Below are 144,179 nucleotides of genomic sequence, written 5' to 3'. Positions count from 1 at the left end.
GAACGATGACGATTACTGGTTGGCCTGCCTCCTTGATCCACGCTATAAAGGCAAATTGCAAAATATTATGCCACATGAGAACTTGGAACTAATATTAGCAACCAAACAATCAACTCTTGTTGACCGTTTGCTTCAGGCATTCCCAGCACACAGCGCACGTGATCGTTCTCACACGAGCTCCAGGGGGCAGCAGACTAGGAGTGTTAGGGGTGCACACATCAGAAGTGGCGTTGGACAGAGGGGTTTTCTGACCAGGTTGTGGAGTGATTTTGCTATGACCGCAGACAGGACAGGTACTGCTGCATCAATTGAAAGTGACAGGAGACAACATTTGTCCAGTATGGTTACTAACTATTTTTCATCCCTTATCGATGTTCTCCCTCAACCGTCATTCCCATTTGATTACTGGGCCTCCAAATTAGACACCTGGCCAGAATTGGCAGAATATGCATTGCAGGAGCTTGCTTGCCCGGCAGCAAGTGTCCTATCAGAAAGAGTATTCAGTGCTGCAGGTTCAATATTAACCGAAAAAAGGACTCGTCTGGCTACCCAAAATGTTGACGATCTAACATTCATTAAAATGAACCACAACTGGATTTCGAAATCTTTTGCCCCACCTTGCCCGGCCGACACCTAGCTTTCCTATGAAAAGCTCTTGCCTGTGAATTACTTTTCTAATGTCTAATTTGCTGCAGCTGATTGTACAGCATACGACATGTTTACACCTCCCTAAATGGCAAAACTCCCCACACGGGGCCGTGGTATCGCGACTTGGCGCAAGCACCCGTGAGACTGCTGTTTGTCTGAAGAGGTGGGTGTGCTCGCTTTTGGTTGACGGCATTGCTACTGGGTCCCTCATAGTACAATGTAGTGTCTCTGGCGGTGGTGGTGCGCACCCAACGTCAGACACACCGTTGTAACATGAGGGGCCCTGGGGCGGTCCCGCCGGCCTCAAGAGAGTTCCCCCCTACCCCAGCTCAAAATGTGCTCTACCACGTGCAAAATTATGTCGCACAGCTCCACCAATCTTTAGTCTATTCGCTGACATCATTCAATGTCTGGCACTGACAATACAAATTTGTAGACATCTATGATGCAACTTAAAGTAGTCTGTGTCTGTGTCCTATATTGGCACCATTAAATAGTTACTGCCAAATTACTATGTCAGAAACTCAGTAGATGAGCCCACCCCTGTACCTAAGTATGCCACCTTTTTTTTTTGTTTTGGTTGTTTTGCGAGACATTAACATCTATTTATATTTTGGGAGTACTGGGACAGACACTCCTTGCACTACTCCTCCACTCACCACCAAGCTGCCTGTGTATCCATGTAACCGCTGTAAAACTGCCATGAGCCTATTGTTTGTTATTTTAGGCCTTTGATAGCCTGTCTGCGGCCCCTACTTGCAATACTCCTCCACTGACCACCAAGCTGCCTGCCCGTGTATCCATGTAACCGCTGTAAAACTGCCATGAGCCTATTGTTTGTTATTTTAGGCCTTTGATAGCCTGTCTGCGGTCCCTACTTTAAATACTCCTCCACTGACCACCAAGCTGCCTGCCCGTGTATCCATGTAACCGCTGTGAAACTGCCATGAGCCTATTGTTTGTTATGTTAGGCCTTTGATAGCCTGTCTGCGGTCCCTACTTTAAATACTCCTCCACTGACCAGACCACTGCTGCCCGTGTACCCCTGGAACCAATTATAAAGTGCCTACAGCCAGCCCATTTTCTTATGTTAGGCCTTTGAAGCCTGTCTGCGGTCCCTACTTTAAATACTCCTCCACTGACCAGACCACTGCTGCCCGTGTACCCCTGGAACCAATTATAAAGTGCCTACAGCCAGCCCATTTTCTTATGTTAGGCCTTTGAAGCCTGTCTGCGGTCCCTACTTTAAATACTCCTCCACTCACCACCACCAAGCTGCCTGCCCGTGTATCCATGTAACCGCTGTGAAACTGCCATGAGCCTATTGTTTGTTATGTTAGGCCTTTGATAGCCTGTCTGCGGTCCCTACTTTAAATACTCCTCCACTGACCAGACCACTGCTGCCCGTGTACCCCTGGAACCAATTATAAAGTGCCTACAGCCAGCCCATTTTCTTATGTTAGGCCTTTGAAGCCTGTCTGCGGTCCCTACTTTAAATACTCCTCCACTGACCAGACCACTGCTGCCCGTGTACCCCTGGAACCAATTATAAAGTGCCTACAGCCAACCCATTTTCTTATGTTAGGCCTTTGAAGCCTGTCTGCGGTCCCTACTTTAAATACTCCTCCACTCACCACCACCAAGCTGCCTGCCCGTGTATCCATGTAACCGCTGTGAAACTGCCATGAGCCTATTGTTTGTTATGTTAGGCCTTTGATAGCCTGTCTGCGGTCCCTACTTTAAATACTCCTCCACTGACCAGACCACTGCTGCCCGTGTACCCCTGGAACCAATTATAAAGTGCCTACAGCCAGCCCATTTTCTTATGTTAGGCCTTTGAAGCCTGTCTGCGGTCCCTACTTTAAATACTCCTCCACTGACCAGACCACTGCTGCCCGTGTACCCCTGGAACCAATTATAAAGTGCCTACAGCCAGCCCATTTTCTTATGTTAGGCCTTTGAAGCCTGTCTGCGGTCCCTACTTTAAATACTCCTCCACTCACCACCACCAAGCTGCCTGCCCGTGTATCCATGTAACCGCTGTGAAACTGCCATGAGCCTATTGTTTGTTATGTTAGGCCTTTGATAGCCTGTCTGCGGTCCCTACTTTAAATACTCCTCCACTGACCAGACCACTGCTGCCCGTGTACCCCTGGAACCAATTATAAAGTGCCTACAGCCAGCCCATTTTCTTATGTTAGGCCTTTGAAGCCTGTCTGCGGTCCCTACTTTAAATACTCCTCCACTCACCACCACCAAGCTGCCTGCCCGTGTATCCATGTAACCGCTGTGAAACTGCCATGAGCCTATTGTTTGTTATGTTAGGCCTTTGATAGCCTGTCTGCGGTCCCTACTTTAAATACTCCTCCACTGACCAGACCACTGCTGCCCGTGTACCCCTGGAACCAATTATAAAGTGCCTACAGCCAGCCCATTTTCTTATGTTAGGCCTTTGAAGCCTGTCTGCGGTCCCTACTTTAAATACTCCTCCACTCACCACCACCAAGCTGCCTGCCCGTGTATCCATGTAACCGCTGTGAAACTGCCATGAGCCTATTGTTTGTTATTTTAGGCCTTTGATAGCCTGTCTGCGGTCCCTACTTTAAATACTCCTCCACTGACCACCAAGCTGCCTGCCCGTGTATCCATGTAACCGCTGTAAAACTGCCATGAGCCTATTGTTTGTTATTTTAGGCCTTTGATAGCCTGTCTGCGGCCCCTACTTGCAATACTCCTCCACTGACCACAATGCTGCCTGGAGTGCCTGCCTGTGTATCCATGTAACCGATGTAAAACTGCCATGACTGCCTACTGTTTGTTATTTTAGGCCTTTGATAGCCTGTCTGCAGCCCCTACTTGCAATACTCCTCCACTGACCACACCAATGCTGCCCGTGTACCCCTGGAACCTATTTAAAAGTTCATAGAGCCTAGTTATATATTTTATTTACTATTAATAAGGCCATGATGGACTACGCTGTACCACGCTACAAGCTAACCAGTCGACACTTCTTTTGCGAGAAAAGCCATCCCAACCCTCCACCAGCATGTAGAAGACCGCATTGTCCATGCACTCTGGCAATCTGTGAGTACAAAGGTGCACCTGACAACAGACGCATGGACCTGTAGGCATGGCCACGGAAGATTACGTGTCCATTACGGCGCAATGGGTTAATGTGGTGGATGCATGGTCCACAGGGGACAGCCTACTAAGTCTGTCTGCAGTCCCTAATTCAAATTGTCCTCCACTGTCTAAATCGGAACTTCCACCTTCTGGCTTTCGGCCTATAGTATCAGAAATTAAACTGCATTTGGCCTTCAACTTTGGTTAGGGCCTACTAACGGCTTCTGCCCCTCCCTGGTGTTGCCCTCAACTAAATAAAGCTGAGCTTCAACCTTCTGCTCCAAATTACCATTTTGAAAAATGCAATAGGCTTTTCAGGCCTACTAAAGGTGTCTGTCTGTGTGCCCCTGCCTGGTGTTGTCCTCAACTAAATAAAGCTGAGCTTCAACCTTCCGGCTCTCATTATGTGGTTTTAAAAAAAAAAATGGTGGTTAGGGCCTACTAACGGCTTCTGCCCCTCCCTGGTGTTGCCCTCAACTAAATAAAGCTGAGCTTCAACCTTCTGCTCCAAATTACCATTTTGAAAAATGCAATAGGCTTTTCCGGCCTACTAAAGGTGTCTGTCTGTGTGCCCCTGCCTGGTGTTGTCCTCAACTAAATAAAGCTGAGCTTCAACCTTCCGGCTCTCATTATGTGGTTTTAAAAAAAAAAATGGTGGTTAGGGCCTACTAACGGCTTCTGCCCCTCCCTGGTGTTGCCCTCAACTAAATAAAGCTGAGCTTCAACCTTCTGCTCCAAATTACCATTTTGAAAAATGCAATAGGCTTTTCCGGCCTACTAAAGGTGTCTGTCTGTGTGCCCCTCCCTGGTGTTGCCCTCAACTAAATAAAGCTGAGCTTCAACCTTCTGCTCCAAATTACCATTTTGAAAAATGCAATAGGCTTTTCCGGCCTACTAAAGGTGTCTGTCTGTGTGCCCCTCCCTGGTGTTGTCCTCAACTAAATAAAGCTGAGCTTCAACCTTCCGGCTCTCATTATGTGGTTTTAAAAAAAAAAATGGTGGTTAGGGCCTACTAACGGCTTCTGCCCCTCCCTGGTGTTGTCCTCAACTAAATAAAGCTGAGCTTCAACCTTCCGGCTCTCATTATGTGGTTTTAAAAAAAAAAATGGTGGTTAGGGCCTACTAACGGCTTCTGCCCCTCCCTGGTGTTGCCCTCAACTAAATAAAGCTGAGCTTCAACCTTCTGCTCCAAATTACCATTTTGAAAAATGCAATAGGCTTTTCAGGCCTACAAAAGGTGTCTGTCTGTGTGCCCCTCCCTGGTGTTGTCCTCAACTAAATAAAGCTGAGCTTCAACCTTCCGGCTCTCATTATGTGGTTTTAAAAAAAAAAATGGTGGTTAGGGCCTACTAACGGCTTCTGCCCCTCCCTGGTGTTGTCCTCAACTAAATAAAGCTGAGCTTCAACCTTCCGGCTCTCATTATGTGGTTTTAAAAAAAAAAATGGTGGTTAGGGCCTACTAACGGCTTCTGCCCCTCCCTGGTGTTGCCCTCAACTAAATAAAGCTGAGCTTCAACCTTCTGCTCCAAATTACCATTTTGAAAAATGCAATAGGCTTTTCAGGCCTACTAAAGGTGTCTGTCTGTGTGCCCCTGCCTGGTGTTGTCCTCAACTAAATAAAGCTGAGCTTCAACCTTCCGGCTCTCATTAAGTGGTTTTAAAAAAAAAAAATGGTGGTTAGGGCCTACTAACGGCTTCTGCCCCTCCCTGGTGTTGCCCTCAACTAAATAAAGCTGAGCTTCAACCTTCTGCTCCAAATTACCATTTTGAAAAATGCAATAGGCTTTTCAGGCCTACTAAAGGTGTCTGTCTGTGTGCCCCTCCCTGGTGTTGTCCTCAACTAAATAAAGCTGAGCTTCAACCTTCCGGCTCTCATTATGTGGTTTTAAAAAAAAAAATGGTGGTTAGGGCCTACTAACGGCTTCTGCCCCTCCCTGGTGTTGCCCTCAACTAAATAAAGCTGAGCTTCAACCTTCTGCTCCAAATTACCATTTTGAAAAATGCAATAGGCTTTTCCGGCCTACTAAAGGTGTCTGTCTGTGTGCCCCTCCCTGGTGTTGCCCTCAACTAAATAAAGCTGAGCTTCAACCTTCTGCTCCAAATTACCATTTTGAAAAATGCAATAGGCTTTTCCGGCCTACTAAAGGTGTCTGTCTGTGTGCCCCTCCCTGGTGTTGTCCTCAACTAAATAAAGCTGAGCTTCAACCTTCCGGCTCTCATTATGTGGTTTTAAAAAAAAAAATGGTGGTTAGGGCCTACTAACGGCTTCTGCCCCTCCCTGGTGTTGTCCTCAACTAAATAAAGCTGAGCTTCAACCTTCCGGCTCTCATTATGTGGTTTTAAAAAAAAAAATGGTGGTTAGGGCCTACTAACGGCTTCTGCCCCTCCCTGGTGTTGCCCTCAACTAAATAAAGCTGAGCTTCAACCTTCTGCTCCAAATTACCATTTTGAAAAATGCAATAGGCTTTTCAGGCCTACAAAAGGTGTCTGTCTGTGTGCCCCTCCCTGGTGTTGTCCTCAACTAAATAAAGCTGAGCTTCAACCTTCCGGCTCTCATTATGTGGTTTTAAAAAAAAAAATGGTGGTTAGGGCCTACTAACGGCTTCTGCCCCTCCCTGGTGTTGTCCTCAACTAAATAAAGCTGAGCTTCAACCTTCCGGCTCTCATTATGTGGTTTTAAAAAAAAAAATGGTGGTTAGGGCCTACTAACGGCTTCTGCCCCTCCCTGGTGTTGCCCTCAACTAAATAAAGCTGAGCTTCAACCTTCTGCTCCAAATTACCATTTTGAAAAATGCAATAGGCTTTTCAGGCCTACTAAAGGTGTCTGTCTGTGTGCCCCTGCCTGGTGTTGTCCTCAACTAAATAAAGCTGAGCTTCAACCTTCCGGCTCTCATTAAGTGGTTTTAAAAAAAAAAAATGGTGGTTAGGGCCTACTAACGGCTTCTGCCCCTCCCTGGTGTTGCCCTCAACTAAATAAAGCTGAGCTTCAACCTTCTGCTCCAAATTACCATTTTGAAAAATGCAATAGGCTTTTCAGGCCTACTAAAGGTGTCTGTCTGTGTGCCCCTCCCTGGTGTTGTCCTCAACTAAATAAAGCTGAGCTTCAACCTTCCGGCTCTCATTATGTGGTTTTAAAAAAAAAAATGGTGGTTAGGGCCTACTAACGGCTTCTGCCCCTCCCTGGTGTTGTCCTCAACTAAATAAAGCTGAGCTTCAACCTTCCGGCTCTCATTATGTGGTTTTAAAAAAAAAAATGGTGGTTAGGGCCTACTAACGGCTTCTGCCCCTCCCTGGTGTTGTCCTCAACTGAACAAAGCTGAGCTTCCACATTCTGGCTTTCGCCCTATACTATCAGATATTAAACTGCATTTGGCCTACTAGTGTGGTTAGGCCCTTGAAACAGTGTCTGCTGCTCTTGGGTTTGCTACTCCACTGAACAAAGCAATGCCGCCTGTTTAGTCCTGTTACCAATTTTGAACTGCATGTAGCCTACTTTATTCTTTGGCCCTATATCTGTTTCCTCCTCATCCTGCCCATTGCCCAGCCACTGCTAAATGAGTCTGCTGGTACATTGACCTAGACCACTACATTCCCCTTGTACTCTACACAGCCAGAATCTGTCCCTGCTGAAAGTAAGGTTCCCCTTCCCGCATGTTATACCACCTTACACAGGGACAAAGAGGAAGGTGCAGATGAAAGTGCAGGTTCCTTCATCAGGTGGGGGGGCATACTCGTTGGCGACGTCACTGGCACAGGGCCCCTCAGAGTACGCAAAAGTGTCGCTGCTGGTGGGAGGCGCCCCCGCCATGCAAACACACCGCCGTACTTTGAGGGGCCCTGTGCCAGTGGCAATGCGAACGAGTGGGCCCCCCCCCTGCTTGCTCAGGATCACAGCACTTGCAACTTTTAAATACTTACCTTTCCCTGCAACACCGCCGTGACGTAGTCCGCATTTCCTGGGCCCACGAAAAACTTGAGCCAGCCCTACTCCCCCCACAACTTTCCCCCAATTCCCTATGCCCAACTATTATTATACAGTTAATTAAGATTGGCAAGCTTCAGAAACAAGAATGGATGTTTTTGGCATTAAAATGGGCACTGTAGGTGTTTTCCTGGCCTCCACTCACTGCCGACTATGCTTCCCCATTGACTTGCATTGGGTTTCGTGTTTCGGTCGATCCCCGACTTTTAGCGATAATCGGCCGACTGCACTCGACTCGACTCTGGACAAAATCGGGTTTCCCAAAACCCTACTCGATCTTAAAAAAATGAAAGTCGCTCAACCCTACTCTACTGGTCCAATCATCAGGAACAAACAGTCTACCAGGTGGGCAACGATCAGGTCTATCCACCTGAAACTCCTGCAAGGCCCGCCGCAGGTCTGGAGAAACGGCAGACAATATCACTCCATCTTTAAGGATACCTGTGGGCTCAGAATTACCAGGGGAGTCAGGCTCAAAACTCCTAGAAAGGGCATCCGCCTTAACATTCTTAGAACCCGGTAGGTACGACACCACAAAATTAAACCGAGAGAAAAACAACGACCAGCGCGCCTGTCTAGGATTCAGGCGCCTGGCAGACTCAAGGTAAATTAAATTTTTGTGGTCAGTCAATACCACCACCTGATGTCTGGCCCCCTCAAGCCAGTGACGCCACTCCTCAAAAGCCCACTTCATGGCCAAAAGCTCCCGATTCCCAATATCATAATTCCGCTCGGCGGGCGAAAATTTACGGGAAAAAAAAGCACAAGGTCTCATCACGGAGCAGTCGGAACTTCTCTGCGACAACACCGCCCCAGCTCCGATTTCAGAAGCGTCGACCTCAACCTGAAAAGGAAGAGCAACATCAGGCTGACGCAACACTGGGGCGGAAGAAAAGCGGCGCTTGAGCTCCCGAAAGGCCTCCACAGCATCAGGGGACCAATCAGCAACATCAGCACCCTTCTTAGTCAAATCAGTCAGTGGTTTCACAACATCAGAAAAACCAGCAATAAATCGACGATAAAAGTTAGCAAAGCCCAAAAATTTCTGAAGACTCTTAAGAGAAGAGGGTTGCGTCCAATCACAAATAGCCTGAACCTTGACAGGATCCATCTCGATGGAAGAGGGGGAAAAAATGTATCCCAAGAAGGAAATCTTTTGAACCCCAAAAACACACTTAGAACCCTTCACACACAAGGAATTAGACCGCAAAACCTGAAAAACCCTCCTGACCTGCTGGACATGAGAGTCCCAGTCATCCGAAAAAAATCAGAATATCATCCAGATACACAATCATAAATTTATCCAAATAATCGCGGAAAATGTCATGCATAAAGGACTGGAAGACTGAAGGGGCATTTGAAAGACCAAAAGGCATCACCAAATACTCAAAATGGCCCTCGGGCGTATTAAATGCGGTTTTCCACTCATCCCCCTGCTTGATTCGCACCAAATTATACGCCCCACGGAGATCAATCTTAGAGAACCACTTGGCCCCCTTTATACGAGCAAACAAATCAGTAAGCAGTGGTAACGGATATTGATATTTAACCGTGATTTTATTCAAAAGTCGATAATCAATACACGGCCTCAAAGAGCCGTCTTTCTTAGACACAAAGAAAAAACCGGCTCCTAAGGGAGATGACGAAGGACGAATATGTCCCTTTTCCAAGGACTCCTTTATATATTCTCGCATAGGAGCGTGTTCAGGCACAGACAGATTAAATAAACGACCCTTAGGGTATTTACTACCCGGAATCAAGTCTATGGCACAATCGCACTCCCGGTGCGGAGGTAGTGAACCAACCTTGGGTTCTTCAAAAACGTCACGAAAGTCAGACAAGAATTCAGGAATCTCAGAGGGAATAGATGATGAAATGGAAACCAAAGGTACGTCCCCATGAGTTCCTTTACATCCCCAGCTTAACACAGACATAGCTCTCCAGTCGAGGACTGGGTTATGAGATTGCAGCCATGGCAATCCCAGCACCAAAACATCATGTAGATTATACAGCACCAGAAAGCGAATAACCTCCTGGTGATCAGGATTAACATGCATAGTCACTTGTGTCCAGTATTGTGGTTTATTACTAGCCAATGGGGTGGAGTCAATCCCTTTCAGAGGTATCGGAGCCTCCAATGGCTCCAAATCATACCCACAGCGTTTGGCAAAGGACCAATCCATAAGACTCAAAGCAGCGCCAGAGTCGACATAGGCGTCCGCGGTAATAGATGACAAAGAACAAATCAGGGTCACAGATAGAATAAACTTAGACTGTAAAGTGCTAATTGAAACAGACTTGTCAGGCTTCTTAGTACGCTTAAAGCATGCTGATATAACATGAGTTGAATCACCACAATAGAAGCACAACCCATTTTTTCGTCTAAAATTCTGCCGCTCGCTTCTGGACAGAATTCTATCACATTGCATATTTTCTGGCGTTTTCTCAGTAGACACCGCCAAATGGTGCACAGGTTTGCGCTCCCGCAGACGCCTATCGATCTGAATAGCCATCGTCATAGACTCATTCAGACTCGCAGGCACAGGGAACCCCACCATAACATCCTTAATGGCATCAGAGAGACCTTCTCTGAAAATCGCCGCCAGGGCGCACTCATTCCACTGAGTAAGCACAGACCATTTGCGGAATTTTTGGCAGTATATTTCAGCTTCATCTTGCCCCTGAGACAAGGACATCAAGGCCTTTTCCGCCTGAAGCTCTAAATGAGGTTCCTCATAAAGCAACCCCAAGGCCAGAAAAAACGCATCCACATTGAGCAACGCAGGATCCCCTGGTGCCAATGCAAAAGCCCAGTCTTGAGGGTCGCCCCGGAGCAAGGAAATTACAATCCTGACCTGCTGTGCAGGGTCTCCGGCAGAGCGAGACTTCAGGGACAAAAACAATTTGCAATTATTTTTAAAATTTTGAAAGTGAGATCTATTCCCCGAGAAGAATTCAGGCAAAGGAATTCTAGGCTCAGACATAGGTGCATGAACAACAAAATCTTGCAAATTTTGTACCTTTGTGGCGAGATTATTCAAACCTGTAGCTACACTCTGAAGATCCATTTGAAACAGGTGAACACAGAGCCATTCAAAGATTAGAAGGAGAGAAAGAGAGGAAGGCTGCAGTATAGGCAGACTAGCAAGAGATTCAATTAAGAGCACACTCAGAACTAGAGGAAAAATAAAAAAAAAAATTGTAGCAGACTACTTTTTTCTCTCCTTTCTCAGCCAGTAATTTAACCCTTTTTTGGGCCGGTCAAACTGTCATGATTCTCAATGGCGAGAGAACATAGCCCAGCATATATGAGAACTAGCTCTTGGAAGATGGAAACTATACTGACCATGAACTAAACCTGCCGCACAACTAGAAGTGGCCGGGTAGCATGCCTACGTTTTTTTTATCCCTAGATGCCCAGCGCCAGCCGGAGAACTACCTAATCCTAGCAGAGGAAAAGACAGTCCTGGCTCACCTCTAGAGAAATTTTCCCAAAAGGCAGACAGAGGCCCCCACATATATTGGCGGTGATTTTAGATGAAATGACAAACGTAGTATGAAAATAGGTTTAGCAAAATCGAGGTCCGCTTACTAGATAGCAGGAAGACAGAAAGGGCACTTTCATGGTCAGCAGAAAACCCTATCAAAACACCATCCAGAAATTACTTTAAGACTCTAGCATTAACTCATAACACCAGAGTGGCAATTTCCGATCACTAGAGCTTTCCAGACACAGTAACGAAACAGCAGCTGTGAACAGGAACAAAATGCAAAAACACACAAGGACAAAAGTCCAACTTAGCTGGGAGTTGTCTAGTAGCAGGAACATGCACAGAAAGGATTCTGATTACATTGATGACCGGCAAGAAACTGACAGAGGAGCAAGGTTATATAGCGACTCCCACATCCTGATAGGAGCAGGTGAACAGAGGGGATGATGCACACAAGTTCAATTCCACAAGTGGCCACCGGGGGAGCCCAGAATCCAATTTCACAACAGGATTACCTTATATACTCGAGTATAAGCCGAGAATTTCAGCCCATTTTTTTTAGGCTGAAATTGTCCCTCTCGGCTTATACTTGAGTCATTCCCAGGGGTCGGCAGGGGAGGGGGAGCGGCAGCTGTCTAATAATACTCACCTGCTCCTGGCACGGTCCCTGCAGGTCCCTGGTTCTCCGGGCGCTGACAACTTCTTCCTGTATTGAGCAGTCACATGGTACCGCTCATTACAGTAATGAATATGGACCCGACTCCACTCCCATAGGGGTGGAGCTGCATATTCATTACTGTAATGAGCAGTAGCATGTGATTGCTCAATACAGGAAGAAGCTGTCAGCGCCTGGAGAACCAGGGGCCTGCAGGGACCGAGCCAGGAGCAGGTGAGTATAACGGGGGGCATATTCACCTGTCCCCCGTTCCACCGTCGGCGCTGCTCCGTCGTCCACGTCCTCTGCAGTGACGCTCAGGTCAGAGGGCACGATGACACTCTTAGTGTGCGCACCGCCCTGAACAGTCAGTGCAGAGGACACGGAAGACACAGTGGCGCTCGGCGGTGGAAAGGGAAAGGTGACTGAGCGACGAGAGGTGAGTATGTGATTTTTTTTTATCGCAGCAACAGCATATGGGGCAAATATCTCTATGGATCATCTTATGGGGCCATGTGCAGCATTATATGGGGCAAATATTTCTATGGAGCATCTTATGGGGCCATGTGCAGCATTATATGGGGCAAATATCTCTATGGAGCATCTTATGGGGCCATAATCAGCATTTGTGCAGCATTATATGGGGGCAAATATCTCTATGGATCATCTTATGGGGCCATGTGCAGCATTATATGGGGCAAATATCTCTATGGAGCATCTTATGGGGCCATAATCAGCATTTGTGCAGCATTATATGGGGGCAAATATCTCTATGGAGCATCTTATGGGGCTATAATCAGCATTTGTGCAGCATTATATGGGGCAAATGTGTCTATGGAGATCTTATGGGGTCATAATCAGCATTTGTGCAGCATTATATGGGGCAAATGTTTGTATGGAGCAACGTATGGGGCCATAATCAGCATTTGTGCAGCATTGTATGGGACAAATGTGTCTATGGAGCATCTTATGGGGTCATAATCAACATTTGCGCAGCATTATATGGGGCATATTTTGTATAAATCAAGTTTATTTAAACAAAACGCATATAAGTACAATCATGTAAATCAGCAAACTACCAGATAGTGTTTACAAGCTGGTCAAGTATTACATTACAACATCTCCACAAATCTCACAGGTTTATATTTTGTCAAATGATATTACTGATTGTGTTAATATTGTGAAGTATTAATAATAATAGAACAATAAAGATATTTGATAACACCTTCTTTCGATATCGTTATGATTATTCAAGAATCATAAAACAAGTTCAATCTAGATAGGAAAAGGACAAAGAAAGTATGAAAAAGGAAAAGAGAGAGGAAAAGAAGGGTGGAAGGGGTATGTGGTATACTCGGGAGGAAACGTGACTGTCATATCATTCCAACATCTGGATTACGGATTGACAAGGTGGTCCAGGAACATACAAGTGCGTAATTCGTCAGGCTCTAGAAAGCCAAAGATCTAAATCGGGTGTCTCCCTAAAGGCAATCCAAGGAGCCCATGTATTATACGTTTTATCAATGTTTCCTGAGGTCTGGTTTATCAATTGCTCCATCAGTAGATATCATTAAGTTCTGCTACAAACTCGGCACGTGAGGGAAACTTTTCTTGTTTCCAAAATCGTGGGATTAAGTTCATAACAGCAGTAAGGAAGTGTCTAAGAACACCCCTATTAAACCTATAAATCGACAGGTCACACAGGGACAACAGCGCTAAACTTGCTGAGGGTTGGATTTCTGTAATTGACAACTTATTGTGAAGTTCAAAAACAGCTAACCACAGATCATTTATGGGGGGGCAATCCCACCAAACATGCACGTAAGAGCCTATCTCTTTTAGGCATCTCCAACAAATGTCAGGGGTCGTAGGGAACACCATGGAGGGGCATCTATACCACTTCGTCAGGATCTTGTAGCTCCTCTCCCGTGATACTGCGCACAACGACGACCTGAATGTGAAGAGAAGGATTTTTGTTCTATCCTCAAGTGACAGAGACTTCCCTAGATCGATTTCCTATTTTGAGAAAAACATTGGAGAACCCTGCATTGGAGTCCCCTCCTCCTGAAAGATTTTATACAGCAGTGAGACAGTGTGGTCTGGAAGGTTTGATGATATGCAAAGCGTTTCAAAGGGAGTTAACGGTCTACCAACATTGGTCTGTTTAGATATTGTGTGAATAAAGCTCTTTATTTGTTCATAAAAGAACCATGCACCTGAAGGTGTTACCTCCTCTAGGAATAATTCTTGAAGGGACTTCATCCCCGTCTCTTTTAGGTAGTCATGAACAATTGATCTAGAATCTCTCCTCTTGTTTAGATACAAGTCTCTACCCAGTCCCGCAGGAAAGGCAGTGTTATCATCAATTGGAATTAATGGGCCCGGTAGTGTTGTGATCTGAAGGTCCTTGCTTCTGCTTTTAATAAGAGATATCATATTTCATGTGAGAAAGGGTAAGTACCCATCCCTACCCACTTACCCAAGGACTAAAGAACTACCTGAGAGTCACGGCCATTGAGATCATTTTGTAGGTCAACCCATTTCTTGTTATTTCTGCTATGGTTGAGGTCTAGGATACATGTTCCTATTGATGCATAACTATAGATCGCATAGTCAGGGAGACCTAGACCACCTGTCAGCTTAGATCTACTCAATAGCATGTACGAGCCCGACCATGAGACCAAATAAATCGAGCGATCATTTGTTTGAGGCGAGAGAAGCAAGCAGGCAGATGTAAAGGTATTGTTTGGAAGAAATACAAGAGGCGTGGTAGGAGGTCCTTTTTAACTGCATTGATCCTGCCTAACCAAGATAACTGGAGCCTATGCCATTTCTCCAAGTCTGATTCAGCTTTCTGCAGGGCTTTTTTTTATAAAGTTTGCTTCAAACAATTGAGTTGTTTTACCTGTAATTTTAACACCTAGGTAAGTGAGGGTGTCAAAACGCCATTTGAATGGAAAGGCCGTCCTCAATTGATCAACTAAGGGAAGTTGTATTGATATGTTTAAGATTTCTGATTTGTGGGAATTCATCTTGAAATTACTTAGGAGACCGAATTTATGTAGTTCCGAAATAATGTTTGGCAGACTCGTAGACTGAGATGTGATATAAAAGAATGTCGTCTGCAAAGAGTGCTAGCGTATGTTCTTCAGAACGTAATTTTATTCCTTTAATTGAGGGATTATTTCGTAATGCTATAGCCAGATGCTCCATTGTTAATATGTACAGGAGGGGAGAAAGTGGACACCCTTGTCTCGTACCATTTCTGACCGGGAGCACATTTGAGAGTGCACCATTAACCTTAACTTGGGCATTGGGAGAGATATACAGGGCAGTGATCCTACTTAACATATTTTCTTTTAAGCTAATTCCCTCTAGGGTCTGGAATGATCCCAATGAGCCCGATCGAAAGCTTTTTCAGCATCGATTGACATGATGCATAGGGGATCCCCTTCTTTACCTGCTCTATCAATTAAGGAGATAGTTCTGATTGTGTTGTCTCTTGCCTCCCGCCCTGGGACAAAGCTCACCTGGTCTTGATTTATCAATTTTGGCAAGAGGGGACATAATATATTTGCTAGCATTTTTGCATAAATTTTAATATCTATGTTTATCAAAGATATCGGGCGGTAATTGTTACATGTAGAGAGGTCTTTACCAGGTTTAGGAAGTACTGTGATGTGGGCGGTAAGCGCCTGTGGAGGAAAAGAGCCCCCCAGGGAAACAAAGTTACATGCTTTCAAGAATATTGGACTTAATAGCGTGTTGAACTTCTTGGAAAAAGCCTGCCGAGAACCCATCAGGGCCCGGGCTCTTCCCTTGTTTTAAGGCATTAATGGTTTCAGAAACCTCTTCCACTGAGAATTCCCTTTCAAGATCAATTAATTTATCTTCAGATAGTAAGGGTAATTTGTTTTGTTGTAGGTATGATTTAATTTTATTATGGAGTGATTGCAGTGGTGTATAAGGATTTATAATAGTTGCTGAAGTTAGAGAGGATATCTATAGTATTGAACACTTTTTTCCCCTCTTTGTTTTTAATGAAAGGAATGTAGGTATTAGGGTTACGTTGATTAAGAGCTCTGGCCAAGAGTTTACCGCTTTTATTGCCCAGTTGGTAGAAGTGACTCCTAAGTCTCCCCCTAAAACATCTAGATTTTTGGTCTAGTATAGCTAGCAGCTTTTCCCTGACTGTTGAGAGCTGTGCAAGTGTACCAGCCTCGAGATCTCATTTATGTTGATTTTCTAGCTTATGATTTTGCTCTGAAAGACTAAAGGTACCGTCACACTAAACGATATCGCTAGCGATCCGTGACGTTGCAGTGTCCTGGATAGCGATATCGTTTAGTTTGACACGCAGCAGCGATCAGGATCCTGCTGTGATATCGCTGGTCGTTGAACAAAGTTCAGAACTTTATCTGGTCGTCAGATCGGCGTTTATCGTCGTGTTTGACACCAAAAGCAACGATACCAGCGATGTTTTACACTGGTAACCAGGGTAAACATCGGGTTACTAAGCGCAGGGCCGCGCTTAGTAACCCGATGTTTACCCTGGTTACCAGTGTAAAATGTAAAAAACTATACTACATACTCACCTTCGCGTCCCCCGGCGTCCGCTTCCCACACTGACTGAGCGCCGTAAAGTGAAAGTGAAAGTACAGCACAGCGGTGACGTCACCGCTCTGCTGTTAGGGCCGGCGCTCAGTCAGTGCCCGGGGACCTCGGCATCGTTGGTCGCTGGAGAGCGGTCTGTGTGACAGCTCTCCAGCGACCACACAGCGATCGGCATTGTTGTCACTATCGCTGCAGCGTCACTTAATGTGAAGGTACCTTTATTATTTCCGTGATTCTATCTTTTTTTCAGCCGAGCACCGTGGGATATAAGTACACCTCTCACAATGCTCTTCAAAGCTTCCCATTTCAAAGTGGGAGACGTGGTGTCCTCCTCATGGTCCGCCAAGAAGTCCGATATTGTCTGTTCGATCTCAGACTTACATATGGGATCCTGAAGTAAATTTTCATTCAGGCACCATGAGAAACCCGGTCTCAAGGCAGCATGAAGTGAGATTGACAAGTAAATAGAAGCGTGGTCTGGCCAAAGTATCGACCCCACGTCTGCTTCCACTGGTAAGTCAAGTAACTTATATGAGATGAAGAAGTAATCTATTCTACTATAAATATTATGGATTTTGGAGAAGAAGCTATAATCCTTAGTTACAGGATTAAGAACCCTCCAGACGTCTACCAATCTCAAGCTGCGCAACTGGGATCTTATTTTGTTAATAGAGGATGGAGAGCATGAAAACTTACCAGTAGAGATGCCCACCACAGGGTTCATTGGGATATTGAAGTTGCCTCCAAGTATCACAGGAGAGGATCCAGCAAACTCCTCAAGATACATCTTACATTCAGCTCCAAACTTCTGCTGCACTTGGTTTGGGAAATACACATTAGCTATCACGAGTTTATGTGTTGCCCATGTGATGAGCAGAAAGATATAACTACCATTTTTGTCTATTAGAGAATCCAGGATTTCAGGCATAAAAGATTTGTGGAAAGCTATTGAGACACCTTTGGATTTAGAATATGGATTTGGGCTATGATACCATTTAGGATAATGTTTTGTGATGCAATGTGGCACTACTCCAGTTTTGAAATGTGTCTCTTGGAACAGCATCACAGAAACTCATTTTTTGTGACTATCAAATAGAACCTGCCTTCTTTTTTCTGGAATGTTTAGCCCCTTTACATTAAAGGAGCAGAGTTTAATTTTATCCATTATCTAGGATTTTAAGTTTCTCGTAACGTCATGTATCCGATCCATTGGACCACAAGACAGCCAAGTGTGATAAGGGAAGAATGAGGGGGGAGAGGAAAGAAGAGTAGAGTAAGGAGGGAAAGATAGAACCCAAAGACCATAAAGAGCAGTGCATTAGAGCGGATGCACCAAACCCGTTGTTGCATCGGTGTGACTAAGGCAACTGATTGCCTGTACACCTTGTAAAGAGGCAGGAAGCCGAGGAGGAGCAGCAGCCCCCCACATCCCCTCACATTTTGAAAGGTCCTAAGTAGTGTTGAGCATTCCGATACCGCAAGTATCGGGTATCGGCCGATACTTGCGGGTATCGGAATTCCGATACCGAGATCCGATACTTTTGTGGTATCGGGTATCGGTATCGAAACAACATTAATGTGTAAAAGAAAGAATTAAAATAAAAAATATTGCTATACTCACCTCTCCGACGCAGCCTGGACCTCACCGAGGGAACCGGCAGCGTTGTTTGCTTAAAATGCGCGCTTTTCCTTCCTCCCGTGACGTCACGGCTTGTGATTGGTCGCGTGCCGCCCATGTGGCCGCGACGCGACCAATCACAGCAAGCCGTGACGTAATTTTCAGGTCCTGAATGCCGAATTCTAGGCATTCAGGATTTTAAAATTACGTTCCGGCTTGTGATTGGTCGCGTCGCGGTCACATGGGCGACGCGACCAATCACAAGCCGTGACGTCACGGGAGGCAGGAAACGCGCGCATTTTAAAATTACGTCCCGGCTTGTGATTGGTTGTGTGCCGCCCATGTGACCGCGACGCGACCAATCACAGCAAGCCGTGACGTAATTTCAGGTCCTGTATGCAGAATTCTGCATTCAGGACCTGAAATTACGTCACGGCTTGCTGTGATTGGTCGCGTCGCGGCCACAAGGGCGGCACGCGACCAATCACAAGCCGTTACGTCACGGGAGGAAGGAAAAGCGCGCATTTTAAGCAAACAACGCTGCCGGTTCCCTCGGTGAGGTCCAGGCTGCGTCGGAGAGGTGAGTATAGCAATATTTTTTATTTTAATTCTTTCTTTTACACATTAATATGGTTCCCAGGGCCTGAAGGAGAGTTTCCTCTCCTTCAGACCCTGGGAACCATGAGGGATACCGTCCGATACTTGAGTCCCATTGACTTGTATTGGTATCGGGTATCGGTATCGGATTAGATCCGATACTTTGCCGGTATCGGCCGATACTTTCCGATACCGATACTTTCAAGTATCGGACGGTATCGCTCAACACTAGTCCTAAGGACAAAAACTTACGGCCGTACATTGTCTAAACAGGACAGAGTAATAACCCTTATAAAAAGGCAAGATGTCCCACATGTAAAAAAAAAACAAAAAAAACAAAGAACAGTAATGATATGCGTGGGATCAATGGCCACTCTGGAAGATCTATCAGCGGAAGTTCAAATGTTCCTAAGAAATTAGCCAAGTCTCTGATCCGGCGGAAAGAGACACTTTTACCACCTTTAAATGCTGTTAGTTGAAATGGGAACCCCCATCTGTAGGGGATATCTCTCGCTTTAAGAACCGCCAACAGAGGTTTCAAGGCTCTGCGTTAGAATACAGTACGTCTGGAAAGGTCCGACAGGAGTAGAATTGGGTGACCCTCAAACCGGAGAAGACCCTTTTTCCTAGAGGCTACCATGATGGCTTCTTTGACTCTAAAATAATGCACCCTACAGATGACATCTCGAGGGCGCAAATCAGATGTGGGTTTAGGGCCAAGGGATCTATGGATCCTGTCAAACTCAATGTTGTCTTCGCAGTCGCCAAGAATGTCCAGGAAAACTTTTTGTACTGTGCAGTCTAGATCCGGAGGACTGACGGATTCTGGAAGGCCACGCATACGGATATTATTGCGCCTGTTCTCCAAGTCCTCTAGACCAGTCGATATTTCCTCTAGTTTCACAGTGTGATCAATTATGATATCTCTGTGGGCCTGTAGTTCTTGTGCGATATCCTCCTGGGTCTTCTCCACATCCTCTATACGCAATGGGAATTCTGTCTGCAAATTATGTATTTCTTTTTTATACGAATTCTCAAGCCTGCATGCAAAACCTTCCAGGTCTTTTTTGGTTGGGAGAGCTTTGATGTATTTGCTTAGCTCAGCTATATTCATGTCATCAGGAGTATCATTGTCTCCATTATTGTTATTTGTTGATTTTATATGAGACATGCGAAGTCTGTGGCTCACTTGAGGAGGAACCATTTTTATGTGTGGCTTGTGACATTGTTGATCTCGTATTCCTTGTCTGGGGAGTTTGATTTAGAAAACGTTTCATGTCCTGCAAGCGTGGCTCCCCATGTATATTTGTGGTGTGTCCAGAGGTCTTTTTAGATTTTCTCATAAATTTCTGCTGCTTAGATTGTTCATGAAAAGCATTGAGGGAACACGGGGGCGCAGCAATCACCACATTAAACGCGGCCCTCCATCCATGTGCTGTTCTGCTGTGACTCTCCAAATAAACTTCAGTCTCAGCTTGATAAGAAAATTGTCTACATATTTTTCCCCGACCCTTCCAGCTCTCACTAAGTGGCAAAGCCTAAGCCAGGAGGAGTGGCTCCTGAGAGCTGCCTCCAGAAGAACCAGTGGAAGGATTTGTGGATGAGGGCTTGAGGCTGGAAGGGTGAAAAAAAAAAACTGCGTGTGGCCATGTGTTAAATCGCTCAAAGTAAGCCAGCCTGAAGGAGAACCTCTCGTGAAGCGCTCCAAGTCAGCCTGATTTTGATAAAAAAATACTACAAAAAAAAAAAAAAAGGACTATAAAAATATATGTGCAACCAAGAAGAAACCTCTACGTGAGTTATCTACAAGGATGTGAGAAGTTTTGTGCCCGGTAGCAAGAGGCTTCAAAAGGCGAGGGGAGATGCCTGGCAAGCGTAGTGAGTGAGGCTGGAAACACAGCGACACCTCTTTTATTCGACTCAAGCCGGCAGCGGGTCCTCCAGACAGAGAGGTGTGAGTATCTAACTTTGCTTGAATTGCATTTGTAGATACCAGAACAGAGAAAACACATCCTTGTAGGCTTCTAGTATGAAGTAGTTATGGAAGCAAGCAGAGAAGCATGCTAGCACACCCCAGCTGGAGGGGGAATTAATGTTGAAACCAGGTCCTTAACCCCTTCATGACCCAGCCTATTTTGACCTTAATGACCTGGCCATTTTTTGCAATTCTGACCAGTGTCCCTTTATGAGGTAATAACTCAGGAACGCTTCAACGGATCCTAGCGATTCTGAGATTGTTTTTTCGTGACATATTGGGCTTCATGTTAGTGGTAAATTTAGGTCGATAATTTCTGCATTTATTTGTGAAAAAAACGGAAATTTGGCGAAAATTTTGAAAATTTTGCAATTTTCACATTTTGAATTTTTATTCTGTTAAACCAGAGAGTTATGTGACACAAAATAGTTAATAAATAACATTTCCCACATGTCTACTTTACATCAGCACAATTTTGGAAACAAATTTTTTTTTTGCTAGGAAGTTATAAGGGTTAAAATTTGACCAGCGATTTCTCATTTTTACAACAAAATTTACAAAACCATTTTTTTTAGGGACCACCTCACATTTGAAGTCAATCTGAGGGTTCTATATGGCTGAAAATACCCAAAAGTGACACCATTCTAAAAACTGCACCTCTCAAGGTGCTCAAAACCACATTCAAGAAGTTTGTTAACCCTTCAGGTGCTTCACAGCAGCAGAAGCAACATGGAAGGAAAAAATGAACATTTAACTTTTTAGTCACAAAAATGATTTTTAGCAACAATTTTTTTATTTTCCCAAGGGTAAAAGTAGAAACTGGACCACGAAAGTTGTTGTCCAATTTGTTCTGAGTACGCTGATACCTCATATGTGGGGGTAAACCACTGTTTGGGCGCACGGCAGAACTCGGAAAGGAAGGAGAGCCATTTGACTTTCTGAATGAAAAATTGGCTCCAATATTTAGCGGACACCATGTTGCGTTTGGAGAGCCCCCGTGTGCCAAAACATTGGAGCTCCCCCACAAGTGACCCCATTTTGGAAACTAGACGCCCCAAGGAATTTATCTAGATGCATAGTGAGCACTTTAAACCCCCAGGTGCTTCACAAATTGATCCGTAAAAATGAAAAAGTACTTTTTTTTCACAAAAAAATTATTTTAGCCTCAATTTTTTAATTTTCACATGGGCAACAGGATAAAATGGATCCTAAAATTTGTTGGGCAATTTCTTCTGAGTACACTGATACCTCACATGAGGGGGTAAACCACTGTTTGGGCACATGGTAAGGCTCGGAAGGGAAGGAGCGCCATTTGACTTTTTGAATGAAAAATTATCTCCAACGTTAGCGGACACCATGTTGCGTTTGGAGAGCCCCTGTGTGCCTAAACATTGGAGCTCCCCCACATGTGACCCCATTTTGGAAACGAGACCCCCCAAGGAACTTATCTAGATGCATAGTGAGCACTTTAAACCCTTAGGTGCTTCACAAATTGATCCGTAAAAATGAAAAAGTACTTTTTTTTCACAAAAAAATTATTTTGGCCTCAATTTTTTAATTTTCACATGGGGAACAGGATAAAATGGATGCTAAAATTTGTTGGGCAATTTCTCCTGAGTATGCCGATACCTCATATGTGGGGGTAAACCACTGTTTGGGCGCACGGCAAGGCTCAGAAAGGAAGGCGCGCCATTTGACTTTTTGAATGGAAAATTAGCTCCAATCGTTAGCGGACACCATGTCGCGTTTGGAGAGCCCCTGTGTGCCTAAACATTGGAGCTCCCCCACAAATTACCCCATTTTGGAAACTAGACCTCCCAAGGAACTAATCTAGATGCATAGTGAGCACTTTAAACCAACAAGTGCTTCACAGAAGTTTATAACGCAGAGCCGTGAAAATAAAAAATAATTTTTCTTTCCTCAAAAATAGCCCAGAATTTTTTATTTTCCCAAGGGTAACAGGAGAAATTGGACCCCAAATGTTGTTGTCCAGTTTGTCCTGAGTATGCTGATACCCTATATGTGGGGGTAAACCACTGCTTGGGCGCACGGCAGGGCTCGGAAGGGAAGGCACGCCATTTGGCTTTTTGAATGGAAAATTAGCTCTAATCATTAGCGGACACCATGTCGCGTTTGGATAGCCCATGTGTGCCTAAACATTGGAGCTCCCCCATAAGTGACCCCATTTTGGAAACTAGACCTCCCAAGGAACTAATCTAGATGTGTGGTGAGCACTTTGAACCCCCAAATGCCAAATGCTTCATAGAAGTTTATAACGCAGAGCCATGAAAATAAAAAATAATTTTTCTTTTCTCAAAAATGATTTTTTAGCCCGCAATTTATTATTTTCCCAAGGGTAACAGGAGACATTTGACCCCAAAAGTTGTTGCCCAGTTTCTCCTGAGTACGCTGATACCCCATATGTGGGGGTAAACCACTGTTTGGGCACACGTCGGGGTTCGGAAGGGAAGTAGTGACGTTTTGAAATGCAGACTTTGATGGAATACTCTGCGGGCGTCACGTTGCGTTTGCAGAGCCCCTGATGTGCCTAAACAGTAGAAACCCCCCACAAGTGACCCCATTTTGGAAACTAGACCCCTTAAGGAACTTATCTAGATGTGTGGTGAGCACTTTAAACCCCCAAGTGCTTCACAGAAATTTATAACGTAGAGCCGTGAAAATAAAAAATCATTTTTTTTTTCCTCAAAAATGATTTTTTAGCCTGCAATTTTTTATTTTGTCAATGGTAACAGGAGACATTGGACACTAAAATCTGTTGACCAGTTTGTCCTGAGTACGCTGATACCCCATATGTGAAGGGGGGGCACTGTTTGGGCACCCATCGGGGCTTGGAAGGGAAGGAGCGCCGCTTGGAATGCAGACTTTGATGGGATGGCCTGCAGGCGTCATGTTGCATTTGCAGAGCTCCTGATGTACCTAAACAGTAGAAAGCCCCCACAAGTGACCCCATTTTGGAAACTAGACCCCCCAAAGAGCTTATCTAGATGTGTGGTGAGCACTATGAACCCCCAACTGCTTCACAGAAGTTTATAATGTAGAGCCATGAAAATAAAAAAAATCATATTTTTTCCACAAAAATGATCTTTTCACCCCCAAATTTTTACTTTCACAAGGGTAACAGGAGAAATTGGACCCCAAAATTTATTGTGCAATTTATGCTGAGTGGGCTGATACCCCATATGTGGGTGTAAACCACTGTTTGGGCGCATGGCAGAGCTCGGAAGGGAAGGCGCCGTTTTGGAATGCAGACTTTGATAGAATGGTCTGCTTGTGTTATGTTGCGTTTGCAGAGCCCCTGATGTACCTAAACAGTAGAAACCCCCCACAAGTGACACCAGTTTGGAAACTAGACCCCCCAAGGAACTTATCTAGATGTGTGGTGAGAACTTTGAATGCCCAAGTGCTTCACAGAAGTTTATAATGCAGAGTCGTGAAAATAAAAAATATTTTCTTTTTTCCACAAAAAAGAATTTAGCCCCCAAGGTTTTATTTTCACAAAGGTAACGAGAGAAATTGGACCCCAAAAGTTGTTGTCTAATTTGTCATGAGTACACTGATACCCCATGTGTGGGGGGACCACTGTTTGGGTGCACGGCAGAGCTCGGAAGGGAAGGAGCGCCGTTTTGGAATGCAGACTTTGATAGAATGGTCTGCGGGCGTTATGTTGCGTTTGCAGAGCCCCTGATGTACCTAAACAGTAGAAACCCCCCACAAGTGACCACATTTTGGAAACTAGACCCCCCCAAGGAACTTATCTAGATGTGTTATGAGAACTTTGAATGCCCAAGTGCATCACAGAAGTTTATAATGCAGAGTCGTGAAAATACATTTTTTTTTTCCACAAAAAAGATTTTTTAGCCCCCAAGTTTTTATTTTCCCAAGTGTAACAGGAGAAATTGGACCCCAAAAGTTGTTGTCCAATTTATCCCGAGTACGCTGATGCCCCATATGTAGGGGTAAACCACTGTTTGGGCACAAGGCAGAGCTCAGAAGGGAGGGAGCACCATTTGACTTTTTGAGCGCAAAATTGGCTGTGGCATTTAGAGACCCCCTGATGTACCTAAACAGTGGAAAACCCCCAATTCTAACTCCAACCCTAATGCCAACACACCCCTAACCCTAATCCCAACCCGATCCATAATCCTAATCACAACCCTAACGATAATCACAACCCTAACCCCAAAACAACCATAACAATAATCAGAACCATAAATCCAACACACCCCTAATCCTAATCTCAACCCTAACCTCAAACCTAACCCTAATTCCAATACACCCCTAACCCTAATCCCAACCCTAACCTTAACCCTAATCCCAAACCTAACCCTAATCCCAAACATAACCCTAATGCCAACCCTAATCCAAACCCTAACCCTAATCCGAACTCTAACCCTAACTTTAGCTGCAACCCTAGTCCTAAATTTAGCTGCAACCCTAGCCCTAACTTTAGCCCCAACCCTAACTTCAGCCCCAACCCTAACCCTAAATTTAGCCCCAACCCTAAATTTAGCCCCAACCCTAACGCTAAATTTAGCCCCAACCATAACCCTAACCCTAAATTTAGCCCCAACCCTAACCCTAACTTTAGCACCAACCCTAACCCTAACTTTAGCCCCAACTCCTCTAGCTGCCGGCTGGCAGATCATGGCGGGCACACTGCACATGCGCCCGCCATTTTCTTACCGGAGGAAGAAGCCGGCGGCCTGGAGGGGACACAGGAGGACCCAGGGACACCGGTAAGTATAGCAGGGTCCCCGAATCCCCCTATTTCTCTGTCTTCTGATGTGCGATCACATCAGAGGACAGAGAATTACACATCGCTTTTTTTTTGCGGTCGCTGGTAAACAGTTAATTACCGGCGATCACAAAACAGGGGTCGGTAAAAACCGACCTCGATCATGTTCTTTGGGGTCTCGGCTACCCCCGGCAGCCGAGACACCAAAGATCTTCTGGGTGCCGGCCGGCGCACTGCACATACGGCTGCCATTTTTTGGCCGGAACAAGATGGCGGCGCCCATCGGGAGCCACGAGGAGCACCGGGGGAGACAGGTGAGTATCGGGGGCGATCGGGGACCCCATTTCTCTGTCCTCTGATGTGCGATCACATCGGAGAACAGATAAATTAAATGGGAAATCGCGTTTGTTTTTTTTTGCGACTGCCGGTAAACGGTTAATTACCGGCGATCACAACCCGGGGGTCGGTAAAAAAAACCCTGAATCATGTTCTCTGGGGTCTCGGCTACCCCCAGTAACCGAGACCCCAGAGAAAATCCGACTCTGGGGGGTGCTATTCACTTTTTCCACAGCGCCTTTAATTAACGGCGCTGTGGTTTAAGTACCTGTGGTGAAATATGTGTTTATATATCTATATGTGTGTAGTGGCATATGTCTAGGGTTATATGTGTGCCTAGTGATAATGTAACATCTGTCCTGAAGGCAAGTCACACCTAGGTGTTAATAGGCACTTCCTTGGAACTAGTAGAAATTGTGTCTCCATATCTCACCAGGAGGTCTAGCTCAGGCCAAGAAGGAAAGGAACATTTGGCACCTTCTAGGTCTTGGAGGGGAGATGCTAATTGCAGCCGGAGGGCAGCTATTCATGAGAACCTTTTCACACGTAGCTTAAGAGAAAATAATGTATTCATTGGGGGCGCGGCCGTGGCCCAATCAAACAGGCAGCAGTTATGATATTGACCTGAGGGGCTGGTCTGACCTCCAGACCAAAGTTATAAATTTAGGCTGCAGACAGAGAATTGTGTTCACATGTGAGGGCAGCCTGAGAAGCTGATGTGTTCCACCAACTCCATTCACCCCCCCTCAGGGAGCAGAAATCAACTACCAGTTAGATAATTTCTGTAAGTTTCTCCTGTTTATTTTATACTGTTTTGCATAAGTTGTATGTCTTTTTATTATCATATTTTTATACCTTTTTCTTATTGTAAGCATTGAACCTTTTGTTATTAAAGTATAAAACTTTAACAAGTGGAACCTTGAATGTTCTAAAAGAATCCATAGCCTAAGGTGTGTGAGCCTTATGAGTGATAGACATATTTTTTATTAGTATTAATATTTCTGGGACTCATCGCCCGTGTATTCGATGAGGGGTGGCAGCGTGTATGAGCGGGTGTGTGGCCTGGGTCGGTGTGCGATTTATGCTCCCATTACAGCATAGGACAGAGGTTGAATGCTGGACAGAGAGGGGAGATAGATTAACCCTTGCAGGCACAACCCCAAGTCACGTGTGAGAGCCGGCACGTGACGAATTAGTGACACCACGGAGTAGGGATCCGTGACAGTACCCTTAACTGCAGCCGTTAAAAGGCGTATTGGCGGTCGTTAAGGGGTTACATCGTATGCCTTGGTGTTGTGAATTCCATTCTTGGACTCCCTCCTGTGGTCAGGAATGGTACTTTGGTTAATTCTGCTCTTGGACTCCCTCTGGTGGCTTTGAGCGGAACTGCTGGTCACTGAGGTTGCTGGCTCAGCTGCCCTCGTTTATTGTCTTGCTGGCTTCCCTATTTAACTGCACTCAGATCGTTACTTCTTGCCAGCTGTCAATGTTTCAGTATTGGTTCAGATCTCTCTTGGACTTCTCTGGTGACCTGTCTACTTCAGCAGAAGCTAAGTTCCTATTAGTTCATTTGTTGTTGCCGTTTCCTGAATATGTTTCTTAGTACTGCTAAATTCTAGTCCAGCTTGCTATCATGATATTTCCTTGCTAGCTGGAAGCTCTGGGGGTGCAGAGTTGCACCTCCACACCGTGAGTCGGTGCGGAGGTCTTTTTGCACACTCTGCGTGATTTTTGTAGTTTTTTGTGCTGACCGCATAGTTACCTTTTCTATCCTCTGACTATTTAGTGAAGACTGGCCTCCTTTGCTAAAACCTGTTTCATTCCTGTATTTGTGACTTTCCTCTAAACTCACAGTTAATATATGTGGGGGCTGCCTTTTCCTTTGGGGAATTTCTCTGAGGCAAGGTAAGGCTTATATTTCTATCTTTAGGGGTAGTTTGCTCTTAGGCTGTGAAGAGGCATCTAGGGAGAGTTAGGTACGCTCCACGGCTATTTCTAGTGTTTGTGATAGGAGTAGGGTTTGCGGTCAGCAGAGTTCCCACTTCCCAGAGCTTGTCCATATTTTTAGTTTAACCATCAGGTCATTCCGGGTGCTCCTAACCACCAGGTCCATAACACCTTGGTTCACAGAAGAAAACAGGGAACTAGATAAGAAAAAGTAGATAGGGAAAGCTAGTAGCTGGGTAGCGGCTTTGTGTAAGACAGTCGGGTAACGGGTTTGTGTAAGACAGTCGTAGCTTTCGATCAGGCTATTGGTAGGCAACCTGCACGGCAATAGGTTAACATGATCAGCCGGGGAGGGGCATCGTATGGGGAGAGATTAGAAAAGCTGAGACACTGAAGCAAGCAGAAGAAACACAAAGGGAGGGGTGTGAGCTGTAGCAGCTGAGAGCAGTTATGTCACAGATGGACACTGCAGCTTTGAGACAGGGTGCTGATGTAGATGCAGTTATAGACTTCAGAGTTAAAATGGATGAAGTAGTCCATAAAGAAAAACAAGATACAGTGTCCCAACAGCTCCAGCTTATGCAGACACAGTTGAGGAAAGATTTTGCAGATGATGAGGAAAGAGATGATTCATCCCATATGGAGTTTAAGTTTGATGCTGCTTCTACCCCTAGAACAGCCCCTGGCCAAATGTCCCTAGTCTATCTTAAAATTTGTTAAAACAAAATGGTGTTTGACAAGACAAGATACTATGGACCAGGGTGATACATTTGCAATGATGGAACAATTTGTGAAAAAGGTGCCCTTGTAAGGGGTTTTTAAATCAGGAGTTTTGCAGAATTCAGAATCTATTGAAATGTTGTGGAGGCTATGTTGACCAATGTTAGGACAATGCAGTCCGAGGTGAAGGGTGACGAGTCCAATGTTTTTGCGTACCATTCACCTCTGGGAGCATCTGCTGATTCAAGGAGACCAGGAATTTCTGGGGGGTATGGCCAGCTGCCAAGTGGGCCAGTCACATTCGGCAGATCCCCCTGGAATCCCATAAGGGGACCCAATATGTATTACCTTTGTGGGCAGCTTGGACACCTTAAGACGTTTTTGTCCCAGTTTTGTGCCAGGAACTGAACGCAGAGAACCTCGGGTGCCATTTAACCCCCAGCAGCCCCGGGAGTTCTCCAAAACCCTTCCAGAGTTAGACCTCCGTATCCAGTGGTGAATGACCCTAGGTAGTATCAGCAGTATAACGGTCTTCAAGTGGTTAACCCAGTCTCTCAGGAGCCTTCTGCTCCTGCTCCCTCCCCAGTAGCTCCCAATCATTCATGCCCGGAGATCCATGCTATTCAGGGAGAGGTTACTCCTCTTCGTCCCTGCGCTCCTCTGATCAGAGAGTTGTGGGATCATGAGGACTGGCCTCTTACTAAGTATCTCTTTGGGGCAGAGGTGGGAGCTATGGGACGGAAGCCGTGTCTAGATGAGGATGATGGATTTTTTGGGCTTCCCACTGCAGGAAACACTGAAGGATGGGATGCTCCCCGTTCCCCTTGCCCTCCTTGCCCCCCCTTTCCATGGGCGAGGATGGAAGACCTTATGTTAAAGGGAGAATAGAGGGGCTGCCGTGGGAAGACATCCTCATCGATACAGGAGACTCCGTTTCAGTAACAGGACACAAATTGCAGTCAGCCCCTGGACTGCCTGAGACTATCACTTTGGTAGGAGATGAGCGCTCCTCTATTCAAGCAGAAAAAAATCGTCCAGTGAGCCTGAGATTTCAGGATTCAGGGGGAATCGAAGAAAAGGGGTCTTCGATTCGCTTTTTGGGTAAATCCACAGTTGCGGTCCACTATTTTGGGTACTGATGTTTTGGGAACAATGGGAATTGTTAATTTGTGTAATAAAGTCTTGTGGCAGAACAAAGAAACGACTATTTGTTCTGTAATTGTACCTGTGGAGGAGGAAGAGGAGAGTCACACCCATTGCCAGTCTAGGATCATGTACTAATGAAAATGTTGACAATGAGGTTTTAAAAATGAATTGAAGCAAGGGTTCCCTGAGTTGTGGATATCAAAGAAAACTGATTGTGGGTTAATGCAAACTCAAGTTAAAATTGATGAGGAAACGCTGCCACCTTTCCAGCACCGAGTATTAAATTCCTGGGGGTGCAATCCCTTACATAGGGGCTGTGGTCAATGAATTGGAAAAACAAGGCATTGTTGTAAAAGGTAATTATCCAGGTAATTGTCCCATTTTACCTGTAAAAAAGGAAGATGGCAGCTTTCGAATGGTTGTGGACTTGAGTCTTGTAAAGAAGTACACTCCTTCTGCAGCTCACCTTGTTGCATCTGTCCCTGAAGTTATGTCACAGCTGAGGAGTGATTGTAAAGTGGTTTCTTGTTTGGACATGGCAAATGGCTTTTCTCAGTACCCTAAGACCCGAATCTGCTCTCCACTTTGCATTCATGTTTGAGAACGTACAGTACTTGTTCACACGGTTGCCCATGGGATTTCACAGCTCCCCTGTGCATTTCCATCAGGCATTGGCACAGGTGTTAGAACCCCTTGGCTTCGGAGACAAAGTCTACAATATGTTGATTTATTAATTCAAACTGTCGATGAATGTGAAAACAAAGACCCAAGATGCAGGACTCAAAATGAGCCCAGATAAAGTACAATTGATTAAATCAGAGATTACATTTCTGGGTGTGTCTGTCTCCGCAGAAGGAAAGAAGCCCAGGGTTGATAGGGTTAATCTATTCAAGCTGTCCCCATACCAACTAATATTACCGAGCTTAGAAAATTTTGGGTCTTATTATTTTTTCAATTGAATTTATAGAAGATTTTGCTCATTTGGCTAAACCACTGTATGATTTACTAAAAGATGTTGATAATGATTTTGCCCCTGTCAATGTAGATGGAGAAGCCTTGCAGGCTTTTGAAGGTTAGAAGTGCGCCCTTACGGCGGCCACTGCACTTGTTAGCCCTGACCCTTCCCAACCCTTTTACATTCAAGCTCACACCGGAGATATAACTATTTCCTCAGTGCTTTTACAAAAATGGCCCAAAGATAGCCCCGAAGTGTCCAGTGCCCTAGGCTACTACTCTAGGTTGCTCACTTCCGTGGAGAAAGGATTAATTCTGTGCAGGAAGCACCTACTGGGCAGGCACAGCAATCAAGAAAAACATATAGTGGGATTCCTTAATTTTACTGACCCCACTGAAAAAATTAAGGGATTCCTTAATTTTACTGACCCCACTGAAAATCCTACAGGTCTAAATTTAAAGTTTAGGTTATGATTAAAAATTTCAAAAGAATAGGAAACTAATTGGGAAGGTTCCTTTGTTGTTACTCAAAAGAATTGGCCTCAGTTATAGGAGTGTGCAGTGTTAACAAATCAAGCTACAAAGGTTTTACAATTGTTCATATTGATCAGTGTACACTTCCTAAGTATCCTACTGAGATTTACTGATACTCCACTTTTTTCTCTTCTTCCCAGGTCAGCTGAAGATTTTCATATTCAACTCCTGTGACCATGAACCTACTGGATGATCGGGAAATGTTTCACACTATACAGTGGGACTCTTATAGTGTGAGAGGGGGAGATCAGGAAAATCCAGAAACCAAAGAATGAGAAGAAAAAGACAAAACATGGACTAAAATACTTAACTACTAAGCAACTTATATTTTTGGGACTAATATTTTAACCCCTTCCCGACCCATGACGCCACATAGGCGTCATGAAAACCCGTGCCAATCCGACCCATGACGCCTATGTGGCGTCATGGAATGATCGCGTCTCTGCAGATCGGGTGAAAGGGTTAACTCCGATTTCACCCGATCTGCAGAGACAGGGGGAGTGGTGCTTCAGCCCAGGGGGGGTGGCTTCACCCCCCCGTGGCTACGATCGTTCTGATTGGCTGTTGAAAGTGAAACTGCCAATCAGAGCGATTTGTAATATTTCACCTGAAAAACTGGTGAAATATTACAATCCAGCCATGGCCGATGCTGCAATATCATCGGCCATGGCTGGAAACACTAATGTAACCCCCCCCACCCCACCGATCGCCCCCCCACCGCTCTGTTATGGGGTCCGGTCCCCTCGGTGCTGTGCTCCGCTGCCCCGTGCTCCTGCCCGCTCCCCCCGTGCTGCTGTGCCCCCCCCCTGTGCTCCGACGCCCCCCCGTGCCCCGATCTCCCCCCCCTTATACTCACCGAGGCTCCCGGTGTCCGTCCGCCTCCACGCTGGGCGCTGCCATCTTCCAAAATGGCGGGCGCATGCTCAGTGCGCCCGCCGAATCTGCCAGTCGGCAGATTCGTTAAAAGTACATTTTGATCGCTGTGGTAGGTTCTATCACAGCGATCAAAATAAAAAAAATAATAAATAAACCCCCCCCACTTTATCACCCCATAGGTAGGGACAATAATAAAATAAAGAAAATATATATATATATTTTTTTTTCTTTTTCCACTAGGGTTAGGGTTAGAACTAGGGTTAGGGTTACGGGTAGGGTTAGGGTTAGGGGTAGGGTTAGGGTTACAGGTAGGGTTAGGGTTATGGCATGTGCGGATTTGGCTGCGGATCCGCAGCGGATTGGCCGCGGATCCGCAGCGGATTGGCCGCGGATCCGCAGCGGATTGGCCGCGGATCCGCAGCGGATTGGCCGCTGTGAATTCGTAGCAGTTTTCCATCAGGTTTACAGTACCATGTACACCTATGGAAAACCAAATCCGCTGTGCCCATGGTGCGGAAAATTCCGTGCAGAAACGCTGCGTTGTATTTTCCGCAGCATGTCAATTCTTTGTGCGGATTCCGCAGCGTTTTACACCTGTTCCTCAATAGGAATCCGCAGGTGAAATCCGCACAAAAAAACACTGGAAATCTGCTGTAAATCCGCAGGTAAAACGCAGTGCCTTTTACCTGCAGATTTTTCAAAAATCGTGCGGAAAAATCTCACACGAATCCGCAACGTGGGCACATACCCTTAGGGTTAGGGTTGGAATTAGGGCTAGGGTTGGAAATAGGGTTAAGAATAGGCTTGTGGTTAGGGTTACGGATAGGGTTAGGGGTGTGTTGGGGTTACAGTTGTGGTTAGGGTTGGGATTAGGGTTAGGATTAGGGTTGGAATTAGGGTTACGGGTTTGTTGGGGTTAGGGTTGGGATTAGGGTTATGGCTACAGTTGGGATTAGGATTAGGGGTGTGTTGGGGTTAGTGTTGAAGTTAGAATTGAGGGGTTTCCACTGTTTAGGCACATCAGGGGCTCTGCAAACGCAACATGGCGCCACCATTGATTCCAGCCAATCTTGCATTCAAAAAGTCAAATGGTGCTCCCTCCCTTCCAAGCCCCGACATGCACCCAAACAGTGGTTTACCCCCACATTTGGGGTACCAGCGTACTCAGGACAAACTGGGCAACAACTGTTGGGGTCCAATTTCTCCTGTTACCCTTGCAAAAATAAAAAATTACTTGCTAAGACATAATTTTTGAGGAAAGAACAATTATTTTTTATTTTCATGGCTCTGCGTTATAAACTTCTGTGAAGCACTTGGGGGTTGAAAGTGCTCACCACACATCTAGATAAGTTCCTTCGGGGGTCTAGTTTCCAAAATGGGGTCACTTGTGGGGTGTTTCTACTGTTTAGGCACATCAGAGGCTCTGCAAATGCAACGTGACGCCCGCAGACCATTCCATCAAAGTCTGCATTTCAAATGTCACTACTTCCCTTCCGAGCCCTGACGTGTGCCCAAACAGTGGTTTACCCCCACATATGGGGTATCAGCGTACTCACAACAAACTGGGCAACAAATATTGGGGTCCAATTTCTCCTGTTACCCTTGAGAAAATAAAAAATTGCTTGCTAAAACATCTTTTTTGAGGAAAGAAAAATGATTTTTTATTTTCACGGCTCTGCGTTGTAAACTTCTGTGAAGCACTTGGGGGTTGAACGTGCTCACCACACATTTAGATAAGTTCCTTGGGGGTCTAGTTTCCAAAATGGGGTCACTTGTGGGGGGTTTCTACTGTTTAGGCATATCAGGGGCTCTGCAAACGTAACATGATGCCCGCAGACCATTCCATCAAAGTCTGCATTCCAAAACGTCACTACTTCCCTTCCGAGCCCCGGCATGTGCCCAAACAGTGGTTTGCCCCCACATATGGGGTATCAGCGTACTCAGGAGAAACTGGACAACAACTTTTGGGGTCCAATTTCTCCTGTTACCCTTGCAAAAATAAAAAATTCTGGGCTAAAAAAATATTTTTGAGGAAAGGAAACACATTTATTATTTTCACGGCTCTGCGTTATAAACTTCTGTGAAGCACTTGGGGGTTCAAAGTGCTCACCACACATCTAGATAAGTTCCCTTGGGCGTCTAGTTTCCAAAATGGAGTCACTTGTGGGGAGTTCCTACTGTTTAGGTACATCAGGGGCTCTGCAAACGCAACCTGACGCCCGCAGAGCATTCCATCAAAGTCTGCATTTCAAAACGTCACTACTTCCCTTCCGAACCCCGACGTGTGCCAAAACAGTGGTTTACCCCCACATATGGGGTATCAGCGTACTCAGGAGAAACTGGACAACAACTTTTGGGGTCCAATTTCTCCTGTTACCTTTGGGAAAATAAAAAATTGTGGGCTAAAAAAATCATTTTTGAGAAAAGAAAAATTATTTTTTATTTTCACGGCTCTGCGTTATAAACTTCTGTGAAGCACTTGGGGGTTCAAAGTGCTCACCACACATCTAGATTAGTTCCTTGGGAGGTCTAGTTTCCAAAATGGGGTCACTTGTGCGGAAGCTCCAATGTTTAGGCACACAGGGGCTCTCCAAACGCGACATGGTGTCCGCTAATGATTGGAGCTAATTTTCCATTCAAAAAGCCAAATGGCGTGCCTTCCCTTCCAAGCCCTGCCGTGCGCCCAAACAGTGGTTTACCCCCACATATGGGGTATCATCGTACTCAGGACAAACTGGACAACAACATTTGGGGTCCAATTTCTCCTATTACCCTTGGGAAAATAAAAAATTCTGGGCTAAAAATCATTTTTGAGGAAAGAAAAATTATTTTTTATTTTCACGGCTCTGCGTTATAAACTTCTGTGAAGCACCTGGGGGTTATAAGTGCTCACTATGCATCTAGATAAGTTCCTTTGGGGGTCTAGTTTCCAAAATGGGGTAACTTGTAGGGGAGCTCCAATGTTTAGGCACACAGGGGCTCTCCAAACGCGACATGGTGTCCGCTAACGATTGGAGCTAATTTTCCATTCAAAAAGTCAAATGGCACGCCTCCCCTTCCGAGCCTTGCCGTGCACCCAAACAGTGGTTTACCCCCACATATGAGGTATCAACGTACTCAGGAGAAATTGCCCAACAAATTTTAGGATCCATTTTATCCTGTTGCCCATGTGAAAATGAAAAAATTAAGGCTAAAAGAAATTTTGTGTGAAAAAAAAGTACTTTTTCATTTTTACGGATCAATTTGTGAAGCACCTGAGAGTTTAAAGTGCTCACTATGCTTCTAGATAAGTTCCTTGGGGGGTCTAGTTTCCAAAATGGGGTCACTTGTGGGAGCGCTCCAATGTTTAGGCACACAGGGGCTCTCCAAACGTGACATGGTGTCTGCTAGCGATGGAGATAATTTTTCATTCAAAAAGTCAAATGGCGCTCCTTCCCTTCCGAGCCTTACCATGTGCCCAAACAGTGGTTTACCCCCACATGTGAGATATCGTTGTACTCAGGAGAAATTGTCCAACAAATTTTAGGATCCATTTTATCCTGTTGCCTATGTGAAAATGAAAAAATTGAGGCTAAAATAATTTTTTTGTGAAAAAAAAGTACTGTTTCATTTTTACGGATCAATTTGTGAAGCACCTTGGGGTTTAAAGTGCTCACTATGCTTCTAGATAAGTTCCTTGGGGGGTCTAGTTTCCAAAATGGGGTCACTTGTGGGGGAGCTCCAATGTTTAGGCACACGGGGGCTCTCCAAACGCGACATGGTGTCCGCTAAAGATTGGAGCCAATTTTTCATTGAAAAAGTCAAATGGCGCTCCTTCCCTTCCGAGCCCTGCCGTGCGCCCAAACAGTGGTTTACCCCCACATATGAGGTATCAGCGTACTCAGGACAAATTGGACAACAACGTTCGTGGTCCAGTTTCTCCTTTTACCCTTGGGAAAATAAAAAAAATTTCGCTAAAATATCATTTTTGTGACTAAAAAGTTAAATGTTCATTTTTTCCTTCCATGTTGCTTCTGCTGCTGTGAAACACCCGAAGGGTTAATAAACTTCTTGAATGTGGTTTTGAGCACCTTGAGGGGTGCAGTTTTTAGAATGGTGTCACTTTTGGGTATTTTCAGCCATATAGAACCCTCAAACTGACTTCAAATGTGAGGTGGTCCCTAAAAAAAATGGTTTTGTAAATTTTGTTGTAAAAATGAGAAATCACTGGTCAAATTTTAACCCTTATAACTTCCTAGCAAAAAAAATTATTGTTTCCAAAATTGAGCTGATGTAAAGTAGACATGTGGGAAATGTTATTTATTAACTATTTTGTGTCACATAACTCTCTGGTTTAACAGAATAAAAATTCAAAATGTGAAAATTGCAAAATTTTCAAAATTTTTGCCAAATTTCCGTTTTTTTCACAAATAAACTCAGAAATTATCGACCTAAATTTACCACTAACATGAAGCCCAATATGTCACGAAAAAACAATCTCAGAATCGCTAGGATCCGTTGAAGCGTTCCTGAGTTATTACCTCATAAAGGGACACTGGTCAGAATTGCAAAAAACGGCAAGGTCATGAAGGCCAAAATAGGCTGGGTCATGAAGGGGTTAATGACTCTTTCTGTTTTTGTGCTATTTTTAGGGATTTTTTGCCTTCACACACCCACGAGCATAAAGTGATAAATTACGTAGATAATCTTAATTTCAATAATTCATTCATGAATATTAGAGCACTGTATGTTGTACTCTGGCTAGAGTACAAGAGGGGGACTTGTAAGAGAATGGTCGGTCATAATATACTGAACAGCCATGTTGGCTCTAGCAGCCATCTTGTGCAAAGTTAGAAACTAATTGTAAGATGTACTTCTGAAAGTCATAGACAGATTGGAGACAAGATAAGATCATAGCCATTAGCAGGTATAGTGGACATACACACAGGTTAATTGGATCAGCTGCAAGGCCATGATAATAGAAAAAGGGTAAACATGATAATAAATAAGTGTATTAAATGAACAATGACAGTTACTAAAGGTACCGTCACACTAAGAGACGCTGCAGCGATAGCGACAGCGATGCCGATCGCTGCAGCGTCGCTGTTTGGTCGCTGGAGAGCTGTCACACAGACCGCTCTCCAGCGACCAACGATGCCGAGGCCCCCGGGTAACCAGGGTAAACATCGGGTTGCTAAGCGCAGGGCCGCGCTTAGTAACCCGATGTTTACCCTGGTTACCAGCGTAAAAGTTAAAAAAACAAACAGTACATACTCACCAGCGCGTCCCCCAGCCTCTGCTTCCTGACACTGACTGAGCTCCGGCCCTAACAGCAGAGCGGTGACGTCACCGCTGTGCTTTCACTTTCAGTTTAGGGCCGGCGATCAGTAAGAGTCAGGAAGCAGAGGCTGGGGGACGCGCAGGTGAGCATGTACTGTTTGTTTTTTTACATTTTACGCTGGTAACCAGGGTAAACATCGGGTTACTAAGCGCGGCCCTGCGCTTAGTAACCCGATGTTTACCAGTGTAAAATATCGCTGGTATGGTTGCTTTTGCTTGTCAAACACAGCGATACACGGCGACCTAGCGACCAAATAATGTGCAGACCTTCTAGCAGCGACCAGCAATTTCACAGCGGGATTCTGATCGCTGCTGCGTGTCAAATACAGCGATATCGCTCCCTAGGACGCTGCAACGTCACAGATCGCTGGCGACGTTGCTTAGTGTGACGGTACCTTAAGAGGAACATGGAGATTTATGAGTTCTAATGGAGTTTGGCTAAAGAGCCTCAAAGTCATTACATTTAATCATTGTTTTGTCTGTGAATGTGAATATATGTACAGTTGTGGCCAAAAGTATTGACACCCCTGCAATTCTGTCAGATAATACTCAGTTTCTTCCTGAAAATGATTGCAAACACAAATTCTTTGTTATGATTATCTTCATTTAATTTGTCTTAAATGAAAAAATACAAAAAGAATTGTCCTAAAGCCAAATTGGATATAATTCCACACCAAACATAAAAAAGGGGTGGACAAAAGTATTGGCACTGTTCGAAAAATCATGTGATGCTTCTCTAATTTGTGTAATTAACAGCACCTGTAACTTACCTGTGGCACCTAACAGGTGTTGGCAATAACTAAGTCACACTTGCAGCCAGTTGACATGGATTAAAGTTGACTCAACCTCTGTCTTTGTGTGTACCACATTGAGCATGGAGAAAAGAAAGAAGACCAAAGAACTGTCTGAGGACTTGAGAAACCAAATTGTGAGGAAGCATGAGCAATCTCAAGGGTACAAGTCCCTCGTCAGTGCAAAGCGGAGATCTGGTTTCGCTGTGTGAGAGGAATCAGACCGTTATCCAAGAAGTATCGTTTCTCCTTGCGGAGATCAACATGCTAAGCATGCCGAGATGAGACTTTAAGCCACAATGCTCCTCTGGGAAATATGCTAATTATGCAAATTGTCTCTTCAGAGAGCTAGAACTCTAGTGCCAATAGGTGGGACAGGAGGTGCATTACGTCTCGTAAGGATATGGAGGGGGAGATCCCTTGCTCGAGACACCAACCCCACCATCTTTTGGATTTTCTCTAAGGGTAGACAACACTCCTGATGGACAGAATCTAGTTATGATGCCCAGATATTCCTGCACCTGGCTTGGTACTAATTTGGACTTTACCAGGTTCAAAAGCAAGCCCAAGTTTTTTAAGGAACACATTACCTTTTCCAACAGAGCTTTGCAATATTGGGGGGAGTTGCCGATTACCAGGAAGTCATCTAGATATGGAACGATTAGGGTGTCTTGCTCTCTTTAGGTTGGCCATTACCTCTGTCACTAGTTTGGTGAACACTCGAGGCGCTATGACCAGTCCAAAGGGAAGGGCCGCAAATTGGTAATGTCTTATTACCCCCTTAATTTGGACTGCTACCCTGAGGAATTTTTGATAGTCTCTGTGGATGGGGACATGATAATATGCGTCCTTTAGATCTAGCACAGCCATAAAACAGAGTGGAAACATTTTTACTGACATTTTTATTGTTTCCATTTTGAATGGCTGCACTCTTAAATGTTTGTTCAGACACTTCAAGTTTATAATTGTCCTGTAGGACCCATCCGGTTTCTTTCTAAGGAAAAGTGGAAACTAAAAGCCTTTCCCTCTTTCTTGGAGGGGAACCTCCAGAAGAACTCCTTTCCTCAACAGTCCCATAACTTCTTGTTCCAAAGCTAGTTGTTCCTCCATTGAGGATCTCCGAGAGGTTATCAGGAAGGATGGTTGAGGGAGGGTGTGGAATTTGAGTTTTAGTCCCAATTTTATTATGTCCAGTATCCAGGATCTGTTATTTTCTCCCAGGCTGAGAGAAAGAGGGACAACCTTCCCCCCACCTGGGGAAAGTTCATTGGGAGGGTTTTTTTTATTGTCATTGGGGCCTTTGTTGAACATGAACCCCTTATTCTTTTTGCCTTCCCATCGATATTGTGTGCTTTGTGGCTTTCTACGGATAAACCTCTTACTCCGAAAGGGCTGCTTGTAGGATGGGTAAGAGGATAGGGAAGGACTTTTTCTTATCCCCCGCCTTATCCAGGATGTCATCCAGGGTGGAACCAAATAGGAACTCTCTCTCACAGGGAATGGTACATAGCTTTGATTTGGTCTGGAGATCCCCTGGCCAACAGTTAAGCCAAAGGTCTCGGCTAGCTGCATTAGAAGAGACTGATGATCTGGCAGCAAGTCTGACAGAGTCCGCGGACGCATCTGCCAGGAAAGCGGCCACCCCCTCCTTACTGGCAAAGTGTCTAATATAATGTCTCGAGATGTTTTCCCTTTAAGCCGAGATTCTAATTGATCCAGCCAGACCATTAGGGAAGGGGATGTACAGGCAGCGGCTACTACTGGTTTTAGTCCTCCCCCATGTCTTTTTGTCCATGGGGTCTTTTAAGACTCCCATATCCTAAAAAGGGAGGGCGAACTTTTTAGATGCCTTGGCGAAGGCTACGTCTAATTTGGGTGCTTTTTCCCAAAAGGAGCATGTCGGGTACTCAAAGGGGTATTTTCTTTTGGGTGTAAGTATGGTCTTCCTTACGTTTTTTTCCATTCCTTTTTAATCAAGGCCTGGATTTTTTCATTAAGCGGGTGTCACGGGTTCCTTCTCCGGTATCACACAATCAACAGAGCAAGAGAATAGTGAACAATTCCAAGACCTTTATTTAGGCAAAACACAAAAGGTCCATATATACGATCCATCACACAAAGGATTAAATATTCCAGAATAAAAGTCCAACAATCCAGCACAGAGGATAACAGTCCATATTCCCTTCTTTCTCTCTGATAAGCTCTTCACATCATGGTTCCACATCAGACTGATCTCTGTGTCACCTCCCTGATATTTACAAGCCTCCCCGCTCATTCACAGGTCAGGAGGGGGAAGGTCTCAGGGGCTCATTGTTTCAACAAGCTAGGTCAACATGTCATTAGCATATTAGCAAATAACATTATTCACTGACCCTGTGGAGAGATAACAATACAGAACTGTGGGGAGAATATCACATGGCAAATAACAACTCATCCTACAAGATACAGTAACACCATGATAATCAGTAAAACAGGAATATACTGTACACAAAAATGATACCTACATAGCATATCACACCATCACAGTGGGAAGGCTCTTCCTTTCTTCTGTTCAAGGCCTCAGAACATAATATCTTGTACTGTTTTTTGGGGGTGAGGATCAGCTAATCCCATAGTGTTCTTAACTGCCTTAACGAAGCTATGTGTCTCTTCTAGCGGAAAACAACTGTGACCCACAGAGGAAGATGATGTTGATGATGAGTTAGAGGTATCTGAATCCCCTTCACTATCCATGTCACTAGACCTGGGTTCAGGGGACCTGTGTCTGGTCTTCCTTCGCTTTTTACCCTCCTGAAGGGACCTAAAGGTGTCCTCCACCTGGGTTTTAATTACTGATCTAAGTTAGGTTGCAAACTCGGGAAGCCCTTCACAGACTATTCTACACATGAGCTGCAAAGTATTTTTTCCCACGTGCAGGGCAAATCTTCCCTATAGAGCGCACAGATCCTGTGTTTAGATTTCCCTGAACTTTTTCTCGCCTGAAGAAAAGAGAAAAACAGAAAAATAGGGCCCTGTTAGCTGTGAACTTTCACAAAGATAACTCACCACCTGGCGGAAGAGTACCGGTTGGGGATGATCCGTATCCACTGTAGGATTCTCACATCAGACACCACGCCGGAGCCATTGCTGTGCTGGGATCCTGAGCACCCTTTCCCGGTGGTATCGTGTTGCTGGTGGTGGGAAGTCTGTTTTCCTTTCACCTGTGGCCGCCATTTTTGCTACTGCTGTGGTGATCTGGACTGTGGGGATTTCAACTCCGGCATCCAGATCGCTCATGATTCCTGGGGAACACTGGCCGAGCTCCATTAGAAGCACTGGGCCAGAGCACTGTCCCCCTTAAATAGTGCTGTGACTGGATTACCTAGTCCTGCGCCAGCGTGCCATTACGCCCTGCGCGCTGACTGGTTACCCAGTCATGCCTTGCGCCTATTCGCGTTATCATGCTCACGCACTGACCGGCTCCCAGAGGTGCTTTGCGGTGGCGCCGCCCCAAACAAAGAGCCGTGCCTCTCTACACATGCTTCCCGGAGCCCTCGGGAGACCCAGGGATGGCAGCCATCATTCTGGGGGAGGCAGCTGCCTGTTACTGCCTCCCCCTTGCCCGGAGGCACAGTGGCGTGCTGTCGGCAACCTGTCGCCATTAAGAGGATTTCTGGGAGAGGCAGCCTCGTGGTCCTCTTCCTTGCCACCTCTCCCCGCACACCCTAGAGGCTCACTAACCCCAGCGGTGGCGCTTCGGGTAACCACACCAGCTGAGGCAGGGAACCCCCGCTGCCCGGATCTGTCCGACTGGCCCCGGCATCCCACGATGATTCTAGGTAAGCTTGCGACGACTGCAGGTTCCCTATCAAGTACAGGAAACCAAACTGATGATAGAGATACCGCCTTTTTATCAGTAGGTTTCCTGTCCTTGATGGGCGGATCCCCTCTCTCCGTGGTGCAGTCATGGGGACAGAGAAAAGAACAATTTACATTTTACTCAAAAATATACCTATAAAGAGAAAAATCAGGCAAACTGAAAATTTTGCAGTGGTCCTTAATTTTTGCCAGAGCTGTAAAGTGCCGTGATCAACTGAAGAGGAAGAGAGATGTGTGAGGTTTATATAGAGCCGCGTGATCACATGAAGAAGAGACGTGTGAGGATTATATACTGCCGTGATCACGAGGAAGAGACGTGTGTGGATTATATAGAGCCGTGATCACATGAGGAAGAAAGGACATGTGAGGATTATATAGAGCTGCAATCACGAGGAATAAAAGACATGTGAGGATTATATAGAACCACAATCATGAGGAAGAGATGTGTGAGGATTATATAGATGCGCGGTCAACCGAAGTAGAGACGTGTGAGGATTATATAGAGCCGTGATCATGTCATAGCAGGCTTATTGATTTATGTTCTGTCTTTTGATGTCTGTTCATACAGGACATAGGACCTTTAAGCAATAGTAGATAAATATTTTATTTAATATAAGTCAGTTTGAATGTGGAAATCCCATCAAAAAGCAGGGTAGTATTTTTGGCTTTGCTCTTATTAAGATACAGTCCATACTCTGTCCTTGTAAAAGCAACTTAAATATAAAATTTATGATTGTCCCTTCGATGTCAGGACCCTGCAAGTGAGGTAGACACAGAACTGTCCCAATAATGGCATAAAAAAACGCAACTACTACTACCGCATTTTTCTTTTGTTCTACAATTTGGAGACAATCTAAAGCTTCTCATGGTTCCCACCAGGCTTATGACTTGCGATATTCTGAGCAGAGTGGTTCCTTCATCGTGTGGAATTTAGAGAGTTAAAATAAAGAATTATCGTAAAGTGTTTTCATTGTCCGAACCCGATGCAATTCTCATGTTAGATTCTTTAAACATTTTGTTGAGCAAGTCAAACCCAGGGCAAGGTTTAGCCCATGTAGTTCACTCCTCGAAGCTGTTGTCTGCCAGTAAAGTTCATTTTTATCAACAATGACTACAACAGTAGAAGACATCTGGCTCATCCTCGGTGGCGGGCTTCACCACCTAGTGAGGTTTCCTTTGGCAGTAAGAAGCCAATTACAGCATCCATGTCTCTTCTCAGTACCCATTGATGGCTAGTTGACTGTATTAGGATCTGCCATTGGTAACGTATGAAGAACTTCATCTAGGAGTTGAAGAGATCGGTGGAGGTGAACTTCTATCCAGCACGGTGTCTGTTTGATACTCTGACGGGGGTAGTCAGGACCCCAGCCTTTAACAAAACTGAGGCGGAGAATGCAGAGTCGACGGAGATCATCAACTCCAATACCGGCAGCTGCCGATAAACCTGTGTGAGGAACACAAAAAAAAAATAAAATATTGTGGCAAAGCAAAAGCACGATAAGTATATGGGGCCAGAGTTGCCACCATGACCATTCATCCAGACTACACACAACACAGGAATGGAGGTCTGATGATTCATGTAAAGGGATTATTAGAGATCAAAATTGTCAGAGGATCCAGCTCTCGACAAACACAATGGAAGTGGTTGTAGCTTGTGGGCATGGAAATTCCGGTATCTGCACAATGTTTACGAACTTTAACCCCTTAACGACCGCTGATACACAGTTTAACGGCTGCAGTTAAGGGTAATTATTCTTCAGCCTTGCTTTTTAATGGCGCTGAGAAATAAAGGTATAGCGTCCCTCAGTGTCGCAAAATCTCCGGGGTATCGGCTACCGGGGGTAGCCGAGACCCTGGAGAACATGATCAGTCAGATTTTCTGTTTCAATAGATTATTTTTCCAAAAAGAGTTTTTTTTTTTTTTTTTTTTTAACAAGCTGTGCATGTGGTATATCACTTCTATCTTTTAAATATATCTTCTTTCAATATTTTACTATACTTACAACATATTTATCGCAATGGGAGAGATGGACAGAGGAACAGCAACAAGGGGGGGATTGTAAGAGTAAGGCTGTGTGCACACGTTGCGTTTTTTTCACGTTTTTCGCTATAAAAACGTGATAAAAACGCATACATATGCATCCTATAGTTTAGAATGCATTCTGCAAGTTTTGTGCATGAGGAGTTTTTTCTGCGAAAAAAACGCATCGCGGTAAAAAACTCAGCATGTTCATTAATTTTGCGTTTTTTCAAGTTTTTCCCCGCTATATAACGCATTGGAAAAGCTCCGGAAAAAAAACGTGCAAAAAAACCGCATGCGGTTTTCTTGCAGAAAATGTCTGGTTTTCTTCAGGAATTTTCTGCAAGAAATTCTTACGTGTGCACATACCCTAACGGAATGGGTATATACAAATCTAGGATAAAAACAGGAGTAAATGCTGTATAATTCATTTTCTCAAAAAAATAAACAAAAATAAAAATCTATTTAAACCAAGTATAAACATACTATTACCTATTATTAAAGAAAATACAATTATAACCACTTCATATCCACCAATAATACACAATATATTTACCTTTAATTACGTGTCAAATAATTCTACTCTTAATAAAATAAATTCTTGCATTCCAAGCTGTGAGGATTTGGCCACTTACTAAAGACTATAGGACAAATGGACATCGAGCAGAGACTTTTTCCAGCACGGAGCACCGGTTTTGTTGTGTTTAATTCGATATTTTCTTGTGGTGTTTTATTAGTGATTTGCTTGCTTGTCAGTTCATCCTCAGGAATCAATGTTACATTCACTGACAGTAAGCAGTGGAAGACTAGCAGGCTAGATCTTATGTATAGCTTAAGCCCCCGTCTCACTAAGCGAGATCGCTAGCGAGATCGCTGCTGAGTCACAAGTTTTGTGACGCAACAGCGACCTCAGTAGCGATCTCGCTATGTGTGACACGTAGCAGCGACCAGGCCCCTGCTGTGAGATCGCTGGTCGTGTCGGAATAGCCTGGACCTTTTTTTGATCGTTGAGGTCCCGCTGGGTAGCACACATCACTGTGTTTGACACCTTACCACGACCTCGTTGACGACTCAGACACTGAATCGTCATAATAGCTCCCATGTGACATCGTTGTACAGGTCGCTACAGGTCGCTGGTGAGATGTCAAACAGTGAGATCGCAGCTGCGATCGTTGGAAGATCTCACTGTTTGACATCTCACCAGCGACCACATAGCGACGCAGCAACGATCCCTGACAGGTCATATCGTTGTCGGGATCGCTTTAGCGTCGATAAGTGAGACGGGGCCTTAAGGCCAGACAGTAGACTGCTAAGTGTAAATGCAAAGCAATCATCCCATCAATCCCCTCTGTAACTCAAGGTCTTACATCATAGTACTCCCACTCTAAGGCCATGTGCACACGTTCAGTATTTTTCGCGTTTTTTTTTTTGCAAATGTTGCATTTTTTTTCCGCGAAAAAATCGCATCATGGAAAAAAAAGCAACATGTTCATTAAATTTGCGGAATTGCGGGGATTCCGCACAACTAGGAATAATAATAATAATAATAATAATTTTATTTATATAGCGCCAACATATTCCGCAGCGCTTTACAACTTATAGAGGGGACTTATACAGACAACAGACATTACAGCATAACAGAAATCACAGTTCAAAACAGATACCAGGAGGAATGAGGGCCCTGCTGCTCGCAAGCTTACAATCTATGAGGAAAAGGGAATGCACTGATCTGCTTACTTTCCGCATGTGGCTATGCCCACCATGCGGGAAGTAAGCAGATCATGTGCGGTTGGTACCCAGGGTGGAGGAGACTCTCCTCCACGGACTGGGCACCGTATAATTGGTAAAAAAAAAAGAAAGAATCAAAATAAAAAAATACCGTATATACTCGAGTATAAGCCGACCCGAGTATAAGCCGACCCCCCTAATTTTGCCACAAAAAACTGGGAAAACTTATTGACTCGAGTATAAGCCTAGGGTGGAAAATACAGCAGCTACCGGTGAATTTCAAAAATAAAAATAGATGCTCCATACCGTTCATTATTGCCCCAAAGGAGGTTCCATATAAAGCTGTGCCATATATAATGCTCCATACCGTTGATTATTGCCCCATAGATGCTCCATATATAGCTGTGCCATATAGAATGCTCTGCACCGTTCATTATGGCCCCATAGATGCTCCTTATAAAGCTGTGCCATATATAATGCTCTGCACCATTCATTATGGCCCCATAGATGCCCCATATACAATGCTCTGCACCGTTCATTATGGCCCCATAGATGCTCCATATTAAGCTGTGCCATATATGCTCTGCACTGTTCATTATGGCCCCATAGATGCTCCTTATTAAGCTGTGCCTTATATGCTCTGCACTGTTCATTATTGCTCCATAGATGCTCCATATAAAGCAGTGCCATATATGCTCTGCACTGTTCATTATGGCCCCATAGATGCCCCTTATAAAGCAGTGCCATATATGCTCTGCACTGTTCATTATTGCCCCATAGATGTGCCATATAAATCTGTGCCATATATAATGCTCTGCACCGTTGCCCCATAGATGTGCCATATAAATCTGTGCCATAGTGCTCTGCACCGTTGCCCCATAGATGTGCCATATAAATCTGTGCCATATATAGTGCTCTGCACCGTTGCCCCATAGATGTGCCATATAAATCTGTGCCATATATAGTGCTCTGCACCGTTGCCCCATAGATGTGCCATATAAATCTGTGCCATATATAATGCTCTGCACCGTTGCCCCATAGATGTGCCATATAAGTCTGTGCCATATATAACGCTGCTGCTGCAATAAAAAAAAAAAAAAACACATACTCACCTCTCTTGCTTGCAGCTCCTCAGCGTCCCTTCCCGGCGTCTCTCTGCACTGACTGATCAGGCAGAGGGCGGCGCACACTATATGCGTCATCGCGCCCTCTGACCTGCAGTCAGAACAAGAGGATGCGAAGACAGAGCGGCGCCCGGCGGGTGGAACGTGGACAGGTGAATATAAAATACTCACCTACTCCCGGCGATCCTGACGCTCCCCTTGCCTGTCACACTGTCTTCGGGTGCCGCAGCTCTTCCTCTGTCAGCGGTCACCGGCACCAGATTAGAGAAATGAATATGCGGCTCCGCCCCTATGGGAGAGGAGTCCATAATCATTTCTCTAATGAGCGGTCCCACGTGACCGCTGAACAGGGGAAGAGCTGCGGCACCCGAAGACAGTGTGACGGGCAGGGGGAGCGTCAGGATCGCCGGGACTAGGTGAGTATGCCTCAGCGCCCTCTCCCCCTCACCCGCCGACCCCACCGCCGACCGTGACTCGAGTATAAGCCGAGAGGGGCACTTTCAGCCCAAAAATTTGGGCTGAAAATCTCGGCTTATACTCGAGTATATACGGTAGTCATATACTCATCTTCGATGGCCCCCGCAGTCTTCCCGCCTCTCAGGTGCACGCTGCTGCTTCCGTTCCTATAGCTGGTGTGTGTGAAGGACCTGCGATGACGTCACGGTCACATGACTGCGATGACGTCGCGGTCACGTGACCGCGACGTCATCGAAGGTCCTGCACACACCATCTATAGGAACGGAAGCCGCTGAGATCGGCTGTCTGCAGAAGGGGAGTATAACCTTTTTTAATTATTTTTAACATTCTATCTTTTACTACTGATGCTGCATAGGCTGCACCTATAGTAAAAAGTTGGTCACACTTGTCAAACACTATGTTTGACAAGTGTGACCAACCTGTCAATCAGTTTTCCAAGCGATGCTACAGATCGCTTGGAAAACTTTAGCATTCTGCAAGCTAATTACGCTTGCAAAATGCTAAAAAAAAACGGGAAAAAAAAACGCATAAAGAAACATGCGGATTTCTTGCAGAAAATTTCCGGTTTTCTTCAGGAAATTTCTGCACGAAATCCTGACGTGTGCACATACCCTTAGGCCCACTGTGTGGAAGGAAATAGTAGACCCAGGGGAGCCGTCACCACAGGGGGCCTCAAATCAGCTTCTAGTGATGGAATAGGTTTTGTTCTGTGAACTAAAGAATAATGTTTAAGGGGGAGGGAGAAACAGACACAGGGGGTTGAATCAGGCAATTTTTGAGAAACTTCCATGGAAGAGGATCCCAGCTGCGAAGGATGGATTAACTATGGAGTTTTGGAGATTGTTCACTGGAGGGTTATCCATGAGCTATGGTCGTGATAACCACATTGCCTTGAGGAACATAGGCTGTGACTGCACACTATACCAACTGGAGATACCAAAAGCTGTGGGCCAACGAAAAGTTGGGAGACAGTGGGGATCGCCTGGTACAGGCAGGGCTGTGGAGTTGGTAAGCCACAGTTGCGACTCAGACTCGTGGATTTTATCAGGTTCCGACTCCGACTCCTTCATAAATGGCCAATTTGTAACAATAAATTTACTGTTGTAAAATATTAACATCGTGCTTATTCAGTTTCTCACCATCATATAAGTAATCAGACCACTTAGAGCAAAAACTATATTTATTAGAATATAGCAAATAACTTTTATAAACTTTTCTAAACTCTTGTAAATACATATGCAATAAACACTGTTATGCAGTTAATAAGAAAAAATCTATAAATTTGTCCTCAGAAAAAGTATTGCCTCTGTCAGATCCTCCTTCATGGATGCCCTCAAATCTGGTCTAATTATTTGGAGAGCAGAGAACAACCTCTCTACACTAACTTGGGTTGGTGGCAAAGCAGTAACCACTCGGGCAACATCTCTGACAATGTCAGGATACAGAGGAATCTGTTACTTTTGATGAACGGTCAAATTTCTCAATTTCTTTTAGTGCACATGAAAAATTCTGCTGAAATGTACTGGCTGTGTTCTTTGATGGGGATGACTCTTCTTCTATGCGGGAACGCTTTGCACGGTCCTTGTGATCCAAATATTTTTCGAAATTAAATTGTTCCTCAGTTGATGAGGGTGAAGATGTGGCAGGACGACCAAATCCTTCTTGTTCCTCCTGACTGTTCTGCAACCCTTTCATCCTTACTGCTATTTCAAACAGAGCTTCTTTTCCTTTAGTTAGCTGTTGATCATCTAGAAGAATCTGATGCATTGGGTCTACAGAAACAGCTGCCAAAAGAATGTTATTTTGTAATAGTAGCTCCTCTCTCCGTTTCATTGATGTAGCAATGCCACTTGCAATTAACCCTCCTCTTTGGGACAGGCGAAACATCAGGTTCTTCCACTCCTTTAAGAAAATACCTGGAGTTAAGTCTTCTGCTTGTAATTTTTTATAGTCACTGTAAATGGGTGCTCTAGCAATTTTTCCAGCTCAGTCACCTGATTCCACTGACTTTCATTTAGCGTCAGTTGAGGGTTAGCCATGTCTACAAGAAAGGTTTTCAGTTCAATCAAGCGCTGAATCATTAAGTAAGTACTGCCCCATCGTGTGGCTTGATCAATAATTGCCCCTTTTCCAGCACGTCTCTTCAAAATTGAATCAACTTTAGGGGTTCTGGCAAAAGTAGCCAATTTTCTCACCTTGCCAATCAGTGCAGCAGCATGTCCTTCTTGCAGACTGTCTCTTATAGCCAGCTGTAGCGTATGCACAACACAGCGCATGTGATGAATGAAAGAACGTATTGACAGTTTCAACAAGATCATCTAAACTTTCATGTTGCTGTTCATCTGAAGCAACTTCAGTTTGCTCCTCAGTTACAATACTGTGTTCCTCTATTTGAAACATTTCTGTGTCTGTCGACCCAGAATGTTCTTCTAGCTGCTGGTCACCATCATTACTCTCATTCATTAGCTTAATAGTACTTATCATATTTGAAGCATTGTCAATTACGACAGAAAGAACTTGCTCTTTTTTAAGTTCATAGTCTTGCAGAACCTTTTCCACCAAGACCTGGAGAAACTCACTGGTGTGATGAGTTTTGGTGTCTTTTACTGCCAATGTCTTGGTAACCATTTCATTTTTGTCAAACAAATCGGACATTGATGGCAAAATAGTTCACTCTGTGACGTGTGCAGCGTCCCTTGAGAGTTTTTTCAAGTTCTTCCTTTTGTTTAAAAGCTTCTTCGATTACTAATTTTCTAATACTCTCTCTCTCCAGAGAAATACCAAGCTTGCGGGCCATTTCCCCATTCAGACACATAAAAGCTGGTCGTGAAAATAATGAAATAGGCACACTATCCTTTACAGCAAGCTCTAGGATCTGTTTTTTAAATGTATCTACTGTCATTGTCACAGTAACTTTGCAGCCATCAGTTGCAAGATATTTTGTCAGTGACAAAGTTCTCTGCTCCTTTGTTTGGCTGGAAGAGCTGGGCACTGGTTCATTGGTTTGGATGCAGTCTCTCTCATCCACTGCTTTCAGTACTTCTGGATGAAAGCGCTGTAAATGTCTCTTTAGATTAGAAGCTCTGGTAGGAGCATTTTTATCTTTGCCTGAATATGCACTGATCTTGGCTTCACAGCATTTGTTTTCATCTGGATCATTTGTCATACACTGACAGACATAATGTTTTCTATCTTGAGTGATGGTGAAATGTTCAAATACAGCTGATTTAATGTGACGCTTCTTTGACACTCAGGTTTTTAATTCTGCATTCACAATCCAAATGATAATTGTTTTTCCTAAAAACAATTGTACAAAATTATTGCCAGGTCGTACAACTGATATAGTGGTCAGTAATACTGTTATTCCTCATGTACTCACAGTTAACTGATGCAAAGTTTGTTGAAAGGATAATACTTCTTACAGTCTTCCTCTTCTGAGTAGCAGCTGTGAGATGCTTGGAAGATGCACACCTAGTAAACATCCAGTCTAGAGGAGGAGCTTTACTACTAAGAATTTGCAACACATTTTCACACATTGTAAGTAGGGGGGTTGGGGCAGCATGAGGTTAACCAAGTATAAGATTAGATAAGGGCAGTGGAGAACAGTGACACACAAGTAGTAAGAAATGTCTCTATCTCCAGTAGAACTGCTTATCACTGTTGTTCAGTTTGATAGAACATATATATTTTAGTAACATTTATAAAATTCATATGAAAGTTCAATTATGAAATATTAATACATTTTTTTTTTTAAAGCTGGAGTCGGTACATTTCTACCGACTCCAACCAAAATTAACTCCAACCAAAACTTACTCCAACTCCACAGCCCTGGGTACAGGGCCAGTGGAATTACTGATCTCAGATTGGGAACTTGTGGACTGAGGACATTGTACGTTGGCCATCTACATGGATCTGTTGTACAACCATGGATATATGGAATAAAAATAGCTGCATCTTTAACCTGCCTAGGTAATTTTTATAAGCCACAAGCTCACATCTTCACACAAGCCTACATTTCTTTTGCAATTGTTAATTCTCCCATTGCAAAGGAGGGATCCATGGCACCCACGAGGACTTCTCATATTGATTTTGTTTCTCACTCTCCGGTGATTAGGGGGGACTAGGTGAATAGTGTTGTGAATTCTTTATTCCAGGGGGCCCAATTTTTAGAGTATTTGGGAAATCTACTGTATATTATGGCATAATTAAATTCGCACACATTATGTGTAGCTATTCTTTCTATGATGTCCTCTATTTTTGGAGGGTCTTTCCTTTTCCAATGGGATGCAATTAAACGATTTGTTACCATTATTATATGTGAGACGATACAGATATTTTCTTTTGGGATATAATTTCTCCCTAGTGATAGAATTGTTAATTGTGGAGTTTTATATTATTGTGCGTAATCTGTTGTATCATTTGTTCCACTTTTTCCATGTTTCTTTAATCTAGGTACATTCCCAAAAAATATGCTTGAGGTCTCCCTTTTTCCCCGTATTTCCTCCAACACAATGATGACTGTGCTGGGAAGATTTTAAGTTTAAAGGTACCTTCACACTAAACGATATCGCTAGCGATCCGTGACGTTGCAGCGTCCTGGCTAGCGATATCGTTTAGTTTGACACGCAGCAGCGATCAGGATCCTGCTGTGATATCGCTGGTCGTTGAATAAAGTTCAGAACTTTATTTGGTCGTCAGATCGGCGTTTATCGTCAGGTTTGACACCAAAAGCAACGATACCAGCGATGTTTTACGCTGGTAACCAGGGTAAATATCGGGTTACTAAGCGCAAGGCCGCGCTTAGTAACCTGATGTTTACCCTGGTTACCAGCGTAAAAGTAAAAAAAACAAACAGTACATACTCACCTGCGCGTCCCCCTGCCGTCCGCTTCCTGCTCTGACTGAGCGCCGGCCCTAAAGTGAAAGTAAAAGCACAGCGGTGACGTCACCGCTCTGCTGTTAGGGCCGGCGCTCACACAGTGCAGGGAAGCGGACGCCGGGGGACGCGCAGGTGAGTATGTACTGTTTGTTTTTTTTACTTTTAGGATGGTAACCAGGGTAAACATCGGGTTACTAAGCACGGCCCTGTGCTTAGCAACCCGATGTTTACCCTGGTTACCCGGGGACCTCGGCATCGTTGGTCGCTGGAGAGCGGTCTGTGTGACAGCTCTCCAGCGATCAAACAGCGACGCTGCAGCGATCGGCATCGTTGTCGCTATCGCTGCAGCGTCGCTTAATGTGAAGGTACCTTAAGGGGGTAAAGTACCATCTTGTGATGAGTTTATAATAAGCTTCATGCAGGGTAGTGCATGTATTGGATTTATATAGTATTTTAATAGATTTTTCCCTTTGTTCTGAATCTTGAGTAAAGTTCAGATCTTTCTCCCAGTTGGTCATGTTAGTTGTCTGTTTAAGATCAATGTCGTCATTAAAAAGTTTATATACAGCTCTGGCAAAAAATAAGACCACTGCAAAATGTTCAGTTTGTCTGATTTTTCTCTTTTTACGTATATTTTTGAGTAAAATGTATATTGTTCTTTTATTTTATAAACTACTGACAACATGTCTCCAAAGTTCCAAGCAATTAATTTAGCATTTATTTTCTGAAAATGAGAAATGGTCAAAATAAAAAAATGCATTGCATGCAGACCTCAAATAATGCAAAAAACAAAAAACAAGTGCATAATTATTTAGAAACAACAATACTAATGTTTTGACTCCAGGAAGAGTTCAGAAATCAATATTTTGTGGAATAACCATGATTTTTAATTACAGCTTTCATGAGTCTGGGCATGCTTTCCACCAGTTTTTCACACTGCTTTTGGGTGACCTTATGCCACTCCTGGTACAAAAATTTAAGCAGCTCTTTGTTTCACGGCTTGTGACTATCCATCTTCCTCTTGATTACGGTTGTGAAATATGTATACATATATGTGCAGTGAAACACGTATAGGTTTATTGTATGACTAGTAATGTAATGATGTAACATTTGTCCTGAAGGCTGCAAGTCTCACCCAGGTGTTAATATGTATTTTTCTAACACAGCAGACTTCTGTCTCCAATCTCTCCAGGGGGTCGTGCTGGGAACAAAGAAGAAAGGGAACATTTGACACCTCCTAGCTCTTTGAAGAGAGATGTCAATTACAGCCTGACACTATCTGTGGGAAGCTTTAAGGTACTGTCACACTCAGCAACTTTGCAACGAGAACGACAACAATCCGTGACGTTGCAGCGTCCTGGATAGCGATCTCGTTGTGTTTGACACGCAGCAGCGATCTGGATCCCGCTGTGCCATCGCTGGTCGGAGCTAGAAGTCCAGAACTTTATTTCGTCGCCAGGTCAGCGTGTATCGTCATGTTTGACATCAAAAGCAACGACGCCGGCAATGTTTGACATGGAGCTAACAACCAGCGAGAACGAGAAGTGAGTCGCCGTTACGTCACTGGATCGCTCCTGCATCATTCTGGAGTTGCTGTGTTTGACGTCTGTACAGCGACCTAAACAGCGACGCTCCAGCGATCTAGTTTAGGTCGGCTCGTTGTCTATATCGCCGAAGCGTCGCTGAGTGTGACGGTACCTTTACATACAGAATCTAAGAAAATATATTCATTGGGGGCGATCAAAAACAAGCAATTAGAATATCAACTTGAGGTGCTGGTCTAGAAATCTGACCTCCAGGGTGACTCTATAAATTTGGGTTGTATACATTCAAAATTGTTCACATGTGAAGGCAGCCTGGGAAATGGATATGATCCAGTCTATATTCATCCTACCCTCAGGGAGCAGAAGTTTACCAGTTAGCTATTTCTGTAAGTTTTCTCCTGTTTATTTTCTCCTGTTTTGCATACCTTTATGTCTTTTTATTACCATATTTTTGTATCTTTTTCTTTACTGTAAGCACTGCACCTTTTGTATTAAAGCATAAACTTAACAGTTGAACAGTGAATGTTCTAAAGAATCCATAGCCTAAGATGTGTGAGCCTTATGAGTGGTAGACAGCATTAGTAGTATTTCCGGGACTCATCGCCCATGTTTCGGTGAGTGGTGGCAGCGTGTATGAGCGGGTGTGTGGCCTGGGTCGGTGTGTGTGATTTATGCTCCCATTACAGCATAGGACAGAGGTTGAATGCTGGACAGAGAGGGGACATAGATTAACCCTTGCAGGCACAACCCCAAGTCACGTGCTGAGAGCGGATACGTGACGAATTAGCGGCTGCGCGGAGAGGGATCCGTGACAATTACATTCCACAGGTTTTCAATGGGGTTCAGGCCTGGAGATTGGGCTAACCACAAACAGAGATTTGATGTGGTGGTCTTTCATCCAAACCTTGATTGACCTAGCTGTGTGGCACAGCGCATTGTCCTGCTGGAGAAACCAGTCGTCGGAGTTGGGGAACATTGCCTGAGCAGAAGGAATAAACTGTTTTTCAAGGATAACCTTGTATGTGGCTTGATTCATATGTCCTGTGCAAAGATTAACCTGCTCAATTCCAGCCTTGCTGAACATTCCCAGATCAACACCTGGTCGTTTAATGGTTAGATGAAGAATTGGAGAGGCGTACAAGCCACAGTGTCTTGCACCCACTGTGAAATTTGGAGGAGGATCGGTGATGATCTGGGGATGTTCAGCAAGGCTGGAATTGGGCAGGTTGTTCTTTGCGAAGGACGTATGAATCAAGCCGCATATAAGGTTATCCTGGAAAAATAGTTCATTCCTTCTGCTCAGGCAATGTTCCCCAACTCTGAGGACTGTTTTTTTCCAGCAGGACAATGCGCCATGCCACACAGCTAGGTCAAAGTGTGGATGAAGGACCACCACATGAAATCCCTGTCATGGCCAGCCCAATCTCCAGACCTGAACCCTACTGAAAACCTCTGGAATGTAATCAAGAGGAAGATGGATAGTCACAAGCCATCAAACAAAGAACTGCTTTAATTTTTGTACCAGGAGTGGCATAAGGTAAGTCAAAAGCAGTGTGAAAGACTGGTGGAAAGCATGCCAAAAAAAATGAAAGCTGTGATTAAAGATCATGGTTATTCCAAAAAATATTGATTTCTGAACTCTTTCCGAGTTAAAACAGTAGTATTGTTGTTTCTAAAGGATTATGAACTTTTTATTTTTTGCATTATTTGATTTCTGCAAGCAATGCATTTTTTTGTTACTTTGACCATTTCTCATTTTCAGAAAATAAGTACAAAATTTATTGTTTGGAACTTGAGAGACATGTCAGTAGTTTATAGAATAAAGGAACAATTACATTTTACTCATAAATATACCTATAAAGAGAAAAATCAGACAAACTGAACATTTTGCAGTGGTCTCTTAATTTTTGCCAGAGCTGTATAGCACACGTTATCCATTTTATTTCATTCTTGGGTTCCTCAATCAAAGTGATTATTGGTTTAGGTATTTGTAGTTGTTGGTTTTGTTTTTTCTTTTGTTTATGTATCTTTTAAATGTCCAAGTGTTTTACAAACTCTATATCATCTAATTTATATTTTTCTTGTAGTATATAGAAAGGAAATAGTTCTTTAGTTCATCTAAGTGATTGACACTTTTTTGCCATTCCTCTAATGTTGTAGATATTGTAATGCCAATTCCAGAATCCTTATTGGAATATTTTTATTTTATCCTGGATGGGATGGTCTATTAGTTTTCTGCTTAGTAGTTTCCATGATCTAATTGAAGCTTGTAGGGTTGGAAATTGTGGCAATTCAAGAGATAAATCTAAGATATGGGCTAAAATTAGAGATTTTAATCACTTGTTATTGTTTAATACTTTTTCAAGTAATACCCATCCTGTGTTATCATTACTATATTTTTGATTTTGCTGGATCGAGTTGGTTTTATAGTAGTTCATGATATTTGGTATACTTAAGCCTCCATTTTTTTTTCTATTTTTGCAATGTGTGGTGTTAGCAACCCTTGGTCTTTTACAGCTCCAAATAAATCCAGAAACCTGGGTTTGTAATTTCTGTAGCCAGTTTTGAGAAACCTCAAGGGGATTGTTCTGAATACATAAAGTATGCCCTTATTTTTCCCAACCAAGATATGTCTCTTGTTTGGTAAACTTTGTGATATCAATCTTTATGTTGTTCTGAATTAAGGCCAGATTTGTATCTATTAAGTCTTTTGTTTTCTTAGTTATTTGAATTCACAAACATGGTATACACTGTGTTCCAAATTATTATGCAAATTGGATTTAAGTGTCAAAAATTGAATTGTTTTGTTTTTCAAATAAACTCGTGGATGGTATTGTGTCTCAGGGCTCAATGGATCACTGAAATCAATCTTAAATGCATGTGATAATTGGTTTTCCAGGTGATTCTAATTAAAGGAAAACTACTTAAAAATGATGTTCCACATTATTAAGCAGGTCACAGTTTTCAAGTAACATGGGAAAGAAAAAGGATCTCTCTGCTGCTGAAAAGCATCAAATAGTGCAATGCCTTGGTGAAGGGATGAAAACATTAGAAATTTCCCGAAAACGTAAGCGTGATCATCGTACTGTTAAGAGATTTGTGGCTGTATCTGAGCACAAATGTGTTTGTGCCGATAAAGGCATAATGAGGAAGATTTCTGCCAGGCAAGTTCATCGGATTAAAAGAGCAACTGCCAAAATACCATTACAAAGCAGCAAACAGATATTTGAAGCTGCTGGTGCCTCTGGAGTCCTTCGAACCTCAAGGTGTAGGCTCCTTCAAAGGCTTGCTTTGGTTCATAAACCTACTATTCGGCCACCCCTAAAAAGTGTTCACAAGCAGAAATTGTTGTATTGGGCCCACACATACATGAAGACTAATTTCCAAGCAGTCTTGTTTACTGATAAGTGTTGAGCAACCCTGGATGGTCCAGATGGATAGAGTAGTGGATGGCCACCATGTCCCAACAAGGCTGCAACGTCAGCAAGGAGGTGGAGGAGTCATGTTTTGGGCCGGAATCATGGAGAAACAGCTGGTGGGGCCCTTTAAGGTTCCTGAAGGTGTGAAAATGACCTCTGCAAAGTATATAGAGTTTCTGACTGACAACTTTCCTCCATGGTATAAAAAGCAGAAACATGCCTTCAGGAGCAAAATCATCTTCATGCATGACAATGCACCATCTCATGCTGCAAAGAATACCTCTGAGTCATTGGCTGCTATGGGCATAAAAGGAGATAAACTCATGGTGTGGCCACAATCTTCCCATGACCTCAACCCTATAGAGAACCTTTGGAGTATCATAAAGCAAAAGATCTATGAGGGTGGGAGGCAGTTCACATCAAAACAGCAGCTCTGGGAGGCTATTCCAACTTCATACAAAGAAATAAAAGTAGAAACTCTCCAAAAACTAACAAGTTCAATGGATGCAAGAATTGTGAAGGTAATATCAAAGAAGGGGTCCTATGTTAACAAGTAACTTGGCCTGTTAGAATGTTTTGGAGTTAAATAGCTTTTTTGTTCAGTGGATGTGACCTCCTAATGCTGCAAATTCCACAAATGAGCATTTTCAGTTCTTTAAAACATATCAAAGGTTTAGAAATTCTACTGTGCCTAATAATTTGGAACAGTGCATTTTGAGTTTTTATTCATTTTGGAGATTATACTGTTATCATTGGGAGGTTTCTTCAATAAAATTTGATGTATACTCTAATGGGTGACGACTTTTATTAGACTGACTGTCATTTACACTGACCATTTAGGAAAATCAGAGAAAAATGTAATTTGCATAATAATTTGGAACATAGTGTAGTGTCTTTTTCCTATACATACTTGAAATTATTTCTTAATACTCTCCTTTTGTTCCTCATCTAACCATAAGTCCAAAATTTGTGATTTGTTCTGGTTGATTTTATAAAAGGAGATCTTGGAAAATGTATCTATTGTTTTGGTTCTCTCTCCGAGTCAAAGTGATTCTAAAGGATTAGATATGGCGAGAATCACATTGTCTGCAAACAGACTTATTTTATAGTTTGTGACTTTTGTTAGAATAAATCTTCTAATTAAAGGTATTCCAATTTTTTCTGTGAATGGTTCCATTACTATTGCAAATAATATGGGGGAGAGGGCAACCGTGTCTTACTTGAGCCGAGGGATTTTTATACAGCGCCATTATTTCAGTCATGATGGGACCACTAAAGCCAAATTTTTCAACAGTGGAAGTGAGAAATCCCCAATGAATCCTATCAAATGCCTTCTCTGCATCCAGGGTGAAGAGCCGAGAAGGCATTTGCTCAACCTCTACTAGGCTAATGAGGTTGGTAAGTCTTCTCGTAGCATCAGAGGCCTGTCGACCATATGCTAATCCTACTTGGTGTATAATTTTGGCTAATATTTTTTTTTTTAGTCTATTGGCAATAGCTTTTGAGTATATTTTTTTTCTGACGTGATGTATGCTGATGATTTTACATTAGGTGAGTCACTAAAATCCCTTCTTATTCTCTGCTGGTTTGGACTATTTGAGGGAGATAAGTATTCAGAATCTTCTTCATCTTGGTGGAAAACCTCCTCTGCTGCCCCTTTAAGGCACTGCTTGATTCCAGTGTTTTTCTTTCAACCCCTTTCTGACATTAGACGTACTATCCCGTCGAGGTGGGATAGTACGCCATAGCGATCTATCTATCGCAGCTGACATCTGGCACTATGTGCCAGGAGCGGTCACGGACCGCCCCCGGCACACTGCGATCAAACATGATCGCAGTGTTCCGGCGGTATAGGGAAGCATCGCTCCCTGCGGGCCTCCCTGAGACCCGCGGAGCAACGCGATGTGATCGCGTTGCTCCGAGGGTCTCCTACCTTCTTCTCCCTGCAGGCCCCGGATCCAAAATGGCCACGGGGCTGCATCCGGGTCCTGCAGGGAGGTGGCTTACCAACACCTGCTCAGAGCAGGCGCCGGGAAGCCTCCAGGAGCGCACGTCAGATCACAGTGCACAGCAAAGTGTCAGATCAGCGATCTTACACTATAACACGATGCCCCCCCGGGGCAATGTTATAGTGTAAAAAAAAATATTCAGATGTGTAAAAAGATTCCTAAAAAAATAAAAAGATAATATATTGTTCCCATAAATACATTTCTTTATCGAACTAAAAAAACCCAAAACAATAAAAGTACACATATTTAGTATCGCCGCGTCTGTAACGACCCGACCTACAAAACTGTCCCACTAGTTAACCCCTTCAGTGAACACCGTAAAAGAAAAAAAAAAAAAAAAAAAAAAAAAAAAAAAAACGGCAAAAAAACCGCTTTATTATCATACCGCAGAACAAAAAGTGGAATAACACGCGATCAAAAAGATGGATATAAATAACCATGGTACTGCTGAAAAAGTCATCTTGTCCCACAAAAAACGAGCCACCATACAGCATCATCAGCGAAAAAATAAAAAAGTTATAGTCCTCAGAATAAAGCGATGCAAAAATAATTATTTTTTCTATAAAAGTTTTTATCTTATAAAAGCGCCAAAACATACAAAAATGATATAAATGAGGTATCGCTGTAATCGTACTGACCCGAAGAATAAAACTGCTTCATCTATTTTACCAAACGCGGAACGGTAAAAACGCCCCCCCAAAAGAAATTAATGAATAGCTGTTTTTTGGTCATTCTGCCTCACAAAAATCGGAATAAAAAGCGTTCAAAAAATGTCACGTGCCCGAAAAGGTTACCAATATAAAACGTCAACTCGTCCCGCAAAAAACAAGACCTCACATGACTCTGTGGACCAAAATATGGAAAAATAGCTCTCAAAATAAGGTAAAAAATATTTTTTGCAATAAAAAGCGTTTAGTGTGTGACGGCTGCCAATCATAAAAATCCGCTAGAAAACCTGCTATAAATAGTAAATCAAATCCCCCTTCATCACCCCCTTAGTTAGTGAAAAATTAAAAAAATGTATTTATTTCCATTTTCCCCATTAGGGTTAGGGCTACAGTTAGGGTTGGGGCTAAAGTTAGGGTTTGGATTACATTTACGGTTGGGAATAGGGTTGGGATTAGGGTTAGGGGTGTGTTTGGATTAGGGTTTCAGTTATAATTGGGGGGTTTCCACTGTTTAGGCACATCAGGGGCTCTCCAAACGCGACATGGCGTCCGATCTCAATTTCAGCCAATTCTGCGATGAAAAAGTAAAACAGTGCTCCTTCCCTTCCGAGCTCTCCCGTGCGCCCAAACAGGGGTTTACCCAAACATATGGGGTATCCGCGTACTCGGAACACATTGGAGAACAACTTTTGGGGTCCACTTTCTCCTGTTACCCTTGGGAAAATACAAAACTGGGGGCTAAAAAATAATTTTTGTGGAAAAAAAAATATTTTTTATTTGCACGGCTCTGCGTTATAAACTGTATAACACTTGGAAGTTCAAAGTTCTCACAACACATCTGGATGAGTTCCTTAGGGGGTCTACTTTCCAAAATGGTGTCACTTGTGGGGGGTTTCAATGTTTAGGCACATCAGTGGCTCTCCAAACGCAACATGGCGTCCCATCTCAATTCCAGTCAATTTTCCATTGAAAAGTCAAATGGCGCTCCTTCCCTTCCGAGCTCTGCCATGCCCCCAAACAGTGGTTTACCCCCACATATGGGGTATCAGCGTACTCAGAACAAATTGTACAACAACTTTTGTTGTCCATTTTCTTCTTACCCTTGGGAAAATAAAAAATTGGGGGCGAAAAGATAATTTTTGTGAAAAAACATGATTTTTTTATTTTTACGGCTCTGCATTATAAACTTCTATGAATCACTTAATGGGTCAAAGTGCTCACCACACATCTAGATAAGTTCCTTAGGGGGTCTACTTTCCAAAATTGTGTCACTTGTGAGGGGTTTCAATGTTTAGGCACATCAGGGGCTCTCCAAACGCAACATGGCGTCCCATCTCAATTCCTGCCAATTTTGCATTGAAAAGTCAAATGGCGCTCCTTCGCTTCCGAGCTCTGCCATGCGCCCAAACAGTAGTTTACCCCCACATATCGGGTATCAGCATTCTCAAGACAAATTGTACAACAACTTTTGGGGTCCATTTTCTCCTGTTACCCTTGGTAAAATAACACAAATTGGAGCTGAAGTAAATTTTGTGTGAAAAAAAGTTAAATGTTCATTTTTATTTAAACATTCCAAAAATTCCTGTGAAACACCTGAAGGGTTAATAAACTTCTTGAATGTGGTTTTGAGCACCTTGAGGGGTGCAGTTTATAGAATGGTGTCACACTTGGTTATTTTCTATCATATAGACACCTCAAAATGACTTGAAATGAGATGTGGTCCCTAAAAAAAAAAAAAAAAAATGGTGTTGTAAAAATGAGAAATTGCTGGTCAACTTTTAACCCTTATAACTCCCTAACAAAAAAAATTTTGGTTCCAAAATTGTGCTGATGTAAAGTTGACATGTGGGAAATGTTAGTTATTAAGTATTTTTTGTGACATACCTCTGAAGTTTTATGCAATTAAATCACAAAGTTGGAAAATTGCGAAGTTTTCAAAATTTTCGCCAAATTTACGTTTTTTTCACAAATAAACGCAGGTAATATCAAAGAAATTTTACCACTATCATGAGGTACAATATGTCTCGAGAAAACGATGTCAGAATCACTGGGATCAGTTGAAGCATTCCAGAGTTATAATCTCATAAAGGGACAGTGGTCAGAATTGTAAAAATTGGCCTGGTCAATAACGTGCAAACCACCCTTGGGGGTAAAGGGGTTAACACTTTGTTTTTGAGGGGTTTGTATATCCATTTCTGAACCCTCTGTCTGTGAAAGCTGTTATCTGCTGCTGTCCTCAATTGTACCAGAGGATTGTGTACGTAATGAGTCAGACACAGTCTGCCCAGACTGCTTGTAGCTGCTGTTATTTACTTGCGCAAGTGCTCACTCTACTAGAGTTTGCACTGGGTGCTCAAATATGCACCGAGCGTCGCAGATACTCGCATGTTATTTTTGGGGTGTCTAATATTCACAAAACACGCGGGACAGGGAAGTGAGCATGTGACTCGAGCACCCGTGATATTCGGTGTATAGCCGAGCACCTGATGCAAACTGCAGTAGCAAGTACTTGTGCTCAACACTAATGACAACATATTTAACCCCTTCCCGACCTGTGACTCCACGTAGGCGTCATGAATGTCGGTGCCAATCCTGTCATGGTTCCCAATGGCAGGGACATAGGCAAAAACAGGACTAGCTCTAGGAAGATGGAATCTAAGCTGACCGCGATGCTGAACCTCACGCGCAGCTACCAATAGCCGGGGAACGTGCCTGCGTTTTATCCCTAGACGTCTCGCACCAGCCGGAGATCTAGCTACCCCTAGTAGAGGAAACACAGACCTGGCTTGCCTCCAGAGAAAACCCCAAAGTGATAGTAGCCCCCAACATATAATGACGGTTAGTTAAGAAGAAAACACATACGTAGTATGAATACAGGTTCAGCAAAGAGAGGCCCACTAACTAGAAAGCAGAAAATACAAAAGTGGACTTCGCGGTCAACTCAAAACCCTACAAAATACCATCCTGAAATAACTTTAAACTCCGGTATCAACTCATGACACCGGAGTGGTCATTTCAGTTCACTAGAGCTTCCAGCAGCAAGATTCAAAATAAAAGCACGCTGGACAAAAATTCACAAAAGGTACAGATGATCCAACTTATCTGAATCAGCAGACTTTGGAGCAGGTAACAAGTAACAGAGGAGCTCTGGTAACATTGATAGCCGGCAAGTAAATGACTGAGAAGCCAGACTATATAGAAAACTCCCATTTCCTGATGGGAACAGGTGCACTGGAAATAAAAGACAGAAGTCAGCCAGTACCACCAGTAGCCACCAGAGGGAGCCCACAAACAGAATTCACAACACAATCCAACCTGTGACGCCTATGTGGCGTTATGGAATGATCGCGTCCCTGCAGATCAGGTGAAAGGGTTAACTCTAATTTCACCCGATCTGCAGGGACAGGGGGAGTGGTACTTCAGCCCAGGTGGGGTGGCTTCACCCCCTCGTGGCTACGATTGCTCTGATTGGCTGTTTCACTTTCAACCTATGAAAACTGGTGAAATATTACAATCCAGCCATGGCCGATGCTGCAATAGCAGCTGCCATGGCTGGAGACCCCGATCTGCCCCCCCCACCGCCACCGATCTCCTCCCCAGTCCTCCGTCCGGTGCTCCGCTCCCCGCCGTTGTCCTGTACGCTCCCTCCGTGCTCCGATCCACCCCCCGTGCTCCGATCCACCCCCTTGCTCCGATCTCCCCCCCCTCATACTTACCGAGCCTCCCGGTGTCCGTCCGTCTTCTCCATGGGCGCCGCCATCTTCCAAAATGCCGGCTGGCAGATTCGTTCCATGTACATTTTGATCACTGTGATAAAACCTATCACAGTGATCAAAATAAAAAAAAATAGTAAACGAACCCCCCCTTTATCACCCCCATAGGTAGAGACAATAATAAAATAAAGAAAATATATTTTCTTTTATTTTTCCACTAGGGTTAGGGTTAGAACTAGGGTTCGGGCTAGGGTTAGAGCTAGGGTTAGAATTAGGCTATGTGCACACGGTGCGGATTTGGCTGCGGATCAGCAGCGGATTGGCCGCTGCGGATTCGTAGCAGTGTTCCATCAGGTTTACAGTACCATGTAAACCTATGGAAAACCACATCCGCTGTGCCCATGGTGCGGAAAGTACTGCACAGAAACGCTGCGTTGTATTTTCCGCAGCATGTCAATTCTTTGTGTGGATTCCGCAGAGTTTTACACCTGTTCCAAAATAAGAATCCGCAGGTGAAATCCGCAGAAAAAAAAACACTGGAAATCCGCGGTAAACCCGCAGGTAAAACGCAGTGCCTTTTACCTGCGGATTTTTCAAAAATGGTGCGGAAAAATCTCACACGAATCCGCAACGTGGGCAGATAGCCTTAAGGTTAGGGTTGGAATTAGTTAGGGTTGGAATTAGGGCTAGGGTTGGAAATAGGGTTAAGATTAGGCTTGTGGTTAGGGTTATGGGTGTGTTGGGGTTAAAGTTGTGGTTAGGGTTAGGATTAGGGTTAGGGTTGGGATTAGGGGTGTGTTGGGGTTAGTGTTGTGGTTAGGGGTGTGTTGTGGTTAGGGTTATGGCTAGAGTTGGGATTAGGGTTAGGGGTGTGTTGGGGGTTAGAATTGAGGGGTTTCCACTGTTTAGGCACATCAGGGATCTCCAATTGCAACACGGCGCCACCATTGATTCCAGCCAATCTTGCGTTCAAAAAGTCAAATGGTGCTCCCTCCCTTCCGAGCCCTGACGTGCGCCTAAACAGCGTACTCAGGACAAACTGGGCAACAACTATTGGGGTCCAATTTCTCCTGTTACCCTTGGGAAAATAAAAAATTGCTTGCTAAAACATCATTTTTGAGGAAAGGAAAATTATTTTTTATTTTCACGGCTCTGCGTTGTAAACTTCTGTGAAGCACTTGGGGGTTTAAAGTGGTCACCGCACATCTAGATTAGTTCCATGGGAGGTCTAGTTTCCAAAATGGGGTCACATGTGGGGGAGTTCCAATGTTTAGGCACACAGGGGCTCTCCAAACGCGACATGGTGTCTGCTAACGATTGGAGCCAATTTTTCATTCAAAGAGTCAAATGGTGCTCCTTCCCTTCCGAGCCCTGCCGTGTGCCCAAACAGTGGTTTAGCACCACATGTGAAGTATCAGTGTACTCAGGAGAAATTGTCCAATAAATTTTAGGATCCATTTTATCCTGTTGCCCATGTGGAAATGAACAAATTGATGCTTAAAGAATTTTTTGTGAAAAAAAAAAGTACTTTTTTATTTTTACGGATCAATTTGTGAAGCACCTGAGGGTTCAAAGTGCTCACCACGCATCTAGATAAGTTCCTTGGGGGGTCTAGTTTCCAAAATGGGGTCACTTGTGGGGGAGCTCCAATGTTTAGGCACACAGGGGCTTCTCCAAACGTGACATGGTGTCCGCTAACGATGGAGATAATTTTTCATTCAAAAGTTAAATGGCGCTCCTTCCCTTCCGAGCCCTGTCGTGCGCCCAAACAGTGGTTCCCCCCCACATATGGGGTATCGGCGTACTCAGGACAAATTGTACAATAACTTTTGGGGTCCAGTTTCTCTTTTTACCCTTGGGAATATAAAAAAAATTGTTGCTGAAAGATCATTTTTGTGACTGAAAAGTTAAATGTTCATTTTTTCCTTCCATGTAGCTTCTGCTGCTGTGAGGCATCTGAAGAGTTAATAAACTTCCTGAATGTGGTTTTGAGTACCTTGAGGGGTGCAGTTTTTAGAATGGTGTCACTTTTGGGTATTTTCAGCCATATAGACCCCTCAAATTGACTTCAAATGTGAGGTGGTCCCTAAAAAAAAAATAGTTTTGTAAATTTTGTTGTAAAAATGAGAAATCACTGGTCAAATTTTAACCCTTATAACTTCCTAGCAAAAAAAAAATGTTGTTTCCAAAATTGTGCTGATGTAAAGTAGACATGTGGGTAATGTTATTTATTAACTATTTTGTGTCATATAACTCTCTCTTTTATCAGAATAAAAATTCAAAATTTGAAAATTGCGAAATTTTCTAAATTTTCGACAAATTTCCATTTTTTTCACAAATAAACGCAAAAATTATCGACCTAAATTTACCACTAATATGAAGCTCAATATGTCACAAAAAAAATCTCAGAATCGCAAGGATCCGCTTAAGCGTTCCTGAGTTATTACCTCATAAAGGGACACTGGTCAGAATTGCAAAAAACGGCCAGGTCATTAAGGTCAAAATAGGCTGGGTCATGAAGGGGTTAATATGATAACCTAATGTTATCAAATGGGGTCACTTGTTTGGGGGGGGTTCCACTGTTTAGGCACATCAGGGGATCTCCAAACACTACATGATGGTGCCCGCCATCAATCCCTACCAATTTTGCATTAAAAAAGTAAAACGATACTCTCTCCCTTCTGAGCCCTGCCATGAACCCAAACAGTGGCTTTCCCCCACATACAGGGTATTGGCGTACTTAGGAGAAATTGCACAATAAGTTATGTGGTCCATTTTCTCTTGATACCTTTGTGAAAATAAAACAGTTTGGGTCTAATGCAAATTTTTTATGAAAAAATGTAAATGTAATTTTTTTTTCTTCCACATTGCTTTAGTTCACGTGAAACGCTTGAAGGGTTAATAAACTTCTTGAATGTGGTTTTGAGCACCTTGAGGGGTGCAGTTTTTAGAATGGTGTCACTTTTGGGTACAATGACATATAGACCCCTCAAAGTCTCTCCAAATGCAAGGTGGTCCCTGAAAAGAAATGGTTTTGTAAATTTTAACCTTTTAACATCCTAACAAAAAAAATTATGTTACCAAAAATTGTGCTGATGTAAAGTAGACATGTGGGAATTGTTATTTATTAACTATTTTGTGTGACATGACTGATTTAAGGGTACAAAAATTAAAAGTTTGAAAACTGCTAAATTTTTGCCAAATTTCCGTTCCCCCCCCCCACACAAATAAACGCAAGTCATATCCATAAGGAAAACGAGAGCTGGGGGGGGTTACAGATATCTCACCACCGCCACCAATCTGTGACGGAACTTACAGTTGCAGCTCTGTGGCACCCCCCTTACCCTCAGGTCAGTCAGGGAACTGCACACAGGATAAGTAGTCGTCGGAGAGGCTGCCCTATCACGTACTGGTTATCGAGGCACTCCGTAGTGAGGGCGGTATAATATATATATTATATATATATATATATATATATATATATATATATATATATATATATATATATATATATATATATATATATATATATATATATATATATATATATATATATATATATATATATATATATATATCTATATATATATCCTGGTGTATATATTAGATGTATGTGTCAAGTTATCATTTCTTATAGCTTGTGGGCCCAGGGAAGCGTTCAAATCCACGGGTCATTTCTTAGTTTCTGGTCCGTCTCCACACGTGAGGTGAAGCGGCTTCCGTGGCAGAACAGCGACACTGGCTAAATGTGTGTAGCTAGCTTTTAACCCTTAGCGCAACCCCCCCATATTTGCCCCCGCCCCTCAGGGTTGGACTGAACTCTCCTCCCTTGACCTCCTAACACCAGGTTCACATTGCGTCAATGGCAATGCGCTGACGGCATCCGTTACACAGCGGCACGAACGCTATGTAACGGATGCTTTAGCGCACACATTGACTGCCACTATGTAGCGCATCGCTAAAGCATGTCATAATCGGCATGCGTTAGTGATGTGCTGTCATTCTATGACGGACCCTCGGACACGGGCTGCAGCATTTCCGGTTCCGTCACTGATAGCGCAGATGGAGTATGTGAGTGCAGATGGAGCATCTGCGCTATCGCATAATGCAATCTTTACAAGGCATGCGTTGAATGGACTGCAGCAACGCAATGTGAACCCTGCCTAATTGAAATTGATCCGAATATCTAGGATGGGTCATAACTTCCAAGTGGGAGGTCCAAACGGAACGAATGACGTCTCAACGGGTTCGTTGGGGCTGGACCGATATGGAGAGTCTAAACTTGGGTCGGCTAAGTGGTTCTGGAGAGCCAGTCTAGATAACTCGGTATCCGGGACAGCTAGAGAACAAGGAGACTCAGGTGTGTGTGGAGGGCTTCCAGGATTCTGGTGGTATATTGGATGCATGGTACTCATAATTCATCTCTAGGTATTGGACCCTCTCTGTCTATGCCTTCCATTGACAGCTTACAGCCCTGCACAAAAGACGGCAGGGAGTCCCAGCTCTGTTCCTCCTTGCCTTAATTAACAGGTGCCCTCTAATTCTCTGGCCATATGGCAAAGTCCTGCTATTTTGGGAATTAGTGTACTTATAAGGGTGGGGGCCACTGTTCCGGGGGCAGAAGGAGATTTCTGGAGAATATATTGGGCCTGAATTAATAAATCCAAAATGGAGTATCCCTCGTCCCTCACAATATCAAAGAAATTTTACCACTAACATGTACAATATGTAAAAAAAAAAAAAAAAGGCACAATCTCAGAATCAGTGGGATAAATTGAAGCATTCCAGAGCTATAACCTCACAAAGTGACACTGGTTAGAATTGAAAAAAAATTGGCCTGGTCATTAAGGTCAATTTTGGCTCGGTCACTAAGGGGTTAACCTGTGGATTTATCAACTTTTATTAAGAGCTGTTCATACTCACTGACAGCTGGAGCGATGCCACCCACAGATCCCGGGCCTGGGATTGATCCAGAGACCGCTGCTGCCTGGGCTGCTGCAGCTGCCTGCGCTGTGGCGGCCTGTTGCTGCATTTGTCGATGACACTGTCGCAGATCAAACACCTAAAACAGAAGTATGATATCATTTCTGATCGATAGATCAGATTCCAAGTCACGTTAAAAAGTTCTCCCATAATTATTATTATTTATTATTATAGCGCCATTTATTCCATGGCGCTTTACATGTGAGGAGGAGTATGCATAATAAAAACAAGTACAATAATCTTAAACAATACAAGTCACGACTGGTACAGTAGGAGAGAGGACCCAGCCCACGAGGGCTCACAACCTACAAGGGATGGGTGAGGATACAGTAGATGAGGGCAAATAAAAGATTCCTGGGACCCTCAACAATCATGAGCTTAAGGGTCCTAAATGGAGTGGCAGTGCTCCATCGTTGATACTCAGCAGGCACAATACATGTGCGGATAAGATTGAGCCTGGAGTAATCACCTTAATATATGCTCCGGGGTAAATCTTGTGCACGGCATCCCCAGGTGCTCTGCCCGCTTCTCTATCCAAGTAGTAGCTCTGCACGAACACGGCGTGATCACTGAGGCACCTCATCCAGACGTCGCCCTCTCCACGACACTCTAACTGGACACCTTTCCCAATGTGGAGCCTGAGAAACAAGATGACAATTGTCTGTCGATCCCGGTGGCAAACGCATATCTGCTGCACGCCTGTAACCTCAGCCTCACCTCGCCCGCTCACTCATATCTGTACGATGCACGTTGGAGAGCTGCCCGAGGCAGAATCTGTCCCCTCCAGATGGGTCTACATATCCGTCCACAGTCACCACGGGACAGTTCGAGGGCACCTTGAAGATCTCTCCCACCTGAATGTCCATTTCAAAATATGCAACCGAACACCAGAACTCCGGTCCTGCTAGAAACAAACATAATTAGCACTCAGAGATTCGGGTGTACAGTGGGAAGAAATGGACCTGATTACTTACCTGGGTGATTGGATACTGGGTGTGAATACTGGGGGGAGCTAGGATGAAGAGGCCCTACAGAGACGTAAGAAAACAGTTAGCCGTAAAGTTATTGGGAAACCTCGTAGCAATTCTAGCGGTGGCAGCCAGTTGCAGCGACAGACGTACAGTAATGGTTAGGGTGGTGCAGCGGCGGCTGTTGGCTTCCCCTCCCATTAGACTGGGACACAGGATTGGGAGAATAGACTGCCGTGCTGTTTCCTGTCCAAGTAGCTGCAGAAAAGCAACCGAGAAGAAAACGAAGGGTGAAACTCTGACAAGTTCTCAAAATTTACAGTCTTAAAGAACCGCACCATGAGCGATACTCACTGTGATAAGGCTGCTTGAGGGGTGACTGGTACCCATTACTCTGCAGGTTATGGTTAGGCGTAGAAGGGGGAGAAGTGGAAATCATCTGCTGAGGAGGGCCGATGGGTAAAATGCCTTCACTATGTGATAACGAAGAAAGGGTGCAACCAGGGGCAACTGAGGTAAAACGAGAAAATAAGAAATGTGACGCAAGATTGCAACCAAACACCTACAAACCAGATAAGTAGAACTGTGAACACAGCAGTATCACCGCTGTATATCCTGGTGATCTGGGTGTAGTACTGATCACTATAGTCACCTCTCACCAGTGATGTATATACAGTAATATCACCGCTCTATATATTGGTGATCTGGGTGTAGTACTTATCACTATACACCCATTACCAGTAGTATACAGTGGGTATGGAAAGTATTCAGACCCCTTTACATTTTTCACTCTGTTTCATTGAAGCCATTTGGTAAATCCCAAAAAGTTCATTTTTTTTCTCATTAATGTACACTCTGCATCCCATCTTGAATGAAAAAAAACAAAACACAAAACAAATGTAAAATTTTTTGCAAATTTATTAAAAAAGAAAAACTGAAATATCACATGGTCATAAGTATTCAGACCCTTTGCTCAGACACTTAAGTCACATGCTGTGCATTTCCTTGAGATGGTTCAGTCCAGCTGTGATTAATTAAACTGACTTCATTTGGAAAGGCACACACCTGTCTATATAAGACCTCACAGTGCATGTCAGACCAAATGACAATCATGAGGTCAAAGGAACTGGACAAGGAGCTCAGAGACAGAATTGTGGCAAGGCACAGACCTGGCCAAGGTTACAAAAGAATTTCTGCAGTACTCAAGGTTCCTAAGAGCACAGTGTCCTCCATAATCCTTAAAGGGAACCTGTCACCCCCAAAATCGATGGTGAGGTATTCTGTAATGCTGTAGATAAGCCGCCGATGTTACCTTGAAAGAGGAGAAAAAGACATTAGATTACACTCACCCAGGGGCGGTCCCGCTCCGATGGGGGTCTCAGATCCGGTACAGCGACTCCCATCTTCATTCCATGACGTCTTCTTCTGGTCTTCACGCCGCGGCTCCGGCGCAGGCGTACTTTGTCTGCCCTGTTGAGGGCAGAGCAAAGTACTGTAGTGCGCAGGCGCCGGAAAGGTTAGAGGCCCGGCGCCTGAGCACTATAGTACTTTGCTCTGCCCTCAACAGGGCAGACAAAGTACGCCTGCGCCGGAGCGTGAAGACCAGAAGAGGAAGTCATGGAATGAAGATAGGAGGCGCCGGAGAAGACCTGAGACGCCCATCAGACCGGACCTCAGCGGGACCGCCCCTGGGTGAGTATAATATAACCTCTTTTTCATGCTGTAGATAAGCCCCTGATGACGGTGGGCTTACCTTATCAATTTTGGGGGTGACAGGTTCCCTTTAAATGGAAGAAGTTTGGGACCACCAGAAGTCCTCCTAGACCTGGCAGTCCAGGCAAACTGAGCAATCGTGGGTGAAGAGCCTTGGTGAGAGGTAAATAAGAACCCCAAGATCACTGTGGCTGAGCTCCAGAAATCCAATAGGGAGATGGGAGAAAGTCTCACAAAGTCAACTATCATTGCAGCCTTCAACCAGTTGGACCTTTATGGCAGAGTCCAGAAAGCATTAAGCTACTTACGGGTAGCGGCATTTTTCGGAGGCCCATGACAGCACCACGAGAGAGGGGATCCACCCCTTAGGAACAGGAAACCCACAAATACAAAAGGGCGGCACCTCTCCCACGCATCAGTTGGATTACAGAGCCTGAGAGGACTACCGCAGTTAATGACAAGCAAACACATTACATACTTTATTAAAGTTATTGTGTTTAACTGTAACAATCCAGATATCACACGTGAAAAAACCTTTTTCCCCTTTTTTATTTTTTACATATCCAGGATGTGCAACCCCCACGTGAATAGGGAGGGAACTAAGGGTGCTGTCATGGGCCTCCGAAAAATGCCGCTACCCGTAAGTAGCTTAATTTTTTATTCGGACTCCCATGACAGCACCACGAGAGATTTACAAAGATGTAAGCCATTTTAGGGAGGGACCACAGCCTGCAGTACCCTTAACCCGAAGGTGAGATCTGAGGAGAACCCTAAGTCCAACCGATAGTGTTTGAAAAAGGTGGAAGGGGATGACCATGTGGCCGCCTTACATATCTGGTCGACCGACACTCCAGACCTTTCTGCCCAGGATGACGCCATGGCTCGGGTGGAATGTGCCCTCAGATTCTGCGGAGCCGGACCCCCACCTGTCGTGTAAGTAAAGGCCCCGTCACACATAGCGATTTACCAACGATCATGACCAGCGATACGACCTGGCCGTGATCGTTGGTAAGTCGCTGTGTGGTCGCTGGGGAGCTGTCACACAGACAGCTCTCTCCAGCGACCAACGATCAGGGGAACGACTTCGGCATCGTTGAAACTGTCTTCAACGATGCCGAAGTCCCCCTGCAGCACCCAGGTAACCAGGGTAAACATCTGGTTACTAAGCGCAGGGCCGCGCTTAGTAACCCGATGTTTGTTTTTTTTGGTAACCAGGGTAAACATCGGGTTACTAAGCGCAGGGCCGCGCTTAGTAACCCGATGTTTACCCTGGTTACCAAAAAAAAAAAACAGTACATACTCACCATCTGATGTCCGTCAGGTCCCTTGCCGTCTGCTTCCCGCTCTGACTGAGTGCCGCCGTACAGTGAAAGCAGAGCGCAGCGGTGACGTCACCGCTGTGCTGTACTTTCACTTTGCGGCGCTCAGTCAGTGTGGGAAGCAGACGGCAAGGGACCTGACGGACATCAGATGGTGAGTATGTACGGTTTTTTTTTTTTTACATTTACGCTGGTAACCAGGGTAAACATCGGGTTACTAAGCGCGGCCCTGCGCTTAGTAACCCGATGTTTACCCTGGTTACCAGTGAAGACGTCGCTGGATCGGTGTCACACACACCGATTCAGCGATGTCAGCGGGACCTCAACGACCAAAAAACGGCCCAGGCCATTCCGACACGACCAGCGATCTCACAGCAGGGGCCTGGTCGCTGGTACGTGTCACACATAGCGAGATCGCTACTGAGGTCGCTGTTGCGTCACAATACTTGTGACTCAGCAGCGATCTCGCTAGCGATCTCGCTATGTGAGACGGGGCCTTAAGAGAGATAGCCTCCCTAATCCATTTAGCTAGTGTGTATTTTAACGCTCTAACCCCTTTCCTAGGACCTTGTAAGGACAGGAATAGTGCATTATCTTTCTTCCAGTCATTAGTAACTGAAATATATTGTAAAAGACATCACCTGACATCTAATGTATGGAGTTCACTTTCTTTAGGGTTAGAAGGATTAGGGATAAATGAAGGTAAAACTATATCCTGCGACCTGTGAAACTGGGATGCTACCTTTGGTAAGTAGGCTGGGTCCGGTCTAAGGATAACTCTATCCTGTAAAAATTCTGTATACGGGGGAAGTCTAGAAAGCGCCTGGATGTCTCCTATTCTGCGAGCTGATGTTATAGCTATCAGGAAAGCTGTTTTGAGAGACAACATCTTGATTGAGGCTTCATTCAAGGCTCAAAGGGGGGTTTTGTTAAAGAGGAAAGGACAAGATTTAAATCCCATGGTACCATTTTGTTTCTATATAACGGTCTAGCTCTACCGACCGCCTCAATAAATCTCGACACCCAATAGTTGCTCGCAATATTACGTGAGAACAGGGCTCCAAGTGCTGAAACCTGTACTCTTAATGTGCTTGTGGTGAGATTTAACTCTAACCCCCTTTGCAGAAATTCTAATATTTGGCATATTGGTACCCCTTCATTAATGTTAAACTCTGAGGAAGTTAGGAACTTTCTCCAGGTTCTGGAGTAGATTCTCGTTGTTATTGGCTTCCTACTTTTTAAAAGGGTATCAACCAAATTAGAGGAGAAGCCTTTATTTTTTAATAATGACCGCTCAAACTTCAAGCCGTCAAATGAAGCCCCTTCACTTGTGGATGGAATACCGGCCCCTGGGAAAGTAGATTTGGGATGTCTGGTAGCACCCAGGGATCTCCTACTGACATTGTCCTGAGCCATGCAAACCAAGTTCTCCTGGGCCAGAAGGGAGCAATCAGAATGACTCTCGCACGATCTTCTCTGATTTTCCTCACCACTAGAGGTAACAGGTTCAATGGTGGGAAGGCGTAGGCCAGAGTAAAATCCCATTTTATGAGGAATGCATCCACTGCCAGCGGATTTTCTCTGGGATTTAGAGAACAAAAGTCTTTTACTTTTTTGTTTTCTTTCGTAGCAAATAGGTCCACCACTGGTCGACCCCATAAGCGGACAATCTGCTTGAAGATGTCTCCATTTAGAGACCATTCCCCTTGTCTTAGAACATTGCGGCTGAGAAAGTCCGCTTTTATATTCTCCTTCCCTGTGATGTGGAGAGCAGTCAAAGATCGAAAATTCTCTTCTGCCATCCGGAGGAGGCGATCTGTGATCTGCATCAGAGTCTCGGAACGTGTACCTCTTTGATGATTTATATAGGAGACTGCCACCTGGTTGTCCGAGAGGATCCTGACGTGGTGGCCCTGCAGATACATGAGGAGTTTTTTAACTGACAACTCAATTGCCAATAATTCTCTCTGATTGGATGAAGACGTTGAGTATGGTTCCCACAATGTCATTCATGTGAGCCCCCCAACCTGAGGAGCTAGCATCCGTAGTCATCACCCGGGATACCTCTATTACCCAGGGAACTCCTGCCGACAGATTATCCCTATCCAGCCACCAATTTAGGGATTCAAGAGTCGCCGGTTCTAAAGTTATCTTTTCCTCCAATACACCCCTCAAGATCCTGTCCTTAATCAAAACATCTTTCTGAAGGGATCTAGCATGAAATTGTGCCCACCTTACCGCTGGAATGCAGGATGTGAGGGACCCCAGCAGGGAAATAGCTTGTCGAAGGGTCATAGAGGGTGTATTAATTGCCTTTAATACCTGATGCTGAATCTGATTTCATTTATTTTCTGGAAGGAGACACTGTTGTGTAGTTGAATCCAATAATAACCCTAGGAACTTTTGCATTTTTTGAGGCTGTAACCGGGATTTTTCAAAATTAATTATCCAGCCCAGGCGTTTCAACTTAACCCTAGTCAGCTCTAATTGGGACAAACAGTGTTCCGCCGCGTTCCCTGCTATGAGGAAATCGTCTAGGTATGGGACAATAAGAATATTAGATTCCCGCAAATGAGCCATAACCTCCGCAACTATTTTTGTGATTACTCTAATAACCAATGTTATACCGAAGGGAAGAGCTCTGTACTGAAAATGATGAACCACTCCCCCCATTAATACTGCTACCCTCAAGAACTGCTGGAAATCTTCATGAATGGGCACATGATAATAGGCATCTTTTAAATCGACTACCACCATAAAGCAGTTTTTGAATAGCATTTTTATTGTCGAGCTGATGGAATCCATCTTAAAAGTATGCTTAACCAGATAACTATTAAGATGCCTCAGATTTATAATGGTCCTATACGTCTTATCAGGTTTCTGAATAAGAAACGGGAGAATAAAACCCTTTTCCTCTATCAGACTTCAGGACCTCTATAAGTACATTTTTTGAGCAAAGAGACCACACCTCTTCTTCTAGAGCAGATTGTTCTAGGGGAGAAGAACGCAAAGGAGTTAACATAAAATTATCCCGTGGGGTACGGTAAAACTCAAGTGTGAGACCCCGAGAAATAGTATCTTGTACCCAGACACTATTTGTGATCTCTGACCATTCTGAACAGAAATGCAATAGTCTACCCCCCACCTGGATTTCTAGTCATTTGTCCTCTTTTCTTTCTCTCCTTTGAGGAACGACGGAACATATATCCCGTACCTCGTCTACGTCTATCCTCCCATCTAGACCGGTCTCTTATAGGTGAAAAGGTACGCTTTCCTCCGCGACCAAACCTTTTCTTATTAAAGGGAAGACGATAGCATCCAAGCAGATTGGGGAATTTCTTTTTGTCATCCCCTGCCTTCTCTAGGAGTTCATCCAAGGTGGGCCCGATATAAATACTCTCCTTTACATGGAATGGCACAAAGTTTTGATCTCGTTTGTATATCACCTGGCCAACATTTTAACCATAGAGCCCTCCTGGCTGCATTCGAGAGTCCTGCTGCTCTAGCAGCCATTTTAACGGAGTCAATGGAAGCGTCTGATAAGAAGGCAGCTGCTTCTTGAATCACCGGTAAGGCAGTCAGAATAGAATCCCTTGACGCACCTTCTTTCAACTGAGTCTCTAACTGATCCAGCCAGACCATCATTAATCTGGCTGTACAGGTTGAAGCCACCGCAGGCCTTAAGGAACCGGCTGCCATCTCCCAGGTACCCTTTAGAAAGGTGTCCGCTTTTCTATCAAGGGGGTCTTTAAGGGTTCCCATATCCTCAAAGGGGAGAGAGGCCCGTTTTGCCACCTTGGCTATTGCCGCATCCAATTTAGGGGCTTTTTCCCCAATTGGTGACTGCTGGGTCATCAAAGGGATACCTGCGCTTCTGCGCTGGTGGTAAGGAACCTTTTTTCTCGGGCTTCTTCCACTCATTATTAATAAGATCTTGAATTTTTTCATTGAGCGGAAAAACCATACGTTTTTTCTGCTCCAACCCACTAAACATAATTTCCTCCTTGGAAAGTTGGGGTCTTGGTTCTGTTATGCCCATTGTTCCTCTGACCGCTTTAACCAACTTATCTACCCTCTCAAGAGGTAGACAGAAGCGAGCGGTATCTTCATCCGAGGAAGAGGACGATGCAGCTGAACCGGAGAAAACTTCCTCCTTATCCTCCTCTGCTGAAGAATCGGAGAATAATGGAGCTTTAGATTTAGAACTTCCTGCTTGAGAAAGGCCCTTTAAGGATTGCCTGACCTCCATTCTGACCATCTCTTTCAAGCTGGCGGCCATAGTAAGGGATTCCTCCGCTACCTGGGGGGTAAGTAAAGCAATCTAATCCCTGTAGATATAATGCTCTCACCCCCTCCCCTTTCCTGAGACCTCACCGTCTGCTGGATACAGGGGCTACATAATTTTTTAGAGCACGAATCAGGTAGGGGAACCCCGCAGATGCCACATTCCCTGTGTTTCGCCTTCCTGGCACATTTCTTCCCCTATAACAGAGCATATGAGGGGAATCATGTCACTGGGTGAACTTTCACGAAGATCACTTACCAGCAGCTGCCCAAAAAAAGGTACCGGAATACGAGGGGGATTTTTCCTGGCTGACGCTCCAGACCCCTGCCTGGAGGAGCTTTTGTGGCCAGACTCACTACTCCTTCTGTCACGTTCCTTCCCTTTGGGCTTCTGGGATACCTCTTCCAGCAGCTGAGGCTGCTGCACATGCTCGTCCTCCATTCCGCACAATATGAGGTCAGAAGCAAGGGACCACGATCCGGAGTTCTTCTTATAACCCCTCCTCCGGTCAGCAGATGTGCCTAGCCCTCCACTGATTGATTTCCGGACTCCCCCAGGTGCAGGCGGTCGTCTCTGGGGCTCAGAACGCCAGCGGTGCTATTGCCGGTAGGCGCCACCATCTTGGATGCACTGCGCATGCGCAGGACCCCGGAAACCCGGAAGTGACTGCCGGCTCCGCCCCCGACGTCACCCCGGCTCCCAGCGCTTTCCTATCAGCGCTTAGAGCGGCGTGGGACGCCGGACAGACCAGCAGCACCCCGGGTGGCGCCACCAAAGCGCCGCCGCATACAGACACCCCAGCCACCCCAGAAGGAGGAGACCCAGGGGACATACTTACCCAGCGCTGGCCTTGGAGACAGGACACCACCGGCGACCGCTCCCTGCTGAAATGCCACCGACGTGCAGCCCTGCCAGGACCACCGTGACATCTCCAGGAACTCCGCACCGGCCGAGGTAGGAGACCCCCTCGCTACCTGAGTCGGCCGGCCGGCCTGCGATCCTTTTGTAAGTTCTGCAGGATCCCGTCCCATTAGGAACAGGAAACCAACTGATGCGTGGGAGAGGTGCCGCCCTTTTGTATCTGTGGGTTTCCTGTTCCTAAGGGGCGGATCCCCTCTCTCGTGGTGCTGTCATGGGAGTCCGAATAAAAATGTGTAAGACCCGGCGATGAAGAATCCGCTGCACCTTCAGAGATCTTGTATTATAAAACTTCAATTTTATTGAAGAATAGTTAAAAAATATAAAAGAACATAGTTACATGCAGTTAAATCAGCCAGTGGACATCTGGAAGTTTTATAATACAAGACCTCTGAAGGTGCAGCAGATTCTTCATCGCCGGGTCATACACATTTTTCTGGATTTCGTTGCTGTGGCTGCTGTGCCGCGACCCTGGCTGACAAACGGACTCCTGGAGTGAGACGAGGACAGTGAGCTGACTAAAAATGTTCTTCTTGTTAAGCGGTTTATGGCAGAGTAGTCCAACGGAAGCCTCTCCTCAGTGTAAGACATATGAAAGCCCACATAGAGTTTGCTTAAAAAACAAAAAACAAAAAAAAAACACACATGAAGGACTCCCAGAGTATGAGAAATAAGATTCACTGGTCTGATGAGATGAAGATAGATCTTTCTGGTGATAAGTCTAAGTGGTATGTGTGGAGAAAAACAGGCACTGCTCAGCACATGCCCAATACAACCCCAACAGTGGAACATGGTGGTGGCAGCCACATGCTATGGGGGTGTTTTTCAGCCGCAGGGACAGGTTGACTGGTTGCCATTGAAAGAAACACGAATGCGGCCAAGTACAGAATTATCCTGGACGAAAACCTCTTCCAGAGTGCTCTGGACCTCAGACTTGGCCGAAGGATCACCTTCCAACAATACAATGACCCTATGCACACAACCAAAAAAACAAAGGCGTGGCTTCAGAACAACTCTGTAACCAGAGCCCTGACCTAAACCCAATTGAGCATCTCTGGAGAGACCTGAAAATGGCTGTCCACCAACGTTCACCATCCAACCTGAGGGAACTGAAGAGGATCTGAAAGGAAGAATGGCAGAGGATCCCCAAATCCAGGTGTGAAAAACTTGTTGCATCATTCCAGGGGTGGGATTCAAATTTTTAACAACAGGTTCTGTGTTTGTGTGTAGGAAAACCACACCCATTTTTTTAACCCCTTTCTGACATTGGACGTACCATCCCGTCGAGATGGGGTGGGCCCATATGATCACCGACGGGATAGTATGTCCAGCGCGATCGGCGGCGCTCATGGGGGGGAGCTCGGCCGATCGCGGCCGGGTGTCAGCTGACTAACGGAGCTGACATCCAGCACTATGTGCCAGGAGCGGTCACGGACCGCCCCCGGCACATTAACCCCCGGCACACCGCGATCAAACATGATCGCGGTGTGCCGGCGGTACAGGGAAGCATCGCGCAGGGAGGGGGCTCCCTGCGGGCTTTCCTGAGACCCCCGGAGCAACGCGATGTGATCGCATTGCTGCGAGGGTCTCTTACCTCCTCCTCACTGCAGGTGCCCGGATCCAAGATGGCCGCGGCATCCGGGTCCTGCAGGGAGGGAAGTGGCTTACCGAGTGTCTGCTCAGAGCAGGCGCTTGGTAAGCCTGCAGTGCTGTAAGTCAGATCGGTGATCTGACAGAGTGCTGTGCAAACTGTCAGATCAGCGATCTGTGATGTCCCCCCCGGGACAAAGTAAAAAAAAAATAAATTTCCACATATGTAAAAAAAAAAAAAATAAATAAATTCCTAAATAAAGAAAAAAAATATATATATATTGTTCCCATAAATACATTTCTTTATCTAACTAAAAAAAACATAAAACAATAAAATTACACATATTTAGTATCGCCGCGTCCGTAAAGACCCGACCTATAAAACTGTCCCACTAGTTAACCCCTTCAGTGAACACCGTAAAAGAAAAAAAAAAAAAAAAGGCAAAAAAAACCGCTTTATTATCATACCGCCGACCAAAAAGACGGATATAAATAACCATGGTACCGCTGAAATTGTAATCTTGTCCCGCAAAAAACGAGCCGCCATACAGCGTCAAAGAAAAAAATAATAAAGTTATAGTCCTCACAATAAAGCGATGCCAAAATAATTATTTATTCTATAAAATAGTTATCGTATAAAAGCGCCAAAGCATAAAAAAATTGATATAAATGAGGTATCGCTGTAATCGTACTGACCCGAAGAATAAAACTGCTTTATCAATTTTACCAAACGTGGAATGGTATAAACGCCTCCCCCAAAAGAAATTCATGAATAGCTGTTTTTTGTCATTCTGCCTCACAAAAATCGGAATAAAAAGCGATCAAAAACTGTCACGTGTCCGAAAATGTTACCAATAAAACGTTTTTTGCGTGACGAGTTTACAAGACCTCACATGACTCTGTGGACCAAAATATGGAAAAAAAAATTATAGGTCTCAAAATGTGGAGACGCAAAAACTTTTTTTGCTATAAAAAGCGTCTTTTAGTGTGTGACGGCTGCCAAAAATAAAAATCCGCTATAAAAGTAAATCAAACCCCCCCTTCATCACCCCCTTAGTTAGGGAAAAATAATAAAATTTAAAAAATGTATTTATTTCCATTTTCCCATTAGGGTTAGGGCTAGGGTTAGGGTTGGAGCTAAAATTAGGGTTAGGGTTGGGGCTAAAGTTAGGGTTTGGATTACATTTACGGTTGGGATTAGAGTTAGGGGTGTGGTTAGGGTTACCGTCGGGATTAGGGGTGTGTTTGGATTAGGGTTTCAGTTATAATTGGGGGGTTTCCACTGTTCAGGCACATCAGGGGCTCTCCAAACGCGACATGGCATCCGATCTCAATTCCAGCCAATTCTGCACTGAAAAAGTAAAACAGTGCTCCTTCCCTTCCGAGCTTTCCCGTGCGCCCAAACAGGGGTTTACCCCAACATATGGGGCATCAGCGTACTCGGGCCAAATTGGACAACAACTTTTGGGGTCCAAGTTCTCTTGTTACCCTTGGGAAAATATAAATTTGGGGTGCTAAAAATCATTTTTGTGGGGAAAAAAAAGATTTTTTATTTTCACGGCTCTGCGTTGTAAACTGTAGTGAAACACTTGGGGGTTCAAAGTTCTCACAACACATCTAGATAAGTTCCTTAGGGGGTCTACTTTCCAAAATGGTGTCACTTGTGGGGGGGGGGGGGTTTAATGTTTAGGCACATCAGGGGCTCTCCAAACGCGACATGGCGTCCCATCTTAATTCCAGTAAATTTTGCATTGAAAAGTCAAATGGCGCTCCTTCCCTTCCGAGCACTGCCATGCGCCCAAACAGTCGTTTACCCCCACATATGGGGTATAGGCGTACTCAGGACAAATTGCACAACAACTTTTGTGGTCTAATTTCTTCTCTTACCCTTGGGAAAATAAAAAATTGGGGGCGAAAAGAATTTGTGTGAAAAAATATGATTTTTTATTTTTACGGCTCTGCATTATAAACTTCTGTGAAGCACTTGGTGGGTCAAAGTGCTCACCACACATCTAGATAAGTTCCTTAGGGAGTCTACTTTCCAAAATGGTGTCACTTGTGGGGGGTTTCAATGTTTAGGCACATCAGGGGCTCTCCAAACGCAATATGGCGTTCCATCTCAATTCCAGTCAATTTTGCATTGAAAAGTCAAATGGTGCTCCTTCCCTTCCGAGCTCTGCGGTGCGCCCAAACAGTGGTTTACCCCCACATATGGGGTATCAGCATTCTCAGCACAAATTGTACAACAACTTTTGGGGTCCATTTTCTCCTGTTACCCTTGGTAAAATAAAACAAATTGGAGCTGAAATAAATTTTGTGTAAAAAAAAATTTAAATGTTCATTTTTATTTAAACATTCCAAAAATTCCTGTGAAACACCTGAAGGGTTAATAAAACAACAAAAAAAAAAAATGGTGTTGCAAAAATGAGAAATTGCTGGTCAACTTTTAACCCTTATAACTCCCTAACAAAAAAAAATTTGGTTCCTAAATTGTGCTGATGTAAAGTAGACATGTGGGAAATGTTACCCATTAAGTATTTTGTGTGACATATCTCTGTGATTTAAGGGCATAAAAATTCAAAGGTGGAAAACTGCGAAATTTTCAAAATGTTCGCCAATTTTCCGTTTTTTTCACAAATAAACGCAAGTTATATCGAAGAAATGTTACCACTACCATGAAGTACAATATGTCACGAGGAAACAGTGTCAGAATCGCCAAGATCCGTTGAAGCGTTCCAGAGTTATAACCTCATAAAGGGACAGTGGTCAGAATTGTAAAAATTGGCCCGGTCATTAACGTGCAAATCACCCTTGGGGGTAAAGCCACATGATGCTCCATACTGTATAATGGCCACACATGATGCTCCATACTGTATAATGGCCACACAATGCTCAATACTGTATAATGGCCCCACATGATGCTCAATACTGTATAATGGCCCAACACGATGCTGGGTACAGTATAATGGCCACACATGATATTGTGTACAGTATAATGGCCACACATAGTTACTCCTACACACACGGCTCCGCTCCATACACCTCGTATACACAGCTCCACTCCGTACACGCCCGGCTACGCTCCGTACACCTTGCACACATGGCTCCGCTCTGTACACCTCGTACACACCCGGCTCCGCTCCGTACACACACAACTCCGCTCCGTGCACACACGGATCCCCTTCGTACACCTCATACACACCCGGCATCGCTCTGTAAACCTCATACACAGACGGCTCCACTCCGTACACCTTGTACACATAGCTCCGCTCTGTACACCTTGCACACACTCGGCTCCACTCCGTACATCTCATACACACCTGCCTACGTTCTGTGCACATCATACACACACGGCTCTGCTACATCCACACTCTAAACCCCTCCTGACCCCACATGTAAGCTTACCCTCATCACCATGACAGCATGGCAGAGTCCTGCAATACAAGGAGTACCTTGATCACGTGACTCCTGACTCCTCCCCTCCTGTGACCTCATCACAGGTCCTGTGCACAGAGCAGCGGCAGCCATGTTAGTGGTGTGCGGCTCTCTGCGAATGGAGGGATGCGGCTCTGCAGTGCGGGACCCTCTCAAAAATCGGGACAGTTGGGAGACGTGGTACCGGATTGCAGCTCAATCTCCCCGGCTCGGGAAACCGGCTGCTTTTTTAAACAACCATCGAACCGGGGAGAACCGGCTGAATCCCGCCCCTGCATCATTCCCAAGAAGACTCATGACGGTATTAGCTCAAAAGGGTGCTTCTACTCAATACTGAGCAAAGGGTCTAAATACTTATGTCCATGTGATATTTGTTTTTTTTTTTGTTTTTTTTATCAATTTGCAAAAAATTCTACATTATATGTGTGACTAGTGATAATGTAACATCTGTCCTGAAGGCAGGTCTCACCCAGGTGTTAATGTGTATCTTCCTGAGACAAGCACACTTCTGTCCCCAAATCTCACCAGCGGGTCCTGCTGAGATCAAAGAAGAAAGGGAACATTTGACACTTTCTAGCTCTTGGAAGGGAGACGTTAATTACAGCCTGATAGTATCTCTGTGACGGCTGTTACACAAAGGATCTCAAGAGAAAAATGATAAATACTTACCGGTAATTTGATTTTCTAGAGCCATGACAGCACCGCACATTGAGATGGTATCCGCCCCCAGGAACAGGAAACCTGTAGCAGAGATAAAAGAAGGGGGCGGCACCTCTCTCCTCAGTTTTTGTTTCAGAGTATGCAAGGTAACCGCCAAATTAGTACATCAGTATTTTAGTAACGTCACTTTTTTACACCTTTTATATTTAAATGGGTTTTTTTTCTTATATTATGGTTTTTTTTTTTGTGCATCACACAACCATCACCAAGATAGGGTCGGAACTAATGCGGTGCGGTTATAGCTCTGGAAAATCAAATTACCGGTAAGTAATTATTTTTTCCCTTCCCCATGACAGCACCGCACATTGAGAGGAAGAAATAGAATAGAATCCTAGGGTGGGACAACAGCAGATGACACTTTCCTACCAAAGCCTAGATTTGAGGGTCCTAGGTCTAGCCTGTAGTGGCAGAAGAAAGTGGATAGTGAAGACCATACTGCTGCTCTGCAAATCTGTTCCACAGATGCATTAGCCCTTTCAGCCCAAGATGTGGCTATGGCCCTTGTAGCGTGAGCTCTTCTACCCAGTGGGGGGAGTCTGACCTGAGGAAGAGTAAGATAGTGAAATAGCCATACGAAGCCACTGTGCAATAGATGATTTTGAGGTTTTCTTGCCCGTTTGCCCCCTGGAAGGAGACGAAAAGGGATGACGACTGTCGCCATGGTTTTGATATTTCTATGTATTGGAGTAGGCAACGTCTAACGTCAAGGCATTGGAAGGCTTGTTCTCCTTGGGATTTTGGATTTGCACAAAATGAAGGCAGAATTATTTCCTGGTCCCTGTGAAATTTTTAATTTACCTTTGGGAAGAAGCCTGGGTCACAGTTCTTATGATTACTCTGTCCTCCATAAAGGTAGTATATGGAGGATTTACCGAAATGGCTTGCAGCTCGCAGATACACCGAGCCGATGTCAGGGCAACCAGAAGCACTGTTTTTAAAGTTAAGGCCTTCTCTGAAATAGAAGCAAGAGGCTCGAAAGGAGGAGATATTAAGGCATTTAGGACTAAATTTAGATCCCAGGGAGCCACCTTTGGTAACAATTTTGAGGGTCTCGCTGCAAATGAGGCTCGGATAAACCGGTAGACCCAGGGGTGATCTGCAAGTTTTTGGTCAAATAGAGCACCCAAGGCAGAGACTTGTACCTTTAGGGTGTTAGTAGATAACCCTTTTTCTAGCCCTTTTTGAAGGAATTCTAGTATCTCTTTCAGCGGGACTTTTTGGCTCCTATTGGACAACTGTCGTCCCAAGAATTCCAGGAACTTTTCCCTTATCTTTTGGTACTTGTCTGATGTTACTTTCTTCCTGCTGGTGAGCAGAGTGTCTACTAAAGAGTTTTAGAAACCCTTTGCTAGTAATAGTCCCCTCTCAAGTTCCATGCGGTGAGATGGAGTCTGTGCACTTGAGGATGTAGGACCGGGCCCTGGTGTAGAAGGTTTGGGATGTCTGGGAGGATCCATGGGTCCGAGATAGACATGCGTCTGAGCCATGTGAACCATGCCCTTTTCGGCCAAAAGGGTGCCACAAGGATTATCCGCGCCCTGTCCTCTTGAATCTTCTTTAGAATTATCGGAATCAGTGGAATTGGAGGGAATGCATACCCTAGGTGAAAGTTCCACCAACGCAGCAGTGAATCTACTCCCTCCGGGTGTTCTTTTGGATTGAGGGAGTAGAACCTGTTTACCTGTTGTTTTTTTCTTGTGGCAAATAAACCTATTTCCGGCATGCCCCAGATTTTCCCAAACACGTCTTGGTTCAGGGACCGCTCCCCCTGGTGTAATACATGACGGCTTAAGAAGTCCGCCACCAGATTCTCTGTTCCCTTTAAGTGTGTTCCAGATGAGGACAAAAGGTTGCTTTCTGCCCACTCGAACAGTTGTTTGGCTTCTGACATCAGGGATGTTGATCTTTTTCCCCCTTGATGTTTTATATAAGCTATCTTGGTACTGTTGTCGGATAGTATTGTGATGCGTTTCCCTTTGACTCTTGCCTGCATGAAGAAGTGCTCGCCTTACCGCTGTCAAATCTTTTAGGTTGGAGGATGCTGTTCTCATTGAGGGTTCCCACGGACCCTGCAGAAATAGGTCTGGTAGATGTGCTCCGCAACCTAATGGCCCTGCATCTGTAGTTAGTACTACCGGGTTTTGGATTGACCATGGTACCGCATTTTTTACATTTTACGGGCTCAGCCACTTTAACGATTCTTGCACCTGTGGTGATAGAAAAAACTTCCGATTCAGGTTGCATGGAACCACTGACTGTTCGGACAATATCTGGTGTTGTAGTTGTCTTGTATGGGCTTGTGCCCACTTTACTGCTGGAATTGTTGCTGTTAGGACTCCTAGCAGTGACATCGCGGACCTTAAGAGAAATGGGTTGAGTCGTCCGTACCTGGTGTACTTATTGAAGGACGGAGTGGACTTTTTTGTCTGGGAGAACGCATTTTTGTTCGATCGAATTCAACTGCATTCCCAGGAATTCCTTTATCTGGGTTGGACCTAATCTTGACTTTTTGAAGTTTATTATCCAGCCCATATTTGTTAGTATTTCTAGAACCATTGTGACAGCCTTCCACATTTTTGTTGTCATCTGCTACAACAAGAAAGTCGTCTAAATAGGGGACCAGGAGTATATCTTCCTTCCTTATGTAGGATGCTATTTCCGATATTATTTTTGTAAATATAAGGGGAGCTATTGAGACCCCAAAGGGAAGGCACCGATATTGTAGGCGAGTGGGAACTTGAGCAATTTCCACTACCAATCATAGGTATTGTTGGTGCTCTTCGCAGATTGGCACAAGGTAATAGGCGTCGGTTAGGTCTATTACCACCATGTAACACCCTGGACTGAGTAATTTCACTGCCGACCTTAATGTCTCCATCTTGAATTTTTCCACCCGGATAGATCGGTTTAAGGATTTTAGATTGAATATCGTTCTCATTGAACCATCTGGTTTTGGTGTAAGGAGAAGGGTACTCTAGAATCCTTCTCCCACCTGTTGATGAGGTACCTTTTTTAACACTTTTTTCTGTAGAAGTATCCAAACTTCCTTCTCTAACATGGCCTGATTTTTCTTGGCCACCTGGGTTAATATTACTCTCCGTGGTGGGGTTTTGGTAAAACTCAGTCGCAGGCCCTTGGATAATAGATTTGTTATCCATCGAGAGCTAAATCAGCCAGGAGACCTATTAATGTACTATACAACCTAAAACATAGCTTTTAATAAATAATGTTAAAATATGACATGGATAATAACAATAAAGTGCAAAAAAAGTGCTCATGTGACCTGTGCCAGATTAAAAATTGGTTTGATCTCACCCAATAGTCCAATTTCTTCCTTTTTCCGGGAGCCTCCAACAATATTTTCGGGGGAGGGGGAGAGTAAAGTATTTCTATCCTACCCCAGTCGTGCCCCTGTGTAGCTCCCGCCCTGACAAGGGCAGTCCCCAAGTCAGTCTAAAGTTTTGTACCCACCAAAAATAATGTACCCTTCCCTACGCGTTTCCTCTCCCATAGGGGAGAATCATCAGGGGAACTAAAAAATATATATATGTGGGATATTCTTGTCAAAAGAGAGTCCCTGCATCCGCTGGTAACTCCCGTGTCCAGAATTCCCAGTAGTGGGATCAGACCTGTAGTGGGGTGAGCTACGGGGCCCAATGCTTCCACTTAAATAGGTTATCATGTGGACTCGGCGTCCTACCTCACTTCCGGTTACTCTTATATTTCCATAACACCATCATCATTTCCCACGATCAAGGCAACATATAAACAAATCAGCCTCCCCCTGTTTGGGGGGGTATCACGCTGTACTTACTTCCCCACTTTCATCACTTGCCCCATACCGGTATACTTTTATCCTTCCGGTTCATTCCGGGCGTCTGTACACACAGTACTTCCGTTCCCCTATATCTCACCGTTGGTGTCCAAAGCGGCGAGGACTGTGTTATTTTTCTCCTTCCCCCGACGCTGCAGCGCTCTCCTTCTGCGCACGCGTCTGTTTCTCCTTCTCCTGACGCTACAGCGCTCTCCTTCTGCGCACGCGTCTGTTTCTCCTTCTCCTGACGCTACAGCGCTCTCCTTCTGCGCATGCGTCTGTTTTTACCAATCATTCTCCCTGTGTTACTCATGCACGCTGTACGCTGTATGCGTCCCACTCATTCACAAAAAACAAAAAAAAGATGAGGGGGGAAAATTCCCTACTCATATTGATTTTTCTATTGCCGTATTCACACTAGTTTTTCTAAACGACGTACCAAGTCGTCCATAACTATATATAGCCCTGTATCACCTAGGGCAGATAATAGTCTCATCCTTTTTTCACTGCAATGGGTATATAAAATATCATGGAAGAGGGTCCCCATTTGCTATTATCCATATATAGAATTTACAAGAAAATCTCTGTTTCAAACTACACATAATGTGAGCCAGAGACCAATATTACAAATGTAGCAATGGCCACTATTTGTTCAAAGGTCATGATAGACCAATTACACACTGTTTTCTTGGCCAGGATACCTCTCAAAGGACCAGAAACTCTACCTCCAACATTTATTACTTCCTCCGAAAATGTAACCCCAAATGCCACCCAGGGTCAATTGGAGCCAAAACAAGAGAACAAAAAACACGAACAGAGACCCCAACTTGAATAGGCAGAGGTAGATGAGTTAGAAAAGGAAACTAGGGGAGGAAAGGCGTTCATAAGAAGCACTTGTAACTCAGTTGCTCATTCAAGCCTCGGGGATGACAGGTATCCAAGCGAAAAATCCATCTCGCTTCCTTTTGTAGCAAGATCCTATCAAAGTCACCCCCTCTCCTTGGCCGTTTTACCTTTTCAATTCCCCTAAACTGTATAACCTTCAGGTCCCCATTATGTGTTCCATTTACGTGTCGGGCAACAGGTGTATCCCTCTTATTGCGAATATCCCCCATATGTTCACCTATTCTCCTCCTGAATTCTCTGATGGTTTTTCCAACGTAGCCCATACCACAGCTGCAAGTGATGTAATAAACAATGCCCTTAGTTTTACAATTAATGAAATCTCTGATCTCAAAAGACCTATCCGGGCCCTCAAACCTCTTACATACCGATATATGCTCACAGGCTACACAGTTGCCACATCTATAGCTTCCTTGTACTCTACTTGGTAACCACATGCTGTCCGTTATGGGCGTAACAAAATGACTATGCACCAAGCGATCACCTATTGTTTTACTCTTCCTATAGGTGATTTGCGGTCTCTCCCCCACAAAATCTTTAATGTCCTCGTCCATTTGGAGTATGCCCCAGTATTTTTCAATGATTTCTCTCACCATTGGGGCCCCGTTATCATAGGTACATATGAGTCTTGCCTTACCATCTAATTCCTCATCTTTTCTTTTTGGTATCATTAATTCTCTCCTCTCCTTTTGGTTGGCGTTTTTGAAAGCTTCTCTGAGTATCCTATCAGGATAACCCTTTGTCAAAAATCTCTGGCGAAGATCATCCGCCTTGATTTTAAAGTCTTTATTATTTGAGCAATTTCTTTTAAGCCTCAAATATTGTCCTTTAGGTATTCCCTTTTTCAAAGCGTGAGGATGGTGGGAGGACACCGTCGTCTTTTCGGATGAACATATACACCTGACCAATCATATTGATTTGTGGGTCAGGTTTATTGACGACGTGTTCATCCTATGGCGGGGGACTGTAGTGGAGTTCCGGGAGTTCATCAAATTATTGAATTCAAATGAAATGAACCTGAGAGTGACATACGAAATTGACCCTAGAAAGCTAGCATTTCTGGACGTGATGATAACAAAATCTGATAGGGGGGATACCCTGGAAACCACCATCTTCCGCAAACCCACGTCTACAAATTCATTATTAAGGTGGGAAAGCCACCATCCTCACGCTTTGAAAAAGGGAATACCTAAAGGACAATATTTGAGGCTTAAAAGAAATTGCTCAAATAATAAAGACTTTAAAATCAAGGCGGATGATCTTCGCCAGAGATTTTTGACAAAGGGTTATCCTGATAGGATACTCAGAGAAGCTTTCAAAAACGCCAACCAAAAGGAGAGGAGAGAATTAATGATACCAAAAAGAAAAGATGAGGAATTAGATGGTAAGGCAAGACTCATATGTACCTATGATAACGGGGCCCCAATGGTGAGAGAAATCATTGAAAAATACTGGGGCATACTCCAAATGGACGAGGACATTAAAGATTTTGTGGGGGAGAGACCGCAAATCACCTATAGGAAGAGTAAAACAATAGGTGATCGCTTGGTGCATAGTCATTTTGTTACGCCCATAACGGACAGCATGTGGTTACCAAGTAGAGTAAGGAAGCTATAGATGTGGCAACTGTGTAGCCTGTGAGCATATATCGGTATGTAAGAGGTTTGAGGGCCCGGATAGGTCTTTTGAGATCAGAGATTTCATTAATTGTAAAACTAAGGGCATTGTTTATTACATCACTTGCAGCTGTGGTATGGGCTACGTTGGAAAAACCATCAGAGAATTCAGGAGGAGAATAGGTGAACATATGGGGGATATTCGCAATAAGAGGGATACACCTGTTGCCCGACACGTAAATGGAACACATAATGGGGACCTGAAGGTTATACAGTTTAGGGGAATTGAAAAGGTAAAACGGCCAAGGAGAGGGGGTGACTTTGATAGGATCTTGCTACAAAAGGAAGCGAGATGGATTTTTCGCTTGGATACCTGTCATCCCCGAGGCTTGAATGAGCAACTGAGTTACAAGTGCTTCTTATGAACGCCTTTCCTCCCCTAGTTTCCTTTTCCAACTCATCTACCTCTGCCTATTCAAGTTGGGGTCTCTGTTCGTGTTTTTTGTTCTCTTGTTTTGGCTCCAATTGACCCTGGGTGGCATTTGGGGTTACATTTTCGGAGGAAGTAATAAATGTTGGAGGTAGAGTTTCTGGTCCTTTGAGAGGTATCCTGGCCAAGAAAACAGTGTGTAATTGGTCTATCATGACCTTTGAACAAATAGTGGCCATTGCTACATTTGTAATATTGGTCTCTGGCTCACATTATGTGTAGTTTGAAACAGAGATTTTCTTGTAAATTCTATATATGGATAATAGCAAATGGGGACCCTCTTCCATGATATTTTATATACCCATTGCAGTGAAAAAAGGATGAGACTATTATCTGCCCTAGGTGATACAGGGCTATATATAGTTATGGACGACTTGGTACGTCGTTTAGAAAAACTAGTGTGAATACGGCAATAGAAAAATCAATATGAGTAGGGAATTTTCCCCCCTCATCTTTCCCCCCCCCCCCTCCCTTCCCCCTCCCCCCTTTCTCTCCCTTCTCTCCCCCTTGTAATGTCGGCAGCCACAGAGAATATGCCGTGAAGCGGGGTACCTACATTTGGTATACACGTCATAATTTGGCCCGTTCGCATGCGCACTGGATGTGAATGAGTGGGACGCATACAGCGTACAGCGTGCATGAGTAACACAGGGAGAATGATTGGTAAAAACAGACGCATGCGCAGAAGGAGAGCGCTGTAGCGTCAGGAGGAGAAACAGACGCGTTCCCAGGAGAGCGCTGTAGCGTCAGGAGAAGGAGAAACAGACGCGTGCGCAGAAGGAGAGCGCTGCAGCGTCGGGGGAAGGAGAAAAATAACACACAGTCCTCGCCGCTTTGGACACCAACGGTGAGATATAGGGGAACGGAAGTACTGTGTGTACAGACGCCCGGAATGAACCGGAAGGATAAAAGTATACCGGTATGGGGCAAGTGATGAAAGTGGGGAAGTAAGTACAGCGTGATACCCCCCCAAACAGGGGGAGGCTGATTTGTTTATATGTTGCCTTGATCGTGGGAAATGATGATGGTGTTATGGAAATATAAGAGTAACCGGAAGTGAGGTAGGACGCCGAGTCCACATGATAACCTATTTAAGTGGAAGCATTGGGCCCCGTAGCTCACCCCACTACAGGTCTGATCCCACTACTGGGAATTCTGGACACGGGAGTTACCAGCGGATGCAGGGACTCTCTTTTGACAAGAATATCCCACATATATATATTTTTTAGTTCCCCTGATGATTCTCCCCTATGGGAGAGGAAACGCGTAGGGAAGGGTACATTATTTTTGGTGGGTACAAAACTTTAGACTGACTTGGGGACTGCCCTTGTCAGGGCGGGAGCTACACAGGGGCACGACTGGGGTAGGATAGAAATACTTTACTCTCCCCCTCCCCCGAAAATATTGTTGGAGGCTCCCGGAAAAAGGAAGAAATTGGACTATTGGGTGAGATCAAACCAATTTTTAATCTGGCACAGGTCACATGAGCACTTTTTTTGCACTTTATTGTTATTATCCATGTCATATTTTAACATTATTTATTAAAAGCTATGTTTTAGGTTGTATAGTACATTAATAGGTCTCCTGGCTGATTTAGGTGTTGCATTCTGAGAACCTTAGGGGTATCACATGTAGATACACCCCATATGTGATATATTATCCATCGAGAGGCAGGTAATGCTTCCCACTGATGGAGCAAATTTCGGAGCCTTCCTCCTACCGGATTCCTGGCGTCATTGCTGTTTTGGGTGTGATCTAGGGGGAGGCTTATTGAAGAGGAATCTCTTATCTTTCCTCCAGGGTCTTCCTCGCATGGACCTATCCTCAGAGCGTCCCCGGCGAGTGACGTCACTTCCGGCGCAACCGGAAGTCGTCACTCATTAAGTCGGTGCCAGCGTCGTGATGGGCACGCCTGCACCCCGGCCCAGCCTCCCGACCGGAGCGGTCACCGGGGAGTCCAGGAAGGGGACGAGCGGGGCCAGACAGCTCCCCAAGGCCAGGATCACAGACGTGCACCACAGCGCCCAGCTGCACCCCCCCCCCCGGACCTCGTCTCCAGACCGGAACATCAGAGGGGGATCCCTCAGAAGGTATTTCTGTACAGGCATCCACCTGCAGGAACAGGAAACCAAAAACTGAGGAGAGAGGTGCCGCCGCCTTATTTTATCTCTGCTACAGGTTTCCTGTTCCTGGGGGCGGATACCATCTCAATGTGCGGTGCTGTCATGGTTAAGGGAAAAATATTATATTCATTGGGGGGTGCGGCCATGGTCCAATCAAAAAACCAAGCAATTATGATATTAACCTGAGGGGCTGGTCTAGAAAGCTGACCTCCAGGCCAAAGCTATAAATTAGGGCTGTATACAGAGAATCGTGTTCACATGTGAGGGCAGCCTGAGACGCTGATGTGTTCCACCAACTCCATTCACCCCCCCTCAGGGAGCAGAAAGCAAACTAAAAGTTAGATGATTTCTGTAAGTTTCTCCTGTTTATTTACTGTTTTGCAAAAGTTGTAGGTCTTTATTATCATATTTTTATAACTTTTTCTTACTGTAAGCACTGAACCTTTCTTGTTTTCAAGTATAAAACTTTAACAAGTTGAACCTTGAATGTTCTAAAAGAATCCATAGCCTAAGGTGTGAGAGCCTTATGAGTGGTAGACATTATTAGCATTAATATTTCTGGGACTGATCGCCCGTGTATTCGGTGAGTGGTGGCAGCGTGTATGAGCGGGTGTGTGGCCTGGGTCGGGGTGTGATGTATGCTCCCATTACAGCATAGGACAGAGGTTGAATGCTGGACTGAGAGTGGGGAGATTAACCCTTGCAGGCACAACCCAAGCCAAGTGCTGAGAGCGGACACGTGACGAATTAGTTACACCATGGAGTACGGATCCGAGACAAAGGCCTGCTGCACAAAGTCTCCTTTTAGGCCTCTTTCACACTTGCGTCTTTGAGCTCCCGTCGAAATCCGTTGATTTTTAAAAATCAGGATCCAGCAAATTTTTCTGCTAGATCCTGTTTTTTCTCATAGACTTGCATTAGTGACGAATGGCCATCCGTTGAATTAGTGACGGAAGGCCATCCGTTTCATCCGTCGTGCACTGGATCCGGCGGAAAATTGCTGTCCGATGGGCGGCGACAACGCAGAGGAACGCTTTTTCTGTACGTCGGAAAAATCGTTCAGCGACGGATACTGTGCTGTACGTCGTTGGCTATGGCTTCTTTCACACTTGCGTCGGTTCGGGTCCGTCGCTAAGCAACTGAAAAATTTGGCACGTTGTGAAAATTTGGCACGACGTGGGCAGCGGATGCAGTTTTTCAACGCATCCGCTGCCCATTCTAAAGTCCGGGGAGGAGGGGGGCGGAGTTCCGGCCGCGCATGCGCGGTAGGAAATGGCAGATGCGACGTACGAAAAAACGATCCCTTTTCATGCCGACGGTCCGCCAAAACACGACGCATCCAGTGCACGATGGACGCGACGTATGGCCATACATCGCGATCCGTTGGCAATACAAGTCTATGGGCAAAAAACGCATCCTGAGGGCACATTTGCAGGATCCATGTTTTCCCCAAAACGACCCATTGCGACGGACGTCACACGACGCAAGTGTGAAAGAAGCCTATAATAGAAGCCTATGGACGCATGATCCATCGCTGACTGTCAAAAGCAGGAATCCAGCGACTGGTTCTGTCTTTTGAAACTGAGCATGCGTGGAAGAATTTCCAGTCAGGGAAATTCTCTCTCTTTTTACTATGGATACTGCCTATTCAGCATCAATAGTAAAACAATAAACTGTTTAAAAAAGAAAATAGCAATATTCTCACCTTCCGGCATCCCGCGCAGCGTTACCGATGCTCGCGATGGTCCCGGCAGCTGGCGTTCCCAGTAATACATTGCGAAATGAACCGATATCGCGGTCTCACGAGACCGCTACATCAGAGCTCATTGCATGCAAGGCATTACTGGGAACGGGAGCATCGGTAATGCTGGCGGGATGCCGGAAGGTAAAAATATTTTATTATTTTTAACCTGGGTTGTGTTGTGAAAACCGCTGTGAAGACGCATACACAACATGTGCACATAGCCTCGACGGGTCCATCAGAAAAACAGGCCCAGTGCACCCGTTTTTTACATTCTGCACAGGATCCGTCTTTTCAACATTTTAACGGATCCTGTGCAGATTGTAAAAACGGAAGTGTGAAAGAGGCCTTAACAGTTGTTGTAGAGATGTGTCTGCTGAATTTGTATTATGGCAAGAAAACCGGTAATTAGTTTTACCGGTAATTGTATTTCCAGGAATCCATCCTGACAGCACCATTGGAGGACGTCCTTCTTACCCTCAGTGGGACAGGAACAACAAGCGGTTAAAAGGACCCTCCCCACTCCACCCACCAGTGATTTTCTAAGTACCACATCTGGATGGATGCAAAGAGAGAGTTTATTAACATTCATATACCAATGTTACATCACATTAGTCGATAGTATAAGCTTGCAGTGGGAGGGAACTAGTAGTGCTGTCAGGATGGATTCCTGGAAATACAATTACCAGTAAGACTAATTACCGTTTTCCAGTTCACCATCCTGACAGCACCATTGGAGAAATACCAAAGGATGGTAAACTAGGGTGGGACTACTGCATGTAATACTTTTCTACCAAAAGCTAACTGATCTGATGAGACATCTAATTTATAGTGTCTAGCAAAGGTAGAAAGACTGGTCCAAGTCGCCGCCCTACAAATTTGCTCAGCTGAGGCTCCCCCCTTCTCCGCCCATGATGTAGAGATAGCTCGGGTTGAATGGGCTCTAAGAATATCCGGGGGATCTTTCCCTTGGTCTGTATATGCTAGGTTTATCATGGTTTTGATTCACCTAGCAATGGTTGATTTTGCTGCCTTGCAACCTCTATTTGGACCCCCGTACTGTAAGAACAAGTTAGTGTCTCGTCTCCAACCTTCCGTCGCCCCCAGGTATTTTAGAACAGTCTCCCTAACGTCAAGGTTATGGTAGACCCCTTCCTTTGTGTTTCTAGGGTATTGGTAGAATAAGGGAAGGATTAGCTCCAGATTTATATTTGTTGAGGACACTACCTTGGGGAGGAAGGCTGGGTTAAGTCTTAAGACTATACGGTCGTCAAAGATCTGAAGATATGGGTCCTGAGTGGAAAGAGCCTGCATCTCCCCCAATCTTTTAGCTGACGTGATGGCAATCAGAAAGGCAGTTTTAAAGGAGAGATTGGCTATGCTCATATCTTCTGATAATAAGTACGGGGTTTTACACAGGGCATTAAGGACCAGGTTTAGGTCCCAAGGAGGAGTTGATTTTCTCACAAGTTGCCTCATTCTCTGGGTGGGCCTGGAGAATCTTGCTATCCAAGGATGGGAGGCTAGTGACGTATCAAAAAAGACACTAAGCGCTGAAATCTGTACTTTTAAAAAGTACTAGGCCGGAGGCCCTTCTCAAAACAGAGTTGCAGGAAGTCGAGGATTCTGGGAATGTCAGGTTTTGAAGTATCCACAGAAACCTCTCCCAGAAAGGAACAATACCGCTTCCAGATTTTGTTATAAAATCACTGAAGTCACCGACTTTCTGCTTGCCTGGAGTGTGGTAATGACTTCTTCTGACAGGCCTCTGGATCTTAGGGTTCGCCGTTCAGGATCCAAGCAGACAGGTGAAGAGAGTCTGGATCTTCGTGGAACACCGGCCCCTGTAGTAGAAGGTCCTGCCTGTTCGGTAATAAGATTGGTCTCTCTGTTGACATTCTGGATAGTAGAGAGAACCAGCTCCTTTTTGGCCAAAAAGGAACTACCAGGATTACGGCTGCTCTCGTCTCGTATCTTTTTGAGTGTCTTCGGTATCAGAGGAAGAGGCGGAAATGCGTACAGGAGACCTTCTCCCTAATACTGAGACAAGGCATCTAGTGCAGTGGCTCCGTCTAGAGTATTGAGAGAGAAAAATGCTCTGGTCTTTGTTTTTGACCTGGTGGCAAAAAGATCCACCTGAGGTGTTTCCCATTTCTGGCACAGACTGCTGAATATTTCTGGGTTTAGTTCCCATTCTCCGGGATGTACAGACGTTCTGCTCAAGAAGTCTGCTACTTGATTCTTGGCGCCTTCCAGGTGAACTGCCGAGATGGATTTGACAGATTTCTCCACCCATCTGAAAATCTGGTCTGCTAGGTGTTGCAGCGGTGGATGTTTCGGACCTCCTTGGTGTCTTAGAAATGCCACTGCTGTGACATTGTCGGACAGTATCCTTAGGTGTCTGCCCCTGACCTGTGACTGGGCCTGGTATAACACCTTCCAGATCGCATACAGCTCCCTGAAGTTTGACGACCTTGCGGCAATCTGAGGAGTCCATTCTCCCTGGTAATATGTCCTTTCTATATGTCCGCCCCATCCGAATTGACTGGCGTCTGTGGTAATCGTAACACAGGGATCGAGGATCCATGGAACTCCCTCTTTTAGGTTTTTCGGTGTGGTCCACCAGGTTAGGGATCTCTTTACTGACGGAGACACAATCATCTTCTGGTCTAGGGAACTCTGTTTCCTGTTCCAAGATTTCAAAATCTCTCGCTGTAATCCCCGCGAGTGGAATTGGCTCCATTTCACACAGGGTATGCATGCCGTCATAAAGCCCAGAATCATCATTGCCTCTCTTATGGAGGGGGTACTCCTCCTGAATTGATGTATGTGCCTGATCAAGGCCTCCTGTCTGTCTTCTGGAAAAAAAGATGTTCTGACGTTGGAGTCTAATATGATCCCCAAAAATTTAATTCTGGAATTTGGGACCAGGCAAGATTTCTTCCAATTCACAATCCACCCCAGGTCCTGTACGATGGAAAGTGTGAAGCTGCAGTCTATTTTGAGAAGTTTCTCTGATCTTGCCATTATCAGAAAGTCGTCCAGATATGGCACTATGGTCACATTCTGGTTCCTTAGATAGGCCACAACTTCTGACATTAGTTTGGCGAATATTCTGGGCGCCGAAGCAAGCCCGAAGGGGAGACATCTGAACTGGAAGTGATACATTATTCCCTTGTTCATTAGGGCAAATCTCAGAAACTTTTGGTAGGCAGTGTGTATTGGGACATGGTAGTATGCATTGCTTAGATCTAAGGTGCACATCACCATGTCCTTGTCTAGGAGAGGCGTTATGGACTTTATAGATTCCATCCTGAATCTTTTGTACCGGACCCACCTGTTTAGGGGTTTTAAATTTATGATCGTTCAGGAGTCCCCCGACGGTTTTTTTTTATTGAAAATAAGTGACAGTAATGGCCCTTGCCTCTTTCTGAGATGAGTACTGGGATTATTGCGTCTATCAACTCCTGGATGTTTGTCCACATAGAGGAGTCTGAGAGCGGACAGAGTCGGGTTACAACAAATCTTTCTGGGGGACTGCTGGAGAACTCTAGCTTGTACCCCTGAGCAATTACCTGCAGAATCCAAGGATTTTGGGATACTTTCTGCCAACCCCCTAGAAATTTTTGTAACCGACCACCCGCCTTGATGTCATTTATCCGGCTTTCCTGCACTTGGGAAGATGGAATCTCTACCTTTTCCACCCTTGGGATAAGACCACCTCCCATTCTTCCCTTTCCGCCTGTAGTCTGTCTTCTGACTAGGTCGGGATCTACGAAAGGGCTGGTACTTTTTTGTATTTTCCTCAGGGAACCACTTCTTTTTATCTTTATAGGCCCAAACACTTTATTCCTCTGAAAAATGGGATTCCGCACAATTTATTTTTTGATTGGATATCCCCCGACCAAGTCTTTAGCCAGATAGCTCTTCTGGCCCCGTTGGATAAGGACTCGCTTCTGGCGGCGAAGCTTACAGATTCTGCTGAAGCGTCTGCCATAAAGCCTGTTGCGAGCTTAAGTAACGGTAGAGATTTGAGAATAGCATCTCTGGAAGTCTTAGCTTTGAGATGTTCCTCCAAATCATCTATCCATAGATGCATTGATCGGGCTACCGATGTTGCAGCTATATTGGCCCGTATTATTGCTGCGGAGGATTCCCAAGTTCTCCTGAGCAGTCCATCTGCTTTGCGATCCATTGGATCCTTTAAAGCGGAGGAGTCCTCAAATTGGAGTCTGAAATCTCTGGGTACTACTAGTCTCTTCTCCGCTTCCTGCCATTCTTCTAGAATCATGGAAAGGATGTGATTGTTGACTGGAAAAATCTTTGTGACCTGGGCATGTAATCCGCCAAACATTTCATCCTGGATCGAGGTCTCCTCTGGCGTGTCCTGTAACTGCATGGTGTTACGAACTGCATGAAGAAGCTCATCTGTATCTGCCGTCGAGAAGAGATATCTCTTCCCTCTGCCCAATGATCCGTCTCTTTCCTCCTGGTCTGAATCCTTCGGAAGAGGGACTAGACTCTCTTGGCCTTTTCCGTGATGTTTGCAGTTCCGACTGGCTTGTCTGGGGAAGATTCAAGCTTGAGATGGATGCCTGAACCTCACGATTCATTGCCCTCATACTGGCTAATAATGCAGTCTGTTCAATCACCCACATTTTTAGATGTGCACGACTTTCATAGTGGCTTCCGCCAATTTTCCGGAAATTTAGCAGCACATATCTTATATATAATTTTTCCTTTCGGATGTGGTGAGAGGAGGCTCTGCCTAGGATAGATAGAAATACATAGATACACCTTGTAGATAGGGAAGTAGGGGGAGGGGTGAGCATTGTGGTATGGCTTAGCATAGCCTACTCACGTGCCCCTGAAGCTGGTCAGTCCCCTCAGGTCTGGCTGTTTCCTCCATAGTGAGGACAATTTATTATATAGCCGAGTGCTCCCTTTGTCAGGATGGCCGGCGGCATAAAGACCCCCATATGACGTTTATATAGGATTTACCTGGTTGATCCTGCCCTCCTTACCGCTGCTGCGGTTTACCGTGCTGCCCTGCGGCCGGCGCCATTCTCCCACGCTGCCACAACCAGAAGTGACGTGGCCGGAAGCCACCTGGAAGCTGATGGGGGAACGCTGCGGCCGCATGCTGGAACCGGCTGCTGTTTGGAAGCGGCCGCCGCACTCACCCCCAGGCAGAAAGCGCCCGGACCGAGAGCCGCCTGAGCAGAGGAGACGGACACGACCCCAGGAGCAACGCTGCACTGGGGAGGCTGAGGGACCCCCCCCATAGCAGGTATCAGCCGCAGATATCTTGCGGCAGGGAAGGGAAAGGCTGGGCCCCCCCGATCCCCACCATCTGCACAGCACAGTCAGAGGAAAAGCTTGCCGTTCCTATCCACAGTGGGACAGGAAAAACACTGGTGGGTGGAGTGGGGAGGGTCCTTTTAACCGCTTGTTGTTCCTGTCCCACTGAGGGTAAGAAGGACATCCTCCAATGGTGCTGTCAGGATGGTGAACTGGAAAAAGCAGCTAACAGTCTATTCATTAGGACTATCAGCTGTGTATCCCCCAGACTTCTGCACAACACAACTGATGGTCCCAACACAATTTATAAGGCAAGAAATCCCACTTATTAAACCTGACAGGTCACACCTGTAAAGCGAAAACCATTCCTGGTGACTACCTCTTGAAGCTCATCAAGAGAATGCCAAGAGTGTGCAAAGCAGTCAAAGAAAAAGGTAGCTACTTTGAAGAACCTAGAATATAAGACATAATTTCAGTTGTTTCACACTTTTTTGTTAAGTATATAATTTCACACGTGTTAATTCATAGTTTTGATGTCTTCAGTGTGAATGTACAATTTTCATAGTCATGAAAACAGAAAAATCTGGTGGTGGTGGGTGGGATTATGTGTGGCAATGTGGTGGGGGCATGATTGTGTGTGGTAATGTGGTGGGGGGCGGGATTATGTGTGATGTGTGGGGGGTGGAGCTACTGTGCAGGGGGCGGGATTAGAGAGTAATCACGAATATATATATATATATATATATATATATATATATATATATATATATACACACACACACACACTCACCGGCCACTTTATTAGGTACACCTGTCCAACTTCTTGTTAACACTTAATTTCTAATCAGCCAATCACATGGCGGCAACTCAGTGCATTTAGGCATGTAGACATGGTCAAGACAATCTCCTGCAGTTCAAACCGAGCATCAGTATGGGGAAGAAAGGTGATTTGAGTGCCTTTGAACGTGGCATGGTTGTTGGTGCCAGAAGGGCTGGTCTGAGTATTTCAGAAACTGCTGATCTACTGGGATTTTCACGCACAACCATCTCTAGGGTTTACAGAGAATGGTCCGAAAAAGAAAAAAAATCCAGTGAGCGGCAGTTCTGTGGGCGGAAATGCCTTGTTGATGCCAGAGGTCAGAGGAGAATGGGCAGACTGGTTCGAGCTGATAGAAAGGCAACAGTGACTCAAATCGCCACCCGTTACAACCAAGGTAGGCCTAAGAGCATCTCTGAACGCACAGTGCGTCGAACTTTGAGGCAGATGGGCTACAGCAGAAGACCACACCGGGTACCACTCCTTTCAGCTAAGAACAGGAAACTGAGGCTACAATTTGTACAAGCTCATCGAAATTGGACAGTAGAAGATTGGAAAAACGTTGCTTGGTCTGATGAGTCTCGCTTTCTGCTGCGACATTCGGATGGTAGGGTCAGAATTTGGCGTAAACAACATGAAAGCATGGATCCATCCTGCCTTGTATGGAGCATCTTTGGGATGTGCAGCCGACAAATCTGCGGCAACTGTGTGATGCCATCATGTCAATATGGACCAAAATCTGAGGAATGCTTCCAGCACCTTGTTGAATCTATGCCACGAAGAATTGAGGCAGTTCTGAAGGCAAAAGGGGGTCCAACCCGTTACTAGCATGGTGTACCTAATAAAGTGGCCGGTGAGTGTATGTATATATATATATATATATATATATATATATATATATATATATATATATATATATATATATGTATGTATGTATGTATGTATGTATGTATGTATGTATGTATGTATGTATGTATGTATGTATGTATGTATGTATGTATGTATGTATGTATGTATGTATGTATGTATGTATGTATGTATGTATATATATACACACATACATATATATACACATACAGATACACATACATACATATATACATACACATATATATATATATATATATATATATATATATATATATATATATATATATATATATATATATATATATATATATATATATATATATATATACACATACATACACACCGTTTTATATAAAAAAATTATTATTTTTACATCGCTTTATTCTGACAGCTTCAACTTTTTTACTTTTCCGGTCATGGAGCTGTATGGCAGCTTGTTGTTTGCGGGACAAAATGACGTTTTCAGCGGTACCATGTTTATTTATATCTGTCTTTTTGATTGCACGTTATTCCACTTTTTGTTCGGCGGTATAATGATAAAGCATTTTTTTTTTGCCTATTTCTTTTTTTATGGTGTTCACTAAAGGGGTTAACTAGTGGGACAGCTTAACAGAGCGGGTCGTTAAGGATGCAGGGATACCAAATGTGAGTACTTTTATTGTCTTGTTTTTTTTTTTCCCACTCAAATATTTATTGATATTTATTTTTTATTATTATTTTCTTTAAATTCATTCTTATTTTTACACTGTGTCCCACTATGGGACACTCATTTTTTGCAGGCTGTTCGCTTCTATAGTATGCAGATCTGCATGCTACAGAAGCTGTCAGTGCTGCAGCTTCTATGCACTAACCTTAGAGACTTCCTGACATGCACTGCGAATGACAGGAAGTCTCTCAGCTCTGGAGACCCGGATGTCGTAATGACGACATCAGGTGTCCATGGCAGCGATTGGGACCCTGCTGCGTGCCGCGGGGTCTTCGATCCAAAGGCATAGGTGCTGTCATGTCAGCACCTGTGCCGGCTCGGGAACGCTGCGATCATGTTTGATCGCAGTGTACCGGGGGTTAAAGTGTCGGGTGTCAGCTGTGAGAATCAGCCGACACCCATCCCCGATCAGCCGCACACCCCCCATGTGAGCGGCCGATCGGTAATGATACTTCCCATGGACGGAAAAGTGTAAGTCCCAGGTCACATGGACGAAATAGTACGTCCAATGCCAGAAAGGGGTTAATGAGAAAAAAAAAAAAAAAGAATTTTTGAATTTACCAAATGGCTGCAATGAAACAAAGAGTGAAAAATTAAAAGGCGCCTGAATACTTTCTGTACCCACTGTATCACCGCTCTATATACTGGTGATCTGGATGAAGTATTGATCACTATACACCTCTCACAAGTAATATATCAGAACTCTATATGCTGGTGATCTGGGTGTAGTACTGATCACTGTGAGATATGGGAAAAAGATATCTAATTGATATCTGATGGAATCCCCTATCAGATACAGCTGGGCCCAAAATACTTTCTCACAAACTCAGCCCCCACCTTTGGAATTTCCCAAGGCCAAAAGGGAAGTCAAATACACATCAAACAATGAGACCTCATTATCCAGGGAAGGCACTTCCTTGGACAGAGCAGACCAATGGTCTTTTTAATTAGCTGGAGCAAAAAGGCCTTTGAAATGATCCCCGGGGGGAGGGGCAAAAGACATAGGCATGGCTTCCTTTGTTGGATTCAGGCTGAAACGCAGACATATTGGCACCACATATCCCAACAGCACAAGGCTCTGAGATACTAAAGGTACCGTCACACTAAGCAACGTCGCCAGCGATCTGTGACGTTGCAGCGTCCTAGGTAGCGATATCGCTGTATTTGACACGCAGCAGCGATCTGGATCCCGCTGTGAAATTGCTTGTCGCTGCTAGAAGGTCTGCACTTTATTTGGTCGCTAGGTCGCCGTGTATGACAGCAAAAGCAACCATACCAGCGACATTTTACGCTGGTAACCAGGGTAAACATCGGGTTACTAAGCGCAGGGCCGCGCTTAGTAACCCGATGTTTACCCTGGTTACCAGCGTAAAATGTAAAAAAAAAAACAAACACTACATACTCACATGCGTCCCCCGGCGTCCGCTTCCCACACTGACTGAGCGCCGCAAATTGAAAGTGAAAGCACAGCACAGCGGTGACGTCACCGCTGTGCCCTGCTACTGCCGGCGCTCAGTCATTACAGGAAGCGGACGCCGGGGGACGCATGTAAGTATGTACTTACATTTTACACTGGTAACCAGGGTAAACATCGGGTTACTAAGCGCGGCCCTGCGCTTAGCAACCCGATGTTTACCCTGGTTACCCGGGGACCTCGGCATCGTTGGTCGCTGGAGAGCGGTCTGTGTGACAGCTCTCCAGCGACCACACAGCGACGCTGCAGCGATCGGCATCGCTGTCGCTATCGCTGCAGCGTCGCTTAGTGTGACGGTACCCTTAGGCTATGTGCACACGTAGCAGAATTGCCGCGGAAATTTCCGCGGCAATTCTGCGCCTCCTGCCGCGGGTATATCGCATGCAGAATTTGCATGCATATACCCGCAGAAAACTAGCGTTTTGCAAGCATAATTAGCTTGCAGAATGCTAGCGTTTCCCAAGCGATCTGTAGCATCGCTTGGAAAACTGTTTGACAGGTTGGTCACACTTGTCAAACATAATGTTTGACAAGTGTGACCAACTTTTTACTATAGATGCAGCATCTATAGTAAAAGGTAGAATGTTAAAAATAATTAAAAAAAAAAAAAAAAAAAAAAAAAAAAAGGCTATACTCACCTCAGCGGCGTCCGTTCCTAATGCTGTGTGTTCAGGACCTTCCATTGACGTAGCGGTCACGTGACCCGCGGTCATGTGACCGTGACGTCATCGCAGGTCCTTCACACACACCACAGAAGCCGTTGAGGAGGTCGGGCCGCCCGAAGGTGAGTATATCGCTATTTTAATTTTAATTTTTTTTTTTTTTACCACTTATATGGTGCCCAGTCCGTGGAGGAGAGTCTCCTCTCCTCCACCCTGGGTACCAACCGCACTTGATCTGCTTACTTCCCGCATGGTGTGCACAGCCCCGTGCGGGAAGTAAGCAGATCAATGCACTCCTATGTGTGCAGAATCGCCGCGATTCCGCAATTTTAATGAACATGCTGCGTTTTTTTCTGGATTGCGATTCTGCTCAGGAAAAAAATGCAGCATGTGCACAAAAAATGCGGATTGCATTCTGTTACATAGGATGCTTAATGTTAGCGTTTTTTCGCGGTTTTATAGCGAAAAACCGTGAAAAAAACGCAAAAAATCTGCTACGTGTGCACACAGCCTTAATCTAGAAAATGACCTATAATAAAAGAATGCAATATCTCTGAACCTAGCCAAGCACAAAATAGTTATCTGCATTCCTTTCCCCACAAGCAGATATCATGCAGCCACCTCTAGAACGCTGTGTTATTGAGTTATAAAGCATAGCTACCAGATATTAATACGGTAGCCGTATTTGGTCTCCATGCACAGATAAAATCCAGCAGAACCCAGTGGCATGGCCGCCATCCTATTTAGAGCATGGGATGGAGAGTTATGGTCATCCACAGTTCTGGCCGGAAAACCATGCTCTCAGATCTGGGAGGAGAGGTTGCATAGCCCAGGGGTTGGCGCATTGTGTGAGAAGGAGCAGCATCTCAGCGATTAAATTTAAAATTAGTCTAATCCCCACATCTGCACGCTCAGTTGATTATACACTACCCAGGGCTGGTTTCTGACTTGATATAAGCCTGCTGTCGGATGGGGCTTATATCTAATGAAGAACTGGTGGCAGCATACAGTACTCTGTTAGTGAAGAACTTTTGACAGTGACAGCCGGGAGGTTTACATATATTTATATATCAACCGCCTGGACCAGTGATATATATTCCCCCCTCACTGGGAGCTCCTCAATAACTCGTATCTATAAGGGAACCCTCTCCGGCGACTATTTGCACTCGTGCAGTTCCCTGACTGACCTGGGGTAAGTGATGGCGCCAGAAAGCCGATCCCTGCTGGGTCATTCTCTCCCCACCTCAGAGGTGAATGAAGTCAACATACCCTTTCCCCTGTACGATCCATCACAGATTGTTGGCAGTGATGGGATTGAGATAACAGTGTGTGTGGGACCCCTACTCCCAGACACTAAGAACTAACAGCAGTAGCTTTAGCTGCTGGGGTCCTAAGATCAGCTCAGCACTAGACAGTCCGAGTGGAAGTACTTTAGGCGTGTGTGTGCTCGGGTTGCTGCCGTGTCCATGACCGAGGGCTGAAAAGGCTGGCTGCAGGCACTGAAAGCCGGATAAGAATGATGGCCGGGGAGCTATCCATAATGCTGAGAATGACGGTACTGGTTCAGACAAGGTGGTGGTGGGTGGGGGTCCCGCCTGGGCTCCCCAAGCGACTTGCCGCCAATGCCCTACCCTGTCGCAAGAGAATGTCCTCCTACTGCCCTTCTACCTGGACAGCTCAGGTCGGAGGCCCTCTATCAAGCTGCCCTGACCAGTCTCGAGGCAAGGCACGAGGAAGCCTCCACAGCCCTCCTGAAAGCGGCAGAGTGCCAGGCAGATCGGGATGCGGCAGAGCACCAAGCAGAGTGGGAGCGCGAGGAGGTGTAACACCGTGAAGCTGCAGAGACAGCCAGCTTCAGCTGGAGTTTTCTCAGCAGGGTTTCCTACCACCTACGGAGCACAAGACTGCCAAAGTCCGAGCCTGCAAAAAGGCCCCAAGGACACCTGGGCCGACTACACGCGGGCTTCTCCTGTGACCTGCAGAGCACTGGACCAAGGGTCTGGAGATCACCACTGGCCAGGAGATCCAGGAGGAGTTTGTCATGGAGCAATTCTTGTGGAACGGCCCAGAGGACCTCCAGCAGTACTTCCGTGACCGGAAACCAAAGGGGGCCACTGCTACAGCCTCCCTGGCAGATGACTATGCCAATAACCGGGCCCCTGAAGCCAAGTGGGCCGCCCACAGCACCTGGAGAGGGGGTAAGATTCATCTTGCCCGTTTCCACAGCCCCTAGAATACAAGGGGCGCCCCCACTGCTCTCCTCCCCAGGCCAGGGGTAGAACCCAGGAGATGTCACCTCTGCAAGCAACCCAGACACTTCAGCACCATGTGTCCCTAGCACCCCAAGGCCCCTCACTCCCAAAACAGTCCCCTGTCATGTGTGTGGGTGGAGGTGGTGGGAGGTCCCGTGACAATTTCCAGGACTGTGGGACACCAGGGCCGAGATGACCCTCGTGCGGCCTGAGATGGTGTTCCCCCAGGATTTGATACATGTGCCGTCTCCGGGATTGGAGACTTCGAACCGGCACTGCCCGTCGTCAAGGTTTTTTTTTGGACTGGGGCACCGGGAGGGTAATGAGGGAGGTGGGAGTGTCGACGAATATTCCCGCAAATGTTTTACTTGGGACAAATTTGGGGTGGCTAGTGTCACAGTATGTGGCTACTGAGACACCAAGTTCTGATCCCTTGCTGTGTCCTGACTTTGTCTACTGCTAGTAATGTTGTAAATGTATTGCCTGTGCCTCCTGCGTTAAGGGGGGAGGTGGGATCTGAGAGTCACTCCTGTGCTGACAGGACACATGCAGCGCACGAAGATGAGACAAAGACAGAGGACACAGGAAGGTGTGAGAATGCCCCCAGGAGTGAGGAGACCCTGTGCTCTGAAGGTACAGGTAGGGGGCAGGTAGCTGCAAGGCCAGAAACAGAGTTAGTGGGAGGGGCTGCCACAGGGATTGTAGGACCCTTCGAGGAGTCCAGACTGCTGGGAGGAACGTACCAATGGGGTTGAGGCTGTCACAGGAGATATGGAGCTTCCAGGTAAGGCCCCAAGGCAGGAGGTTCCCACCCCCAGGATGCCAGGAGACCAGGTTGGTCCACCTGACTCGGCAACTTGTGTGGAAGCCCAGGGGAGGCAGGCACTACCCAGGGGTACAGCGATTGTGTCCGCTGTCACCAGGAGTGGGAGTGCTGGAGCCCAAGGAGATCCGATGGCCTTCCCCCTTCCAACCAAGTGGCGGCTGAGTCAGAGGGAGCAAAGGAGACTGGTCCCAGGCAACTGACAGAAGACGTGACAGTTTCGTCTATTCTGGCCACGTTTAGTCAGGGGTTTCAGGCAGCGTTGGAAGCCGACTACAGCCTGAAAGCTCTTAAGGAGCAGGCGGCACAGCCTTTCACAGACTCAGACCTTGGGCAGGTGGTCTGGGACCAGAGACTGCTGAACTGGATGTCGGTTCAGCAAGAGTCACCAGAGGCATGGCATAGGGACTGACATTTAGTGGTACCCTATCCATTCCAGGCGGAGTTGAGGATTGCACATATGGTTCCGATGGCCGGACACTTATGGATCACTAAGCCCAAGGCCAGGCTAGCCCAGCATTTCTAGTGGCCTAAAATGGGAGCCAAAGTGGCTGCCCACTGCCATTCGTGTGACACCTGTCAGAGTGTGGAAGGCGGGGCGGCACCCCAATGCCCCACTGGTGCCATTGCCCATCATTTAAGAGCCTTTCTGGAGGGTGGCTGTGGATCTCATCGGACCACTGTCCGTTCCCAGCCGCTTTGAGAAATGCTTCATACTGACGGTAGTAGATTATGCCACCCAGAAGCAGTAGCCTTGTCGTCCATTCGGGCCGACAAGACGGCCAGCGCCTTACTGTAGATTTTCTCCCAAGTGGGATTTTCCCAGGAAATGCTCACCGACTGAAGGACCCAGTTCATTTCACAGATGGATGGAGTCCCTTTGTAAGCAAATACAAATGCAACATCTGGTGGCCAGCCCATACCATACGCAGGGTAATGGTCTGTGCAAGTGGTTCAATGGCACCCTCAAGCAGATGCTTAAGATGTTGGTCGATTCCCACGGGAGCGACTGGGAGCAGTACCTCCCACACCTACCATTTGCCTACCGGGAGGCTCCACAGGCCTCAACGTGGTTCACCCCCTTCGAGCTCCTGTATGGGCGGCGTGTACGAGGGCCCCTTCTTCTGGTGAAAGTGGCATGGGAAGGAGACTTGGCCACCCTTGGAGTGTCGGTCATTGAATACGTTGTGCACTTCCGGGACAACGGCTGGTGCAGGACAATATGGCGCAGGCTGACCAGAATGCTTGTGAAAGGACCTACCAGGTGGGTCAAAGTGTGGGTACTGGTCCCCGTACCACAGGACAATCAGGCAGCCTGTGAGGGCCCATACCTCGTGCACCAACAGCTCAATGATGTCAAGTACCTGGTCACCCTTCACCATGCCCGTGGAAGGCCTTCCACGTGAACATGATGAAGGCGCATCATGAGCGGGAGACCTGTGCCCATCCTGTGAGCAACCTTCCCGATGAAGGGGAGGCAGAAACCCTCCTGGATCTGCTCACCCAGGCCAAGGTAGGCGGATCCATTGCGGACGTAGAGGTTATCCTCCAGCTCTCCGAGAGTCCAACGGTCCCCAGCTGGCGGTTACACTAAACCCCTTCCGGGAGCTGTTTAGCAGCCTTCCCGGAAGGACCGAGTTGGCTGTCCATCACTTGGCCACTGGGGATCACCCCCCTGATTCGGTGGTCAGCATATCGGGTCTCCATCGAGGTGCGCGCACGCAGCAGATGCGCCAGGAGATTGACGAGATGCTGAAGCTGGGGGTGATGCAGGCATCCAACAGCACGTGGGCATCGCCCGTAGTCCTCATCCCCAAAAAAGGAATGAACAACCAGGTTCTGCGTGGACTAAAGGGGGGGGTGTCAATGCTGTCACGGACATCGATGCGATCCCTATGCCACGCATCGATGACTTGCTCGATCAGTTAGCCAGGGCTAAGTACCTGACCATCATGGATCTGAGCCGGGGACATTTGCAGGTCCCTCTGACCCTCGAGGCCCGGGAGTGCTCGGCCTTCATCACCCTGTTTGGACTGTACGAGTCCACAGTGATGCCATTCAGCATGAAGAATGCCCCTGCCACTTTCATTTCAGCGGATGGTCAACACGCTGCTCCAGGGACTTTAAGGGTACGCAGCTGCATACCTGGATGATATTGCCATCTTCAGTCCCACATGGGAAGATCACCTACAGCATCTAACGCAGGTGCTTAGGCAGATCTACCGGGCAGGTTTGACCATCAAGCCGGAAAAGTGACAGCTAGGCATGAGCGAGGTCCTCTACCTGGGTCACCGGGTAGGCGTTCTGAAGCCAGAACTCGGGAAAGTGGATGCCATCGCATCCTGGCCCACACCCAGGACGAAGAAACAAGTGATGTCCTTCTGGGGACCGTTGGGCCCCTGTCGGACCTCACCAAGAAAAAGCTGCCTCTCGCAGTAGACTGGTTAGTCACCTGTGAAACCGCTTTTCAGGTGCTCAAGACCGCTCTCTCCAGTTCAACAGTACTACAAGCCGCTGACTTTGCGCGGCCGTTTGTAGTACAGACAGATGCCAGTGACTTTGGCCTCGATGAGGTTGCTCAGCCAGATCAACTCCGTGGGCCAGGTGCATCCCGCTCTGTACCTGAGCAGGAAGCTAGGGCCGAGAGAGGTGGCCTATGCCACAATGGAAAAGCAGTGCCTGACAATTGCGTGGGCCCTGCAGCATCTGCAGCCATATTTGCACGGGCATCCCATCATCATGGAGATGGACCACGACCCCCTCAGCTGGTTATACAGTCTCCCGGACAAATGGGAGGTTGCTGTGTGGAGCCTGGCGCTCCAGCAGTACCACTTTTCCATACGCCACAAAAGGGTCCATGACCGCGGTAATGCTAACGGGTTATCCCGGAAAGAAGACATTGCGGGAGTGCACTCGGGGAACACAGGAATGTGATGCCCCCCCTAGCGCCCTCTAAAGGGGGGTGGTGTGAGATATGGCGAAATTATATCTAATTGATATCATATACCTGTAGCTTTCTAGTGCGCCTTTTGGCAATTAAATATAAAATTTAATCTTGGGCTGCTCTTATCTCGATTCACGAATCCCCACGCTCGGTTGGTTATTATATGCTACCCGGGGTTGGTTTCTGACCTAATATAAGCCTGTTGTTGGACGGGGCTTATATCCGACGAGGAACTGGTAGTCGCATACCATACTGTGTTAGTGAGGAACTCTGACCGATGGGGCGTTTACATATATATATATCCCTAGCCTGGACAGGTGACATATCCCCTCTCACTGGGAGCTCCTCATTAACTCGTACCTATAAGGGAAGCCTCTCCGGCGACTATTAGCCCTCGGTGCAGTTTCCTGACTGACCTGGGAAAAGTGGTGGCGCCAGAGAGCAAATCCCCTCTGGGTCATTCTCTCCCCTCCCAAGAGGTGAGTGAAGTCGACACACCCCTTCCCCTGTATGATCCGTCACTTTCACTATACACCTCTCACCAGTAATATATCACTGCTCTATATCCTGGTGATCTCTGCTCTATATCCTGGTGATCTGGGTGTAGTACTGATCACTATAAAACTATAATCACAGAAGTTTAGGTTCTCAAGCTAACACTTACCGGAGGGTGATATGGGTATATTAGTGTACATGCCAACAGTTGTCTGTGGGCTTTTGGGCAATGTTAGAGGGGGAAGAGCTGGTCGGTAAGTGTCAGGCGGCATCTGAGGTAGGGCAGAATGGTTTATGGACGGCTGAAGCTCTTGTAACGTTGAGTGACAAGATGGAATATCCATCTCACAGTCATTTGAAAATTCCTCCTTCACCGTCCGACAAGGGGTGCCTTGTAGAAAAAAAAAAAAAAGGTAATGTAAAAATGTAAATGAGGAAACAGTCAGCGGGGAGGCTCGAGTATGGGGAATAAGAAAACAGTAAACATGGAACCCACCGGAACTCTGGATACTTAGCCCTGTAACACAAGAACATCACACTGGTTAGTAAGTATCCCATAACACAAGAGCCTCATCAGCGCCACATGACGCCCACACTCACCGATGCCCGGGGACACCACCCGCTCATAGTGGTACGGGTTCACACACACGCTGTCATACTTCAGGTCAAACGCGTATTGGCAGAACTTCACATGTTTCAGCTCGTTCTTGTGCAAGTCAGGCCAGCGCCACAGCCGGGCATAGATCACATGCGGGAATCCTTTCCTGCCCGCCACCTATGGAAGAGAGCAAAAACCATCACCAGGAAGGCCATGTCCAGGGATAGGAGGCATTTTCAGTTATGTCACCACTGATCTCTAGTGATGAATGGGAGGCATTCTCAGTGATGTCACCACTGATCGTGAATGACAAAGGGTTAATATAACACTGGAGAGCGACAGGAATCCCCACAGAGGACAGAGCACCCCAGTCCAGGAATGTGGGCATACCACCGCTGCTCCACATAGTCCTGTTTATATGAGCCATGGAAGCGCAGCTCCATTCAGCACTCCTCTCACACTCTGCTCCCTGGAGGACTCAGTGCAGACAAAACATCCACCCCCTTCCATCCTGCCAGACAGTGACTCATCACTACATCAAGTGGAGAGGCTGCAAAACCAGGAGCAGGAGGGAAGGAAGGCAGAAAGTAAGAAGAGCAAAAAATAAAAAAGTAAAGAGAAAACTAATCAAGTGTGAGTAAAAGAGAGCACGGAAGTGCAAAATAAAGAACAAAAAGAATGATCAAGAGCAAATGAGTGAGCAAGCAAAAGAAAGCAAGCACGCACAAAAGAAAGTGAGCCAAAGAGCGAGCGCAAAACAAAGCGAGCGAGCGCAAAACAAAGCGAGCGAGCGCAAAACAAAGCGAGCGAGCGCAAAACAAAGCGAGCGAGCGCAAAACAAAGCGAGCGAGCGCAAAACAAAGTGAGCGAGCGCAAAACAAAGCGAGCGACAGAATGAGAAAGCACAAAAGAGAGCAAGTGCAAACGAATGCGAGGAAAAGAATGAGCAAGAGCAAAAGAAAGAGAGCCAAATATCTAAAGTTAGTAAGAGAGAGTTTTAGATGACAGAAAGAAAAAGCAAGAAGAGAAAGAAAAAAAAAAAAAAAAAGAAAGTGAGGCGAAAGTAATGTTGTAAGGAGACCTTCAAAGAGTGCACCTGACTGCAGGAGAGGGCTCAGGAGACACAGCAGAGAAGAGCCTCTCTCCCTCTCCATCCAGAAAAATAGGTCCAGGACCCCCCAGTACCTGCAACCTGCCATCCAGGGTTCGTTGGATGGTCACGCACTTGCTGGGGTGCACTCCATTGGTTGTAATGGCGGTGATGAGGGAGTCCAGCTCATCTTTCTTCTCCTTGAGCTTCTTGACCAGACTCTCGATGGCGCGCTTGGCGAAGCCCTCATTATCTCCTCCTTGCCGGTGGCACATTAGACTGTGCACGATGCTGAGGCAGGCGTCGTTGCTGTTTGGGGGGGTGAGTGACATGGCAGGGATCGCCTGCAAGAGATGGATGGAGGGTGGGTGAGAATGAGTATAGAGCAGCCGCGAAGCAGAAACATCGCACAGCAGCAGAGAAATGCTCTCACCGCCTGACTCTACGGTGAGTCACCAGCAGACCAGGGAGAGACTACTGCAACCAGCAGCAGAGCATGCTGAGCGCTGTAGTCCTACAGGTCACCCACTCGTCTAGTCACAGGAGTGACAATGTATGTCTACAGCATGCGAGGCTTACCACACACAGAGCTAAGGCACTGTCCATGCACAGGATCCCCTCCCTCTTATTATTTTTAATACAAGTTTTCTCCTTGCAGAGATGTGGAGGCGGGGGTCCCAGGAATACAGCGGACGAGGACCATACGCGACACGCACAGAGATGTCACCCCTCTCCCACCTTGTAGAGGGGGCACTTTTTAATGTACTGTCCCTTAAAGCTTATGCTTGCTGCAAATTCTTAAAGTAGCGGTGTCCATCTTTAGCAGCACTATAACTCCCAGCATGCCTAGACACATCCACACACTATAAAGCGATGGCTCACCCTTTTGAAGAGTTCTTCCCCACATAGACCAGTGCAGCACCTGGTGGAGGTAGGAGACAATCTCACTTCCAGATCCAGACCCAATAACGCCATTCCTGGGGTCTTACATGCGGCTGCTGGTGCCAGCACACTGCTATGTTACCGGCCTTAACTGCCCCCAGGTGCAATCGTCTCTGGAGGGGTACTTAACCCTTCAGTGACAGGAGGCAAGGTGTCTGGGTAGTGATTGCACTCTCACCTGTAACAATGGGGGTAACGGATGGGACACTTCAAACTAGAGGACTCTGGCCTAAAGGGCGCTCCCCCTAGGTGGTCACAAGCACCGCCCCTCACTCTTAGCCATTCAGATGGTGGGAAGAGGGGCCACATGACACAATCTGTATCATAGTTTCCGGCTTAAGGCGGTCACTTCAATGGAGGCCGCTGGTCCCATGAGTTCTGCTGTTGGTCGTATACTAAGGGTATTCATGATCTTTATGGGGCCACTCTTTTCAATCGCTTCACTAATTCTGGCTGACATAGGGTCTAATCAGTTAAAGGGTCCAGCAATGGTATCGTGTCAAAAGTGCCCCAACGTGGGTTTAGGAAAGTAAAGGGCTCCCTTATATACACCGTGTCTTGACTGCAGAGTAGGACACAGATGTGGACTTGGGTGGGCTGTGAGAACACAGACATGGTCTTGGGTGAGTAACAGAGGACACATGTGGGTTTGGGCGAGTTTGGGGGTGCATAAGCATGTGGTCTGGTGGGGATTAGATGTGAGCTTGACTGGGTCAGGACACAGATATGGGTTAGGATAAAAAGTGCACAGACTTGGGGTCAAGACTATAGAGGGGGCACAGATATGGGGTCTGGTGTGTTTGGGGTGCATACACTGGGGGTGGGGTCGGAAAGGCAGAGGGTGCACTCATATCGGGGGTGGAGTCGGAACGGCAGAGGGTGTACACACCGGGGGTGGAGTCGGAACGGCAGAGGGTGTACACACACCGGGGGTCAGGACGGCAGAGGGTGCACACACACCGGGGGTCGGGACGGCAGAGGGTGCACACACACCGGGGGTCGGGACGGCAGAGGGTGCACACACACACACACACACACGCACGCACACCGGGGGTGGGGGGAGGTTTTTCGGGACAGCAGAGGGTGCGCACACACACCAGGGGTCGGGACGGCAGAAGGTGCACAAACACACACCGGGGGTGGGGGGAGGTTTTTCGGGACAGCAGAGGGTGCACACACACACACACACACCAGGGGTCGGGACGGAAGAGGGTGCAAACACACCGAGGGTCGGGACGGCAGAGGGTGCACACACACACACACACACACCGGGGGTGGGAGGTTTTTCGGGATGGCAGATGGTGCACACAAAGGGGGTCGAGACTGTAGATGAGGCACAGACTCGGGGTTTGTGACTGTATGGGTGGCACACATGTGAGTTGGGATTGTAGAGGATGCAGACGTGGGATCAGGACTGAAGATGGGGCACAGATGTGGACTTGAAACTGTAAAGGCAGCACAGAATTTGAGTCAGGACAGTAGATGGGACACAGATTTGGGCTCGGGTGAATTGACGGGCACAGACATGGGGTCAGGACTGTAGAAGGTGTACAGACGTGGGTTCGAGACTAGATGGGGCACAGATGTAGGTTCAGGCGAGTTGTTGGGCACAGAAGTGAGGTTGGGACTGTAGAGGATGCATAAACGGGAGGTCAGGACTAGATACGGCACAGACATGGGGACGGGACTGTTCAAGGGTCAAAGAGGCGTATGGACTGTACAGAGGGCAAAGATGTGGGATCGGGACTATAGAGCGTGCACAGATGTGAGGTCAGAACTATACACAGGGCACAGACGCGGGGTCCGGACTATATGGGGGGCACAGAGGTGGGGGTATGGACTGTAGAAGATGCACAGAAGTGAGCTCGGCACTGTAGAGGGGGCACAGGCGTGGGCTAGGTGAGTTGATGGTCACAGATGTGGGGGTCAAGACTGTAGATGGGGCAAAGACGTGGGGTTGGGACTGTAGAGGGTGCACAGATGTGGGGATGGGACTGCAGAGGGAGCACAAGCATAGAGTTAGAATTGTACAGTGGCACAGGTGTTGGCTCAGGTGAGTTGAGGGGCACAGGCGTGAGGCCTGGGCTGCAGAAGGGGGGGCACAGCCGTGGGGCCCGGACTGCCTGCACGAAGGGGGGGCACAGCCGTGGGGCCTGGACTGCACGGGGGGGGGGGCACAACTGTGGGGCCTGGATTTCCAAGGGGGGGGGGGGGGGGGGGGGGAGACCCCCGTGGGGCCTGGACTGCACGGGGGGGGGGGGGGGATGGCACAGCCATGGGGCCTGGACTGCACGGGGGGGGGGGGGGGGGGGCACAGCCGTGGGGCCTGGACTGCACGGGGGGGGGCACAGATGTGGGGCCTGGGGGGGGGGGGGGGGTCACGGGCCTGGGGCCTTGGCTGCAAAGGGGGCACAGAAGTAGGGCTTGGGCTACAGAGGGAGGGCTTGGGTAAGTTGATGGACACAGATGTGGGGTCGGGACTGCAGACATTGCACAGATGTGGGGGTCTGGCTAGTCGGGGGTACAGACATGTAGTTTGGTGGCGGGAGGCACTGGTTTATCACACATACATTATACTTACGTGTGACAGATTTAGTTGGTGTTGTAGGGGTCCCAGGTCATCGTCCACTACTGATGTCACCCGCAATCAGTGCTGAAGTCCTCTGTGCTGTGACCTCACTTACTGCTGCTATCTTGCGCCCCTGCAAGTCTGACTCTTCTCCAGATCAGTGACGATCTACATCAGTATCGTACCCTCTGTAGCTGCCACCTTCTTGCCCCGTTCCCCTGCATCCCCAACTCTTTGATTTCTGCCCCTAGCAGCTCCTCGTTTTCTGCCCCTTTTCTGCTCATGCAGCTCCTCGTTTTCTGCTCCTTTTCTCCTCCCGCAGCTCCTCGGATTCTGCCCCCAAAGGCACTCGGTTTCTACACCTTTTCTGCCGCCAGTGACCCTCAATTTCTGCCCATTTTCTGCTCCCGCAGCTCCTCGGTTTCTCCCCCACAGACCCTCGGTTTCTACACCTTTTCTGCCCCCACAGACCCTCGGTTTCTACACCTTTTCTGCCCCCACAGACCCTCGCTTTCTGCCCCTTTTCTGCTCCCGCAGCTCCTCAGTTTCTCCCCCACAGACCCTCGGTTTCTACACCTTTTCTGCCCCCACAGACCCTCGGTTTCTACACCTTTTCTGCCTCCACAGACCCTCGCTTTCTGCCCCTTTTCTGCTCCCGCAGCTCCTCGGTTTCTGCCCCCACAGACCCTCGGTGTTTCTGCACCTTTTCTGCCTCTACAGACCCTCAGTTTCTGCCCCTTTTCTCCTCCCGCACCTCCTCGGTTTCTGTCCCCAAAGACCCTCGGTTTCTACACCTTTTCTGACCCACAGACCCTCGGTTTCTGTCCCTTTTCTGCTCCCGCAGCTCCTTGGTTTCTGTCCCTTTTCTGCTCCCGCAGCTCCTTGGTTTCTGCCCACAGACCCCTCGGTTTCTGTCCCTTTTCTGCTCCCGCAGCCCCTTGGTTTCTGCCCCTTTTCTGCTCCCACAGCTCCTTGGTTTCTGCTGCCACAGACCCTCGGTTTCTACACCTTTTCTGACCCACAGACCCTCGGTTTCTGTCCCTTTTCTGCTCCCACAGCTCCTTGGTTTCTGCCCACAGACCCTCGGTTTCTGTCCCTTTTCTGCTCCCGCAGCCCCTTGGTTTCTGCCCCTTTTCTGCTCCCACAGCTCCTTGGTTTCTGCCCCCACAGACCCTCGGGTTCTACACCTTTTCTGCCCCCACAGACCAGCGGGTTCTACACCTTTTCTGCTCCCACAGACCCTTGGTTTCTGACCCTTTCCTCTTCAGAACTTGTTTTCGCTCCGTTATTTATAACAATAGGAGAAGCCGGTGATGACGTCAGGAGCTTCCTCGGCTGCAGCCACCAATCAGAGCGCGTCTTCTAAGACAACCCCGTCCCTCCATCCAATGGCTGAGCTCATCTCTCGCAGGTGCTCTCTGCGCTTGTTTACTTTCCTCGTTTCCTGTGGGGCGGAGCCGGCGCGTGTTGTGTCTGGAGCAGCTGCTCGGCTGTTGCAGCGCGCACGGCATGCTGGGAGGTGTAGTTTTGGACTGATGTAGAGCGTGGGCCACGTGGTGAGTGATGGAGGTGCGGATGTGGAGTGATCTGCCCGTTACAGAACGACTTTGACCTCATCTTAGATTTGAAAGTGCAAAGTGTAGTGAAAATGGTGGAACGTGGACCCTTACCGGCACCCATCTTCAAATACCTTAAGCCAGCACATGGCCGTGAAGGAGACTGCCTTACAGCCTCGTTCACGTCCAGTGCACCAAGCACTAAGGCTACGTTCACATTTGCGGTGTGCGCCGCAGCGTCGCCGCCGCAACGCACAACGCAGACAAAAACGCAACACAACGCATGCACAACGCTGCGTTTTGCGCCGCATGCGTTCAACGCATGCGGCGCAAAACGCAGCGTTTTTTGTAAACGCAGTTGCGTTTCCAACAAAAAACGCAGCGTTTTGCGCCGCATGCGTTTTTTGTGCAGTGAGTCATTCTTCATCCCACCAACAAAAAAAAGTGTCTACACAATAGATGGGCCACCAATGGCTAGAAGAGGGTTGGTGTTTATGTAATTGTGTATATATACCATGGCAGACATGAATTCCTCCCATTTGCTGGTATTCATGATGGAGCGTCCCTTGGACAGTGTTATCATGGATATGGAGATGGATTTAGCCTTGGCTCATGCCTATGCTGTCGCCTGTGCTCATCAAAGAGAAAGAGAAAAACGGAGATGGATTCATCGCAGATTTTGGATACACCCTATCTTGGAAGTCCGGGAGAGCCGTGGAGCATACCATAGCTTGTTTGGCGAACTGAATGACAACCTTGAGAAGTATTTCGAGTACACCAGGATGTCTCAGGAGAGCTTCCGGTATCTTCTGCGTCGGGTGGAAGGAGCCATCAGCAGGCAGGATACTCAGCTCCGGAGAGCTATATCCGCAGAGGAGCGGCTGCTGGTGACTCTACGGTACGTAGCTGTTTGAATGACTTGAGATATGTTCGGCTACGTTCACATCTTCCCTTTTTTTTTTTTTTTTTTTTTCTTAATTTTTGTTGGGGGTGGTATGGTCAATGTACTTTTAGGCTGTGTTTCTACGGTCAGTAAGCTTGTTTGACGCTGCAGCGTCAAACAAGCAGCGTCCAGATGTTCCAGCATAGTGGAGGGGATTTTATGAAATCCCGTCTCCACTATGCGTGGAAACCCGCACGCGGAGGCCCTGCGACTCCGGACATGCTGCGCGTCTTTTCAGAACACAGCATGTCCGTACACCTTGCGGGGACGCAGCGTCCCCGCAAGGTATATCACAGGGCCCTACGGCGAGGGGTGCGATGATCCCGGATGTGTACTGTACACATCCGGCACCATTGCGTCCCAGGAAGGGGGCGGGGCTTATCGCCGACCGGCTTCGCCGCTGCAACGATAGCGCCGCGTCTCCGGACAGTGGAGACATACCCTTATAAATTGCAATGTACTAATGTAATTTCTTTATCTTCTTGGCAGTTTCCTGGCTACCGGAGAGACCTTGCGATCCCTTCAATTTCAGTTCCGGATTGGAGTCTCCACTCTCTCGGGAATTATTGCTGAGACCTGCCGCGCTTTGTGGGATAACCTCCGGGAAGAATTTTTACCCGTCCCTACAAGCGATATCTGGTTGGCCAACGCCGAGAAATTTGAGGAAGTGTGTTCGTTTCCAAACTGTATTGGCGCGGTGGATGGCAAGCACATTCGTATTACCAAGCCAGGGAAAAGTGGATCCCTTTTCTATAACTACAAAAAATATTTTTCCACTGTGCTGATGGCAATTGCCGGTGCGGACTGCCGTTTTCTGGCAGTCGACATTGGTGCTTTTGGCCGGTCAAATGACTCGCGCACATTCAAAGAGTCTGATATGGGCCAAAAATTATATGGCAACAATTTCAATTTCCCCCAGCCACGACCTCTTCCCCACACCGAAGGCCCTGCGATGCCATTTGTTGTGGTTGGGGATGAGGCATTCCAAATGTCTGCCAACCTATTGAAACCCTACTCAAGTCGGGGCTTGGACCACACGAAAAGGGTGTTCAATTACAGACTGTCCAGGGCCAGAAGGACTGTGGAGTGCGCCTTTGGCATCCTTGTCTCTAAATGGCGGATATTAGGATCCGCCATTAATCTGAAAACTGAGACAGTGGATGAGGTGGTGAAGGCGTGTGTGGTTCTCCACAATTTTATTCTGGCCAAAGAGAGACTGAACGTTGATCTGGATGAAACCATAGCCAACCCATTGCCCAATTTCCATGATCATCCTCTGAGGTCAAGCGTGGAAATTGCGCAGATGAGGGACCGTTTTGCGGCCTATTTTGTGTCAGATGTTGGCCGTCTGTCATGGCAAGATTCAATGGTGTAATAAACTGTTGGACTGTATTCTGGTGTGACTATGCTAAAAATAGTTCACCAATGTAAATGTGCCTTATCTAAAAAACTTGTAAACCTTTGTTTTTAAAATGTTGTGTTTTAATAAAAAAATTTTCTTACGTTTTCTACCCTGCTTCCAAGACAAAATTTATACCATACCATATTTATTTGTTTGTCAGATCGCCGTGTATCGTTGTGTTTGACAGCAAAATCAACGATACCAGCGATGTTTTACACTGGTAACCAGGGTAAACAACGGGTTACCAAGCGCATGGTCGCGCTTAGTAACCCGATGTTTACCGTGGTTACCAGTGTTAATTGTAAACTAAAAAATAAAAATAAATATACTCATCTTCGCGTCCCCTGGCGTCCACTTCCTGCACTGAGTGAGCGCCGGCCGTAAAGTGAATGCACAGCACAGCGTTGCTGTGAGGGACGTCACTCAGTCAGTGCAGGGAAGCTGACGCCGGGGGATGCGATTGTGAATATTTTTTTTTTTTGCATTTTACACTGGTAACCAGGGTAAACATCGGAAGTGCGCCCTGCGCTTAGCAACCCGATGTTTAACATGGTTACCCGGGGACCTCGGCATCGTTGGTCGCTGGAGAGCGGTCACACAGACCGCTCTCCAGCTCCCAAATAGCGATGCTGCAGTGAATTGCATCGTTGTCTGTTTTGCTGCAGCATTGTTAAGTGTGAAGGTACCTTTACAGTATGTGTCCACGTTCAGGATTGCATCCTGAATTGCTCAGGTTTTTTCATCAATATTTGTAAGCCAAAACCAGGAGTGGAACAATTAGGAAAAGTAGAATAGAAACATATGCTCCACTGCTGTATTTATTACCCACGCCTGGTTTTGGCTACAAATATTGAATTAAAATCCGGACCAAATCCGGATGCAATCCTGAGCGTGGACACATACCCTTTTTCTTTGAAAACAACTCATACACTTTAGTGTTTGGAAACACCTCATACAGCAATGAAAGACACCCAAAGAAACGGTCAAATTAAAAAATCCAAAAATACTGTCTGACATTGCATATATGAGGTGTTTGAAGCACAAATAAACGACGCACGGAGTGAATTACCGAGCAGTGTACTTGAAAAGAAGACCAAATATTGTATACAAAAAATTAAATTTTTATTGAGGGGAAACAGAAAAAAAAGGGAAAAGAAAATTATGGGGTTTCAACAGCCGAGGGGGGATCAACATCCGCTACCACCGGTGACCGGTAGCTTCTCGTTCTGGACCTGGGAGTGGGAGTGGTAGAGGAGGAGGAGGAGGAGGAGCCGCCATACTCCAGTAAGCTAGATGGCAGGTCCAAACCCCCCGCAGGGTACACTAGGGAGACCGCCTCGTCAGTAGAGGAGGGAGGAGGCAACACAAGCCGCCTTCGTTTTTGGCTTGGTTGGCCCTGGCTGCTCCTGCTGTGGCTAGAGCCACGACGAGATGGTGTGTGTCCTGGAGCAGCCAGAACCTGTGCCTCTGTGTGTTTGTCTGTGTGCCTCCTCTTTTTTTTCCTTTTCCTGCCTTCTGCGGCATCTCCCCCAGAAGCACTCCTACGGGAGGATGAGGGCCTGGCAGGAGCAGGAGTGGGCCGCACACTGGTATGGTGCCTGTGGTGGCGTCGCCCGGCACTTGGACCAGGGTGGGGGGGCTGGAGTGACTCTGCAGCAGTAGTCGGAGTCACGCTAGCCAGCGACGGCACTACGGGCAGTGTCGCTGACTGCGCGACCCGAGACTGCTGCAGAGCCCTCACGTAAGAATTGTTGCAGTCCTGCATCACCGAAATCTGGAGTTCCGGCGTAAGGTTTTCCACCATGCCTTTAGCAAGTGTGCTGAAGAAATGTTTTGCCGGATTTGAGAGCTCGGCTTCCAGGATTTCAAGGCGCCGTCCCATACTGGACATTTCATCTCTCAACGCCTTGAAACCGTTCTGGAACACCGTGCCCAAGTGCAAAAATTCAGGCATGACTGACCTGTCCGAGGCCCGCTGGCGCTGTCGGGAATACCCGAACGAAGGTGCGCCAGAGGCCTCGGGCAGGGGAAAACCTGACGTACCGGCAGCCGGTTCTCCAGATGATGGTGGTGCAGGCCTGCTGTCGCTGTGGGATGGCTGTGACGGCTCAGATGGCGATCCATGAAGTTCCGCTTCACAGGGGGGAGCTCGCTGGAGGGTGCTGCTGTGTGTCCTGTGAAAAGATAATGAAAAAATTAATCTTCAATTAATAACCTATCACATACGCCAACTCCTGTCAAAAAAATTACATGACACATCAAAACATTACAATCCCCTGTCTCTCAGTCTGTGTGGCCTATAATAAATTGCTGATTGTTATCGCCAGCTGACCATTAGGGCTCACGATAACAATCATGGACATACCGACGGCAGAAAATGACTGTACATTCCCTCTGCCAAAGGCAATGCATACCCCTGTCATATTTTTAAAAAATTATTGTGTGAAAAACTAATTTCAAGATGCTGGCTATGTTGCAAAAATAATATAAAATTTAAGGTCTATAAAAGAATTAAAAAAAAATAAAAACCAGACTTTGCTGATCTGATCGCAGGAATGTCCATGACGTTAGGATCATGTGATCGAGACGTCATCATTATTCCTGCGATCAGAACTACACTGACTCAGAACGGAACCTGTCAGGAACTACAAGGACTCTTGCTTAACCTAAAAAAATTACCGTGGATGGCCAATATGCTACGCTGACTACATTGATGGCCAATACACTATGTGCCTGGGAAATGTACTATGTGGATACGTGGCTAGAACGTGTACTATGTGGCTGCGATATAGTGGCCTGTAAATATACTATGTGTGTGGATGCACAATGTACGTGGCTGGTCAATGTACTATGTGGCTGTGCAATATGTTATGTGTCTGGGCAATGTACAATGTGCAATATGGTATGTGGACAAAATACTTACTGTCGGCGGCCAAGGATTGGTCTTAGGAACTGTAATTGGCGGTTGTATTTATATGGAACCGACTTGGCCGCAGCAGCACCACTCCTCGATTGCTCCTCCTCTGCACGGAGCCCCTTATTGAAACGGTCCTTTATGGATCGCCATCTGGTCCTCAACTTTTTCACTGTGAATGCAAAGAAAAAAAAAGGTTACATATGTCGCATTTTAAAAGGATAAAACAACCGTGTGTGATGCAAAGTTTAGGCGTTGATAGCATCACACACGGTTGTGTTTATCCTGGCAAGATGGGTCATAGCAGCGTCTCAGCAATACTCACTAAAGGTGCCTTTGTCCTTCGCTGAGGCACTGTCAAAGCCATCCCACAGCGACTTTGCCACCTCTGCCCACAAACGCCTCGACACCACCTGGTCCATGTGCCGAGGGTCACGGCTGTCCCACAACGGGCCACGCTCCTGGATGCTGGAGATCAGGAGCTCCACATCAATACACTCCCTGTGGTCCCGTTGTGAAACCTAGAAAAAATAGAAAACAAAAAGGTTACAAATAGGCAAATATAAACAACCATCATCAGCACGTGGCATGATTTGTACCTTTGCCCTATCCTTTGCCATTTGATGTATCTATATTGATGGTTTCTACACCTGTATTTTTGAATGTTTTTGTGCAGGGAGTTCAACTGTATGTTACCTTCCCCCAAATACTTGCTGCCCTGAAAAGCTATATGTAATTAAGCTTAGTAAACAGCCCTAGTGAAACCAGGTTGCTCCTAATGTTCCTCCCAGCAGGATGCTACTCCAAAAAAAAGATAAAAAAAAAAAAAAAAATACTCACTTGCCGGCCTGACGACCCATCTTGGCACCGATCTCCCTGCTCCCGCTGTGTGCCTTCCCCCTCACTTGAAGAAGCCTGTAAAAAAATGTATACAAAAATTAGTGACAATGCTACAAATGGCAGCGAATAGTAAGCAACTGGACATAATTACTCACCGCACTCCCCCTCGCCGATTGCCTATGTTCAGACTCTGACTCACTCGTCATTCTTGCAAGTTTGCTCTGCAATGAAAAAATGAGCAAAAAATCACATCCAAATCTAACACATACAATAAAATCGGCATAAAAAATTAAAACAACCACAATTGACTGTTGACTGATAGGACAATGCAAACTGAAAAAGCGACACCACAACGCCATACATTGCAAGAGAATACAATAGAAGAAACTACAAGAATAGACCCAAAAAAATTTTACCAAAAAAAGACACCAATGTCCAAATTTTTAAATATAAAAAAACTGTACAGGGAAAAAAAAGGCACAATGAAATAGCAAACTGCACGCAATACTTTACAATAGCAACAAGACATGATCCAAAACAACACCATCTGGTGACATCTACCACAGAAATACATCTGGAGAAGGCGATAAATACCATTCTAGATAATAAGCAATAAACATTACAGGACAACCGCTGTTACAATATACAGCAACCAAAAGAAAAACCATAGTCAAATAGAAAAGAAAACACAAGAAATTTTAAAAAAAGGGCCCAAAAAAAAAAAAAAAAAAAAAAAAAATTAACTACACAATTGGCTATGGAAACATTCAATACAGGAGATATATATATGGAAGCCATACAGAAAACGACGTAACCATAATACAATTAAACATATAATGGCATATAGCAGCACGGAACAATACAATACAAATGAAACATCATAAATGTAGCCCCCCACCAGCAAGAAAAGACACTCAAGGAAAGAAAAAAAAATGCCAACAGCATAATAAAACACAGCAAGACATGAGCCTAGAAAACGCCATACGGTTACCCCAACAATAGAAGCCAGAAAAAGACATGCACCACAAATTTTACAATAAAAAATCTTACAAAAAAAAGGCATTGAACATCCGCATGACACAAGAACAACCAAAAATAAATCCAAAACCAATCCAAACCCAGCAAGGCCGCACACAAGAAACGCCAGCATATATCAGAAACACATTAAAAAAAAATGTTAGTATTCAATAACAACCTACAGTGCCATAACCGTACAATATCACAGAGCAAACATTGCACAAATTAAATCAAAAACAAGAAATAAAACACAGAAAAAAAATTATGCAAAGAGAAATATATACTTACAGGTTTGGAAAGCAGGTTGCTCCTCTCAGTGTCTTCTCTGTGTGTTGTGTGAATAGCCTTGTGAAAGACAATGGCAAACCCCCCCCCCTTTTTTTATATATATAGTGCTTTTTTTAAGTGTCTAGACAAAGTCTAGACAATGTTTTGCATTTTTGAAAGAAAAACGCATGCGTCGTACAACGCATCACGACGCAAGTACTTGCGTCGTCTGCGTTGTCAATGCAAGTCAATGGGAAAAAAGGCGCATTGACGACGCAAACACGACGCAAACACGACGCATGCGTTTTTAAAAAAGTCTGCGCCGCCAAAAAAATGCAACATGTTGTGTTGGCCGCGCCCTGGCAGGTGCGCCCTAACGCCGCATGCGGCGTACGACGCACCACAACGCATGACAACGCATGTACATGCGGCGCCATGCGGCCCCAATGTTAAAGATAGGGCCGCACGACGCATGCGGTGCGTTGCGGCGGCGACGCTGCGGCGCACACCGCAAATGTGAACGTAGCCTAAGGGTATGTTTCCATGGTCAGTAAACGCTGTGGATATGACACTGCGTACATCTCAGCGTCAAACCCACAGCAGCCAGATATTACAGCATAGTGGAGGGGATTTCAAGAAATCTCATCTCCACTATGCGTTAAAAGATGCCCACGGCTCTGCATAACCGGACATGCAGTGCGTCTTTCCAGATCACAGCATGTCTACTTATGTTGCGGAGTCCTCACAACATAAATTTCCAACAGACTACATTACATGCGTTAAAACCTCATTATCTTTGATTCACATGCGTAGTAAGTGTGGAAACGCAGCTCACAACGCGTGTGAACTAATGTACATGATGTCTTACCTTGTGCCACAACTGGAAGTTCGCGTCCACTGCAGTTCTCGCGATGAGATCAGCTGACCGCGAGAACTGCCGTGCACATGACCGCCGGGGTTATCTCCGATCACTAACAAAGTTTTCACGAGCAGCTGACCGCGAGAACTGCCGTGCACGTGACCGCCGGGGTTATCTCCGATCACTAACAAAGTTTTCACGAGCAGCTGACCGCGAGAACTGCCGTGCACGTGACCGCCGGGGTTATCTCCGGTCACTAACAAAGTTTTCACGAGCAGCTGACCGCGAGAACTGCCGTGCAAGCGACCGCCGGGGTTATCTCCGGTCACTAACCAATTTCTCACTAGCAGCTGATTGTGAGAACTGCTGTGCAGGTGACCGCCGGAGACCAAGTTATCTCCAGTGGTCATCTACCTGGAGGTCAGGCTGGATGGTGGCATCATGCCACCATTCAGCCAGGCATCCAGATGTAGCAAAGCTGGACTTTTTGTGGGACACTCGGTAATTGGACTACATCGGACAGGGAGTACTTGTGTTATTTTTTTTTTTTTTTTTGCAGGAGATTGAGGATTAGGAGATTAGGGCGATGCAGTAAGTATGGTAAATTAAGATTATTAAAAGGACTTTATTCTGGGTTTGTCTTTATTTATCATATAACTATAGGATTAGTAATGAATAGGTGTCTAAGGGTATGTGTCCACGTTCAGGAATGCATCCGGATTAGCTGTGGATTGAAAGCTGCGTACAGCCGTAGCATTCAACCCGCAGCTGCCAGATGTTACAGCATAGGGGAGAGGATTTTATGAAATCCCGTCTCCACTATGCGTGCGAACACGCATCCGGCGGGCCTGCGTTAACGGACTTACGGCGCGTCTTCTTAGAACGCAGCATGTCTGTTTTACCTTGCTGCGATACTTAGTCGCCGCAAGGTAAATTACAGGGCCCTATGTATGGGGTGCAGTGAATCCGGATGTGTTCACTGAACACATGCAGAATCACCACGTGTACAGAAGGGGGCGGCGCTTAGGGCGGAGCCGGGTTTCCGCTCTGTCCAAAGTGCAGTCATTACGGAACATGGACACTCACCCTTATAGACACTTCTCCATTACTAATCCGTGGGCTTGATGTCACCTGACAGTACAAAGATGACATAAACACCCCCAAATATTACCCCACTTGCCACGGCTACAGGGCAAGTGGGAAGAGCCAGGTAAAGTGCCACAATTGGCGCATCTTTGGATGTGCCAGTTGTGGGCTGCTATTTTTAGGCTGGAGAGGGCCAAAATCCATGGACCTTGCCAGCCTGAGAATACCAGACCGCAGCTGTCTGCTTTCTCCTTGGCTAGATAACAAAAGGGGACCACGCGCTGTTTTTTTTGGAGGGGATCCTACTATTTTTGCTAACCATCCAAGGTAAGCAGACTGCTGCAGCGTAGTGTTATCAGGCTGGCAAGGTTTATGGATATTGGATCATCACCAGCCTGAAAATACCAGGACGCAGCTGGCTGCTTTACTCTGGCTGGTTAACAAATAGGGGGACCCCACGCCGTTTTTATAACCCCTTTACCCCCAAGGGTGGTTTGCATGTTAATGACCAGGCCAATTTTTACAATTCTGACCACTGTCCCTTTATGAGGTTATAACTCTGGAGCGCTTTAACGGATACCGGTGATTCTGACTTTGTTTTCTTGTGACATATTGTACTTCATGATATTTGTAAAATTTATTTGATATGACTTGCGGGCTGTGATAGCACGCGTGCAACAGATATTAAGTGCAACAGGATAAAGTGCTTGGCAGTTAGATAATGGCAGTTGGACAGGGCAGGAGACAGGTAAGGCTTCTTTCACACTAGCGTCGTACTCAGCCCGTCGCAGAGCGTCGGGCCGACGTTCCGACGCTAGCGTTGTTTGCGCCGCACAATGGGTGCAGCGGATGCTGTTTTTCCACGCATCTGCTGCCCCATTGTGAGGTGCGGGGAGGTGGGGGCGGAGTTCCGGCCACGCATGCGCGGTCGGAAATGGCGGTCCGTCGGCGGCAAAAAACGTTACATGGAACGTTTTTTGCAGCCGACGGTCCGCCACAACACGGCGCAACCGTTGCACGACGGTTGCGACGTGTGGCAATGCGTCGCAAATGCGTCACTAATGTTAGTCAATGGTGAAAAAACGCATCCTGCAAGCACTTTTGCAGGATGCGTTTTTTCGCCAAAACGACGCATTGCAAAAAACGCCAGTGTGAAAGTAGCCTAAGGTGCTTAAGTTTTTCATACAAACATGCTGCTTGGTCAGTCGTACTACATTATGCATTGATCATATCAATCTGCTTCTTATTTGTTTTTACTTCTGCTTTCTCAGAACTCACTCGTCCTTTAACACATTCTGTGCACTCTCTTCATATCCACCCCTCCCTTCTCCCCTCTCCCATGTATAACTCTGAGGCTCTACTGACATTTCTTACCCACTCCAAGCCATCCAATACCTCCATGCAGTACTCAAAATGTTCAAACAAATCATCCCACCACCTGCTGTTTTTTCTCCTTTTATTAGTTGCAGGCGACATCTCCCCGAACCCTGGGCCTCCCACCACCAGCATACATTACTCTCCTCAAGCTGCATATAGAAACCCTGCTAATCATGCCTTATCCTATCGCTTTCCAGTGTGCTCTCTGGAATGCACGGTCTGTGTGTAACAAACTAACTTACATTCATGATTTTTTCCTCCCTAAAAATTCCCAATAATTAACCACAAGGCACTTCAACAATACATACTCACAAAAAAGACCTACAATAAAGTAGTCAAAATGAAGCGAACCAAATTATAAAAATAACCATATTTATTGAAAGCACATTTTGTATATAAAAAAGACAGACAAAAAACATAATCCAAGATATTCAACAGAAGGGACTCCGGACAGTATGCCCAATTCAATACTAAAGATGGTGAATATATAGCTCCGACCAAAATATCATATGCTATAATACTCCCCAAGCCATGATATGTGCATATGAGACATTCTCAGGGATGAATTTAGTACCCAGACTTAATGAACAGGGACCTGGAGCTTGAAAGGGAAGGGTAGAACCGCAGGCACAGAGCACAATACAACGCTATACCCAAATTGGTTAATGACACTTGACACGTACAAGGAATTGTTCCTATCCACACAAAGGGCCCGGATCACCATGGACCAATGTGCTGAAAACCAACAGTGTCAATAAAATAGCATAAATTCAAGGTTCCATTACCTGTCAACAGCGCTGTAGTAAAGTGCCGATGTCTGAGGGAATACCCAGGACTGCCACGGAGACCCTCCTCACCCCAACGCACGTTTCGCCCTGGCTTCTTCCGGGGGCGTCACATTACAGAAACCTGTATCCAGCATTCAGACACCACTGCCGCTCTATCGTTTGGTGGGCTAAAATTTTCACATACCGCCAGACCTGAGAACAGACAGGGTGTCGGTGTTAGTTTGCTCCTCTCATCACAATGTGCTTTCCAGGTCATCCCCCCCGATTCCCTCACTTAATTTCCTTCCTTTGAAGTCCACGCCGTCAGACTCTTTAAGCCCTTCTCTTTGCGAGTGGCGGTTTATTGCCTCCAGGCTCCTCCCGCCAGTTTCTAGACCACTTTGCCACCTGGCTGACTCACTTTCTATCCTGTGACATCCCCACCCTCGTCATGGGAGACTTTAACATCCCCATCAATGATCCCCTCTTCCAATCTACCTCTCATCTTCTTTCTCTAACTTCTTAATTTGGCCTCTCACAGTTTACTAATTCTCCTACGCATGAGGACGGGAATACTCTGGACATGGTTTTCTCCTGTCCCGGCTCGCTGCACGACTTTACTGACTCCCCTCTCCCGCTTTTGGACCACAACCTTCTTTCCTTCTCTGTCAAGAATTGTCTTCTCAACCGGGACACCCCCACTTACCACACTTATCGGAATACATGTACCATTAATACCCAGCAGCTTATGGACAATCTCCACACATCTTTAGCCCCCATCTCCTCCCTCTCCTGTCCAGACTTGGCACTGTCACATTCCAATAATACACTGAAGAATGCCCTAGATGAAGCAGCACCTTCTACACGCAGAAAGACCCGACACAGACAATGGCAGCCCTGGCACACAATGCAAACATGCTTTCTTCAGCACTGCTCAAGGTGTGCAGAGCGGCAGTGGAGAAAATCTCTCTTAGCAGAAGACTTCATCCACTATAAGTTCATGCTGAAAACCTATAACTCTGCCCTTCATCTAGCCAAACAATCGTACTTCACCACCCTCATCACCTCACTATCCAACAACCCAAAACGACTTTTTGAAACCTTAAACTCCCTCCTGAAACCTAAAGTACAGGCCCCCATCACCAACCTCAGCGTTGAGGATCTGGCTACTTATTTCCTAGAAAAAAATCAACCACATCCATCAGGATATATCAGCCCAATCTCCTCAGTGCCTGGATCCGATTCTCTGTCGCACCTCAAGCTCACTAGACATCTTTGAGCCTATTTCAGAAGAAGTTTCCAAGCTCCTCGCTTCTGCTCGGCCTACAGTCTGCAACAGTGACCTCATTCCTTCACATCTCCTGCAGTCTCTCTCACCAGTGGTCACCACTCACCTGACTAAAATATTTAACCTCTCTCTTTCTTCAGGTATCTTTCCCTCCTCATTTAAACATGCCTTCATAACCCCTTTACTTAAAAAGCCATCCCTAGACTAGAACTGCACTGCTAACTACAGACTCTCTAACCTTTCCTTAATCTCTAAACCTCTGGAACGCTTGGTCCACTCCCGTCTAATCCGCCATCTCTCAGATAACTCTCTTCTCGACCCCTTACAATCTGGTTTCCGCTCTTTACACTCCACTGAAACTCACTAAAGTCTCTAATGATCTAGTAACTGCTAAATCCAAAGGTCATTGCTCCCTGCTGATTCTCCTGCATCTCTTTGCCGCATTTGACACTGTGGATCATCAGCTCCTCCTCTGTATGCTCCGCTCTATAGGCCTCAAGGACACAGCCCTCTCCTGGTTCTCCCCCTACCTCTCTGACCGCGCCTTCACTGTATCTTTTGCCGACTCCTCTTCCTCTCCTCGTCCCCTTATTATCGGGGTTCAGCAGGGCTCAGTCCTAGGCTCCCTCCTCTTCTTTCTATACACTGCCCCTGATGGACAAACAATCAGCAGATTTGGGTTCCAGTATCATCTCTATGCTGATGACACCCAATTATACACTTCTTCCCCTGATGTCACCCCTACCCTAATTCAAAATACCAAGGATTGTCTGTCTGCTGTCTCTAACATCATGTCCTCCCTCGATCTGAAACTAAATCTCTCCAAAACTGAACTTCTTGTGTTTCTCCCTTCTACTAACTTCACTCTACCCAACATCAAAATAACCCTGGAGGGTTCAACCATAACTCCCAAGCAGCATGCCCGCTGTCTTGGGGTCATATTCGACACCGAACTTTCCTTTACTCCCTATATCCGATCACTCACTCGCTCTTGGCACCTGCATCTTAAAAACATCTCCAGAATCTGACCTTTTCTCACCTTTGAAACTGCTCTTACTCTTACTGCTCTTACTGTCGCTATTATTCATTCATTCTCGTCTGGTCTACTGCAACTCTCTTCTGATCGGTCTCCCTCTTACCAAACTTTCTCCAATCCATCTTGAATGCGGCAGCCAGGGTTATATTTCTGTCCAGCCGCTTCACCGATGCCTCCATCTTGTGCCAGTCATTACACTGGCTACCCATTCGCTACAGGGTTCAGTATAAACTCATCTCTCTCACCCACAAAGCTATCCACAGTTCTGCACCGCCTTATATCTCCTCTCTCATCTCTGCCTATCGCCCTACACGTGCCCTCCGTTCTACAAATGACCTAAGACTAACAAGCCCCGTAATCCGAACCTCGCACCTCCGTCTCCAAGATTTCTCTCGTGCTGCGCAAGCTCTCTGGAGTGCACTTCCCCAGATGATCAGACTGATACTTAGCCCGGACCTATTCAAGCACGCTTTGAAAACTTATCTCTTCAAATAAGCCTACCACATCAACTACTCAGTAAACTAACTTTGCCCTATTCCCTCCTTCCAAACATTATTCTGAATCTGCACCCTACTATTCATCTGTCTCCACACCCTCCAGGCACACGATAACTGCACTTGATACTTGACTACTGCACTTAAACACACGGGCTGATGAAAGGATCATGCAGCTTTATATGAAAATCCCTATTTACTATAATTGCCAGACCTGAAATAACAAGCACTTTTCACCTATTGTGTCCCCCCCATCATTTCCTTGTAGATTGTAAGCTTGTGAGCAGGGACTTCACCCCTAATATCACTGTTTAAATTGTCTTCAATTTACCCCTGATGAAGTCACTTGTGTGATGATACGCGTTGGGTGGGTCACAGGGGGGCTGACGTCCTTATTGCCTCTTTTGTTTTAGCGAACCGATCGGTTGTGAGCATGTCCACTAGGACCTCCTGGTGTGGGTAAATATAAGCTTTGTGACTAATAATGTACCGTAACCAGGTGCAATCGGTTGGTCTAGTAGTCTGTGAGTACATTTATGTAATAACTGTATATTGGTCTAACAGCTGCAATTATTGCATCTTGTGACTTGTATTGAGTTACAGACTTTTTGCTATAGCTATTAGCTCAGAATTATAGAGGTATATTATGTAGGAGTTCAGGCCCTGTGTGAAATTTATCTTCTTGGGTAATCTTTCTATTGTTTGTTTTTAAAATGTTTTTAACTTGTTAGTCATCTGTGTAAGGACTGGTAATTAATAAAAACTGTTATATTTGTGGATCCCTGTGGTCTTTGCATGTTTCTTTTTTCTGCTGTGTTTATGAAATCACACAGATATGTCACACAAAATACCTAATAAGTAACATTTCCCACATGCCTACTTTACATCAGCACAATTTTGGAAACTATTTTTTTTTTTGTTAGGAGTTATAAGGGTTAAAAGTTGACCAGCGATTACTCATTTTTAAAACACCATTTTTTTTAGGGACCACATCACATTTGAAGTCACTTTGAGGGGTCTATATAATAGAAAATACACAAAAAGTGACACCATTCTAAAAACTGCACCCTTCAAGGTGAGCAAAACCACATTGAAGAAGTTTATTAACCCTTCTGGTGCGTCACAGGAATTTTTGGAATGTTGAAAAAAAAAAAATGAACTTTTAACATTTTTGCACAAAAAACTTACGTCAGATCAAATTTTTTTTATTTTCCCAAGGGTAACAGGAGAAATTGGACCCCAAAAGTTATTGTTCATTTTGTCCTGAGTACGCTGATACCCCGTATGTGGGGGGGAACCATTGTTTGGGCGCATGGCAGAGCTCGTAAGGGAAGGAGCACCGTTTTACTTTTTCAACGCAAAATTGGTTGGAATTGAGATCAAACGCCATGCTGCGTTTGGAGAGCCCCTGATGTGCCTAAACAGTGGAAACCACCCACAAGTGACCCCATTTGGGAAACTAGACTCCGGCCTCAAGGAACTTATCTAGATGTGTGGTGAGAAATTTGAACCCTGAGGTGTTAGAAACTTTAGTGCAACGCTGATGGAGCTGTATGGCAGCTTGTTTTTTGCGGGACAAGATGACGTTTTCAGCGGTACCATGATTATTTATATCTTTTTGATCTCGTGTTATTCCACTTTTTGTTCAACGGTATGATGATAGAGCAGTTTTTTGTCTTTTTGTAATGGTGTTCACTAAAGGTGTTAACTAGTGGGACAGTTTTATAGGGTAGGTCGTTACGGACGGGGATAGCAAATATGTGTACTTTTATTGTTTTGATTTTTTCACTCATTTATTTATAAAATAATAAAATATTTTAATATTTAATATTTTAAAATTCTCATTTTCACAACACCATTTTTTTTTTTTTTTTTAGGGACCACATCACATTTGAAGTCACTTTGAGGGGTCTATATGATAGAAAATCCCCAAGTGTGAGACACCATTCTAAAAACTGCACCCCTCAAGGTGCTCAAAACCACATTCAAGAAGTTTATTAACCCTTCAGGTGTATCAAGAATTTTTGGAATGTTTAAAAAAACAAAAAAATGAACATTTTAACTTTTTTTCACAAAAAATTTACTTCAGCTCCAATTTGTTTTATTTTCCCAAGGGTAACAGGAGAAATTGGTGCTTCACAGACCTTTATAATGTAGAGCCGTAAAAATAGAAAATAGAAAATCATATTTTTTAACAAAAATGATCTTTTCGCCCCCAATTTTTTATTTTCCCAAGGGTAACAAAAGAAATTGGACCCCAAAAGCTGTTGTGCAATTTGTCCTGAGTACGCTGATACCCCATATGTGGGGGTAAACCACTGTTTGGGCGCATGGCAGAGCTCGGAAGGGAAGAAGTGGCGTTTTGGAATGCAGACTTTGATGGAATGGTCTGCGGACATGACGTTGTGTTTGCAGAGCCCCTGATGTACCTAAACAGTAGAAACACCACACAAGTGACCCCATATTGGAAACAAGACCCCCCAAGGAACTTATCTAGATGTGTTGTGAGAACTTTAAACCCCCAAGTTTTTCACTACAGTTTATAACACAGATCCGTGAAAATAAAAAACTTTTTTTCCACAAAAATGATTTTTGGCCCCCAGTTTTGTATTTTCCCAAGGGTAACAGGAGAAATTGGACCCCAAAAGTTGTTGTACAATTTGTCCTGAGTACGCTGATACCCCATGTGTGGGGGTAAACCACTGTTTAGGCGCACTGCAGAGCTCGGAAGGGAAGGAGCACCGTTTTACTTTTTCAATGCAGAATTGTATGGATTGAGATCGGACGTCATGTTGCGTTTGCAGAACCCCTGGTGTGCCTAAACAGTGGAAACCTCACAATTCTAACTCCAACCCTAACCCCAACACAATCCTAACCACACCCCTAATCCCAACACACCCCTAACCCTAATCCCAACACTAACCATACCCCTAACCCTGACACACCCCTAACCCAACCGCAAACGTAATCCAAACCCTAACCTCAACTTTAGCCCCAACCCTACCCCTAACTTTAGCCCCAACCCTAACCCTAATTGGAAAATGGAAATACATTTTTTTAATTTTATTTTTCCCTAACTAAGGCGGTGATAAAGGGGGGTTTGATTTACCATTTATAGCTGGTATTTTAGCTGACTTTTATGATTTGCAGCTGTCACACACTAAAAGACGCCTTGTTTTTTGCCTCTTTTTCTTTTTTACGGTGTTCATTGAAGGGGTTAACTAGTGGGACAGTTTTATAGGTCAGGTCGTTACGGACGCGGCGATACTAAATGTGTACTTTTATTGTTTTTTTTATTTACATAAAGAAATGTATTTATTGGAGCTATATATATATATATTTACACATGTAAATATTTTTTTTTTACTTTGTCTCAGGGTGGACATCATGCTATAGTGTCAGATCGCTGATCTGACACTTTGTACAGCACTGTGTTAGATCAGCGATCTGACAGGCAGTGCTGCAGGCTTGCCAGAGCCTGCTCTGAGCAGGCGCTTGTATGCCACCTCCCTGCAGGACCTGGAAGGCCCCCCGTGGCCATCTTGGATCCGGGGCCTGCAGGGTGGAGCACGGAAGAGACGCTCGGAACAACGCAATCACATCGCGTTTTTCCAAGGGTCTCAGGGAAGCACGCAGGGAGCCCCCTCCCTGCGCCATGCTTTCCTATGACGCCAGAACGCTGTGATCATGTTTGTCTTGTGTGCACTAACAGTAGAGACTTCCTGACATGCACTGCGCATGACATGAAGTCTCTCAGCTCTGGAGACTCGGATGTCGTCATGACATGGCCGATCAGTAATGACGTACTATTCCGTCCATGAGGATTAAGTCCCAGGTCACATGGATGGAATAGTGTTGGATGGCAGAAAGGGATTAAAATGATTATTTATTAAAAGGAGGGGACTTCTCTGTGCTTTCCTCCACTTTTTGTGTCATGTATGTCCGGCTGTATTACAAGATTCACCGTTATGTAAATTAGTACATGTCACGGATCCCTACTCCGTGGTGTAACTAATTTGTTACGTGCCCGCTCTCAGCACGTGACGTGGCTTGTGCCTGCAATGGCTAATCTATCTCCCCACTCTCAGTCCAGCAACCTCTGTTCTATGCTGTAATGGGAGCATAAATCACACACCGACCCAGGCCACACACCCGCTCATACACGCTGCCACCACTCATCGAATACACGGGCGATGAGTCCCGGAAATGTTAGTACTAATAATGTCTACCACTCATAAGGCTCACACACCTTAGGCTGTAGATTATTTTAGAACATTCAAGGTTCAACTTGTTAAAGTTTTATACTTTAACTAGATGGCAGCCCGATTCGAAAGAATCGGGAGTCTAGAATCCATATATACTTTATTTATTCAAATGTAAGAATAATACAATTAATAAATAATAGTAAGAAAGAACAAAAAATGGCTGCACTCACCAGCTCTTGACAATTCTTGACAGTACGGCACATTTCTGATTGGTCGCTCGCGGCAGGCGGCAACCAATCAGAGAAGTGCCGCGCACCACGAAGGCATATATCTTTGTCCACCCTGAGCGGGTGTAGGACGCTGGTGACGTCACTTATCTCCGGACATTATCTCCGGACAAAGCCACGGAAGTTGGCACAAATTGCCGGAAGTAGTATTCTAGGCAATTATATATTAGATTTTAATGTTATCAGTGTTTACCTTTGAACGTTTATATTGTATTGTCCTGTCACCAGCCATGTGTACGATTATCGGCCGAAAGCCTCTCTGGAACCAATAATCACCCCATGTAAAGGTATCTTTATAAGTTAAAGATTCAGAATACTATGACTTTTATCATATCCTGAACAGTCAAGTTTTTTATGAACCGTTAAGGTTTTCTGGTTGAAGTAAAAAAAACTGAGTGTTTACAGTTTGAAACCATAAAATGTTGAAAAATTATGTCATTCTTGAGTATATCACTCAATGGTGCTCATAAACGTGTCAAATTTGATCTATAATATACTTTAATATACGTTACTTTAATCTTTAATATACTTAAGAACAGGGCCCCAGACATCACACAGGGGGTCTGAAACACCGCACAGTGGTCCAAAATATCGCTGTGCTCTGCCCGGGGCCCCATATGCTGCCTGGGGCCCCTGTGCTCTGCCTGGGGCCCCTGTGCTCTGCCTGGGGCCCCTGTGCTCTGCGTGGGGCCCATGTGCTCTGCCTGGGGCCCCATATGCTGCCTGGGGCCCCTGTGCTCTGCCTGGGGCCCCATATGCTGCCTGGGGCCCCATAGGCTGCCTGGGGCCCCTGTGCTCTACCTGGGACCACTGTGCTCTGCCTGGGGCCCCATAGGCTGCCTGGGGCCCCTGTGCTCTGCCTGGGACCACTGTGCTCTGCCTGGGGCCCCATATGCTGCCTGGGGCCCCTGTGCTCTGCCTGGGGCCCCTGTGCTCTGCCTGGGGCCCCATGTTCTGCCTGGGGCCCCTGTGCTCTGCCTGGGGCCCCATGTTCTGCCTGGGGCCACTGTGCTCTGCCTGGGGCCCCATAAGCTGCCTGGGGCCCCTGTGCTCTGCCTGGGACCACTGTGCTCTGCCTGGGGCCCCATATGCTGCCTGGGGCCCCATATGCTGCCTGGGGCCCCTGTGCTCTGCCTGGGGCCACTGTGCTCTGCCTGGGGCCCCATATGCTGCCTGGGGCCACTGTGCTCTGCCTGGGCCCCCATATGCTGCCTGGGGCCCCTGTGCTCTGCCTGGGGCCCCTGTGCTCTGCCTGGGGCCCCTGTGCTCTGCCTGGGGCCCCATGTTCTGCCTGGGGCCCCTGTGCTCTGCCTGGGGCCCCTGTGCTCTGCCTGGGGCCCCTGTGCTCTGCCTGGGGCCCCATATGCTGCCTGGGGCCCCTGTGCTCTGCCTGGGGCCACTGTGCTCTGCCTGGGGCCCCTGTGCTCTGCCTGGGGCCCCATATGCTGCCTGGGGCCCCTGTGCTCTGCCTGGGGCCCCATATGCTGCCTGGGGCCCCTGTGCTCTGCCGGGGGCCCCTGTGCTCTGCCTGGGGCCCCATGTTCTGCCTGGGGCCCCTGTGCTCTGCCTGGGGCCCCATATGCTGCCTGGGGCCCCTGTGCTCTGCCTGGGGCCCCATATGCTGCCTGGGGCCCCTGTGCTCTGCCTGGGGCCACTGTGCTCTGCCTGGGGCCCCATAGGCTGCCTGGGGCCCCTGTGCTCTGCCTGGGACCACTGTGCTCTGCCTGGGTCCCCATATGCTGCCTGGGGCCCCTGTGCTCTGCCTGGGGCCACTGTGCTCTGCCTGGGGCCCCATATGCTGCCTGGGGCCCCTGTGCTCTGCCTGGGTGTAGGACACTGGTGACGTCACTTATCTCCGGACATTAGCTCTGGACATTAGCTCCGGACAAAGCCACGGAAGTTGGCACAAATTGCAGGAAGTAGTATTCTAGGCAATTATATATTAGATACAAAAAGGTTCAGTGTTTACAGTAAAAATAGGTATACAAATATGATAATAAAAAGACATACAACTTATGTAAAACAGTATAAAAATAAACAGGAGAAACTTGCAGAATTCATCTAACTGGTAGTTTGCTTTCTGCTCCCTGAGGGGGGTGAATGGAGGTGGTGGAACACATCAGCATCTCAGTCTGCCCTCACATGTGAACACGTTTCTCTGTATACAACCCTAATTTATAGCTTTGGTCTGGAGGTCAGGTTTCTAGACCAGCCCCTCAGGTTAATATCATAATTGCTATTTTTTTGATTGGACCACGGCCGCGCACCCCAATGAATATATTTTTTTCTCTTGAGATCCTTTGTGTAAAGGTACCTTCACACTGAACAACTTAACAACGATATTGCTAGCAATCCGTGACGTTGCAGCGTCCTGGATAGCGATATCGTTGTGTTTGACACGCAGCAGCGATCTGGATCCTGCTGTGATGTCGTTGGTCGGAGCTAGGAGGCCAGCACCTTATTTCATCGCTGGATCTCCCGCAGACATCGCTGGATCGGTGTGTGTGACACCGATCCAGCGATGTCTTCACTGGTAACCAGGGTAAACATCGGGTTACTAAGCGCAGGGCCGCGCTTAGTAACCCGATGTTTACCCTGGTTACCAGCGTAAAAGTAAAAAAAAAAAACACTACATACTTACATTCCGCTGTCTGTCCCCCGGCGTTCTGCTTCTCTGCACTGTGTAAGTGCCGGCCGGAAAGCAGGGCACAGCGGTGACGTCACCGCTCTGCTTTCCGGCCACTGTGCTTACACGGTGCAGAGCAGCAGAACGCCGGGGGACAGACAGCGGAATGTAAGTATGTAGTGTTTGTTTTTTTTTACTTTTACGCTGGTAACCAGGGTAAACATCGGGTTACTAAGCGTGGCCCTGCACTTAGTAACCCGATGTTTACCCTGGTTACCCGGGGACCTCGGCATCGTTGGTCACTGGAGAGCTGTCTGTGTGACAGCTCTCCAGCGACCAAACAGCGACGCTGCAGCGATCGGGATCGTTGTCTGGATCGCTGCAGCGTCGCTAAATGTGACGGTACCTTAAAAGTTCTCACAGAGATACTATCAGGCTGTAATTAACGTCTCTCTTCCAGGAGCTAGGAGGTGTCAAATGTTACCTTTCTTCTTGGCTTCCAGCAGGACCCCCTGGTGAGACTGGGACAGAAGTCTACTTCTCTCAGGAAAATACACTAAGGCCATGTGCACACGTTCAGGATTTTTCGCGTTTTTTTCGCGTTTTTTCGCTATAAAAACGCGAAAAAAACGCTAACCTATGCCTCCTATTATTTACAGTGTATTCCGCATTTTTTGTGCAAATGTTGCGATTTTTTTCCGCGAAAAAAATCGCATCGCGGAAAAAAAAGCAACATGTTCATTAAAAATGCGGAATTGCGGGGATTCCGCACACCTAGGAGTCCATTGATCTGCTTACTTCCCGCACAGGGCTGTGCCCACCATGCGGGAAGTAAGCAGATTATGTGCGGTTGGTACCCAGGGTGGAGGAGAGGAGACTCTCCTCCATGGACTGGGCACCATATAAGTGGTTAAAAAAAAAAAGAATTAAAATAAAAAATAGTGATATACTCACCCTCGATGTCTTCCCGCCTCTCAGGTGCATGCTGCCGCTTCGGTTCCTGTAGCTGGTGTGCGGTGAAGGACCTGCGATGACGTCACGGTCCTGTGATTGGTCGAGACCGCTCACGTGACCGCTCACGTGACCGCGACGTCTTGGAAGGTCCTGCGCGCACACACCATCTATACGGAACGGACGCCGCTGAGGTCTGCAGGTGAGTATAAGCATTTTTTTTTATTTTTTTTATTGTTTTTAAACATTCTATCTTTTACTATAGATGCTGCATAAGCAGCATCTATAGTAAAAAGTTGGTCACACTTGTCAAACAGTATGTCTGACAAGTGTGACCAACCTGTCAGTAAGTTTTCCAAGCGATGCTACAGATATCTTGGAAAACTTTAGCATTCTGCAAGCTAATTACGCTTGCAGAATGCTAAAAAAAAGCGAAAAAAACGGAAAAAAACCGCAAAAAAAAAAAAATGCGGATTTCTTGTAGAAAATTTCCGGTTTTCTTCAGAAAATTTCTGCAAGAAATCCGGACGTGTGCACATACCCTAACACTTGGGTGCGACCTGCAGCTTTTCAAGATAGACGTTACATTATTGCCAGTGACACAATAAATCTATACATAGTCCACCGCACACACACACACACATATATATATATATATATATATATATATATATATACACACACACACACACACACACACACACACACACACACACACACACATGCACTGTGATGCAGTGACCCCTGTAACAGGTAGGGGGTGCTACATGGTCTCCCCAGTATACGCAGAGGCATGTTGAGGCCGTTGGTATGCATGGATGTGATAGTGAGACAGTGTCCGGCATTGTGGTCAATGGGAGGTATGTGTCACAGGGATGGGTGCTCCCTGCGATGCAACCCGGAGTATCTTGTCATTAGAGCACGTAAGCACTGAAGATGTCATTTAGTGCACCTGGGTCCGGGTTGTGGGTAGCTATGAGAGATGGGAGGGTCTGGCTACCCACATACCTCACCTCTGAGTGGGGGCGCTCACTGTACCTTTTTCCCTGCAGTAGTTTGACGACCTGCAGTGATGTCATGATCATGTGACCAGTGCATGTGATGTTACCTCACCTGTGGGTGTGGTTATAGGCGATCTAAAGGAGGTGTGTTAGCACATGGTGGGGGGTGTCTTCGAGTCTGTCAGGATGGACAGACTTCCATGTGTCCAGGAGGGACACTACAGAGCATCCCTGTGTGCTCTCTGACTGTGGACCTGAGTGGCCTGTGCGCTGTAGGTCCTGGACGGTCAGTGTTGGAGTCTCCTGGGAGTGAGACGTCCTGGAAGCACCTATAGACCGTGGACCTGCACGGTCTGTGTTGAGGACCTGGGACTGACAGGGAGTCAGCGTGAGGAGTGGAACTCCTGATAGGTAACCCCGGATAAGGGGATGATAATATACGGCAGAGAAGCCTATCTGCTGCATGAACAGACTGGGGGTCATGATCAGTTCATGAAATGTAACGCAATAGACTGTACGTCATGTGGTTTATGATGTGTAATAAACCAAATAAGACTGATATGTGTGGGATATCGTGCCTGAAGTGTTTATCCTGCTGCCAAGCGAGTGCCCCCCAAGACACGTGGTAAGCACAATCTCACATATGGTGGAGAATGCGGGCAACGGTCCAGGAGGCACACGTGGAGTTAATTGCTGTGGCTCGGCGGGGCCACGAAGATTGTGTCTGGCTGTAACTCGGCGGGGTTACGAAGCTGACAAGCGGCTTGCTGTGAATCGGCGGGTCCACGAACTCTGCGGTAGAGCCTTGTGGAGTGTAGCCGCGGTTGCAGCAAGAGGTTCCACAGCAGCCGGAGCTGCAGTGGCAGCAGCAGCGGCTTGTGGTCAGCACCCGGAGGTGCCGGTTGTATGTGACTGCAGTGGGAGCTGCAGCAGTACCAGCAGGAGCTGGTGAAGGGACATATAAAGAAAAAAAAATTTTTTATTTTTTTTCCTCAAGTCGTGCAGACTCTTAAAGGGCCAGTACAAGCCCAGAGACATAGGGGTGTACTGTGCGAACTGGGGCCTGAGTGCTGTGGGGAAGTCCACGAGGTGTACCCCAGGGAAGGGGTGGTGTCCATAAAAGTGGGCGGTGACCCAAACGGGAATGATTGCCCAAAAGGGGGCGGAGTCCCAAAAAGGGGCGGTAACCCGAAGAGGGGTAGTAGCCCAAAGAGGTGGAATCTCGGGAAATGGTGGTTTCCCAAAAGGGGCATGAGCATCCCAAAAAGGTACCGCAGACAAATTGGTGCCCGGGGCCCTGTAAGTTATGTGTGTCCGGTATGCTGTGTGAACTATCCACCTGGTGAAAGTTTACGGGGGTGTGCCCTACGGATGCATGAGAAGGAAATGTACGGACTGGTTGATTCTGAGAGCCCGGTGACTAGTGAGGGTTGCTCCTGAGGGATTCGAAATACCCGGTAGGAAGGTCAGGGTCACCTGCATCCATGGCCACACTAAGGGCTATCCATTGGCCAGAGTGGTCCTCGAGACGGCGAAGGACATTGCAATCCATGATGTGGCCATAGTCTCAACCTTACCCTGCTGTGATAATTGGCCAGGACTCTGGGCTGTTCACAGACTTGTGGGAGAAGGGAGCTTCTTTACAGCAGGAGAATGGAGGGCTCTCAGATGGTGGGGTTGCGTACCTTAAAACATGTATTCCTCCCAAAGTTGAAGGATCAAATGTCGGGTTGACCAGTGGGGAGGGAGAGTCTGCCCAACTTACGGACATGTCACCTGATGTGTACCCCAAGAAGACTGTAAGTGACTTGGTTAATAAAGCCCCTGAAGCTGACACCCGGTTAGAGAGCAACGGGAAGGTTCACCATGTTGTGGGGGGTGAGACTGGCTCTGGGGGTGACTGTGACATGTTATGGCCAGTAACAAGCGCTAAAGCGGAGTATGACGCTGTGCTAACAGAGGTACTGACACAGAGAAACGACAGGGCTCCACAGGCTGAAGCCACAATAGCGGTGGCAGCCATTCCAGAAAATGTGACCTGTTTAGATGGGGACGGCTGGTTCCCGAATGACCGATCGGGTGGTGGTAACTCCCATACAGACGGTGATGAAAGCGGAAAAGAGGGCAGTAAGACTGACTCTGGTATAAATAGCAAAACTTCCTCCCGTCGCCGGAGACGTAAAAGAGGAAAAGGGGCTGAACAAATTGCACCCTCGGAGAAGAGTGTTAAAGAGGAGACAGTGACAGGTGCCAACAAAGATAATGTCCCTGAGATAGAAGTTGCCAACTCCGCGCAGCTGGATCAGGTGCGTTACCTGGATTCCGAGCTGTCAGCAGTCAAGGCCTGGCTTGTAGCGAAGGAAGCACAGGGGTTCCAGGAACTCGCTAAAGGATTATCTCGTGAGAAGGAAAAGGTGGCAGATCTACAGGCCGAAATAAAAACACTAAAAGGGCATGTTGAACGAGAAAAGGCCCTGAGACAAATGGCGGAGCACAGGTTGGGTGAGCTGGAGAAGGACGTCTCTGAGCTCAGAAGTCACCTGACAGCGTGGCACAGTGAGAATAAGGCCTTAGGCGAAAATGTGGTAGTGCTACGAGAAGCAGTAAGAGATGTTCTGCCAGAGGAGAAGTTACGAGTCCGAGACATACAGCTGTCATCCCCGAGTGATAACAAGGCGGAGCTGCCGATGCCCATCTTGGCAAAGGATGTTGAGAAGTTTAAAACTGAGGAAGAGCTCGTGCTAAAGGCAGAACAAGACAGTCACCCGGTCGTGACAGATGTCTTGATGGAAGTTTCGGAGGTAAACCAGGAGCCATCTGTTCGTGAAGAAAATGAGACCTCATTCTTCAAGTGTGTGGTGGAGATACCCGAATATATGCGAGAAGCATGCGCCAGGAAGGGTGTGCATGAGGCCTTTAGAAAGCAGTAGAGGCGTGTAGTGTGCACTGGGCACCTGAGACTCAGCAATTAGTCATACTGTCGACAAGGGAAGTCACAGTGAAGCAGGTGGCTGTCCTGAGGGATATGCACCTACACTGCCTCCGTACAAAACAGAGGATCATTTTGAAGAATGATGAAGCCGTACGACATTTGGAGCGTGAAAGGAAAGCTCTTAGTCGGCTGGGCCTAGTGGAAGACACAGTCCAAGTACCCAAAGTTCTGGTGGCGAAAGTCATTGGGAAACTTGGGAGAGTGATGCAGGAGATGGTGGATAAATCCAGTCTAAAGAGACTGAGAATACCGGCTGATGAAGAGGTCCAGGTCATGGGTGAAGATGGGATGGTTCCGTTCTGGGTTGTCGGATCCAGAGAGTCTTAGGAATATCCGCATGCTCCTGGAATATCGCATGGCATACCTAAGGGAGGTAGAGCAGCTAAGACTTGAGAGACTGCAAGTTAATAAACAGCTGCCAGAAAGGCGAAGAAGATGGCGGCCACTTTCAACCCGAGGTATAAGGACCAGAAGAGACTCTCCAAATAATGAAGTGGCAGGTAGCGGAAGACTTTCAGCAAGGCAAGAACGTTGAGAATCTGCAAGTAGCAGTTCTACTCTCAGTATGAGACTGAGAGACATGGACAGT

At 46.0% G+C, this 144,179-nt stretch overlaps 2 protein-coding genes across 4 annotated transcripts; both read right to left on the bottom strand.

Annotated features, from left to right (window-relative positions):
• Positions 1 to 40,132: 40,132 nt before the first annotated feature.
• Positions 40,133 to 116,946, bottom strand: LOC143766943 (mothers against decapentaplegic homolog 4-like). Of its 3 annotated transcripts, none has more exons than XM_077254969.1 (12): positions 115,695 to 116,946; positions 112,267 to 112,515; positions 111,084 to 111,258; positions 110,980 to 111,000; positions 110,653 to 110,874; positions 69,827 to 69,982; positions 69,626 to 69,730; positions 69,479 to 69,532; positions 69,222 to 69,405; positions 68,974 to 69,142; positions 68,445 to 68,583; positions 40,133 to 43,384 (listed from the first exon to the last, which is right to left on the bottom strand). In XM_077254969.1, the coding sequence occupies exons 2-12, from the start codon at positions 112,501 to 112,503 to the stop codon at positions 43,173 to 43,175; spliced, it is 1,674 nt and encodes a 557-aa protein (XP_077111084.1). In that variant the 5' UTR covers positions 112,504 to 112,515; positions 115,695 to 116,946; the 3' UTR covers positions 40,133 to 43,172. The 3 variants fall into 3 exon arrangements, with proteins under 3 accessions (XP_077111084.1, XP_077111077.1, XP_077111092.1); XM_077254962.1 differs by having other exon boundaries at positions 69,222 to 69,408; positions 115,695 to 115,881; XM_077254977.1 differs by lacking the exon at positions 40,133 to 43,384 and adding an exon at positions 65,480 to 65,607 and having other exon boundaries at positions 69,222 to 69,408; positions 115,695 to 115,833.
• Positions 116,947 to 120,595: 3,649 nt separating this feature from the next.
• LOC143766890 (uncharacterized) lies at positions 120,596 to 123,926 on the bottom strand. Its single transcript, XM_077254896.1, has 5 exons — positions 123,493 to 123,926; positions 123,338 to 123,412; positions 122,823 to 123,018; positions 122,507 to 122,669; positions 120,596 to 121,757 (listed from the first exon to the last, which is right to left on the bottom strand). The coding sequence occupies exons 1-5, from the start codon at positions 123,694 to 123,696 to the stop codon at positions 120,743 to 120,745; spliced, it is 1,653 nt and encodes a 550-aa protein (XP_077111011.1). The 5' UTR covers positions 123,697 to 123,926; the 3' UTR covers positions 120,596 to 120,742.
• Between the last annotated feature and the right edge of the window lie 20,253 nt (positions 123,927 to 144,179).

Source organism: Ranitomeya variabilis, chromosome 1, assembly GCF_051348905.1.
Source record: "Ranitomeya variabilis isolate aRanVar5 chromosome 1, aRanVar5.hap1, whole genome shotgun sequence".
Classification (NCBI taxonomy): Eukaryota; Metazoa; Chordata; class Amphibia; order Anura; family Dendrobatidae; genus Ranitomeya; species Ranitomeya variabilis.
This window is presented reverse-complemented; position numbering and strand designations above follow the sequence as displayed.

What these genes read in the sequence shown, in the direction of transcription:
- LOC143766890 (XM_077254896.1), bottom strand. Translation starts at nt 123,696, where the DNA reads ATGGCGTTGTGGTGTCGCTTTTTCAGTTTGCATTGTCCTATCAGTCAA. An exon ending in AATCGGCGAGGGGGAGTGCG is followed by an intron (nt 123,413 to 123,492) that starts GTGAGTAATTAT and finishes ATTTTTTTACAG; the next exon opens with GCTTCTTCAAGTGAGGGGGA. An exon ending in CCAATCCTTGGCCGCCGACA is followed by an intron (nt 121,758 to 122,506) that starts GTAAGTATTTTG and finishes ATCTTTTCACAG; the next exon opens with GACACACAGCAGCACCCTCC.
- LOC143766943 (XM_077254962.1), bottom strand. Translation starts at nt 112,503, where the DNA reads ATGTCACTCACCCCCCCAAACAGCAACGACGCCTGCCTCAGCATCGTG. An exon ending in GGTGGTGTCCCCGGGCATCG is followed by an intron (nt 111,001 to 111,083) that starts GTGAGTGTGGGC and finishes CTTGTGTTACAG; the next exon opens with GGCTAAGTATCCAGAGTTCC. An exon ending in GCACCACCCTAACCATTACT is followed by an intron (nt 69,533 to 69,625) that starts GTACGTCTGTCG and finishes ACGTCTCTGTAG; the next exon opens with GGCCTCTTCATCCTAGCTCC.